Source organism: Salmo salar, chromosome ssa10, assembly GCF_905237065.1.
Source record: "Salmo salar chromosome ssa10, Ssal_v3.1, whole genome shotgun sequence".
NCBI classification, from domain to species: Eukaryota; Metazoa; Chordata; class Actinopteri; order Salmoniformes; family Salmonidae; genus Salmo; species Salmo salar.
Genome location: NC_059451.1, coordinates 30,642,034 through 30,786,212, shown reverse-complemented (window position 1 = coordinate 30,786,212; position 144,179 = coordinate 30,642,034). Strand labels below are relative to the sequence as shown.

Sequence of the window (144,179 nt, the reverse complement as noted above, 5' to 3'; positions counted from 1 at the left end):
TAAGATTTGCCGAAGGGAGAGCGGGGGAGAGCCTTGTAGGCATTTCAAAAAAGTTGAGTAGCAGTGGTCCAATGTTTTTCCAGCGCGAGCACTACAGTCAATGTGTTGGTAGAACTTCAGTAGCTTTTTCCTCAAATTTGCTTTCTTAAAATCCCCGAGTCAATAAATGCGGCCTCGGGATATGTGGTTTACAGTTTGCATAAAGTCCAGTGTAGTTCTTTGAGGGTGTAATAATATTCAAAAGATAAATACGCAACGCAGAGGACTAGAGGTCAAGAGGGAATTAGTGATCAATGGAAATAGTTGTTTCTTTGAAGATTAATGTGTCAGGGACACGGGAGGAATTTCAGTCCTGGACTTATAGCTACATGTGTCGCGCAGCGGTCTAAGACACTGCATTGCAGTGTTGTGGCATCACTACAGTTACTCTAAATCTTTGAATTTTTCTCCCTGATTTGCTTTGGGGTCTGTGTTATTGAAGAATAACATCAACTGCTAACAAGGGCCGTCATGGTATCGGCGTGAGGGGGAATATATACGGCTGTGACTATAAACAAAGACAATTCTATTGGGAAGTAATACGGTCTGCATTTGATTGTGAGGTATTCTAGATTGGTTGAAAAAAAAGACTTGAGTTTCTGTAGGTTATCACAATCACACCATGAGGAGTTAATCATGAGATTCCCCCCGCCTTTCTTCTTCCCGGAGAGTTCTTTATTCCTGTCTGGGTGATGTACTGAGAACCCAGCTGGCTGTATGGACGTGGACAGTGTGTCCCGAGAGAGCCACGTTTCCGTGAAACACAGTATATGTTACAATCCCTAATGTCTCTCTGGAAGGAGATCCTCGCCCTGAGCTTGTCTACTTTATTATCCAGACACTGAACATTAGTGAGAAATATACTCAGAAGCGGTGGATGGTGTGCATGCCTCCTGAGTCAGACTAGAAGTCCACTATGAATGCCTCTTCTCCGCCGGCTGTGTTTTGGAGCAGCCTCTGGAATAAGTTCAATTGCCCTGGGGGGTACAAAGGATTCAATTCGGGAAAGTAGTATTCCTGGTCGTAATGCTGGTGAGTTACCGCCACTCTGATATCCAAAAGTTCTTTCCAGCTGTATGTAATAACACAAAACATTTTCTGGGTTAATAATGTAAGAAATAACACACACACACAACAAAAAAAATACTGCAAAGTTGCTTAGAAGCAGAGCTGCCATATCTGTCGGCGCCATCTTACTCTGTATGTGCTTGATACCATTCCACTCACTCCACACCAGCCATCATACTCCAGTCCAGCCATTATGAGCCATCCTCCTCCCCTCAGCAGCCTCCACTGATGCACACACACAAACACCCTATTCTCTGGACCAATACATTTTTTTAAACCTTTATTTAACTAGGCAAGTCATTTAAGAACAAATTCTTAACGGCTTACCAAGAGGCAAAAGGCCTCCTGCGGGGATGGGGCTTTGATTAAAAATATAAATGTAGGACAAAACACACATGACGAGACACCACAACACTACATAAAGAGAGACTTAAGACAACAACACAGCAAGGTAGCAACACAACATGGTAGCAGCAAAACATGCTAACAGCATAAACATGGTACAAATATTGTTAGGCATAGACAACAGCACAAAGGGCAAGGTAGAGACAATACATCACGTGAAGCAGCCACAAGTGTCAGTAACAGTGTCGATGAGTCTTTGAATGTAGAGATGAATATAAAACTAATCGAGTTTGAGTGTTTTTTGTAGCTCGTTCCAGTCGCTAGCTGCAGCTAACTGAAGAGAGGAGCAGAATGTGACTGGCAGAATGGGTGTTGTGGAGGATGAGAATGTGGAGGATGAGGGTTGCAGTAGGTATCTCAGATGGGGGGAGTGAGGCCTAAAGTTGTTTTATAAATAAGCATCAACCACTGGGTGTTGCGTCAGGTATACAGAGATGACCAGTTTACAGAGGAGTATAGAATGCAGTGATGTGTCCTATAAGGAGCATTGGTGGCAAATCTGATGGCCAAATGGTAAAGAACATATAGCCGGTCGAGAGCACCCTTACCTGCCGATCTATAAAATTACATCTCCGTAATCTAGCATGGGTAGGATGGTCATCTGAATGAGGGTTAGTTTGGCAGCTGGGATGAAAGCGGAGCGAGGTCTCCCGAGTGGCGCAGTGGTCTAAGGCACTGTGCCACTAAAGATTCTGAGTTCGAGTCCAGTCTCAGTCGCAGCCAGCCACAACTGGGAAACCCAATTGGCTCAGCGTTGTCCGGGTTAGGGGAGAGTTTGGCCAGCAGGGAGGTCCTTGTCCCATCGCGGACTAGCGACTCCTGTTGCAGGCCGGGTGCAGTGCACGCTGACACGGTCGCCAGGTGCACGGTGTTTCCTCTGACACATTGGTGCGGCTGGCTTCCGGGTTAAGTGGGCATTGTGTCAAGAAGCAGTGTGGCTTGGTTGTGTTTCGGAGGACGCACGGCTCTCGACCTTTGCCTCTCCCGAGTCATTACGGGAGTTTCAGCAATGAGACAAGACTAACTACCAATTGGATACCACGAAATTGAGTAGAAAACAGGGTAAAACATTTTTAATTGTGATTTCGATAGAGGAAACGAAGTCTAGATTTAACCTTAGCCTGTAGCTTGGAGATGTGCTGAGAAGGACAGTGTACTGTCTAGCCATATTCCCAAGTACTTGTATGAGGTGACTTCCTCAAGCTCTAAACCCTCAGAGGTGTTAATCACACCGATGGGGGGTGGGGGGAGGGGGGATTTGTCAAGAAAGCTTTATTTTAGAGCGTTTAACACAATATCCGGGGAGGGGCCAGCTGAGTTTAAGACTATCATCTGCATATTAAATGGATGAGAGAGCTTCCTACTGCCTGAGCTATGTTGTTGATGTAAATTGATAGGAGCGTGGGGCCTAGTATCGAGCCTTGAGGTACTCCCTTGCTGACAGCCAGTGCCCGAGATAGCAGATGTTCTTACTTTACACACTGCACTCTTTAAGAGAGGTAGTTGGGTACCCAGGCCAAAGACCCCTCAGAGACACCAATTTTCCTTAGCTGATCCACAAGAATAGAATAGTGTACTGTATCAAAAGCTTTGGCCAAGTCAATAAAAATAGCAGCACAACATTGCTTAGAATCAAGAGCGGAGTTGACATCATTTAGGACCTTTAAGGTTGCAGTGACACATCTCTAACCTGAGCGGAAACCAGATTGCATACCAGAGAAAACACTAGACATCAAGCAAGCAAGACAGTTGATTATTGACACGTTTTTCCACTAAGATAAACAGGGCAAGATAGAAATTGGCCTATAACAGTTAGGATCAGCTTGATCTCCCCCTTTAAATATAGGATGCACCGTGGCTGCCTACCAAGCACTGGGAACCTCCCCAGAGACAGGTTATAAAGGTGAGAGATAGGCTCGGGGATGATAGAGGCTGCAACCTTATAGAAGAAAGGATGTAAACCATCTGACCCAGATGTTTTTTGGGGGTCAAGTTTAAGGAGTTCTTTTAGTACCTTAGACTCAGTGATTGCCTGCAGGGAGAAACCGTGTAGCGGGGCAGGGGAAAAAGAGGGAGGAGCATCAGGGATAGTTGCATTAGAAGGGCTGAGGGATTAGGAAGTGTTGGACAGGCAAGGAGGCATGGCTGAGTCAAATAGGAATCCTGACAATGTGTTGTGGTGATTAAAGAGCTCAGCCAGTAACAACCACATCAAACAATAAGGGACATGGGCAGCTGTGAGGAGAAGGGTTTATTCTCCAGGTCTTTCACCATTTTTCAGAACTTCTTGGGGTTAGACCCAGAGAGAGAGTACTGTTCCTTAAAGTAACTACCTTTGGCCTTCCGGATACCCTGAGTGCACTTATTTCTCATTTGCCTGAACGAGAGCCGGTCAGCCTGAGTTTGCGTGTGCTGAGCCGTTCCCCAAATGGTGTCCTTGAGGTGGAGCAACTCTGCCAGATCACGGTTGAAGCAGGGCCTGAACCGGTTTTCCTCTATTCTAATCAATACCACTCAGACAATGCTCTTCATAATAGTTATATATTTCTTAATTCCGTTATTTTACTTTTAGATGTGTGTATTGTTGTGCATTGCTAGATATTACTGCACTGTTAGAGCTAGGAACACAAGCATTTCGGTACATCTAATCAATAAAATTAGAGTAGATATCCGTCCTCCCTCCCACACGGTCCTGGACCACACTTGGACTGACCACTACCCTCACCTGTGCCCAGCTGATCCTGCCATGGCGTGCGTACACGTACAAACACACACACACACACACACACACACACACACACACACACACACACACACACACACACACACACACACACACACACACACACACACACACACACACACACACACACACACACACACACACACACACACGGACACGGAAAGAAGGAGTATGTGTTGCAGAAGAATGCAGTCACGTTTTCTTCTCTGCGAGAAAACAAGTCAAACAATGACTCTGAAAACATCTGTCCTTCTCTTTTGGAAACGTGAAGAAGTCAAACCGGGCTGATGATTATGTAAGATCCTCACATCACTGGAGTTCAGTGTGCTGCTGTGTCCCTATGGAGAATAAAACCATCAAAACACCACCAGAACACACACACACACACTACAATCTGACCTGGGGCAGGGGTGAGGGATGAGGGGTGCAGGGCAGGGGTTAGCTTCCCACCAAATAAACAAACATTTCCAGGAACCTGAGTTGAGATCTAATTAGGCCTAATTATTTATGTTTATAACAGCATCACAGTGTGACCAGAGAGGGGAACAGGATAGTCTGGTGCCAATCCGTCTTAACAATGACCTGCGCTGTTCTCTATTGCTCTGTTCTGCTGTCGCTAATATGGAAAAACACACTACACGTCTTCAAAGACTAGCTGCCTTACTACCCAATGATGTAAACAACACTAAAAAGGTAGTGTTACATAATAATCAGAACACACTGTGTGTTTCTGTTGGGATCAGATGTTTCTGGTAAACAATGTTAGACTCTGTTAATTAATACCAACACAGTCTGTGGGCTGGGCTCTCTGTCTGAACTCTGCCAGTGCTGGGGTGTGTGTGGGGAGCACACATACGCTCACACACACACACTCACTCCATTGTCATATTCCAAAATAATTTGATATACAATGTGTTATATGATTTCAGTGAGTACAGTAATACTTTACCCCTCAATGAAAGGTGCCATGTTTAAATATGAGGGCAAGCAGTTCAACACAGGTAAGTCATATTATTCACCATTTTCAGTATTGGTCCATTATGACATCACAACTACATAAGCACAGAATGTCATTGTAATTCTATGTGAGCCAGCCATGTCACAACTGATCAATACATTCCAAACTTTCCCTTTGAACATTATGGGGACTGAATACTGAACATAGAACACCAGTATCAAGAAGACAATCTCAGATTCCACCTGAGACATAGTTATTACAGCAGACCACCATAAAATATAGAACGTGTTACTAGACAAAAACTTGAGGTTGCAGGAAAAGGTGCGAAAGATGACACTGTCAATCTCATTGATGCTGAGGAGAATCCTGCAGCCGCTACAAGAAGACAATGCTTCAATAGGGAACCTTGGTGCTGCCAGTACCAACTCCCTTCATCCTGCCCCACCATCTCAACCCAGGGCCACCGAGAAGCTTCCTGAGCTCAACCAGAAGGTTCATCACACCTCGCATCCTTCCTGCAGAATTCCAGTACTGGAGTTGACTGAAGAAAGAGTGCTCTGCAACAAATTGCCAGTTTGAAGGCAGTGGAAAAGATTGTGACTGAGGAAAGTAAGCTACATCCTCCTTCCAGAATCACGGTACAGCAGAAGAGTGCCATCTGCAATGGGATTCGTTGAGGACTGCATGTAGCTCCAACATATCAGCAGACAGGGAAGGCTAGTTTTCCTCACATTCGGAAGCCACTGTGACCCATCGAGACCAAAAGGTATCAAACCTGTGTAGTGAAAGACATCCTCTTCCATAGTGCTAAGGCATTGAAGGCAGTCCATGGACCCAAAATGGCCACCAAGACGCCATTGCCTTCCATTAGATCCAGTCACTGTGCCTAACAATGGTCCCAAGAAGGAGATATTCCGGCCAGTCACACCAGAGAGCAACCCGCGTCCTGCTTTAAAGTTCAGAAGGCAGGTCGTGAAGAAACATATTCAAATCAAGTCTCAGACCCTAACTATACAGGATCTACTGACATGCCCTGATAAGATGATATTGAAAGTCTTCTATTACGAGGCTGACCAGTTGATGGCATATCTGAAGGCCAAGCTGATCAGTGTCACCCAGGAATTGAACCTGATGAAGAGTGGAGCCAAGATGGACACTCAGGCTTTGGAGGAGAAGAAAGCAAAGGAACAGTTCAAGGCAAAAGGTGGAGAAGTACATCCAGGAGATTTTCCTGGTAAAGGTGGATTCTGACCTACAGGCCTGCCATCATTAACTTTTAACTGGACTGTGTTTACAGGCAGTAGCAACAGCGCAACTTTAGATCATTAGAACATATTCGCCAAAAGCCACAAAATACACCTGAATGGACTTCTGTAAATACCTCGGGTGTCCTCCTACATTTAGAAACTTCACAGTCCTATTGATCAAACAACCCTGTAAAAGGCAGGTTCTATTGCCCTCAGTTGCTTATGCACATCAACAAGATCAACAACTAATGCTAGCCAGAGCGAGATTGGCAAAAAATCTAACGAGGGAACATTAGATAAACACTATAAAACCTTTTAGTTAGTTTGCCGTCAAAACTGCACTGATAAACGATGGGGAACAGTAGCCTGCTCGTCCTTCTGCAGCTTGCCTGCCAATGCATGCTTGTCCCAACCCACAACTGAATGGGAACTTGCCTGCTATGTTCCTTTATAATGTCCACGTATGTATATAAGGATGCTGTATATATCATTAACATATTAAAACAAAAACAGAGAAATCATATTTGTCCAGCCTTTGCTGCTATACTTGCAGATCTGCATAATATTCTGCGACTCAAATCAAAAAGTATTTAATAACTCTAAATAACAAAAACGTAGGTTATTGTAACATTTAAACATTTGCATTGCATGGCTCACCGGTGCAGTTGAATGCAGCATTGCTGTATGGTGTTTTGTTTCAGGTTTAGTTTTATGGTTATTCATTGTCAAGCTTTAAAAACCAAAGCCAGACTGCGACATTTTAGTAGCCAAGCTAGGACTGTGGCATGTGTCTGTACACTTTCCCTCCGCTGTACGCTGTAAATCTGACACATGAAAGCAGTGCAGCTGAAGTCATTGAGGCAGCAAACAATGTGTCAGACCAGCTGTGATTTACAACCTGATAGCAATATTTTTTGGACTACCAAGAAATTTATTGGTGAATTAAATGAATCATGCATTGAACTGCATCCATATAGTCTGCCAACAATGCCTTAGTGTGCGTCATGGAAGTTTGAGTAAAATATAACCTATTTTTAAAACCTCTTATAAAGTTGGTTTTGAAGCATAAACTAGGAATTTGATATTTTTTACTGATATGTCTGGTTGTTTCATATCTGCAAAGTAGTTAAAATGCTGTCAGTTCCACATTAAATATTATACCACTTTCTGACCTAGTTATACTATTCTTTACAGTGTTTAAGATAGAAACTTTAAAACTGGCAGACTAGTCTGGAATAGTGTGTATGTATACAGCTTTTTGATACTATTTATACTTTTAAAAACTTTTATTAAACTTCATCCACTTCTATGGGGTTTCTTCAACATTCTAAAGCTTCCATTGTGACATCATGACTTCCAACATTCCAGTCACTGTGAATGCAACTTGACACAAATCAGATACTTTATCCACAAATTACAGCATATGAAATATTCCTATATTTCTCTGCGATTCAAATCTGAAATCAGTTCAAAAATATATTCTATTAATCTAACGATACAGCTGTTTTAGTAACCGCATAAACAAAATTCTCTAACTTTTTACAAACAACTGACATTCTTGCCCATTTTCACAGCACTTTAGACAAAACATTAAGTGTGTGACATCTTGGTCTACTTCACTGCTATTCAAATCCGGAATCAGAACAGAATTATCTGATACTAGGGCTGTTGCGGTGACCGTATTGCCGGCAGTCATGACCGCAGTAAAATTCCACGTGACCATTCACCGTAATCTCCTCTTATGCACTCAGGACATGTGTTGGTAGTATCCAACTAACTAATGGCCTGGTACTCAGGGCTCTATTGTCCTTTTAAAACACTGACATCAATGCAATCAAAAACCACATCAAACACTATCGTGCTTTTAAAACTCACCTCACTGTAATTGATCAATTTGAAGAAAGAAGTTCAACAACAGATTGAAACAGTGGAAACCATGAACATTGTGGATGTTGTTTCAAAGCCTAACAACGAGATAGACAGCGCTTTCAAAAGGTAATGATTCATTCAAGACACCCATACACATATTAGAGCTTATACATACACATAGACCTATATATGAGCCCAAGACTGAAAAAATATTAAAATGATGATTGTGCAGTTCCTTATACAAAACATAGCCTATGCATATTATGCAGCACAGAAATATATATATATATTTTAAAAACTGATTTAAGATGTTTAATTGGTCTAGCCTATACTCCAAAATTATTCAAATTCTAGTAATCACCTTTGAGTGTGGACTGTATTATTATGAATACTAGATTAACTGGTTACCTTATGCGACACTTCAAAGTTTCTATTCATGAGTCAGAGAGAACGTATAGGCCTAGGTGATGCTGTTGGTTCATTGATTGTGCAGGGTGGCTTACAGAGTTAGCCTACAATAGTGAATTTGTATTTGATTTTGAATAGCCTAGTAATAGGACTTTTAAAAATAATTTCATAATTAATAGGGTGACACATTTGGCTACCTTTAGCTGCAGAATATATCATCACCGTGATTTTCCATCTCCTCCCCTTTCTCCTTCATTACTTTCTCAAGCAAGCAGAGAGAGTAGCTGTCAACAGTTTAATGAAGTATGTTTCGTTGTGAAAACATGTTACTTTCGACGTTCCCGACAGATTTCACTTGGTTTCCCAAATTAAGCAATTGGTAGCTGCAGGAACAAGGTTGGGGAGCCCATGGCATACAGTTTTGTCGGAATATCACCTGTCATGCAGTGAGAGGTTGCATGCTCCACAAACAGTGGTTGCTGCATGGAGTGAAATACCCGGAGTAGCCTACCCTAACGAACAGATGGGAAAGCAGCTTCCATTCGCTATTCGACTGCATAAGCATTTGACGTATTTTTTCCCCTGCCCATTTGATAATGGACCATTCTAAATCTAAACTAATTTAAAATATTAGTAAAGATAATATTAAGAACAGTCTGAAGGGTGATAGGGTCACTTGATGAGAGAACAGCTGTGCAGCCTGATGCAAGGAACAGAGCCTAAGCTTTTTTTGCGACTTTCTCAAATCATCAAAAGCCTATAGTTGCATCATGCAGCCCATAGAATGTCTTATCAAACCTTATGTTTTGTATCATTAACAACTAAAGTTGCCAAATAACTCTAAATGTAGCATAGCCTATAGGACCGGTTCCAAATGATCACTTTTACGCTCAATATAGCATTCATAGAACGGGAAATGTAGCCTTTCGATTTTATTCAGCTAAGTTCAATTATATTCTTCTTACTATCAAATCATATAAAATAATGACACGGGACTTCTAAGCATATCTTGTCTGCTAAATGAACAAGCCTACAGCCTGCCACATAGCCAGATAACATACAGTAGTCGGCCAACTCCTATTCTGTTCATCTGAAATACATTAACTTCATATCACGTTTCTTTACCTACCTAAAATAATGAATGAATTTATTGTTATGGTTTATATTAAAATTGATTTATTAGACTTGTTAAAATGCAGATGTTCCAAAGGCACGCAGCAGCAGCTTGTACGTGTGGAGGCCTGAAGATGCTAAATGTGTGAGACTGGCAGTATTTTGCTTGACAATAATCGTCTGACAGATTTCATGAATGACCGCCACAACCCTATCTGCTACCAATCAAAAGTTACAACTGTTTGTTGGTGTTGAGTGATGAAAAGTAACTAGCTAATATCAGCTATATCGCAGAGTACGACCCTGCCTCACACAGGAAGCGGCGCAGGTCCTAATCCAGGCACTTGTCATCTCCCGTCTAGATTACTGCAACTCGCTGTTGTCTGGGCTCCCTGCCTGTGCCATTAAACCCCTACAACTCATCCAGAACGCCGCAGCCCGTCGTGTTCAACCTTCCCAAGTTCTCTCACGTCACCCCGCTCCTCCACTGGCTTCCAGTTGAAGCTCGCATCCGCCACAAGACCATGGTGCTTGCCTACGGAGCTGTGAGGGGAACGGCACCTCCGTACCTTCAGGCTCTGATCAGGCCCTACACCCAAACGAGGGCACTGCGCTCATCCACCTCTGGCCTGCTGGCCCCCCTACCTCTGAGGAAGCACAGTTCCCGCTCAGCCCAGTCAAAACTGTTCGCTGCTCTGGCACCCCAATGGTGGAACAAGCTCCCTCACGACGCCAGGACAGCGGAGTCAATCACCACCTTCCGGAGACACCTGAAACCCCACCTCTTTAAGGAATACCTAGGATAGGATAAAGTAATCCTTCTAACCCCCTCCCCCCCTCTTAAAAGATTTAGATGCACTATTGTAGTGGTTGTTCCACTGGATATCATAAGGTGAATGCACCAATTTGTAAGTCGCTCTGGATAAGAGCGTCTGCTAAATGACTTAAATGTAATCAGCTAACAGCTCATTGTTATTGATTACAATGCATTTCAATGGCAAAAAAAAGGGCCATAGACTAGAATGGTAAAGAAATCTAAAATTCTAGACCCATCTCCTCTTTCACCATTTAAGCTATCAACTCCAAACCAACGCTGACATGTTCAGACTGACCCTACTTAGATTGCTTGTCAAAATAGTTTTTATAGTATTTAGACCTTTTTGAAGTACAACCATTTAAAATAAATAAACATGGGTTTGAATGAGAACCATAGGAATACAGAGGTAGCTATTCAAAATGGTCCTGCTCCTTAGCCAATTAAGAAACAAGACCAACTTTAAAACATTCAGGCTATCCTAACTTCAAATTCTTTAGAATCTTTATCATATATAAACATTTGCATAAATTAGCATAAAAAAAACATAACTCAGCAACAGTAACTCTTGACCTGTTCAAGCTAGAGACACCAAACCAACTTTAAAATGTTCGGGCTATCCGAACATCAAATTCTTTAAAATGTTTATCAACTATAACTTTACAAATGTACATAAAATAACTCACCAACAGTAAAATATTGAACTGTTTAAGTTAGAGAAACCAAACTAACTTCCACATGTTCAGGCTATCCCAACTTCAAATTCTTTAAAACGTTTATCAACTATAACGAAATAAACTTTCAGAAATTCGCATAAAATAACCTCCCACAGTAATAACTCTTGAACCGTTCAAGCAAGAGACACCAAACTAATGTTCACATGTTCAGGCTATCCTACCCACTGCCACAAAATACCTTCCAAGAGCTGAATGAAGCAAGTCACACTTTTCTTAATGGATTTCATTTTCTAATTTATTGTTGTGATCACATGTAGGCCTATTTGAAATACATACTGTATTTTGGATGCATTTATTCAATTTAATGGTGTGTAAAGTGCCTTTAGAGTGCCTGAGCTGTTCATCTGATAACGAGGAGGACCACGATGGAAATAATTCTGTTGACTTTGTGATTTTTATTCTTGACCATTTTAAATGTGTGTAGTGTTGTATTTATAATGACTGAGGAAACTCAATGTATTTGACATTTACCAAATTAATAAACAAATTAGGATAATTACTTCATTCAGGTGGAGACAAAACATCAATTTGGGATAAGTGCGGCCAGCTCCAAGCTGAAGACATGGGAGCACTGCGGCCGGTGCTTTCATCCCAGCCGCCTGGAGAAACACAGCGAGGTCTGTGCCAAGCTGTCCTCCAAGAGCTCCAGATATGGGGGTCTTTGACAGCCCCAAGCACCAACTCAAGGGCACCGACTATGTCAAGCAATACGTGGTGTGATGCACCAAGGGTCTGTCTGGAAATCACCACTCTTGTATTTGTTACTGAACAGACAAACCGGAAGAGCAGCAGGGTTGGGATTCTAGAACAGATGTGCTGTGGGCATTGGCGGTGACATCAGGTCAATCGCTAGAACACCTGTTGCCCATAAGATTACCTCAACCTTGGTATCAGCGAGGGTTCCAATAAGAGGCAGTACTACTAAGAGGCAGTATATCCAGAACCATCTAAATCAACTGTGTTCAGCAGTTCCACAGAAACATACAGTGAGGGAAAAAGGTATTTGATCCCCTGCTGATTTTGTACATTTGCCCACTGACAAAGAAATGATCAGTCTATAATTTTAATGGTATGTTTATTTGAACAGTGAGAGACAGAATAACAACAAAAAAATCCAGAAAAACGCATGTCAAAAATGTTATAAATTGATTTGCATTTTAATGAGGGAAATAAGTATTTGACCCCCTCTCAATCAGAAAGATTTCTGGCTCCCAGGTGTCTTTTATACAGGCAACGAGCTGAGATTAGGAGCACACTCTTAAAGGGAGTGCTCCTAATCTCAGCTTGTTACCTGTATAAAAGACACCTGTCCACAGAAGCAATCAATCAATCAGATTCCAAACTCTCCACCATGGCCAAGACCAAAGAGCTCTCCAAGGATGTCAGGGACAAGATTGTAGACCTACACAAGGCTGGAATGGGCTACAAGACCATCGCCAAGCAGCTTGGTGAGAAGGTGACAACATTTGGTGCGATTATTCGCAGATGGAAGAAACACAAAATAACTGTCAACCTCCCTCGGCCTGGGGCTCCATGCAAGATCTCACCTTGTGGAGTTGCAATGATCATGAGAACAGTGAGGAATCAGCCCAGAACTACACGGGAGGATCTTGTCAATGATCTCAAGGCAGCTGGGACCATAGTCACCAAGAAAACAATTGGTAACACACTACGCCGTGAAGGACTGAAATCCTGCAGCGCCCGCAAGGTCCCCCTGCTCAAGAAAGCACATATACATGCCTGTCTGAAGTTTGCCAAACAACATCTGAATGATTCAGAGGACAACTGGGTGAAAGTGTTGTGGTCAGATGAGACCAAAATGGAGCTCTTTGGCATCAACTCAACTCGCCGTGTTTGGAGGAGGAGGAGGAATGCTGCCTATAACCCCAAGAACACCATCACCACCGTCAAACATGGAGGTGGAAACATTATGCTTTGGGGGTGTTTTTCTGCTAAGGGGACAGGACAACTTCATTGCATCAAAGGGACGATGGACGGGGCCATGTACCATCAAATCTTGGGTGAGAACCTCCTTCCCTCAGCCAGGGCATTGAAAATGGGTCGTGGATGGGTATTCCAGCATGACAATGACCCAAAACACACGGCCAAGGCAACAAAGGAGTGGCTCAAGAAGAAGCACATTAAGGTCCTGGAGTGGCCTAGCCAGTCTCCAGACCTTAATCCCATAGAAAATCTGTGGAGGGAGCTGAAGGTTCGAGTTGCCAAACGTCAGCCTCGAAACCTTAATGACTTGGAGAAGATCTGCAAAGACAAGTGGGACAAAATCCCTCCTGAGATGTGTACAAACCTGGTGGCCAACTACAAGAAACGTCTGACCTCTGTGATTGCCAACAAGGGCTTTGCCACCAAGTACTAAGTCATGTTTTGCAGAGGGGCCAAATACTTATTTCCCTCATTAAAATGCAAATCAATTTATAACATTTCTGACATGCGTTTTTCTGGATTTTTTTGTTGTTATTCTCTCTCTCACTGTTCAAATAAACCTACCATTAAAATTATAGACTGATCATTTCTTTGTCAGTGGGCAAACGTACAAAATCAGCTGGGGATCAAATACTCATTAAAAAAAAAAGTCAGATTTGTTGATGGTTCAGAAAAGCAGAGGAAATTAACAAATATTAACAAAAAACTGAATTACGTCTTTCGTTCATAATTTCAAATATAAGAGTGTAGACTCATGCCCCCCATCCCAAAGACACACACACACACACACAATGTGCATACACACTTACTGTCTGATTTTGTCACTTCCAGCTCCAAATCTGGGTCCAGTTGGTCCCCTCCTGAAAGAAACATACAAAGAATCTGTAGCTCCACATACACAGCACTGGATAAGAAAGGTGGTCAATTCAGTCACACACACACACTCATGTTTACTCACAGGAAGAAGTCCTCCTCTTCATCAGAGTCTTCCTCCAGCAGGTTCCTCTGTGAGGGGGCAAAGGTTAGATGTCAGGGGTCAGACACACCACCACTGATATGGAATACAATGACATGGTAGCAAATCAAATCAATTACATGATCATTGAGAAACCATGCAACATCTAATCTATTTTCTGTTTTGTTTACATAAGCTAATAAAAAAATATATATATTTCTGCTCTGTTGTGCTGGTCTCCTATGTGTCTTGTTGCTATAAACATTACTTGAGAGAGAATGTTGTTTGTTTTGCCTTTCACAGTGTATTAGAGCATGGAGTCTATTAAGAGGAGCTGAGTAGTGTGAAGGCCTCCAGAGACTGGCTGATCTGAGGTCAGCTTACCAACCATCATATACCTACCTCCAACAAGACAGACTCTTCTATTGAGTTATATAAGTCCCTATATAAAATATGGGTTAAAACTGAGCTCAGTTAAAACCATATAATAGACTGTGTATAAAACTGATCACAGTGAAGGAATGGTACATCTTTCTCAGGTGGAGAGTTGGCTACAGAATAAACATAATGTCTCTGCTTATTATTCTTCTCCTGTCGTGTGGACTTTACTAGCCATTACCAGGTAACTAACTCTGGCAGACTGGGCTAAACCACACCCTTATCAGGGATATCAGATCCTTGTTCAATCTTATTCCACCAGGGACAGGTTGGATATGGCCTAAAGCGATGGCTCTGACCATAACAACCATAACAGACCTATCAGAGTCTGGCAACAACAGTGGAGAGGAATCCCCAAAAACATGCCAGAGAGAGCTCCATAAAGTCTATATCGAGCCTCAGTCATATTTTTATTTTGTTAACTAGTTAAGAACAAATTCTTATTTACAATGACGGCCTACCCCGGCCAAACCCGGACGATGCTGGGCCAATTGTGCGCCACCCTATGTGACTGGACTTCAATCACGGCCAGTTGCGATTCAGCCTGGAATCGAACCAAGATCTGTAGTGACGCCTCTAGCACTGAGATGCAGTGCCTTAGACCGCTGAGCTACTCGGGAGCCCACACATAAATACACCATATGACCAAAAGTATGTGGACATCTGCTCGTCGAACATCCCATTCCAAAAATAATGAGCATGAATACGGAGTTCATCCCTCCTTTGCTGCTATAACAGCCTCCACTCTTCTGGAAAGGCTTTCCACTAGATGTTGGAACATTTCTGAGAGGACTTGCTTCCATTCAGCCACAAGAACATTAGTGAAGTCGGGCACTGTTGTTGGGCGATTATGCCTGGCTCGCAGTCGGCATTCCAATTCATCCCGAAAGTGTTCGATGGGGTTGAGGTCAGGGCTCTGTACAGGCCAGTCAAGTTATTCCACACCAATCTTGACAAACCCTTGCTGTATGGACCTCGCTTTGCGCATGGGGGCAATGTCATGCTGAAACAGAAAACTGTTGCCACAAAATTGGAAGCATAAAATCGTCTAGAATGTCATTGTATGTTGTAGCGTTAAAGATTTAGGTGAAGTGTTTAGTTCCTCCTCTTTCCCCCTCCACCAAACTTTACAGTTGGCATTATGCATTGGGGCAGGCAGCGTTCTGATGGCATCCGCCAAACCCAGATTCGTCTGTCGGACTGCCAAATGGTGAAGCGTGATTCATCATGCCAGAGAAAGCGTGTCCACTGCTCCAGAGTCCAAAGGCGGCGAGCTTTACACCACTCCAACCGCATGGTGATCTTAGGCTTGTGTGCGGTTACTCGGCCATGGAAACCCATTTAATGAAGCTCCCGACGAACAGTTCTTGTACCGATGTTGCTTCCAGAGGTAGTTTGGAACTAGTTAGTGAGTGTCGTAACCGAGGACAGACCATTTTTACGTGCTATGCGATTCAGCACTTGGCGGTCCCATTCTGTGAGCTTGTGTGGCCTACCACTTCGCGGCTCAGCCGTTGTTGCTCCTAGACGTTTCCACTTCACAATAACAGCACTTAGAGTTTACAGGGGCAGCTCTAGCAGGGCAGATATTTGACGAACTGACTTGTTGGAATGAAGGTGCCACATTGAAAGTCACAGAGACGTTCAGTAAGGCCATTCTACTGCCAATGTTTTCTATGGAGATTGCATGACTATGTGCTCGATTTAATACACCTGTCAGCAACGGGTGTGGCTGAAATAACCGAATCCACTAATTTGAAGGGGTGTCAACATACTTTTGTATATTTGGTGTATATCTGACTGTATATAAATATATCTCAGATAACAAGAGGAATTTATTCTATTTCACCTTTATTTAACCAGGTAGGCTAGTTGAGAACAAGTTCTCATTTACAACTGCGACCTGGGCAAGAATAAAGCAAAGCAGTTCGACACATACAACAACACAGAGTTACACATGGAATAAACAAACATACAGTCAATAATACAGTAGAAAAAGTCTATATACAGTGTGTGCAAATGAAGTAAGAAAAGAGAGGTAAGGCAATAAATAAGCCATGGTGGCGAAGTAATTACAATATACCAATTAAACACTGGAGTGATTGATGTGCAGAAGATGAATGTGCAAGTAGAGATACTGGGGTGCAAAGGAGCAAGATAAATAAATAAATACAGTATGGGGATGAGGTAGTTGGATGGGCTATATTACAGAAGGGCTATGTACAGGTGCAGTGATCTGTGAGCTGCTCTGACAGCTGGTGCTTAAAGCTAGTGAAGGAGATATGAGTCTCCAGCTTCAGAGATTTTTGCAGTTTGTTCCAGTCATCGGCAGCAGAGAACTGGAAGGAAAGGCGGCCAAATGAAGAATTGGCTTTGGGGATGACCAGTGAAATATACCTGCTGGAGCGCGTGCTACGGGTGAGTGCTGCTATGGTGACCAGTGAGCTGAGATAAGACGGGGCTTTACCTAGCAGAGACTTGAAGATGACCTGGAGCCAGTGGGTTTGGCGCCGAAAATGAAGCGAGGGCCAGCCAACGAGAGCCAGCCAACGAGAGCGTACAGGTCGCAATGGTGGGTAGTATATGGGATTTTGGTGACAAAACGGATGGCACTGTGATAGACTGCATCCAATTTGTTGAGTAGAGTGTTGGAGAAATGTAAATGACATCGCCGAGGATTGGTAGGATGGTCAGTTTTACGAGGGTATGTTTGGCAGCATGAGTGAAGGATGCTTTGTTGCGAAATAGGAAGCAGACTCTAGACTTAATTTTGGATTGGAATTGCTTAATGTGAGTCTGGAAGGAGAGTTTACAGTCTAACCAGACACCTAGGTATTTGTCCACATATTCTAAGTCAGAACCGTCCAGAGTAGTGATGCTGGACGGGCGGGCAGCAATCGGATGAAGAGCATGCATTTAGTTTTACTTGTATTTAAGAGCAGTTGGAGGCAACGGAAGGAGAGTTGTATGGCATTGAAGCTCGTCTGGAGGTTAGTTAACACCGTGTCCAAAGAAGGGCCAGAAGTATACAGAATGGTGTCGTCTGCGTAGAGGTGGATCAGAGAATCACCAGCAGCAAGAGCGACGTCATTGATGTATACAGAGAAGAGTCGGCCTGAGAATTGAACCCTGTGGCACCCCCATAGAGACTGCCAGAGGTCCAGACAACAGGCCCTCCGATATGACACACTGAACTCTATCAGAGAAGTAGTTGGTGAACCAGGCGAGGCAGTCATTTGAGACACCAAGGCTGTTGAGACTGTCGATAAGAATGTGGTGATTGACAGAGTCGAAAGCCTTGGCCAGGTCGATGAATACAGCTGCACAGTAATGTCTCTTATCGATGGCGGTTATGATATTGTTTAGGACCTTGAGCGTGGCTGAGGTGCACCCATGACCAGCTCTGAAACCAGATTGCGTAGCGGAGAAGGTATGGGATTCGACATGGTCGGTAATCTGTTTGTTAACTTGGCTTTCAAAGACTTTAGAAAGGCAGGGTAGGATAGATATAGGTCTGTAGCAGTTTGGGTCTAGAGTGTCTCCCCCTTTGAAGAGGGGGATGATCGCGGCAGCTTTCCAATCTTTGGGAATCTCAGACGATACAAAAGAGGTTGAACAGGCTAGTAATAGGGGTTGCAACAACTGCGGTGGATCATTTTAGAAAGAGAGGGTCCAGATTGTCTAGCCCGTGTGATTTGTAGGGGTCCAGATTTTGCAGCTCTTTCAGAAGATCAGCTATCTGGATTTGGGTGAAGGAGAAATGGGGGAGGCATGGGCGAGTTGCTGAAGGGGGGTGCCGGGCAGTTGACCGGGGTAGGGGTCGCCAGGTGGAAAGCATGGCCAGCCGTAGAAAAATGCTTGTTGAAATTCTCAATTATAGTGGATTTATCGGTGGTGACAGTGTTTCCTAGCCTCAGTGCAGTGGGTCGCTGGGAGGAGGTGCTCTGATTCTCCATGGACTTTACAGCATCCCAGAACATTTTTTGAGTTTGTGCTACAGGATGCAAATTTCTGTTTGAAAAAGCTAGGCTTAGCTTTCCTAACTGCCTCTGTATATTGGTTCCTAACTTCCCTGAAAATTTGCATATCACGGGGGCTATTCGATGCTAATGCAGTACGCCACAGGATGTTTTGTGCTGATCAAGGACAGTCAAGTCTGGAGTGAACCAAGGGCTATATCTGTTCCTGGTTCTACATTTTTTTAATGGAGCATGCTTGTTTAAGATGGTGGGAAGGCACTTTTAAAGAATAACCAGGCATCCTCTACTAACGGGATGAGGTCAATATCATTCCAGGATACTCCGGCCAGGTCGATTAGAAAGGCCTGCTCGCTGAAGTGTTTTAGGGAGTGTTTGACAGTGATGAGGGGCGGTCGTTTGACCGCAGACCCATTACGGATGCAGGCAATGAGGCAGTGATCGCTGAGATCTTGGTTGACAACAGCAGAGGTGTATTTGGCGGGCAGGTTGGTTAGGCTGATATCTATGAGGGTGCCCGTGTTTACGGATTTGGGGTTGTTCCTGGTAGGTTCATTGATAATTTGTGTGAGATTGAGGGCATCAAGCTTAGATTGTAGGATGGCTGGGGTGTTAAGCATGTCCCAGTTTAGGTCACCTAGCAGCACAAGCTCTGAAGATACATGGGGGGCAATCAATTCACATATGGTGTCCAGGGCACAGCTGGGGGCAGAGGGTGGTCTATAGCAAGCAGCAACGGTGAGAGACTTGTTTCTGGAAAGGTGGATTTTTAAAAGTAGAAGCTCAAATTGTTTGGGTACAGAAATGGATAGTATGACAGAACTCTGAAGGCTATCTCTACAGTAGATTGCAACTACGCCCCCTTTGGCAGTTCTATCTTGGTGGAAAATGTTATTGTTAGGGATGGACATTTGTGGGTTTTTGGTGGTCTTTCTAAGCCAGGATTCAGACATGGCTAAGACATCCGGGTTGGCAGAGTGTGCTAAAGCAGTAAATAAAACAAACTTAGGGAGGAGGCTTCTAATGTTAACATGCATGAAACCAAGGCTTTTATGGTTACAGAAGTCAACAAATGAGAGCACCTGGGGAATAGGAGTGGAGCTAGGCACCGCAGGTCCTGGATTCACCTCTACATCGCCAGAGGAGGAGTAGGATAAGGGTACAGCTAAAGGCTATAAGAACTGGTCGTCTAGTACGTTCAGAACAGAGAGTAAAAGGAGCAGGTTTCTGTGCGTGATAGAACAGATTCAAGGCATAATGTACAGACAAAGGTATGGTAGGATGTGAGTACATTGGAGGTAAACCTAGGCATTGAGTGATGATGAGAGAGATATTGTCTCTAGAAACATTTAAACCAGGTGATGTCACCACATATGTGGGAGGTGGAACTAAATAGTTGGTTAAGGCATATTGAGCAGGGCTAGAGGCTCTACAGTGAAATAAAACAATAATCACTAACCAGAACAGTAATGGACAATGCATATTGACATTAGGGAGAGGCATGCGTAGCCGAGTGATCATAAGGGTCCAGTGAATGGTTGGGCTGGCTGGAGACACGGCGATTCAGAGAGCTAGCAGGCCGTGGCTAGCAAGCTAGCAGAAGGACCTTAGAGGGAAGTCACGACGGAGGAAAGCCTGTTTTAGCCTCCTCGTGCGGTTCCGTCGATTGACCAGTCGTGATGGATTAGTAGGGTTCCATGTAGCAGAGGGGTTCAGTCCAATTGGCAAATGGATCTCTTCAGCTAACAGTCCAATATGCTCTAGACAGCTAGCGGGCCGCGGCTAGCAGGCTAGCAGATGGGCATTCAGGGGATGTCGCGACGGAGGGGCCTGTTGGAAAAAAACCCTCGGGCAGATTACGTCGGTAGTCCAGTCGTGATGGATAAGCTCGGCTTTGTGTAGTAAGAGGGGCCCAGGCCGATTGGCAAAATAGGAATAGTGGCACGACAAATTGGCCGATGGACCTATTAGCTAACAGTCCGATATGCTCTAGACAGCTAGCAGGCCGCGGCTAACAGATGGGCATTCAGGGGACGTTGTGACATAGGAGCCAGTTGAGTAACCCCCTCGAGCAGATTACGTCGGTAGTCCAGTCGTGAAGAATTGGCGGAGTTCCGAACCCCGTACTGGCAGTAAAAGGGGTCCAGGCCAGTTGGCAAAACAGGTATTGTAGCCCAGGAGTGGCTGATGGACCTCTTCAGCTAGCCGGGAGATGGGCCTAGCATGCGCTAGCTCCAGGCTAATTGGTGCTTGCGTCGGGACAGAGACGTTAGCCAGGAGTAGTCACTCGGATTGCAGCTAGCTAGCTATGATGATCCGGGTGAGAAGGTTCAGAGCTTGCGGTCAGAATCTGGGGATATGGAGAGAAAATAGGTCCGGTATGCTCTGATTTGAATTGCGTTGTACAAACTAAATGTGATCCATATGATCATAAGGACAAGCCTTTATCTGATGAGTGGTCCTATGTTCCATCCCAGCCATCTGACTGCATGTCACTGCTCAGCTCTGTCCAACTCCTGGATGTCTGATCCCAGGAGCCAGGAGAGGACTGAGAGCTAATATCAGAGAAGGGGGATGGAGGGAGGAGAATGGAGAGGGGTGTGTGTGTGTGTGTGTGTGTGTGTTACAGATGTGGCATCTTAATGTGACCCAAATTATTCCTGTAGCACCAGGATCTGACTGGGCCATTCCGTTCCTGCAGGAAACAGATAGCCTCCATTTTAATGCAATTTCTATAACTTGAATCTGAACTAATGACTCAACTCATGTCCCTGCATGAAGAGAAAGGGTTTATTTGGGTTTCTGTTGCATTTATGTTAAACACAAAGCCCATTTGCTTTTTTCTGTGGAGGAAAACTTGCTGCAACAAAAGGGTGATCAAATTAAGATGCCAGATCTGTATGCAAGAAGCAAGTCTGTGTTTCTCTTTGAATTCAGCTCTACACAACAACACAATCCTGAGACAGAGGAGGGAGGGAGTCTTCTCTGAACCTCAGAGAACATACGTTTGGCTAAAGGGCTCTGGAGTGTCATCCCTCCATCTCTTGCTCTCTTTAATCCCTCTGTCCCTTATGTTTCCAATGTTCCCCTCCTTTCATGACCCATCTGCGTCTCTTATATCTAGGATAATTTCCACTTGCCGGACGTGGATGCCTTCCCCCTCTCTGTCTCCTTGCAACGTCCCGCTCTCAACCACTCTCTCCACCCATGGTTTTAATTCCTGTCTTAAATGAGTTTGCACTTGGGAAACAGATTTCATGTTTTTGTAAATGTAACTAATAAAAACCCTTGAACCTTGCTCCATCCCTCCCTCCACCCGTGTCTCACCCTCTCGCTGCATATGGATCCCGTGACCTCTTCATCATTGAGGTGTCGTTTGAATTTGGGAGGCATGATGGCGTCTTCAGGTTGCTCCTCCCGCTCTGGCTCCCTCTGTAGGACAGGAGGAGAAACACACCTGTTACAAACCTCACACACACATTTATGATACAGTTCAGCAGAAACCCTGGTCCTATTGGGGTGCAAGCTTTTGCTCCAGCCTAGCACTAACATCTGTTTAAACTAATCAAGAATAATTCTTTATTAGTAGAATCAGGCGTGTAAGTGATGGGCTGGAAATGAAAGCCTGCAGCAAGCCCTCAAGACTGCTGCTACAGTCATTATACCAATGGCAGACAAATACCAAACACGCACAGCACACACTCAGGTGGGCCTCAAAACCAGCTTGGTTATCACATTAAATATATAGTATGACAAAGCTGGTCTGCATGCATTACTCTTTTATACACTTTGACGTGAACATTTTTGTCCAAAGTTATGACTGGTCCTGGTTCCTCTCTAAGTTTCTCCAAGCCACTGCAGACTCAGGTATTGCTCTCTAAGGGTTTAGGTCCTGGGTTTGTGAAGTTTTCTGTGACTGGACTGACCAAACAGAAACAACTAGCCTACTTACAATATCAGTCTATATGTCACTTAGCAAACAGAGCAGTGAAGAGGGGACCCTCACGCTCATGTTGGGAGGTGTGTGTGAGTGCTGCAGGCTGATAACGATAACTGCAGCCTTGGCCTCACCATGAAGAGTGTGAGAGCAGAGAGGAACTAAACACTTCACTTAAATCTTCAAAACACGTAGAACTCATTTAGGAGAGAGTTTTTAAACAAGCATATTTAGTAACAGAAACATTTTGGTTTTTAAACCATTTCCCCTAACCCCTAGGACTGTAGGGATTATGTCAGGCTTGCCAGGATGTAATTGTGAGAGAGTTAGGCCTACTTATGCGTGGGTGGTGGTGTTGGACTAAATGTTCCACTTCAGCAGGGCGGCCTGGTTGTTATTCAGAGCTGCTCTTCTCTCCTGCCTGTTCCCTTTTGAGGGGTGGAACATGGGAGCAGTTTTAATGGGGAGCAGAGTTTGATTTAACTCTGCTGGCTGGCTATGCTGTGGAACCCAGCTCACTCAGGGGAGGGCTCCTGTGTCCGCTCACTGCTGCCTGCACCTCTTCATCTTGTCTCCATCTCTATTCCCTCAATCCTGTCTCGGAGGCCCGGAGTAGAAAACATGCTGTTCCTCCATCGAGCCTCAACCATCCCGCTTCCCAAACCAGTTGATTGGCTGTGCATCAAACTCAGCCCCAGTAACATACAACACAACCCCTGCTGTTCAGTGGTTTTAGGTGGGGCACAAAGGCCTCCTGTACAGCCTGTGAGTTATACAGCCAGACATCAAATGGTTCCACTGAAACCAAATGCTTTTCGGTGAGAAGAGAGCTAGGCAAGGCTCCGCCTCACAGAAGTCATGGAAAAGGAAATACTTCCCCACCACAAACCCATCGCTGTTTTTATTATTTTATGCTGCACATGAATTGCCCATTGGAGACAAAGATTTAATGAATTGAACTGAATAAATTCAAGGTAGAATTTTAGACAAATTTGTCTAAACACACCCCACCTCTCCTCATAGCTTCTACCCCGAGCCCCATCTCTACTGCCCCTTATGTACCATTGAATCCAGCTCAGACTGAAACTGTTGCTTTTCTCAGCGTCTCCTTCTGGCAGGGCAGTTGGTAAAGGGACGTTCCATGGCCAGGAGCGGAACATTCCGGTAAACAGAGGAGAGAGTGGAAGGGGTCAGAGCTCTATCTCAGGCAACTACAGAGAAGAGAGAGAGAGAGATGCACAGAAAAGGAAAGAAGAGGAAAGAAAAGCCAAGCAAGCAAATCTGGGTTGCAGATATGCAAGTAGGCAGCTTTGAAAGAAGCACTTTAAAAAGGCACAATCTGTAAAATCTACTTCTGGTAAGATGTTTCGTTCATCAAAAAATCAATGAAGAAGAGTGGGATGAGAGGAGCAAGATGTAGAGGGGGGTGTTTGTTAAGTTTCACACTCGATTGTATTGGGGCGATTCCACACCAGGGAAAATATTTGTGGTTTCTCAGATTGTTCCGGCAATTCTCTCATCGGAACTTAATTGGGAGGAAGGATGTTTAACATGCTTTAAACATTTGTATCACAACATTTTTATTTTAAATCATGAAATTTTTAGACCTATACATGCCTCCTGTAAGACCCTATGACCTGTACATGATACCCTGTGAACTGTACACGATACAGACAACATATTGGTGTCATTAAACTCTCTATAGCAGAAGTACTCAACTCTAACCCTACAGGGACCAGAGCCTGCTGGTTTTCTGTAATTAATTGCACACACCTGGTGTCCCAGGTCTAAAATCAGTCCCTGATTAGAGGGGAACAATGAAAAAAAATGCAGCGGAACTGGCTTCGAGGTCCAGAGTTGAGTTAGAGGGCTCTATAGTGTTCTCTCAAATATGGAGTTTGTATAGATTCTGAAATACAAACAAAAAAAATATGAATCTCAAAACCACCCTTTCTGATTTTGCCTATTTTTTGCCACATTTTTTGTAACAAGACTCTTCAACTGTCAAATTTCCAGAGCCCTCTGGTACTTTTAATGATACGACCCATTTTAAAACATAGAAATCGACATTATAGGTTATTAATCAATCACAGCCCTCCTTTAGGATTGCACATTCAGCAAGTCATCAGCAGAGAGAGTTCCCTTTGAATCCATTTTCCCATTCACTGTGTTGGTGGTGCCAATTACATTAACCATACCTTCAGAATTAGCAGAGAGCCCACTATGGACATTATTTACCTGAATAGTATATTGTTCCAAACAACGTGTCTTAAAATGAACTAAATCTAAAAGGGTAGTAGTTTTGAGATATATTTTTGATGTTGAATAAATTAATGTGAAATAGTATCCAGTATATCGACATACTACTTATAGTGTGCTCTTGAATATAGAGTATAATGACACCAAGATGTTGTCCGTATCATGTACGTGTCACAGATCATAGGGTCTTAGAGGAGGCATGTACAGGTCTAAAATGGGCCTAAAAATGGCCACTCATCATAATTTTATTAAAAATGGTTATAGAAATGTAAAAAGCAGTTGAAACATCGTTCCTCCCAATTAAGTTAACATGTGAGAATTGACAGAACAAGCTGAGATTTAAAAAAATTATAATAATCTGCTCACGCTGGCATGGAATTGCCCTATGGACAGAGAAACAGATTGTGCCTTTAAAAATCAAGCTTAGAAAAAACAGGAATCATCTGAAAAGGGTATAGCCTAGGCCTAGTATCTAGACTAAATGGCAGAAGCTCATCAGCTACAAGGGGAATGAGGAAATGACAGAGAGCCTAAAACAACTGGTTCAGGCAGCCATGATCAACGTTTTTTTGTTGTCGAGGGAAGTGGAACTCTGATATTCTATTTGGCTGAAAGCACAGTTCACAGCCTAGTCTATGGACAGGAGGAAGAGACTGGCACTAAGACATGAAGCCGGACCCGGCCCTGTAACACAGCTCAGCTGCAGTTTATCATTTGATGCTCACAGAATTGAATGTATTACATTATCTAGCAAGCACTAAATAAAATCTAGTTTCCACACTGACACAGCTCCTCTGATGACATAACCATGTATTCCTGAACCAGTATATTTGCGTTAGAGAACCACTTAAGCACAGATACTGGTTCAATGTAATCCTTATCATCAACAACACTGATTGTGTAACACCAGCCAACTAGCTAACGTTAGCTATCCTCAGCAATTCGTCATCAAGAACAGAGTGAGCCATGCCATCTTGCAGTAACGGTACCTAGCTTGCTAAATCCGAAATATCGAGAAAGCCAGACAGACATATTTGTCTTCTGTGAATGGTAAATGTAGTTAGTTAGCTAACGTCACCTAACTAGGATGACAACCAGCTGGGAACAGCGTAACGTTAGCAATATCAGTAATACTTGAATTCAACAAATACAACGTAATTGTATGAAGCTATCAATCGAATCAAATATGTTTGGTTATGATGCCTACCGTTAGCTAAGATTATTATCCAGACACTGACACAGGCCGCTGGTGACGACTTTCATACTCACACTGTAGAAAAAAAACATTAACTAGCAAACTAATGCTAACGTTACCTGCTAGATTCGCACCCTCGCATACAGACGACCAAACAAACTTTGTTTATCTTCGTTAATAAATACAGGATCACAATGTTCTATTTCGCTTTCTAAAATAAATGTAAAAAAAAAAAGGATGGTTGCTACAGAGATGCTCTTCCAATCCTTCCTGCTCTCTCTGATCAGCTGACCACAAACCAGGAAGCTGGAGCGGACCAATTGCGACTGTTTTTATTTATGATTTATTTAATTAACTACAATCTATACAGAAAGTATATGTGGGAACACAAGTACATATAAATAATATACAAAGGACAATTGGGCTAGGAAGTACAATATCACATTACACAAGGACCTTAAGGGACATACATACACTTATTATTCTAACAGCTTTTTTGTTAGTAGAGTATTTAATTGGCTTAAATCGAATTTCGACTGTTACTAGAGGGAATACAGCCACAGATAAAACAATGAGACATATATTTTACCGGATGTATAAATGTGAAGCATCCGCTTGTCATTTCCACTCACTACCAAAAGCCCATTGACCGGCAGTGAAACGATATGAATTTTGTCCGACATTCGGTTAATTTTCTCATCGACGAAACATTTAATCTCAATACAGTTTTCTGTTCCCAAAACTATAACATGTTACGAACAGAGTGGACAAAGTTTTGTAGACTTTACACTTTGCCAAAGTAAAAAAAAAAATGCGTTGTTTAGAAGGAGTGCAAAGGTTAATTGAGTTATTGCACATGCGCACTTCAGAGTAGGCGTTCCCTAACGGAAATATGCAAATGTTCTAATACTGTACTACCATGAAAATAAAATTCAAAATCAAATAGATCCCCAACTTCTAGGGAAGTTCCCCAACACCCTGACAGTAGGTCCAATACTACAGGTACATCTATGTCAGATCCATCAGTCTGACAGTAGGTCCAATACTACAGGTACATCCATGTAAGATCCATCAGTCTGACAGTAGGTCCAATACTACAGGTACATCCATGTCAGATCCATCAGTCTGACAGTAGGTCCAATACTACAGGTACATCCATGTCAGATCCATCAGTCTGACAGTAGATCCACTTCTAGTACATGTGACAGTAGGTCCAATACTACAGGTACATCTATGTAAGATCCATCAGTCTGACAGTAGGTCCAATACTACAGGTACATCCATGTAAGATCCATCAGTCTGACAGTAGATCCACTTACTACAGGTACATCCATGTCAGATCCATCAGTCTGACAGTAGGTCCAATACTACAGGTACATCTATGTAAGATCCATCAGTCTGACAGTAGGTCCAATACTACAGGTACATCCATGTAAGATCCATCAGTCTGACAGTAGGTCCAATACTACAGGTACATCTTTGTAAGATCCATCAGTCTGACAGTAGGTCCAATACTACAGGTACATCCATGTAAGATCCATCAGTCTGACAGTAGGTCCAATACTACAGGTACATCCATGTAAGATCTATCAGTCTGACAGTAGGTCCAATACTACAGGTACATCCATGTCAGATCCATCAGTCTGACAGTAGGTCCACTACTACAGGTACATCTATGTAAGATCCATCAGTCCGCACTATAGTTCTACCAATCTGTTTTACAGCCTCTGCATATCGGCTCCCAAGTGGCGCAGTGGTCAAAAGCACTGCATCTCTGTGCTTGAGGCGCCACTACAGACACCCTGGTTCGATTCCAGGCTGTATCACATCTGGCTGTGATTGGGAGTCCCATAGGGCGGCGCACAATTGGCCCAGCGTCATACGGGTTTGGCTGGGGTAGGCTGTCACTGTAAATACGAATTTATTCTTAACGGACTTGCCTAGTTAAATAAAATAAATGTATAAAATATGGTACATCATGACTGATCCTGAGCCTCTCTCTGTGCCTGGCATCCACCAAATGCTGCACTGTTTTCTCATGGCTATTAATATTTTCCATTTTTCAGGATCTTCTCTTGCTGAGCCTGGCTAGCACACAATATTAACAATCTATCATTTCGAATGAACCAAGCTAATTTCACTTCACCTACCTCTATCTTTGCAGCATTAGTTAGTCTGAGACACTGAAAAACAGCTTCTATCTCAAGGCCATCAGACTGTTAAACAGCCATCACTAACATTGAGTGGCTGCTGCCAACATACTGACTCAAATCTCTAGCCACTTTAATAATAAAAAATTGGATGTAATAAATGTATCACTAGTCACTTTAAACAATGCCACTTTATATAATATTTACATACCCTACAGTACTCATCTCATATGTATATACTGTACTCTATACCATCTACTGCATCTTGCCTATGCCGCACGGCCATCGCTCATCCATATATTTACATGTACATATTCTTATTCATTCCTTCACACTTGTGTGTATAAGGTAGTTGTTGTGAAATTGTTAGATTACTTGTTAGATATTACTGCATGGTCGGAACTAGAAGCACAAGCATTTCGCTACACTTGCATTAACATCTGTTAACAATGTGTATGTGACCAATAAAATTTGATTTGATAGGGTATAAGTGAGGCCCTGTGGTCTCATCAAACACTATCACCACTTTCCACTCCAACACATCATTGCTCTTGCTTCCAACCTTGGCCCTCTTTATGCTTTCTTTACTAGATGCTCCACTGCTTTCTGTATCATGACCTCTCTTCTTCCTGTGTCTTTCCACTACCAACCACTCCGGTCCTTGAACCTTATCCTCCCGCTCCATACACCAGAAAAGAAAGCCATGATGTTTGCACTCCAGCACTGTTGTTGCTTCACCAACTTTTCTCTCAATTTCGTCCACACACGTCACTGCCATTTCTAACCAACGCTCTCTCACACTCCTGGGATACATCTTATGTTAAATTACGTCTAAAGTAGATCTTTTTTTCATAGGTAACCCTAATCCTTTTCCTAACCTTCATCGAATTATTCTAACCTGCTTCATTAATTCTCATAACCTGCTGAGCAAGATCTCCTAACCTGCTACGAAAAGGAAATTCTGGTCAATTGTGGCAAACTGTATTCTATCTAGTCAAATCCGTGTTTGTCCACTTCCTACATTCTTCTTCTTCCAGGGAGCACAGCTATGACCAGAAGTTACTTTTTGTAGCAGGTTAGGAGAGCATTTTAGCTAACCCTAACCCTTTGCCTAACCTTAACCTAAGTTTCCTAACCTGCCACCTTAATTATCCTAACCTGCTGTGTAAATAATCCTAACTTGCTTCGAAAAGTAACTTCCGGTTGCAGCTGTAGTCCCTAGAATCACTGCCTGCCCAGTGCCCAGTTTCCCCCAGATGTGAAGCAGCATCAATTAGAAGATTCAAATTATTGATTTGAAGTCAATACAATTGCTGGATGACTGATAAATACTGAAAATAGACATTATCTCTCATTTTGAGTATTCTTTATTGAGAAAGAGAGAGAAATAGCTAAGCTTGGGAACCTTCATAGGTGTCACCAGGCCTTGTATTTATTTATAAGAGGGTGACCACGGCTCAGACATGGCTACTGGTATTACATTTTTATGCCATGCCTCAGATGAGGTCTTGCCACCCAGGTCCCAAGCCTTCAACTCAGCCAGCATTTTTAAGGGGCTCTGACTAGTGTCCAGATCTACTAGTAACAGCCATAGAATAGTCTGTTCTGGTGTGAGTAACACTGGCAGAGAATCAATGAAAGACCAAGAGAATTTGTAGACTGGAGCACCAGAGGCCCTAATGAGAGCAACAGACTAGCGCCTGAGAGGGGCTCTTGGGCTGGAGAGAGGAGGATGAGGGAGCTGAGATGGATCGAACGCTAGAAGTGGATGAGGAGAGGAGGAAGGAGGGGAGGGTGGATGGTGAGAGGAAGATGGAGGTCATTCAGTACGCACAAACACACGCATGCATGCATACACAACAGCAGCACCAGGGGAGTTTAGGTTATAAACTACCCTAGGACAGGAACTGAGCTCAAACTTGTGAGTGATGCCTCCCAGATGTGCCGACAGAACACACACACACACACACACACACACACACACACACACACACACAACCGTCCCCAGAGCTTAGCCCAGACTAACACCAGATAATTTATCTCACACACATACAGGTATGTCAAAACACACACACACACACACTCGTCAGCTGAAGCTGGATTTGTCCCCATTTAACAGTTACAGTTTACACTAATGGGCCATCACGTTTCCCTCATGATCAACTGTTTATCTTATTAAACCATTCAAAGTCAAACTAATCAAGTCTAATATAATCATTAAGTTTAGATTGGGCCTCAACAGTAAATGCTTTGTTGAGGAAAGTCTGAGTCAGCTCATAGTTAGTTTAGTTTATTGTATCTACTTTAGGAAACTTTCTCTTGCATCTTATAAAGTAGACAACTCTGTGTCTGTATCCCAGCACAAATGTGGCAAGTGATTTGTCCATTATGTGAAGCCTGGGCAGGGCATCATGCACCCATTATTAGAGGGGGCATGAACTAGAGGGGGAATGAACTACGTGAGGATGGAAGGGGGGGTGGTCCGGAGGGTCTTCACCCCCCTCCTGAAGTTGGAGAACTTAGCATGTTTCAAACACCTGAATCAGCTTGTTTCCTGCAATCTAGAGCCAAATCATTATGATAATTATACAGTGCATGCGGAAAGTATTCAGACACCTTGACTTTTTCCAAATGTTGTTACATTACAGCCTTATTTTAAAATGGACAAAAAAAATGTTTTATCATCAATCTACACACAATACCCCATAATGACAAAGCAAAAACAGGTTTATAGACATTTTTGCAACTGTATTAAAAATCAAAACAGAAATACCTTATTTACATAAGTACTCAGACCTTTTGCTATTGAAAAAAATATATATATATTTTACCTTTATTTAACTAGGCAAGTCAGTTAAGAACAAATTCTTATTTTCAATGACAGCCTAGGAACAGTGGTTTAACTGCCTTGTTCAGGGGCAGAATGACAGATTTGTACCTTGTCAGCTCGGGGATTAAAACTTGCAACCTTTCAGTTACTAGTCCAATGCTCTAACCACTAGGCTACGCTGCTGAAATTGAACTCAGGTGCATCCTGTTTCCATTGATCATCCTTGAGATGTTTCTACAACTTGTTTGGAGTCCACCTGTGGTAAATTCAATTGATTCGACATGATTTGGAAAGGAACACACCTGTCTATATAAGGTCCCACAGTTGACAGTGCATGTCAGAGCAAAAACCAAGCCATGAGGTCGAAGGAATTCTCCGTAGAGCTCAGAGACAGGATTGTGTCGAGGCACAGATCTGGGGAATGGTACCAAAAAATGTCTGCAGCATTGAAGGTTCCCAAGAACACAGCGACCTCCATCATTCTTAAATGGAAGAAGTTTTGAACCACCAAGACTCTTCCTAGAGCTGGCCACCCGGCCAAACTGAGCAAACGGGGGAGATGGACCTTGATCAGGGAGGTGACCAAGAACCTGATGGTCACTCTGACAGCGCTCCAGAGTTCCGCTGTGAAGATGGGAGAACCTTTCAGGGACTGGGAGACTAGTCAGAATTGAGGGAAAGATGAACGGAGCAAAGTACAGAGAGATCCTTGATGAAAACCTGGTTCAGAGCGCCTAGGACCTCAGACTGGGGTGAAGGTTCACCTTTCAACAGGACAACGAGCCTAAGCACACAGCCAAGGCAATTCAGGAGTGGCTTCGGGACAAGTCTCAATGTCCTTGAGTGGCCCAGCCAGAGCCCAGACTTGAACCCAATCAAACATCTCTGGAGACCTGAAAATAGCTGTGCAGTGACGCTCCCCATCCAACCTGACAAGAGCTTGAGAGGATCTGCAGAGAAGAATGGGAGAAACTCCCCAAATTGTGTGTATATTGATGATTGGGGGGGAAAACAATTTAATACATTTTATAATAAGGCTGTTACGTAACAAAATGTAGAAAAAGCACTTATTAATGAAGCCGATGACTGATGTGGTATTCTCCTCAATGCCATCGGATGAATCCCAGAACATATTCCAGTCTGTGCTTGTAGCTTCATCGAACCACTTCCGTATTGAGCTCGTCACTGGTACTTCCTGTTTTTTGCTTTAAGCATGAATCAGGTGGATAGAGTTATTGTCAGATTTGCCAAATGGAGGGCGAGGGAGAGCTTTACTCCACATATCATATAAATGTGATCTAAAAAAAAATCTCTAGTTGCACATGTGACATGCTGGTGGAAATGAGGTCAAACAGACTACAGTTTTCCTGCATTAAAGTCCCCAGCCACTAGGAGACCTGCCTCTGGATCAGCATTTTCTTTTTTGCTTATGGCCTTAAACAGCTCGTTGAGTCCCGTCATAGTGCCAGCTCGGTTTGTGATGATAGATAAGAATATAGATGAAAATCCTCTTATATTGTGGTCTACAGCTTATCATAAGGTACTGAGCAAAACCTCAAGACTTCCTAGCCCAGTGGTTATATCCCTATTTCCCCTATCTCACACCAGCCCTGTTGTAGTCCCAGTGTGTGAGGTTATGACCGATGCTAGAGCACACACTCTCAATCCCAGCCTAGCTGCTCCGAGTAAAATACTGGTAGCCAAGGGGAAATGATGTCCTCACTTAACACTGCTATGTACCAAAACACATGCCAGATTCTAAATCTGAAAAAAAGTCTTAATTATAATCACTAACAGTAAACAGAAGGTGTTGAGGGAAACAACACTTTTCATTTGACTGTTTTCATCACAGGTCTAGGTCTGTGTCTTCTAGTGAACAGCAGTTTAACATAGCGGTCATTTATTTATCCGTTGCTGTGTTTTTCCAGTCACAACATGGCTGTAAACAGATTGTCCCCCGATGGGAGAAGTAGTCATATATTCCACTCTATAGAGACGCTATGCAAAAACCCACACATAACTAAACAACCTGTAAACACACACTAAACAACCTTCAATGCCATGTATGTATGATGACAGACAGATGTGATATGCACGTGCGCACTCACGGAAACACACACACAGATGTTTACATAGGCTGGATGTGTCTGTGTCCCGACTAATAAAAGGCCAGTGATTACGATGTGTTCAACAGGACTACCTTTACTAGGGTCTTCACAGAGAACACATTAAAACACACATGATCACGCAGCCTTTCTACCCTGCAGGTGCTTAGGGTGATTAAACACCACCCTCTCAGGTGTGAAATCACTCAGTAGTGGTTTAAAGACTCTTTGGATCTGTGTTGTGTGGAAATAGGAGAGTTACAAGTGGGGCTGAGGCTCATAATGCTCAGAGTTCCATGAAAGCCATTGTTCTTCTATTCCTGGAATATTGTCTCCACGCAGCAGTTCTGTTGGGCAGGATAGATGTTGTGTAACTAACTAGACTGGAGCATTTTTGACTGAGAGCCGCATGCTTAGTGTTATACGTTTTATTATCATACCATCACGTTTCTGTAATAGATGTTTAAACAGCAATAGGATGTAGTGTGAAAGTCCCTTTGTCAGTCATTCCTGGTATGGTGTCTGAGATGGCTGGTTCCTCATCAGGAAGGAGAAGCAGGATGTTCTCATACCACAGTCTTCAGACGCAACACATCAATAACATGTTTACTGGTACCTCTCCACACATACACGTGATGTGGGTGGACGGGAGACAGGACAGCGGTATTTCCACTGGATTAGGAAAAGAGGAATGTTGTTTAATTGTAGGGAGGGAGGTAGAGGAAGGAGAGAGCAACCCCACCCCTGCTTTTATGAGCTTTCTCCATCGTTAACCCACCAAGGGGCAGAGAGGGTTTGATGTGGCATAGAGGGGAGTCTGTCCTAGCCTCCTAAATACTTCCCTCTGAGGTTGGCCAAACATACCTCACTTCACCAGAAGCTACCCCAGACTTTCAAATTACCTATTGCCCATGTAGTACACTACTTCTGGCCAGAGCCCTTTGTGTAACCCCAAGTTCCTCAACAGAATCTGTACACAAATCATGATGGAATGAACTCCGTAGTTTCTTGCCTGTGACTGACTCCATATTTCCAAATTGGTTTCAGTTGACAGCTTCAAAGTGGTTGTGAAGATTAAAAGCCCACTTTTCATAGTCTCATAAATACTGGGGAACCCCGAATGAAGTGGGTCCAAGGTTCAAACTGTCCCAGCCCAACCTGGTCTCTCCTCTGGTGCGCCCTCCGTCCCACAACCAGCATGCTAACTCATTTGGTGGGGGGGATGCAGCGTTCGCCTATAGGCCCACCCCCCATGTCTCCCTCTCTGGGAGGGGGTTTGAGGCTGTGGTAGGACTGAATGGTCAAAAGTTGGATCTTCCACATTCCTACAAAATCCTGGCCTCTGGATTTCTACCCTAACTGGATGTGTGTGCGAGCAGTGTTATTTCCACTGTGATCTTAAGTAAATGTTGAGTTTTCCCTCCTCCGGTATCTGTAACTACATGGTTCTTCAAACAGAATCATGAGTTAAAACAGACTCAAACTATCCCAGACACAGGGCCACTTTTTAAACAGCATATTATTTTATTAGTTTCTTAACTAAAACCAAGAATGTAAGACCGTACATATTTTAATACAGCGATGTACCCCCTGTACAAGTAAAAGAAAAAACAAACCAATTACCCCCCCACTATGTCCTCCTACACAAGGTTCCTCATCCCGTGTTCTGGTTAGGGGGGTAATTAGACCCCTCCCCACTAGTGGAGTATACTACTGTACATTTCTGAAGGACCCTTGTCACCATGGTAAACCAGTGATGAGAGAGTGGTGTAGGTTTGAGTGAGTGGAAGTGAGATGAGACAGGAATAATGTCTCCTCTCAACACTAAACACCTGTCCTTCTGCCCTGAAATGCAGCAGAACTAGTCTGCAGTTGAACGCAAAGCTATTTCTAATTTTGTTTTATTTCTCCCCATTCTGTCTCCCTTTCCCTCTTGGTGAGGGTTAACAGAAAGCCACACTGAACTGTTTTGTTTCTACAGTTTGAATTAGTACTGTCTCCCTTTCTGTTAGTAGCAGCAGGGTTGGGTGCCCTACAGGCAATTGAGTGAGTGTGTGAGACACCGTTACGATGGGCGTGTGAGCAGTGGTGAAGAGGTATTCTATCCTCCTCTCTCTCTCTCTCTCTCGAGGGAGGAAAGCTCCCAGACTGGATTCAGGGTCTGTCTGTCCGTTTACAGACAGCCCATAATAACTCCCCATCCACTCTGCTGCCATAACAACAGGGATTCTCAAGGCTCTGTGAAATCATCTTTGCACGCTCAACCTTTGGCTAAAGATACAGGAGAGAACCGGGCAGTGGCCTCCCGTGTGCCCCACGCAAACACACACAAACACCACCTTTATCATTCCGCTCAGGCAAAGAGATGCAAGCAAGAGAAAAGGCAGACTAATCAATTAAATAAATCAACTGCTGCATCTTACATTTCCTTTCGAGGAAAAACCCTGATTTCATAGTTTCTCTCTTTAGTGAATATTGGTGAAAGTGTTGAGCGCTAGAGGGAGTTTGTGTGTGTGGTGATCGTACAAGCTTGTATACACTCACACAGCTGTGTGTTAGCAATGATGGATGGAAGACCGGCAGAGGAATAGAACGTGTCTGTGCTTCACTAAAATACATCCTTAAATAAGATTGTTTGATCCAACTACAAAAACAAAAGATTGCTTGATTCTCCTGTTAACAAAAACAACAGCCCTGTCCTCCTAATAACGGGATTCTATTGTGAAAAAGGAACAGAAATCATAGGGCTATAAAAATGGCAAACTAGCAAATCTTTTTTTACCATCTTAGTAGACATTTGAAGTACAGCTTGCCGTCTTCCGCCCCGCCCAAATTACAAGAGGCGGGGTTAAAAATCACACACAGACCTCCAATAGTGGAGGACAAGAGAGGAGGAGAAGGGGAGAGAGATGAGGTTGGATCACACACACACACAGTAGCCCCCTCAGTAACCATTGACTTATACACCCCCACCTCTCCCATCTTTCTCCGCCTCTAACACCAGCGAGGGTGATGTGTGAGCGAGTGACTGCATGAATATGTGGAACAGCTGGATCATCTCTCTCCCCATCCCTCCATCTGTGGAGATGTGTGAGGCTCTACTTTCCCTCCTCTTGTTTGATGGCCTGGGGCTTGATGGGGCCGGTGCGGATGGGTTTGCCCGCTGACAGGGAGGGTTTGTCGGGCTCAGGGCGCTCCACGATTCCCACCGTCTGGTGGTTGGGGGGCAGGATGTCGAGGGGGGGTTTGCCGCTCCCCTGGTCGAGACGAGAGGGTTTGGAGACTGACGGAGCCTTGAGCTGCTCTGAGAAGAACTTATGAGTCGACTGGAGCACCTCAGCTCGCTGCTTCGCCTGGGGACAGCAATCAGTGAATAAAGCAATCAAATGAATCACTCAACCACATGCTGGGTTCATTTAGGAGACATCAGGATTTCAACACCAGGCACATTCTAGTTCAACCAGTCAACTAATCAGCAAGCAGTACTATACCTTAAGGTCCTGCTCTGCCTGGTTGCCTCGGGGACCCGTAGGGCCTCTAGGTGCGAGGGGGGGAAGAGGCCCTCTAGGGGGGTGGGAGGGGTGCATCTGGGGGAACTGCTGCTGCTGCGGCCGGGGGTGAGGCATCAAACCCCCTCCCAGAGAGGGAGACATGGGGGGTGGGCCCATAGGCGAACGCTGCATCCCTCCACCAAATGAGTTAGCATGCTGGGTGTGGGAGGGAGGGCGCACCAGAGGAGAGACCAGGTTGGGCTGGGACAGAATCTGAAAGGAGGGAGAGGAGTGTTAACGTCATCAACTCTTTGTATTAGAAATCCAAGGAAAAGGTGGTGTTAAGCTGGCCTCGATCACAAGTGTCAAATGTTAGTCGTATGATGTGTGTGGGTGCATGAGTGAGTGTGGTAAGGTGTGGAGAATCAGTGCAGGTGGTCAGTCCAGTACAAATGTTCAGCAGTATGATGGCTTGTAGATGGAAACAGTCTCTGAGCCGGTTGGTATAAGACCTCATGCTCCGATATCATGTGGCTGGGGTGTGTGTGGTCCTTGATGCTGCAGGCCTTCTTCAGCCACCGTTTAAAGTAGATGTCCTGGATGGGTGGGAGCACGGTCCCAGTGATGCCCTCCACCCGCTGGAGGGCCTTGCGGTCGTGGACAGAGCAATTCCTGTACCAGCCGGTGATGCAACCGGTCAGGACGCTCTCGATGGTGCAGCGGTAGTATTTGGAGGAGACACGGGGCAGCATGCAGTTTCTTCAGCCGCCTTAGGAAGTAGAGACCCTGTTGCGCCCCAGTGTGTGTGTGCGTGCGTTACCTGTGGGTTGAACTGTCTGGGGAAGTGCTGTGTGATTCTCATGGCAGCAGAGCTGGGCTGGAACTGTTTCTGGTACAGCATGCTGTTCATCTTACTGGACTGGCTGCTGGGAGATGTAGAGCTGGCCCTGACCAGACAAATACATCAGCTCTTGGTATACTCACAAAACCGGTAGAAGGTGGGACAGGCTCTGTGTGAGAATGTGTGTTACCTGTAAGGACTAGGTGTAGGTGTAGGGGTAGTGTGTGTGTGTGTGTAGGTGTAGGGGTAGTGTGTGTGTGTGTGTGTGTGTGTGTGTGTTTGTGTGTTAACTGTAAGGACTAGGTGTAGGGGTAGTGTGTGTGTGTGTGTGTGTGTGTGTACCTGTAAGGACTAGGTGTAGGGGTAGTGTGTGTGTGTGTGTGTGTGTGTGTGTGTGTTACCTGTAAGGACTAGGTGTAGGGGTAGTGTGTGTGTGTGTGTGTGTGTGTGTGTGTGTTTTACCTGTAAGGACTAGGTGTAGGGGTAGTGTGTGTGTGTGTGTGTGTGTGTGTGTGTGTGGGTACCTGTAAGGACTAGGTGTAGGGGTAGTGTGTGTGTGTGTGTGTGTGTTACCTGTAAGGACTAGGTGTAGGGGTAGTGTGTGTGTGTGTGTGTGTGTGTGTGTGTGTGTGTGTGTGTGTGTGTGTGTGTGTGTGTGTGTGTGTTACCTGTAAGGACTAGGTGTAGGTGTAGTGTGTGTGTGTGTGTGTGTGTGTGTGTTACCTGTAAGGACTAGGTGTAGGGGTAGTGTGTGTGTGTGTGTTACCTGTAAGGACTAGGTGTAGGGGTAGTGTGTGTGTGTGTGTGTGTGTGTGTGTGTTTACCTGTAGGACTAGGTGTAGGGGTAGTGTGTGTGTGTGTGTGTGTGTGTGTGTGTGTGTGTGTGTGTTACCTGTAAGGACTAGGTGTAGGGGTAGTGTGTGTGTGTGTGTGTGTGTGTGTGTGTGTGTGTGTGTGTGTGTTACCTGTAAGGACTAGGTGTAGGGGTAGTGTGTGTGTGTGTGTGTGTGTGTGTGTGTGTGTGTGTGTTACCTGTAAGGACTAGGTGTAGGGGTAGTGTGTGTGTGTGTGTTTACCTGTAAGGACTAGGTGTAGGGGTAGTGTGTGTGTGTGTGTGTGTGTGTGTGTGTGTGTGTGTGTGTGTGTTACCTGTAAGAACTAGGTGTAGGGGTAGTGTGTGTGTGTGTGTGTGTGTGTGTGTGTGTGTGTGTGTGTGTGTGTGTGTGTGTGTGTGTGTGTGTGTGTGTGTTACCTGTAAGGACTAGGTGTAGGGGTAGTGTGTGTGTGTGTGTGTTACCTGTAAGGACTAGGTGTAGGGGTAGTGTGTGTGTGTGTGTGTGTGTGTGTGTGTGTTACCTGTAAGGACTAGGTGTAGGGGTAGTGTGTGTGTTACCTTTAAGGACTATGTGTAGGGGTAGTGTGTGTGTGTGTGTGTGTGTGTGTGTGTTACCTGTAAGGACTAGGTGTAGGGGTAGTGTGTGTGTGTGTGTTACCTGTAAGGACTAGGTGTAGGGGTAGTGTGTGTGTGTGTGTGTGTTACCTGTAAGGACTAGGTGTAGGGGTAGTGTGTGTGTGTGTGTGTGTGTTACCTGTAAGGACTAGGTGTAGGGGTAGTGTGTGTGTGGGTGTACCTGTAAGGACTAGGTGTAGGGGTAGTGTGTGTGTGTTACCTGTAAGGACTAGGTGTAGGGGTAGTGTGTGTGTGTTACCTGTAAGGACTAGGTGTAGGGGTAGTGTGTGTGTGTGTGTGTTACCTGTAAGGACTAGGTGTAGGGGTAGTGTGTGTGTGTGTGTGTGTGTGTGTGTGTGTGTGTGTGTGTGTGTTACCTGTAAGGACTAGGTGTAGGGGTAGTGCGTGTGTGTTACCTGTAAGGACTAGGTGTAGGGGTAGTGTGTGTGTGTTACCTGTAAGGACTAGGTGTAGGGGTAGTGTGTGTGTGTGTGTGTTACCTGTATAGGTGTGGGGTAGTGTGTGTGTGTGTGTGTGTGTGTTACCTGTAAGGACTAGGTGTAGGGGTAGTGTGTGTGTGTGTGTGTGTGTACCTGTAAGGACTAGGTGTAGGGGTAGTGTGTGTGTGTGTGTGTGTGTTACCTGTAAGGACTAGGTGTAGGGGTAGTGTGTGTGTGTGTGTGTGTGTGTGTGTGTGTGTGTGTGTGTGTGTGTGTGTGTGTGTGTGTGTTACCTGTAAGGACTAGGTGTAGGGGTAGTGTGTGTGTGTGTGTGTGTTACCTGTAAGGACTAGGTGTAGGGGTAGTGTGTGTGTGTGTGTGTGTGCGTGTGTGTTACCTGTAAGGACTAGGTGTAGGTGTAGTGTGTGTGTGTGTGTGTGTGTGTGTACCTGTAAGGACTAGGTGTAGTGTGTGTTACCTGTAAGGACTAGGTGTAGGGGTAGTGTGTGTGTGTGTGTGTGTGTGTGTGTGTGTGTGTGTGTGTGTGTGTGTGTGTGTGTGTGTTACCTGTAAGGACTAGGTGTAGGGGTAGTGTGTGTGTGTGTGTGTTACCTGTAAGGACTAGGTGTAGGTGTAGTGTGTGTGTGTGTGTGTTACCTGTAAGGACTAGGTGTAGGGGTAGTGTGTGTGTGTGTGTGTGTGTGTGTGTTACCTGTAAGGACTAGGTGTAGGGGTGTGTGTGTGTGTGTGTGTTACCTGTAAGGACTAGGTGTAGGGGTAGTGTGTGTGTGTGTGTGTGTGTGTGTGTGTGTGTGTGTGTGTGTGTGTGTGTGTGTGTGTGTGTGTGTGTGTGTGTGTTACCTGTAAGGACTAGGTGTAGGGGTAGTGTGTGTGTGTGTTACCTGTAAGGACTAGGTGTAGGGGTAGTGTGTGTGTGTGTGTGTGTGTGTGTGTGTGTGTGTGTTACCTGTAAGGACTAGGTGTAGGGCTAGTGTGTGTGTGTGTGTGTGTGTTACCTGTAAGGACTAGGTGTAGGGGTAGTGTGTGTGTGTGTGTGTGTGTGTGTGTGTGTGTGTGTGTGTGTGTTACCTGTAAGGACTAGGTGTAGGGGTAGTGTGTGTGTGTGTGTGTGTGTGTGTGTTACCTGTAAGGACTAGGTGTAGGGGTAGTGTGTGTGTGTGTGTGTGTGTGTGTGTGTGTGACCTGTAAGGACTAGGTGTAGGGGTAGTGTGTGTGTTACCTGTAAGGACTAGGTGTAGGGGTAGTGTGTGTGTTACCTGTAAGGACTAGGTGTAGGGGTAGTGTGTGTGTGTATGTGTGTGTGTTACCTGTAAGGACTAGGTGTAGGGGTAGTGTGTGTGTGTGTTACCAGTAAGGACTAGGTGTAGGGGTAGTGTGTGTGTGTGTGTGTGTGTGTGTGTGTGTGTGTGTGTGTGTGTGTGTGTGTGTGTGTTACCTGTAAGGACTAGGTGTCGGGGTAGTGTGTGTGTGTGTGTGTGTGTGTGTGTGTGTTACCTGTAAGGACTTGGTGTAGGGGTAGTGTGTGTGTGTTACCTGTAAGGACTAGGTGTAGGGGTAGTGTGTGTGTGTGTGTGTGTGTTACCTGTAAGGACTTGGTGTAGGGGTAGTGTGTGTGTGTTACCTGTAAGGACTAGGTGTAGGGGTAGTGTGTGTGTGTTACCTGTAAGGACTAGGTGTAGGGGTAGTGTGTGTGTGTTACCTGTAAGGACTAGGTGTAGGGGTAGTGTGTGTGTGTTACCTGTAAGGACTAGGTGTAGGGGTAGTGTGTGTGTGTTACCTGTAAGGACTAGGTGTAGGGGTAGTGTGTGTGTGTTACCTGTAAGGACTAGGTGTAGGGGTAGTGTGTGTGTGTTACCTGTAAGGACTAGGTGTAGGGGTAGTGTGTGTGTGTGTGTGTGTGTGTGTGTGTTACCTGTAAGGACTAGGTGTAGGGGTAGTGTGTGTGTGTTACCTGTAAGGACTAGGTGTAGGGGTAGTGTGTGTGTGTGTGTGTGTGTGTGTGTGTGTGTACCTGTAAGGACTAGGTGTAGGGGTAGTGTGTGTGTGTGTGTGTGTGTTACCTGTAAGGACTAGGTGTAGGGGTAGTGTGTGTGTGTGTGTGTGTTACCTGTAAGGACTAGGTGTAGGGGTAGTGTGTGTGTGTGTGTGTGTGTGTGTGTGTGTGTGTGTGTGTGTGTGTGTGTGTGTTACCTGTAAGGACTAGGTGTAGGGGTAGTGTGTGTGTGTGTTACCTGTAAGGACTAGGTGTAGGGGTAGTGTGTGTGTGTGTGTGTGTGTGTTTACCTGTAAGGACTAGGTGTAGGGGTAGTGTGTGTGTGTGTGTGTGTGTGTGTGTGTGTGTGTGTGTGTGTGTGTGTGTGTGTGTGTGTGTGTGTGTTACCTGTAAGGACTAGGTGTAGGGGTAGTGTGTGTGTGTGTGTGTGTGTGTGTGTGTTACCTGTAAGGACTAGGTGTAGGGGTAGTGTGTGTGTTACCTGTAAGGACTAGGTGTAGGGGTAGTGTGTGTGTGTGTGTTACCTGTAAGGACTAGGTGTAGGGGTAGTGTGTGTGTGTGTGTGTGTGTTACCTGTAAGGACTAGGTGTAGGGGTAGTGTGTGTGTGTTACCTGTAAGGACTAGGTGTAGGGGTAGTGTGTGTGTGTGTGTGTGTGTGTGACCTGTAAGGACTAGGTGTAGGGGTAGTGTGTGTGTTACCTGTAAGGACTAGGTGTAGGGGTAGTGTGTGTGTTACCTGTAAGGACTAGGTGTAGGGGTAGTGTGTGTGTTACCTGTAAGGACTAGGTGTAGGGGTAGTGTGTGTGTTACATGTAAGGACTAGGTGTAGGGGTAGTGTGTGTGTGTGTGTTACCTGTAAGGACTAGGTGTAGGGGTAGTGTGTGTGTGTGTGTTACCAGTAAGGACTAGGTGTAGGGGTAGTGTGTGTGTGTGTGTGTGTGTGTGTGTGTGTGTGTGTGTGTGTGTGTGTGTGTGTGTGTGTGTGTGTTACCTGTAAGGACTAGGTGTCGGGGTAGTGTGTGTGTGTGTGTGTGTGTGTTACCTGTAAGGACTAGGTGTAGGGGTAGTGTGTGTGTGTGTGTGTGTTACCTGTAAGGACTAGGTGTAGGGGTAGTGTGTGTGTGTGTGTGTGTTACCTGTAAGGACTTGGTGTAGGGGTAGTGTGTGTGTGTGTGTGTGTGTTACCTGTAAGGACTAGGTGTAGGGGTAGTGTGTGTGTGTGTGTGTGTGTGTGTGTGTGTGTGTGTGTGTGTGTGTGTGTGTGTGTGTTACCTGTAAGGACTAGGTGTAGGGGTAGTGTGTGTGTGTTACCTGTAAGGACTAGGTGTAGGGGTAGTGTGTGTGTTACCTGTAAGGACTAGGTGTAGGGGTAGTGTGTGTGTTACCTGTAAGGACTAGGTGTAGGGGTAGTGTGTGTGTGTTACCTGTAAGGACTAGGTGTAGGGGTAGTGTGTGTGTTACCTGTAAGGACTAGGTGTAGGGGTAGTGTGTGTGTTACCTGTAAGGACTAGGTGTAGGGGTGTGTGTGTGTGTTACCTGTAAGGACTAGGTGTAGGGGTAGTGTGTGTGTTACCTGTAAGGACTAGGTGTAGGGGTAGTGTGTGTGTGTTACCTGTAAGGACTAGGTGTAGGGGTAGTGTGTGTGTGTTACCTGTAAGGACTAGGTGTAGGGGTAGTGTGTGTGTTACCTGTAAGGACTAGGTGTAGGGGTAGTGTGTGTGTGTTACCTGTAAGGACTAGGTGTAGGGGTAGTGTGTGTGTGTTACCTGTAAGGACTAGGTGTAGGGGTAGTGTGTGTGTTACCTGTAAGGACTAGGTGTAGGGGTAGTGTGTGTGTTACATGTAAGGACTAGGTGTAGGGGTAGTGTGTGTGTTACCTGTAAGGACTAGGTGTAGGGGTAGTGTGTGTGTTACCTGTAAGGACTAGGTGTAGGGGTAGTGTGTGTGTTACCTGTAAGGACTAGGTGTAGGGGTAGTGTGTGTGTTACCTGTAAGGACTAGGTGTAGGGGTAGTGTGTGTGTTACCTGTAAGGACTAGGTGTAGGGGTAGTGTGTGTGTTACCTGTAAGGACTAGGTGTAGGGGTAGTGTGTGTGTTACCTGTAAGGACTAGGTGTAGGGGTAGTGTGTGTGTGTGTGTGTGTGTGTGTGTGTGTGTGTGTGTGTGTGTGTGTGTGTGTGTGTGTGTGTGTGTGTGTGTGTGTTACCTGTAAGGACTAGGTGTAGGGGTAGTGTGTGTGTGTGTGTGTGTGTGTGTGTGTGTGTGTGTGTGTGTGTGTGTGTGTGTGTGTTACCTGTAAGGACTAGGTGTAGGGGTAGTGTGTGTGTGTGTGTGTGTTACCTGTAAGGACTAGGTGTAGGGGTAGTGTGTGTGTGTGTGTGTGTGTGTGTGTGTGTGTGTGTGTGTGTGTGTGTTACCTGTAAGGACTAGGTGTAGGGGTAGTGTGTGTGTGTGTTACCTGTAAGGACTAGGTGTAGGGGTAGTGTGTGTGTGTGTGTGTGTGTGTGTGTGTTACCTGTAAGGACTAGGTGTAGGGGTAGTGTGTGTGTGTGTGTGTGTGTGTGTGTGTGTGTGTGTTACCTGTAAGGACTAGGTGTAGGGGTAGTGTGTGTGTGTGTGTGTGTGTGTGTGTTACCTGTAAGGACTAGGTGTAGGGGTAGTGTGTGTGTGTGTGTTACCTGTAAGGACTAGGTGTAGGGGTAGTGTGTGTGTGTGTGTGTGTGTTACCTGTAAGGACTAGGTGTAGGGGTAGTGTGTGTGTGTGTGTGTGTGTTACCTGTAAGGACTAGGTGTAGGGGTAGTGTGTGTGTGTGTGTGTGTGTGTGTGTGTGTGTGTGTGTGTGTGTGTGTGTGTGTGTTACCTGTAAGGACTAGGTGTAGGGGTAGTGTGTGTGTTACCTGTAAGGACTAGGTGTAGGGGTAGTGTGTGTGTTACCTGTAAGGACTAGGTGTAGGGGTAGTGTGTGTGTTACCTGTAAGGACTAGGTGTAGGGGTAGTGTGTGTGTTACCTGTAAGGACTAGGTGTAGGGGTAGTGTGTGTGTGTTACCTGTAAGGACTAGGTGTAGGGGTAGTGTGTGTGTTACCTGTAAGGACTAGGTGTAGGGGTAGTGTGTGTGTTACCTGTAAGGACTAGGTGTAGGGGTAGTGTGTGTGTGTTACCTGTAAGGACTAGGTGTAGGGGTAGTGTGTGTGTGTTACCTGTAAGGACTAGGTGTAGGGGTAGTGTGTGTGTTACCTGTAAGGACTAGGTGTAGGGGTAGTGTGTGTGTTACCTGTAAGGACTAGGTGTAGGGGTAGTGTGTGTGTTACCTGTAAGGACTAGGTGTAGGGGTAGTGTGTGTGTTACCTGTAAGGACTAGGTGTAGGGGTAGTGTGTGTGTGTGTGTTACCTGTAAGGACTAGGTGTAGGGGTAGTGTGTGTGTGTTACCTGTAAGGACTAGGTGTAGGGGTAGTGTGTGTGTTACCTGTAAGGACTAGGTGTAGGGGTAGTGTGTGTGTTTACCTGTAAGGACTAGGTGTAGGGGTAGTGTGTGTGTGTTTACCTGTAAGGACTAGGTGTAGGGGTAGTGTGTGTGTGTTACCTGTAAGGACTAGGTGTAGGGGTAGTGTGTGTGTGTTACCTGTAAGGACTAGGTGTAGGGGTAGTGTGTGTGTTACCTGTAAGGACTAGGTGTAGGGGTAGTGTGTGTGTTACCTGTAAGGACTAGGTGTAGGGGTAGTGCTCCTAGCACTGTGAGGAGTTGTCCCAGGCTTCATGTCCATCCCACTGCCAAACAGCTTCAGGTCCATCTCACACATCTGGATAGAAACACACAGAGCAGACACACATTACGTCATGTACTGCTACCATCTCACCAACACAATGCTTACACACACACACACACACACAATACAGGTAGCTACTATACCATTATGCCATGAAAGGGCTTTGAGACATACACAAGTCTGTCTCTCACACATGCAGAACTTTGTATCATTCCCTGGTGAGTACCTTGCTGGAGGGGGGCTGCATCACGCTGTGTGTGTGTCCGAAGGGTCCCCTGTAGGGCTGGGAGACTGGGGTCTGGCGGTTGGGGGGCTGGGCCTGGGGAGGGGTGGGGGGCAGAGCCAGGAGGGGCTGGCTGCCCCCGGAACCATAGTTAGGAAGACCGAGCTGGGAGCCTGGCATAGGGACTTGCACCTAGAGAGAGAGGGAGGGCGAGAGAGCGAGAGGATGAGATTGGGAGGGGTGAGTTAGTTGCAATGTCACGACTGTCTGTTTTGACAATCTGTTCCTTTTGCAGAAGTTAGCCTCTGAAAGTGTGTAAATGATGTGTATACCTGTTGCATGGCAGAGCTAGGAGACTGTGTGTTACTATAGTAACTGCTCTGTCCGTGTTGTTGCACCTGTCCTGAGTACAGGTTAGAATGTGGACTCATCCCCTGACGCTGGAGCGAGAGAGAGAGAGAGAAGAGGGGGGGGGTTAGGACAATAATTAATTCCCACTTCCTACAAAGCTCTTGTATGACCACATATAAGCTTGCTTTAGCATTTACAAAGATTGCATGAGTTCTCAACAGCTATCAATAGATTGTAAGAGGGTTGGAACTACGTTGTGTGTACCTTATTCCATACCTGCAGTAGGTGTGTGTCTATCAGCTGGGATCCTCCCATGCCAGAGGGCTGGTTGAGCTGTGGTTCAAACAGGATGGGGATATGCTGTGTGTGTGTGTTGGAGGGCTGCTGGTAGGCCAGGCTGGACTGGGGCTTGCCCAGGTCATGGCCCCCAACACCAGGGTAGCTGTGGAGAGATGGCCCTGATAACATCATGGGACTGGGCTGGGACAGACTGCTCTGCATAAAGGCCTGCTGTGATCTGAAGGACAGAGGAAAGGGGGAGATGAGAGAATAGTAAAAATATTGTGTAATCAAACACACAAAATTTGACCCAAACAGCATTGTTTGATAAATACATATCATTGTGTGTGTGTTTGTTACCTATAAGGCTGCAGTGAAGAGCTGAAGAGGTCTTGTTGCTGGGAGACGGGAGGTCCGGTGCTGAGGCTTAGCTGGGCCTGGTGAGAGTGTGTGTGTGTGTGTTGGTGCTGCCCCTGTAGGGGAGCATAGATTGGGATAGGAATCTGCTGCACTGCCGCCTGCTGCTGGAGGGGAGAAAATAAGGCTTTATAACGCTTCACAAGGGGAGAATAAGGCTTCACAAGGGGAGAATAAGGCTACATTAAAGGCAGTTTAAGCTTGAAGTCGTGTTAAAGAGATCCTTGTAGTGTGTACCTGTGAGAGTCTAGGCTGGTAGCCCTGTTGCTGGTGCTGTGTCAGAGGGGGAGGTGCCAGGCGGGAGTGGGGGTTGCTGAACAGGTGACTGGTGTCCATGTAGAACGCTGGAATCTGGGCTGCAGAGCCTAAAAACACACACACACACACACACACACACACACACACGAGAGCGAGAAGAGGATGAAAACTACTCAATTCACAAACTCACCAGAATTATGACAAATGCATGACTATTGTGTGTCCTGAGGACATTTTAAATCACTAGCATCACCTTCACAGTAACATTACAGCTGTCTCCATCTCAGATCACATAAGGATTGTGAATACATTGACCTTCTCTAAATACGTGTGCTCTATGAGACATGAGGTAATTATGTCCTATATGAGCCGTGATGGCTGTTCCTGTGGGCTCAGCACTGATCGAGACTAATACCTGACCTCCCTATGGGGCCTACTGCACTGTAGTAAGCTCTATAGCTAGCATCCCAATGAGAGGCTCACTCAGCAGTCACTGATACAACACAAGAGGAGCACAACACTAAATGGTTGTCTCATCAAAAGCTTTACACCTCCATACCCATTAAACACAACTGTTTTCATTCAGGTTTAGTAGTAAGTCTAATTAGGGCCAAATCATTTCCTGGTGAGGTCATGTTGTTAAGGAAAAACTCCTGTCCCTAGTAATACCGCTAAGTGCATACAACTCACCTGCAGCAGACTGGGAGACGTAGACCTGTGGAGTCTGTTGCTGCTGGGGAAGCAGGGGGGCCACACAGCCCAGCTGGGAGAAGCTGGTCCCGCCCATGGATCCAGTCTGCAACTGCTGGGGTTTCACCTTGCAGATGTTGGGGGGGTCAGAGGCCGTGGTGGTCTTAGTGCTCAGAGCGGACGTGGTGTATGTCCCAGCACCTGGGGGGACGGTGACAGGAGATGGAGGGGGGAGTAAGCTACATGTCACTACACCCAGTTGCTGTTTATGTGGGTGATGTTGCCCAACCGTCAATCCATTTAGTATTAGTATAAAAACATTGTATAACAAGTATTATTGACTTACAAAGAAAGACTGTACCTGTCAGAGAAGTGCTTGGTGTGACGGAGGCTACTGGTATCTGAGGCATGGAGGCAGAGGAGAAGGAGGAGGAGTAGGAGGAGGTGATAGGAGAAGAGGAGGTGACAGGAGAACTCTTTTCTACCAGGCTGGGGGAGTTCTCCCACGCTTTACGGGCTGACTCCATCTTACCAAAGAAATAAGATAACGTATTAGAAGCAGATAGACACAGTATGCATAGAAGGGTGTGTTGGTGTGTGTGTGTGTGTGTGTACCTTCAGTGTGAGGTCAACAGAAGCAGGAGAGACAGTACTGAGGCTAGAGCTCTGCTGTAAGGCCTCTCTACGAGGGAGAGGGTGAGGCAGGGCCACGTTGGCCACCAGGCTCTCCTCCATCTTACTCCCTCCAGCAGGAACGCTGTCAGCCAGAGAGGAAGAGGGGGTGGTGTAGTCGGTCACTGACTCCTGGCAGGGGGAGGGTTAGGGGCAGACAAGTATAAGTCAATAGAACTGGAATGAATGGAGCATTCATGAATGTGGTGGATAGACTGGTGGCCATATTGGGTATACCATACCAACCATCCCCTCTCACCTTGGAGCTGCTGGCGTACTCTGCCGAGGGTATGGTGATCATCCCCTCGATATCGCCCCCTAGCTCAGGAACAGAGGCGTCTGTGTTGGGGGGGGCTGGAATCTACTGCTCTGTTGGTCCCACCTCCTGGTACTATCCCCCCATCAAGACATTCTTCCCCCCCCCACACGGACGTCCTTAGCCTTGCGGTTACGCAGGGAGCGTTCTTTACCAATAGGGCCAGGCTTGTACTCCTTAGGCTCTACTGGCTCCATGTCAGGGAGCTGGAAGTAGAGAGAAGAGAGATAGAGTTCAAGTTGAGAAAATATGAAGAATTATGTCAATGTAATTCTTTGCACAAACGTATCAGTCACTATGGATTTTCTGAGTATTTGTGTCAGTCAGTGTGTGTGTTTAGTACCCTACCTTCTGTGTTTTGATAGGTCCAGCACGGGGCTGTTTCTGTCTCTGTTCTTTGGGAGCAGGTAGTTTGTTGTCAGGTCCAGGCTCAAGCATGGCTGGTACACCATCGCTGTCTGTACTGCCAGCTGAGGACGGGGCTCCAAACTGGATACTGTCCATCCCTAGATCCACACTGCCTTCTGAGCCAGGCTTCACTCCCTACAACACACAAAGGCACTTTAACCAACCCCTTTATTTAAAGCCACAATAAAACAGAACGAATCCATAGCAAGTCAGTCTGTTGTACAATACAGGTTGTGAAACGAGAGCTATCGAGAGAAAGGGAGGAGGTCCGTACCTCAGGAGTGACAGTCCCAGTGAAGGAGGTGAGAGGTTTGTTCCAGGCACTGACTGAAGGAGGCTGAGGAGGGCTGATAGGTCCAACTGAAACACACACATCAGATGAGACCAAGCATATGAACAACCCTAGCTCATTTTTTTTTACCCCTTTTCTCCCCAATTTCATGATATCCAATTGGTAGTTACAGTCTTGTCCCATCACTGCAACTCCCCTATGGACTCAGGAGAGGCGAAGGTTGAGAGTCATGTGTCCTCCGAAACACAACCCTGACATGCCGCACTGCTTCTTGACACACTGCTCGCTTAACCCAGAAGCCAGCCGCACCAATGAGTCGGAGGAAACACCGTACAGCTGGCGACCGAAGTCAGCGTGCATGCGCCAGGCATGCCACAAGGAGTTGCTAGAGCGCGATGGGACAAGGAAATCCTGGCTGGCCAAACCCTCCCCTAACCCGGACGATCGACCGGCTGCGACACAGCCTAAGATTTAACCCGGGTCTGTAGTGACGCCTCAAGCACTGCGATGCAGTGCCCGAGACCGCTGCGCCACTCAGATGTACACGTTTTAACTTCTCTAGGGTAGGGGGCAGTATTTTGACGTCCGGATGAAAGGCGTGCCCAAATTAAACTGCCTGCTACTCAGGCTCAGAAGGTAGGATATGCATATTATTAGTAGGTTTGGATAGAAAACACTGACGTTTCTAAAACTGTTTGAATGTTGTCTGTGAGTATAACAGAACTCATATGGCAGGCAAAAACCTGAGAAAAATCCAACCAGGAAGTGTGGAAATCTGAGGTTTGTAGTTTTTCAAGTCATTCCCTATCCAGTATACAGTGACTTAGGGTTCATTTTGCTCTTCCTAAGGCTTCCACTAAATGTCAACAGTCTTTAGAATGTTGTTTCATGCTTCTACTGTGAATATGGAGCGAACAAGAGCTCCTGGAAGTTGATGAGTGAGAAAATTACATGAGCTCAGAGGCGCACGCTCACGTGAGAGTTAGCTGTGTTCCTTTTCTTTTCTGAAGACATTGGAATTGTCCGGTTGGAATATTACTGAAGATTTGTTAATAACGTCCTAAAGATTGATGCTATACATCGTTTGACATATTTCTACGAACGTAAATATAACTTTTTTTGACTTTTCGTAGTGACATTTGCGCGCGCTTCCTGCATTTGGAGTAGAGGACTGAACGCGCGAACAAAAGGAGGTATTTTGACAAATTATGGACTTTATCGAACAAAACAAACATTTATTGTGGACCTGGGATTCCTGGGAGTGCATTCTGATGAAGATCATCAAAGGTAAGTGAATATTTATAATATTATTTCTGAGTTTTGTTGACTCCACAAAATGGCGGGTTTGGTTTCGTGTCTGAACGCTGTACTCAGATTATTGCAAAATTTGCTTTCGCCGTAAAGCTTTTTTGAAATCTGACACAGCGGTTGTATTAAGGAGAAGTGTATCTATAATTCTTTAAATAACTGTTGAATATTTTATAAACTTTTATGACGAGTATTTCTGTAAATTGATGTGCTCATTCACCGGACGTTTTGGGAGGCAAAACATTTCTGAACATTACACGCCAATGTAAAATGGGGTTTTTGGATATTAATATGAACTTTATCGAGCAAAACATACATGTATTGTGTAACATGAAGTCCTATGAGTGCCATCTGATGAAGATCAAAGGTTAGTGATTCATTTTAGCTGTATTTCTGTTTTTTTTTGTGATGCCTCTCCTTGCTTGGAAAATGGCTGTGTGGTTTTTCTTGTTTAAGTGCTGTCATAACATAATCTAATGTTAAGCTTTCGCCGTAAAGCCTTTTTGAAATCGGACAATGTGGTTGGATTAACGAGAAGTGTATCTTTAAAATGGGATATAATAGATGTATGTTTGAGAAATTAGAATTATGAGATTTTTGTTGTTTTGAATTTGGCGCTCTGCTATTTCACTGGCTGTTGAATAGTGTGTCCCGCAGGTGCGCTAGCGTCCCACCTACCCCAGAGAGGTTAACAAACAAAACGTCATCTCGTTATCAAAAATTACTGTCCTGATGTTGTGTGACTCACATTTGACGTCAGGGAGTATGGTGGATCCGGCCACCTTGTTCTCCCAGAGTTCCGTACCGAGAGTGCTGTGGGGCTGTGTGAGTAGGGCCACAGGGGGAAGGGGAGTCTTGGAGGTGAAGTCCACAGTGGTGGGGGTAGGGGCAGTGGGTAAGGTGGCCACAGAGCCTTCCAGAGTCTGGGGAGAGGCAGCAGGCTGGGAGGGGGGAGGGAGCTGGGAGGCAGATAGGAGGGGCTGGGGTTGTTGGGGGGGAGGTGAGGGCTGTTGAGGCTGTGGCTGTGAGGCTTGCTGTGTTTGTTGTTGTGATGCTTGTTGTTGATGCTGCTGCTGTTTTTTGGCGAATCTTGGTGGCAGCTTGCTTCCTCCTCTCCCCTTTTCCCCTGATCCTTTCTTCCCATAGTGCTATAAACCAACAAGGCAACGACATACATGTTAGGGATGTCAGATGTTAGGGTCCTATGGTCCTCAGTGTGAATAGAAGTCTTGTGTTTACTCAATACAGGAATAACTGCCTCCCAGTGGTGAATTGCACACTCTGCCTCTCTCACCTGTGTAGTCTGCTCCTCTTTCTTCCTCCTCTCCTCGTCCTGTAGTCGTTTCTGTTGTTTGCGTGAGACCACCTCAGTGAAGCCGTCATCTGTAGTGTTAGACTGGGGGTCCTCTAAGGTTGTCACCTCTGGATGGTCATCTATGATCACCACACCTACAGGACAGCACATAAAGTGAAAATCAGTTCCATGGACTAGGTACAAGTTCTATAACAATAGAATCTGTCAAATTCAGTATTGAGTATGGCTGTGAATATACCAGTAAAGCAATATTTTTTTCCTGCTGTATGCAAAATAGTGTGTGCTATAGCTTGGAAAATAAATAAGACCACAGAATGTTTGTTTCCAACATTAGGGCTGTTTTCCTAAAGAAGTTAAATTTGCTTCGTGTTCCGTTTCCTTGCCACGACACTAACGAGCATTGCAATACCAGTATCGTCCCGGCGCTAGTACTGTGCCAATAAATCATTATAGTACCCATAGCATATTGAAAAATATATACAGTACAGGTCAAAAGTTGACACACCTACTCATTCAAAGGTTTTTCTTTATTTTGACTCTTTTCTACACTGTAGAATAATAGTGAAGACATTAAAACTATGAAATAACACATATGGAATCATGTAGTTACCAAAAAAGTGTTAAACAAATCAAAGTATATTTTATATTTGAGATTCTCAAAGTAGCCACCCTTTGCCTTCTTATTGGTGTCCTTTAGAAGTGGTTTCTTTGCAGCAAATCGACCACGAAGGCCTGATTCCCAAATAAAATAAAAGCTTCAGAGTTCAAGTAACAGACATATGTCAACATCAACTGTTCAGAGGAGACTGCGTGAATTAAGCCTTCATGGTCAAATTGCTGCAAAGAAACCACTACTAAAGGACACCAATAAGAAGAAGAGACTTGCTTGGGCCAAGAAACACGAGCAATGGACATTATATGGGTGGAAATCTGTCCTTTGGTTTGACGACTCCAAATTTGGGATTGTGGGTTCCAACCGCTGTGTCTTTGTGAGACACAGAGTAGGTGAACGGATGATCTCCGCCTGTGTGGTTCCCACCGTGAAGCATGGAGGAGGTGGTGTGATGGTGCTTTGCTGGTGACACAGTCAGTGATATATTTAGAATTCAAGGCACACTTAACCAACATGGCTACCACAGCATTCTGCAGTGACACGCCATCCCATCTGGTTTTGGCTTAGTGGGACTATCATTTGTTTTTCAACAGTACAATGACCCAACACAGCTCCAGGCTGTGTATGGGCTATTTGACAAAGAAGGAGAGTGATGGAGTGCTGCATCAGATGCCTGGCTTCCACAATCACCCGGCAACCCAATTGAGATGGTTAGGGATGAGTTGGACCGCAGAGTGTAGGAATAGCAACCAACAAGTGCTCAGCATATGTGGGAAATCCTTCAAGACTGTTGGAAAAGCATTCCTCATGAAGCTGGTTGAGAGAATGCCAAGAGTGTGCAAAGCTGGCATTAAGGCAAAGGGTGGCCATTTTGAAGACTATAAAATAGATTTAGATTTGTTTTACACTTTTATGGTTACTACACGATTCCATATGTTATTTCATAGTTTGTCTGCACTATTATTCTATAATGTAGAAAATAGTAAAATAAAGAAAAACCCTTGAATGAGTAGGTGTCCCCAAACTTTTGACTGGTACTGTATATAATTTCCAGATGGACAGTAGATAGTAGGGGTTTGATACGCATTGAGATTAGAGGTCGGCCGATTAATCGGCATGGCCGATTTCAAGTTTTCATAACAATCGGTAACCGGCCTTTTTGGATGCTGATTATGGCCGATTACATTGCAATCCACGAGGAGACTGCGTGGCAGGCTGAACACCTGTTTCGCAAGTGCAGCATCAAAAGGACCTTGTGGCTGCAAGGAGCCAAGGTAAGTTGCTAGCTAGCATTAAACTTACCTTATTAAAAAAAACTATCAATCTTCACATAATCACTAGTTAATTACACATGGTTGATGATATTACTAGGTTAACATTGCTTGTTCTGTGTTGCATATAATCAATGCGGTGCCTGTTAATTTTTCATCGAATCACAGCCTACTACAACTACGCTAAACGGCTGATGATTTAACAAAAGCGCATCTTTGCAATAATGTACCTGACCATAAACATCAATGCCTTAGAATCAATACACAAGTATATATTTTTTAAACCTGCATATGCATTTAAGAAATTCATGTTAGCAGGCAATATTAACTAGGGAAATTGTGTCACTTCTCTTGCGTTCAGTGCAAGCAGAGTCAGGGTATATGCAGCAGTTTGGGCCGCCTGGCTCGTTGTGAACTGTTGAAAGGCCATTTATTCCTAACAAACACCGTAATTAATTTGCCAGAATTCTACATAATTATGACATAACATTGAAGGTTGTGCAATGTAACAGTAATATTTAGACTTAGGGTTGCCACCCGTTTGATAAAATACGGAACGGTTCCGTATTTCACTGAAAGAATAAACGTTTTGTTTTCGAAATTATAGTTAATGGATTTGACCATATTAATGACCAAAGGCTCATATTTGTGTGTTTATTATAATTAAGTATATGATTTGATAGAGGAGTCTGACTTTTAAAAAATGTATTTCACCTTTATTTAACCAGGTAGGCCAGTTGAGAACAAGTTCTCATTTACAACTGCGACCTGGCCAAGATAAAGCAAAGCAGTGCAACAAAAAACAGTTACACATGGGATAAACAAAAGACACTAGAAAAATCTTTATACAGTGTTTGCAAATGGAGTAAGGAGGTAAGGCAATAAATAGGCAATAGTAGCGAAGTAATTACAATTTAGCAAATTAACACTGGAGTGATTGATGTGCAAGCAGAAATACTGGTGTGCAAAAAAGCCAACAAAGTAAATAAAAACAATATGGGGATGAGGTAGGTAGTTGGATGGGCTATTTACAGATGGGCTGTGTACAGCTGCAGCGATCGGTAAGCTGCTCAGATAGCTGATGCTTAAAGTTAGTGAGGGAGATAAGTCTCCAACTTCAGCGATTTTTGCAATTCGTTCCAGCAGCAGAGAACTGGAAGGAAATGCGGCCAAAGTAAGTGTTGGCTTTGGGGATGACCAGTGAGATATACCTGCTGGAGCGCATGCTACGGGTGGGTGTTATGGTGACAAGAGAGCTGAGATAAGGCAGAGCTTTACCTAGCAAAAACTTAGATGACCTGGAGCCAGTGGGTCTGGCGACGAATATGTAGCGAGGGCCAGCCGACGAGAGCATACAGGTCGCAGTGGTGGGTGGTATATGGGGCTTTGGTGACAAAACGGATGGCACTGTGATAGACTACATTCAATTTGCTGAGTAGTGTTGGAGGCTGTTTTGTAAATGACATCGCCGAAGTCGAGGATCGGTAGGATAGTCAGTTTTACGAGGGCATGTTTGGTAGCGTGAGTGAAGGAGGCTTTGTAGTGAAATAGGAAGCCGATTTAATTTTGGATTGGAGATGCTTAATATGAGTCTGGAAGGAGAGTTTACAGTCTAACCAGTCACCTAGATATTTGTAGTTGTCCACATATTCTAAGTCAGAACCGTCCAGAGTAGTGATGCTAGTCGGGCGGGCTGGTGGGTGCGGGCAGCGATCGGTTGAAGAGCATGCATTTAGTTTTACTAGCGTTTAAGAGCAGTTGGAGGCCACGGAAGGAGTGATGTATGGCATTGAAGCTCGTTTGGAGGTTTGTTAACATAGTGTCCAAAGAAGGGCCAGATGTATACAGAATGGCGTCGTCGGCGCCATTGAACCCTGTGGTACCCCCATAGAGACCGAACAACAAATCGGAGGGCCTGACACACAACTTTATCTGAAAAGTATTTGGTGAACCAGGCGAGGCAGTCATTTGAGAAACCAAGGCTGTTGAGTCTGCTGATAAGAATACGGTGATAGACAGAGTCGAAAGCCTTGGCCAGGTCGATGAAGACGGCTGCACAGTACTGTCTTTTATCGATGGCGGTTATGATATAATTTAGTACCTTGAGCACGGATGAGGTGCACCCCTGACCAGCTCGGAAACCGGATTGCACAGCGGGATTCGAAATGGTCAGTGATCTGTTTGTTAACTGAGCGGTGGTAGGCAGCAGCAGGCTCGTAAGCATTCATTCAAACAGCAGCTCTTAGCAATGCTTGAAGTACAGCGCTGTTTATGACTTCAAGCCTATCAACTCCCGAGATTAGGCTGGCAATACTAAAGTGCCTATAAGAACATCCAATAGTCAAAGGTATATGAAATACAAATGGTATAGAGAGAAATAGTCCTATATTAACAACAACCTAAAACTTCTTAACTGGGAATATTGAAGATTCATGTTAAAAGGAACCACCAGCTTTCATATGTTCTGAGCAAAGAACTTTAGCTTTTTTACATGGCACATATTGCACTTTCACTTCAACACTGTTTTTGCATTATTTAAACCAAATTGAACCCGTTTCATTATTTATTTGAGACTAAATTGATTTTATTTATGTATTATATTACCGTAATTTCCGGACTATAAGCCGCAACTTTTTTCCCAGGCTTTGAACGTCACGGCTTAAACAATGACGCGGCTAATATGGATTTTCCCCGCTTTCAAATGTTTTTTCCAAAAAAACACATTCTGAGACGTGCTCAGTTTTTTGGCGGCATGAAGCTTTCATTAGACCAATGAAATTGCCGAACGGGTTAAGGTCAAACAACTATTTTTGTTTACTGTTTAGATTAAATCGAGCGCTCTCAAAGTTCCCATCATTCTGATTACGGTAGTCATTTTGTCATCCTGATTCCTGGGGGCACAACAAAGTATTTGCAGCCACTCGACATCAGTGTAAATCGTGCATTTAAGGTGGCGCTCCGTGTTCAGCGGGAGGCTTGGATGACAAGTGGGGAGAAATCCTTCACTGAAACGGGACGCACACGAAGAGCAACTTATTGTCAAGTCTGCCAGTGGGTCCTGACAGCGTGGAGCATTGTCAAAAATCCAATATCATCAACGGGTTTTGAAAGGCTGGACTGCTGCGTGTTGAAGAGGGCTCAGCGGGGGATTTGCCTCCGGATGAAAGTGACGAGAGCGACAATGAAAACGATCCAATATCGGATGAAGCAATTCTGAGGCTATTCAACTCCGAGTGGTTTCAGTGGTTCAGTGGTTTCAGTGCACAGGAGGAGGAAGATAGTGACCAATGACTTTCTTGGTAGGCTACTGTTTACTGCTAATTTTGTATTTTTTGTTACAAGCCGTGTTTCGTTATAGCCTATTTATTTTTGTTACAAGCCGTGCTTCGTTAAAGCCTATTTATTTTTGTTACAAGCTGTGTTTCGTTAAAGCCTATTTATTTTTGTTACAAGCCGTGCTTCGTTAAAGCCTATTTATTTTTGTTACAAGCCGTGCTTCGTTAAAGCCTATTTATTTTTGTTACAAGCCGTGCTTCGTTAAAGCCTATTTATTTTTGTTACAAGCCGTGCTTCGTTAAAGCCTATTTATTTTTGTTACAAGCCGTGTTTCGTTAAAGCCTATTTATTTTTGTTACAAGCCGTGTTTCGTTAAAGCCTATTTATTTTTGTTACAAGCCGTGCTTCCGTTAAAGCCTATTTATTTTTGTTACGCGTGCTTCGTTAAAGCCTATTTATTTTTGTTACAAGCCGTGCTGCTAAAGCCTATTTATTTTTGTTACAGCGCTAAAAGCCCATTTATTTTTGTTACAAGCCGTGTTTCGTTAAAGCCTATTTATTTTTGTTACAAGCCGTGCTTCGTTAAAGCCTGTGTAAAGTTAATTTGTTTCAATGTCCCGGTAGGCACCTGCGGCTTATAGACATGTGCGGCTTATTTATGTTAAAAATAAAAAATAAATTTAAAAAAAATCAGTGGGTGTGGCTTATATTCAGGTGCGCTTAATAGTCCGGAAATTACGGTAAGTTATAACCTGTTGGGGCTAGGGGGCAGTATTGAGAATTTTGAAAAAAATATGTGCCCATTTTTAACTGCCTCCTACACCAACTCAGAAGCTAGAATATGCATATTATTGTTCAGGTTTGGATAGAAAACACTCTGAATTTTCTAAAACTGTTTGAATGGTGTCTGTAAGTATAACAGAACTCATATGGCAGTCAAAACCCTGAGACAAATTCTGACAGGAAGTGGTTACCTGATGTGTTGAATTACCTTTAAGCCTATGCCATTGAAACACACAGGGGCTTATTAATCTTTGAGCACTTCCTATGGCTTCCACTAGATGTCACCAGTCTTTAGAAAGTGGTTTGAGTCTTCTACTGTGAGAACTGAACGAACAAGAGCCTTGGAGCGGTGGTGGCCGATTAGACTCTGGCGCGCGAGTTCATGTTGGGTACTCTCGTTCCAATACGTTTTAAAAGAGAATGCAATCGTCCGCCTTGAATATTATTCATGTTCTAGTTGAAAAAGGCACTAATGATTTATGCTATACAACGTTTGACATGTTTGAACAAACGTAAATATTTTTTTCCCCCTCGTTCATTTAGACAAGTCCGGCGGGCATAGATCATGTGCTAACAACACAGAGCTTTTTGGACATAAATTATGAGCTTTTTCGAACAAAACTACATTTGTTATGGACCTAGGATTCCTGGAAGTGACATCTGATGAAGAGAATCAAAGGTAATGGATTATTTACATAGTATTTTCGATTTTAGATCTCTCCAACATGGCGGTTAGTCTGTATCGCAAAGCGTATTTTTCTGGGCGCAGTGCTCAGATTATTGCAAAGTGTGATTTCCCAGTAAGGTTATTTTTAAATCTGGCAATCCGGTTGCGTTCTAGAGATGTAAATCTATAATTCTTTGAATGACAATATAATATTTTACTAATGTTTTCGAATAGTAATTATTTAATTTGTTGTGCTGATTTGACTGGCGGTATTGGAGGGAAAAGATTTCCTCAACATCAACGCCATAGTAAAACGCTGTTTTTGGATATAAATATGAACTTGATAGAACAAAAAATGCATGTATTGTCTAACATAATGTCCTAGGAGTGTCATCTGATGGAGATTGTCAAAGGTTAGTGCATAATTTTAGCTGGTTTTCTGCTTTTGGTGACGCGTGTCTTTGCATTGACAAAACATTACACACAGCTATTTTCAATGTACTGTCCTAACATAATCTAACTTTATGCTTTTGCCGTAAAGCCTTTTTGAAATCAGACAACGTGGTTAGATTAAGGAGATGTTTATCTTTCAAAGGGTGTAAGATAGTTGTATGTTTGAGAAATTTGAATTATGACATTTAATTGTTTTCAAATTTGGCGCTCTTGATATTTCACCTGTTGTTGATAGGGTGTACCAGGGGTGGGACGCTTGCGTCCCACATAGCCCATAGAGGTAAAAATAAAAAAGTGTTCATTGTTCATTCAGTATTGTTATATATACTGCTCAAAAAAATAAAGGGAACACTTAAACAACACAATGTAACTCCAAGTCAATCACACTTCTGTGAAATCAAACTGTCCACTTAGGAAGCAACACTGTTTGACAATACATTTCACATGCTGTTGTGCAAATGGAATAGACAACAGGTGGAAATTATAGGCAATAAGCAAGACAACCCCAATAAAGGAGTGGTTCTGCAGGTGGAGAAAAGTTTTAAAGGCTGAAGGAGAGGACGCATCAATTCAGTCAACAGATCAGGTATTTTTGGAAAGAGGGAAAAAAAAACAATGGCGAACCCGGCGATTCATAACGTTTGGATCGGTTCTCTTACTGATGCATGCTTCGTTTGGATTAGTCAGGGCTCCCGCAGACTGATACACTCACATCTTAAAAACTTGAACCGGGGACCGATGAGTATGGGTGAGTCGTTACATCCCTACTAGATAGCAGGTGTGTACATCTGTGTGTGTGTGTGTGTGTGTGTGTGTGTGTGTGTGTGTGTGTGTGCGCGCATTTGTCTCACTGGCATAGTTGTTTAGGTCAAACTGTAACAGAGCATTCTCCTTCTCCTTGGGTTTCTGTTTGGTCTCATCCTTCCTGCGTCCAGCAGGGTCTTTACCCCCAGTACGCACCACTCCCCCACCTGGGGCCGAGTCTGGGTTAGGGGCCGCTCTGGAGGGGAAGAGAGAGAGAGACATGTTAGGGAAGGAAAGAGAGATGGAGACAAGAAGACAGGCCACTGTACAGAGAAGCAGCAGATTTATTTAAAAAAAAACAAGATGGGCATCCCAATAGTGCAAAAACTTTAGGCTCTATAGTAGTCCTTTCTGATAACACAAAATATAGTAGTGTAATAGAGGACATTGCTTTCACATCAGTGAAGGTGAGGAGACAAGGAAAGGAAACCGCTTTAGACTATTGAGATGCAGCCAGAAAGGGAGAGGAAGTGATGTGTACCCAGTGTATTCTCCTCCAGAGAGAGGGGAGACAAAACATTTATTTATATATAATATATATATATATATATATATATATATATATATATATATATATATATATATATATATATATATATATATAATAATAATAAATAATAATAATAATATATAATAATATAATAATATAATAATAATAAATATATATATAATAATAATAAATATATATATAATAATAATAAATATAATAATAATAATAAATATATAATAATAATAATAATAAATATATAATAATAAATATATATAATAAATATATATATAAATATATATAATAATAATAAATATATATATAATAATAATAAATATATATATAATAATAAATAAATATATATATAATAATAAATATAAATAAATAAATATATATATATATATAAATATATAAATATAAATATATATATATATATATATATATATATAATATATATATATATATATATATATATATATATATATATATATATATATATATATATATATATATATATATATATATATATATATATATATAATAATACACCAAAACACACAGCCAGCAACTAGAACAGGATACGAAAGGAGATGAGAAACATTTGTCCTTCAGGAAGAGAGTGCTTCTACAGCTCTTATTCACACACACAAACGAAAACAGAAGAGCATGGAGTTTCGTTGTTTAATAAGATATTGTTCATTATGTTAACCTGTTTGGGATAGGGGGCAGTATTTTCACGGCCGGATAAAAAACGTACCCGATTTAATCTGGTTACTACTCCTGCCCAGTAACTAGAATATGCATATAATTAGTAGATTTGGATAGAAAACATTCTAAAGTTTCAAAAACTGTTTGAATGGTGTCTGTGGGTATAACAGAACTCATATGGCAGGCCAAAACCGGAGAAGATTCTATACGGGAAGTGCTCTGACCATTTCTTGTCCTTCTTTAGCCTCTTTATCGAAAATACAGGATCTCTGCTGTAACGTGACATTTTCTAAGGCTTTCATTGGCTCTAGGAAGGCGCCAGAACGTTGAATGATAGCTCTGCAATCTCTGGGCGAAAAACAGCAGGGGCTTTGGAGAGTGGTCCTTCTGAGGACAATGACACTGGAGCGCGCGTGCATGTGACGACTCCATGTTTTTCTATCAGTCTTTGAACGAATACGTCGTCGCCCGGTTGGAATATTATCGCTATTTTACGAGCAAAATGGCATAAAAATTGATTTTAAACAGCGTTTGACATGCTTCGAAGTACGGTAATGGAATATTTTTGTCACGATACGCGTCACCGTTCGGATAGTGTCTTGAACGCAAGAACAAAACGCAGCTATTTGGATATAACTATGGATTATTTGGAACCAAAACAACATTGGTTGTTGAAGTAGAAGTCCTGGGAGTGCATTCTGACGAAGAACAGCAAAGGTAATCCAATTTTTCTTATAGTAAATCTGAGTTTGGTGAGTGCCAAACTTGGTGGGTGTCAAAATAGCTAGCCGTGATGGCTGGGCTATCTACTCAGAATATTGCAAAATGTGCTTTCACCGAAAAGCTATTTTAAAATCGGACACTGCGATTGCATAAAGGAGTATCTATAATTCTTAAAATAATTGTTATGTTTTTTGTGAACGTTTATCGTGAGTAATTTAGTAAATACACCGGAAGTTTTCGGTGGGTATGCTAGTTCTGAACGTCACATGCTAATGTAAAAAGCTGGTTTTTGATATAAATATGAACTTGATTGAACAAAACATGCATGTATTGTATAACATAATGTCCTAGGAGTGTCATCTGATGAAGATCATCAAAAGGTTAGTGCTGCATTTAGCTGTGGTTTTGGTTTTTGTGACATATATGCTAGCTTGAAAAATGGGTGTGTGATTATTTCTGGCTGGGTACTCTCCTGACATAATCTAATGTTTTGCTTTCGCTGTAAAGCCTTTTTGAAATCGGACAATGTGGTTAGATAAAGGAGAGTTATCTTTCAAATGGTGTAAAATAGTCATATGTTTGAGAAATTGAAATTATAGCATTTTTAAGGTTTTTCGTATTTCGCGCCAGGCGCTACCATTGGATATTGGCGAGGCGTTTTAACAGTGAAGATATAACATGCAAACAGTCAATGAATAAGACTAAAGGCCAAACCAAATCATGGTGTGAGATTGGTGGATGACTCACCCTCTGCGTACAGCCTTGCCCCCTCCTCGCCTCTCTCCCTTTCCCCCTGCGTAGCTGCGGCCTGGTTTGGGTCCGCTATTCCCCCAGCGGTTCTGCCTCTCCACCGGACGCTGACTGGAGAAACTCCTCCTGCCTCCGGCGGGCCCGGCTGCCTCGCGTTTGGGTGTCACCCCTCCCTCGGTGGGGGTCCTACTGGGGGGTGCTGAGCCTTGAGGGGGTAGGGGGGCTGGTGTCGAGGGCTGGGCAGTGCAGCTAGCAGCTTCCCGCGCTCCCCTCCTCTCTTCCCGTTCTCTACGCTCGTTAAAGTCGCTACTCTCCGACGCCGTCTCCCACTCCTCGTTGGCCTGGTCAGAAGAGTTCTGCGTGGACAGGTCAGGTGACTTGGTGCCCACGGCAGAGGTGGTGGGAGGGGTGGAGTCAGGCAGGGCTGGGTCAGAGGTTAGGTCAGCGGCTTTGGGTTCCTTATCTACAGGCAGGGTGAAGGGGGCCCCTGGAGCTCTGGAGAGAGTAGGGGACAGGGAGACAGGGCCAGGCACTAAGGCTGGGACGGGGGCAGTGGAGGTGGGTCCTGGTCCTGTGTCTCCTCCAGCTAAGACTGCAGCCTCTCTCTCCTTCAGCCTCCGGAAGCGGGGGGGTTTGTCCTGTCTGGGGGGTCGGGCTGGCCGAGGGCGACGGGGCCTCTCTCTGTCTCTGCTACTCTGGGGTCCCCCCTCCCCAAACTTCTTCCCCTCGAACTGTCGGTCTCTGTCCCCTCGAACGGGCCGTCGGTCCGAGTGGTGGTCCCAGTTGTCATAGCGTGATGACGAGGGTTCTGTGTCCTCGGGGGCGGAAGGTCTCCATGGGTTTAGAGGGCCATTGGGAGGACGACTCTCTAGTTCCTGGTCGTCTGAGAGGAGCTGACCTAGGACCTCCTCTCTCCCTGGCTCCCCCTCGCCTGCTGTACAGTCCCCCTCTCCCCCGCCGTGAAGGATCTCCTTTGGGCAGGAAGCCTGGCTTGGGCCTTCCCTCATCTCCTCCCCTGGGCCCTCCTTTCTCCCCCAGGTGATGGGGTCCGAAGCCAGGTTTGTGTGGTCCGGAGCGGGGCTCTCCTGGTATTTCACTGTGGAGCGGTCGGGGTGGTTTGGCACTGGGCTCACGGTCTGAAGCCCCAGTGTCGCTAGCGGACTCCCGTCCTCCTTCGCTCTCCGAGTCGGTATCGGAACCACGACGCCGTCTGCGTTTGGGCATCACTTCGAAGTCTGAGCTCTCGCTGCGCGTCTCGCTCTCTTCACGGCAGCGGAAGGCAGCAGCGCCACTGACGGCAGGAAAGTCTGAGCGCGGCTCCTGATAAGGGTACTCCCATCGACTACGACCCCGGCCACCTCTACTTCGACCAATGTAAGTCCCCCGGAAACTCCGTCCTCGAGAGTAGTACTCCCCTCTGCCTCGGCCTCTAAAACCATCAGCCGGCCAGTCTCTCTCTCTGTCCCTCTCCATTTCTCTCTCCCGGTCTCTTTCCCTCTCCTCACGGCGGTAGGTCCGTGGGGGCAGGTTGGGCTCCTTCCTAGAGGGTAATTTAGGTTCAGGGTTTTTGTCATTGGTCGGCAGTTGGTCTGTCTTGTCGTCCTGGGAGGCTGGTATCGGGGCATGTGAATCTCTGGATCTCTGGGGGCCCTTCCCAGACCCCTCTGTCTCAGGGGCCTCACTCTTCCCATCCCTCTCCCTCTCGCCGTGGGGTCTGTCCCTCTCCCTCTCGCCGTGGGGTCTGTCCCTCTCCCTCTCGCCGTGGGGTCTGTCCCTCTCCCTCTCGCCGTGGGGTCTGTCCCTCTCCCTCTCGCCGTGGGGTCTGTCCCCGTGGGGTCTGTCCCTCTCCCCGTGGGGTCTGTCCCTCTCCCCGTGGGGTCTGTCCCTCTCCTTCTCTCCGTGGGGTCTGTCCCTGGGACCCTCAGACACCGCAGCAACAGCGGAGGCAGCTTTCACTCCTCCTCGCTCCTCCTTCTTGGGTCTCTCCCCCTTTTCTCCTCTCTCACGGTGTCGCTCTCTCTCCTCCCGCTGCTCTCGCTCTTCCTTCATGTCTCTGAGTACAGGTTTCTTAATGGGTCCAGACCTGCGTACCGGCCTCTCTCCCCCTGGTCCGTCCCTCCGGCCGGCCCCAGACCTCCCTCCCCAGCGCAGCTCAGCCTTCTGCTTGCTGGGGGCCGGCTTCTCTAGCTTGAGGAGGCCGTCAGCTGGAGGTGTGTCCCCGTTGTTGGCCACAACAGCCTGGGAGAAAGGCTCTTTACTGGCCTTTATATCTTCCGCGCCTGGCCTCTCTTCTGGATCCTGGAGCTCAAGTGGCTTTGTGCCCTGGTGGAGGCTGTCGAACCTGGGCTCATCCAGTTTGAGGGAGTGGCTGGAGCCCTGGGAGATGGTTCTATGTAGCATGGCCTGTCCCAGAGCCTCCATCTCTCCAGTGGGCAGGCTAGGCTCCACTGGCTCAAAGGGAGACCCACCAGGCCCTATTTCTGTCTGCAGGGGTTCTGGAGCCTCCTCTGGGCCTGGGCTGAATCCTGACAGGGGCTTTGTGGGGTCTCTGAAAAGGTCTGATTTGCCACAGGGTTCCAGGGGATTGTGATCCTGGCTGGGGTACATGGCTGGGAGACCCCTTTCCATCTCCAACCCAGAGTCCAATCTGGGAAAAGGAGAGATGTTTTAATAAACTTTTTTTTTTTTTTTTAACTCTACGAACTTGGTGGACAATTGGAGCACACTTGATGACAGAAGGGCTTTTGATCTAAAGTGGCTTCCTCTTATTACCATCTACCGTGGAGGCAAGAAAAAAATAAGAAAAAATTGTTTTGTTTAACTAGGCAAGTCCATTAAGAACAAATTCCTACTTACAATGACAGCCTAGGAACTGTGGGTTAACTGCCTTGTTCAGGGGCAGAACGACACATTTTTACCTTGTCAGCTCGGGGATTCGATCTAGCAACCTTTCGGTTACTGGCCCAACGCTCTAACCACTAGGCTACCTGCCGCCAGGTTAGTGTAATAAGATGCAGCCTGAGTGTTGTCTACTCACCTGCTGTCCTCGTCCTCCCGTCCTTTAGGGGGTGTGACAGAGGGCAGGGGTTCAGTTTGGGGGTATGGGTCAGACCCCCATACTATGTGCGGTTCAGAAGGGAGACTATGGTCCCGTATGGGCCTGGTCAGGTGGTCGAAGGAATCAGAACTGGAGCTGTCCCCTGGCTCTCTACGAACTATCTGCTTAGGAGGAATCCGCCCTGTAGACGAGGAGAAGGGACAGTCAAAATGTTATTTTTATATCTCTAACAATTCATGGCTTTTGTGCCAAACACATACAGGGCAGCAAATCTCACAGAAAACAAGCAAACCTAAACAGTCAAAACAGACACAGCCGTACCAGGTCCAGGGTGCATGTTTGGCATGTCGAGCGGTTGTCTTCCAGACATAATGCGGGGGTCCATATATGACTGCATCATGAGCCAGCGGGGGTCAAAGCCCATGTTAGCCAAGTGCTGCTGATGCTGGTGGTGAGGGGGGCCGACGGGCTGGTACAGGGAGCGGTGCTGCTGCTGGGAGGCAGCTACACATCCTCCACCCGCACCTCCTCCTGATGGGGACACAGCCCCACCACCACCCCCCTGCTGCTGTTGCTGCTGCTGCCACTGCTGCTTCATCTGCTCCTGCAAGGAGAAAAAAGTAAGAGTTAGATACAGGGATTCTCTTCAAAATAACATGGACAACATTAAAAAAGATGGAAAGTAATGGAATTTGGTAACTGTTTTCTATATCCAATTTCACATCTGAAATTCCTCTTGGAAAAAATGAAGCAACACAAGTCCAATACCTGCTGCCTGAGGAAGCGCGGGGGCAGAGACTTCTGGAACTGTTTAGAGTATCCAGAGGTGAGAGAGGGGCGCATGGCAGCCCCCACCTCTCCCTCAAGGTCCAGGGGGGCCACAGGGGCGTCCTCACCACTGAGGGGGTCCATAAGGGGCAGAGTGAGTGGCACAGGTTCCTCCACTAAAAAGAAAGAGAGAGAGAGAGACAGACAGTCACACTGAAATTAAACAAAACCTTGACATTGAAATAAACAAATAGTGGCTCTGCTTGGAGTGAAAGTGTGGGAGGTAAAGCAGCTGGTTAATTTATGTTGGTGGAAACACAGGGCTCTGCCAGGGGGCTCACCTCTGCTCTCATCGGTGCTGAAGTAGTCTCTGATAGGCATGGGCGTCAGTCTCTCAGTCTGGCTTTCCTGCACCAGAGGGCTCACCTCACTCAGTGGGCCAACCAAGCGCAGGGGACCCTCTCCGAGCCGAGGCTCTGGGGGTATGGACAATGGTCTCTGGACTGGAGGGCTGGGCTGGCGAGGCACAAACTGGCTCTCTTCCTTCGCACTAGGCTCTACTCTCTCCACCCTCTCAATCCTTTCCCTCTCCACACTCTCTCGGTCTTGGAGAGGGGCTGATATGTTCGGGGGCTGAGAGGAAGGGGCAGGCTGCGATGGTGTAGGTTTGGAGACAGGGGGAAGAACAGACAAAGGAGGTGTGTCTTCACACACAGCTCCAGTCTCTTCATTGGTTGTCTCGGCGGCAGGGCCGTGCTTGGCATCTGTTGCCGGGCGGAGTTTCTCGTTGAGGCGTTTGAGTTTCTCTGCGCAAGCGGCGAGTCTCTGCTCTTCCATCCTCCTCTCCTCCTCTTCTCTCCTCCGCCTGGCTCTTTCTACTGCTTCCGACAGGTCTTGCTTCTTGTGTTTCTGGCGCCAGGCCTCGCACTCCTCCTCACCAGCAGGGGGAGGAATGGTGGGGGGTTTGGTCACGCGAAGGGCTCCGCTGCCCACCGAGTGCCCACCTGGCTGACCCTAGAGAGATAGAGAAAGAGGGAAGAAAGATGAATAATACTACTAGTTTACCTTAACACCTCCAAAACCTAAATGAACTTGTATAGTAAAGCTCTTGATGGCGCATTAGTCCTGGACCCCTCCATCCAGTTAAACACACCCCAAACCAAGTCAACCAGCCACCTTCAGCCTCACCTGGTGGTCCTGTGGTGGGCCAGTCTTGTAAACCCCCTTACTGCCTGGGGAGGGCACCCTGGGGTCCCTTCCATCTACCCATGAGCCTTTGCTGCCCTCCTGGCCGTCTGACGGGCGCTGCACCCTCATCCGCTCCACTTTACCCATCCACTCCCTGAGTGAGTAAGACAGAGAGAGTGCAATGGTTAGGAGTTTTAGTAATGCCTAGGCTAACAGTTTTGAGGTGTAGAGAAAACCAAGGTTCAAACACAGTCTATCACACCCAGGTAGTGAGGCAGAAAAGGAAGCACCTTCAGTGAGACTCACCAGTTTTCCCCTTTCTCTTTGGCGGCATGGTTCTCCTCGTCGTCACTGAAGTTGAGTTTCTCTGTGTAGTCAACCTCCATCTGAGCTCCTGGAGAACAGATAGGGAGAGATGAGGGTTACCGTTACATCGAGTTTACGTGAAAAGCTAATAAAACGTAATGAAGGCAAAGAATCATTATGTATAAATACAGATGAGTCTTACCAGCCCAGCCCTCGTCAGCCTCTGTGTCCAGGTTGTCAAGCTCTTTGAGCTCTGTGGCGCTGATGATGGAGGGTCTATCTGGGTCCTTGATCCAGGCCTGGGGGGGCCCGTGCTGGGGACGGACCCTCCTGGGGACCCAACACACAGGAGGGTCAGTACACTGAGGAATGGGTGATGTGATGTGAGGTCTAGGAAGTTGTGTTGTAATAATGATGAAGAGTGTTGGGATGTAGACGTGTGTGTGTGTGTGTACTCACCTGGCTCCATCCTGTGGAACAGGGTATCTGATGTTCCCTGGCACTGGAGCAAAGGGCATCCTGGGATACGCATTGAACATCTAGAACAGGACACAGAAACACACAACACCCAGCCATTACTAGGAGTATCCTACTCTGCAAGGTTAAAGAAATGTTTAGGAAAGTAGCAACTATTGTCAAGAAAACATCCCACATCAGGTAAGACATTCTACATCTTTTTATTCACCTTACGACGCCTGGCAACAAGAGCTTATCCAATTTGTTGCGATTGTTTTCCTAGTTCCAGCCCAGTCACAAGCAAAACATCATTACATACAAATTCGATGTCAAAACTATTACAGAATTACAAAGATATGTTGAGTAAAATTCTAGAAAACATTTAAACGTTTGTTATCTAAGCTACCGGACTCGAATATGTTCCGGGATTCATCCGATGCCATTGGAGGAGTTTACCACCTCAGTCACAGGCTTCATTAATAAGCGCATCGACAACGTCGTCTCCACAGTGACCGTACGTACATAACCCAAACAGAAGCCATGGATTACAGGCAATATCCACACTGAGTTAAAGCTGCCTCTTTCAAGGAGCAGGACACAAATCAGACGTTTATAAGAAATCCCGACTCCAACGAACCATCAAACAGGACTATGATCGAATCCTACTACACCGGCTCTGATACTCGTTGAATGTAGCAGGGATTGCAAACGATCACAGATTACAAATGGAAAACCAGCCGCGAGCTGCCCAGTGACGCGAGCCTACCAGACGAGTTAAACGCATTCTATGTTCGCTTCGAGGCAAGCAACACTGAAGCATGCATGAGAGCACCAGCTGTCTGGGTGACAGTGATCAAGCTCTCCTTAGCCGACGTGAGTAAGACCTTAACTTCTATGGGCTAGGTGGGACGGTAGCGTCCCACCTGCGGGACACAGCCAGTGAAATATCAGGGCGGAAAATTCAAAATGTCATAATTCAACTTTTTCAAACATACGACTATTTTACACCATTTTAAAGATACACTTCTAGTTAATCTAACCACATTGTCCGATTTCAAAAAGGCTTTACAGCGAAAGCAAAACATTAGATTATGTTAGGAGAGTACATAGACTAAAATAATCACACAGCCATTTTCCAAGCAAGGACATGTGTCAATAAAACCCAAAACACAGCGAAATGAACCACTAACCTTTGACGATCTTCATCAGATGACACTCCTAGGACATTATGTTACACAATACATGCATGTTTTGTTCGATAAAGTTCATATTTATAGCCAAAAACAGGATTTTACATTGGCGCGTGATATTCAGAAAATGTATTCCCACCAAAACGTCCGGTGAATGTGCACATTAATTTACAAAAATACTCATCATAAACATTGACAAAATACATAATTATTTTAAGAATTATAGATAGACTACTCCTTTATGCAACCACTGTGTCAGATTTTAAAATAGCTTTACGGAGAAAGCACATTTTTCAATATTCTGAGTACATAGCTCAGCCATCACGACGAGCTATTCAGACACCCGCCAAATTCGGGGCAACCTAAACTCAGAATTAGTATTAGAAATATTCTATTACCTTTGCTGATCTTCGTGAGAATGCACTCCCAGGACTGCCACTTCCACAATACATTTTGTTTTTGTTCCAAATAATCCATATTTATGTCCAAATTCCTCCGTTTTGTTCGTGCGTTCAGAGCACTAGGCAAAGGGTAACGCGCGAGCGCGGAACGAGAGACGAAAAGTCAAAATGTTCCATTACCGTACTTAGAAGCATGTCAAACGCTGTTTAAAATCAATCTTTATGGTATTTTTTATGTAAAATTGCGATAATATTCCAACCGGACAATAGCATATTCATTCAAGAAGAAAAAGGAGAGGCGCGCTCGTGGGACCGAGCATAATCTTCTTTGTCGCCAGGCAGACCACTCAGTAACTGAGCTCCTATTATCTGCCCAGTGACAAGAAAATGCTCAAACCACTTTCTGAAGGCTTTAGACAGCCAATGGAAGCCATAGGAAGTGCAACGTCACCCCACAGACACTGGAGCTTCGATAGAGAATCAAAAGAAGAACTACAATTCTCAGACTTTTCACTTCTTGCTTGGATTTTTCTCAGGTTTTTGCTTGCCATATGAGTTCTGTTATACTCACAGACACCATTCAAACAGTTTTAGAAACTTCAGAGTGTTTGCCATCCAAATCTACTAATAATATGCATATTCTAGTTTCTGGGCCAGAGTAGTAACCTGTTTAGGATAGGGGGCAGTATTTTCACGGCTGGATAAAAAAACGTACCCGATTTAATCTGGTTATTACTCCTGCCCAGAAACTAGAATATGCATATAATTATTTGATTTGGATAGAAAACACCCTAAAGTTTCTAAAACTGTTTGAATGGTGTCTGCCCTTTCCCACCTGGACAAAAGGAACACTTATGTGAGAATGCGGTTCATTGACTACAGCTCAGCGTTCAAGAAGCTCATCACTAAGCTGAACATCTCCATCTGGATCCTGAACTTCCTGACAGGCCGGCCCCATGTGGTGAGGATAGGCAACGCATCCACCACGCTGACCCTCAACACGGGGGCACCTCAGGGGTGTGTGCTTTGTCACCTCCTGTACTCCCTGTTCACCCACGACCACCATTAAGTTTGCTGACGACTAGACGGTGGTAGGCTTGATCACCGATGAGACAGCTTATAGGGAGGAGGTCAGAGACCTGGCAGTGTGGTGCCAGGACAACAACCTCTCCCTCAACATCAGCAAGACAAAAAGAGTTGATCGTGGACTACAGGAAACAGAAGGCCAAGCACGCCCTCAGTGCAGTTATCACAACACATTATTTTCTGCGTTATAGCCTAACTAGATAATATGGCTTTAAAGCCCTGTGGAAAGTTAGGTAATTTAAATAAAACCAGAGGAAGAGGCAAACTTTAGAATACTTGTGAATTTGCGAGGCATGCAAGACAATTAAGACATTGCGAGATGCAGACTACCAAGACATGTGCGTACGGTTCTGCCTGCCCCTCCTCTCTGACGCTGGCCTTTCTGCTCGGTCTCTTCACTAGTGATGGGAGTGTGTGTTCAGTCTTCTGTCTGTTGCATGTAGAATATCCTAGCTTAGGCTATTCATGGATTCGATGTCGCCAGGAGACAGTATCTTCGGGCCAGTCTTGTGCGCATGGCGTAGGCTACTCTTCATTGCTGAGGGCGTTTTTGTCTCATAATATGAAATTACAGTAGGCTACAAGTATAGCCTGTATCGATTACTCTTTTCAGATATATCGGTATGTGGCCCCTTGAAAACGCCTTGGCTACAGCATGTTTGTCCGTTAGGGTAGGTTATATATACTACGTTTATTTTTACTGGATATTTGTGTATGTACTTTTTACCCATTTTTCTCCCCAATATTATGATATCCAATTGGTAGTTACAGTCTTGTTCCATCATATGGACTCGGGAGAGGCGAAGGTCGTCCTCCGACACACGACCCAGCCAAGCAGCACTGCTTCTTGACACCCTGCTCGCTTAACCCAGAAGCCAGCTGTACCAACATGTCGGAGGAAACATTGTACAACTGGCGACCATGTCACCGTGCATGCGCCCTGCCCACCACAAGGAGTCGCCAGAGCGCAATGGGACAAGGACCACCACCGCATGGGTCTCCCGGTCGTGGCCAGCTACGACACAACCCAGAATCGAACCCGGGTCCGTAGAGACGATTGCGATGCATTGCCTTAGACCGCTGCGCCACTCAGAAGGCCGTACACTACGGCTTTTTAAATGCTGACACGAAACCTTCTCTGGAGATACGAACTACATTTTACTTGTCTGTAAAGTAATGTCGCTGCTGAAGCAGGCCTAACTTCCATCACTAGGCAACCAGAACTGTCAACCCTAAACTGCCTGCTTCCTAAAAAAGTACTTTAAAAGTTTAGTTAAATATTGCAACTTACCAAGACATTTAGTCAATAGAAAGCACATCTAAAAAAAACTGCATAAACACAGCAGCACATCAATCACCAACTTTTGTTGTGGTCGGGGAAACAATACAGACCTTTATATGCCGGAGCAGAATTCTACTGTCTGATGTCACTTTATTTTTATTGTCTGAAAATGTATCAATTACAGACATGTTACTGTACCGCGTTCTGTGTCTGTAAAGGGTCGCGGTAGATATAAATGAATTACCCGGCCCTGGAGGTCATACATACATACATACATACATACATACGTAATAGGACTATTATTCTGCATTGTGAATGGACGTGGAATTTTAGCGATAAAAAGGCAGTTTAAACGTCACATCATTAAGAACCTATCATGGTCCAAACAGTCGTAAAGAGGGCACAACATTGCCTCTTCCCCAGTAGGAGGCTGAAAAGATTTGGCATGGGCCTTCAGATCCTCAAAAGTTCCACTGCTGCACCATTGAGAGCATCTTGACTGGCTGCATCACTGCTTGGTATGGCAACTGCTTGGCATCCGACTAAGGCGCTACAGAGGGTAGTGCGTACGGCCCAGTACATCACTGGGGCCGAGTTCCTTGCCATCCAGGACATCTATACCAGGCGGTGTCAGACTGTTCTCTCTGCTATCGCACGGCAAGCGATACCGGTGCGACGAGGCGTCTGAACAGCTTCTACCCCAAAGCCATAAGACTGCTGAACAGTTAATCAAATGGCTACCCTGACTATTTGCATCGACCCCCTTTTAATATGTACCGACTCTTGCACCAGCTCTATTCACACTCACTGGACTCTACCCCCCCCCATACACACACCACATATGCTCACACACACTCAGAGACACACTTCACAATCGTTACATACGCTGCTGCTACTCTATTTTCTATCCTGATTGCCTAGTCACTTTTACCCTTACATACATGTACATTCTGCCTCAATTACCTCGTACCCCTGCACATTGACTAAGTACCGGTACTCACTCCTTGTATATAGTCTCGTTATTGTGTTACCATTTCCTTTTTGCAGCATGTTCTTACTTTTTAACTCTGCTTTGTTGGGAAAGGGCTCGTAAGTAAGCATTTCATGTAGTATAAACACTGAAGCCAATATTCGTTAGCATTGGCATTCTCATTGGCTTTGACTGGGCGGGTTAGCTAGCTAGGTTTTTGTCACAACAGATTGCAATTATCCGAATGATATCTACATAAAACATTTTTGCACTGTTTGTCATTGATATTCCTTCTCTAACATTGCCATTTCAAGTATTGATCTTCAACAGAAAAGGGATAGAGCCTGCATTGATAACGACCATTAGATAGCCTAATATGCTAACTTGCAAACCCGCCCAGTCCAAGCTAATGAGAATGCTAACGAACGTCAGCTTCTGACCGCTTATACGAGGTGAAAAACTAATTAAAAATGTTTCTATCATTTTCCGTCACATATAATTAACATATCTTCAAATTGTGTGCACATTATGTTATAGTTTTGACAAATGTCCTTAATATTTAACAATGTTTTGCTTGTTTGTGAATGGGCCGTAAGCAGGAAAACAATCATGTTCGATCAGGAACATAATCAAGTAGGCGGGCATTATAAATGAATACCAAGTAAAATCAATAATCAGTCCATCACTTACGTAGGGTGGCATCATGCCCCTGAACTGGGGGTGGAACTGGGGAGGCACACCGGCAGGGGCCTGCTGGCCCCCATTGAGTTTAGGCTGGGCTGGAACAGAGGGGGGTTGTAGCTTGGGCTGAGAGGAGAGGGGTACAGGCTTGGCAGACAGGGGCAGCCTCTCCCTGACCTCTTTCTTCTCACTAGGGGGCACCCTGCCCCTCTCCTCCACCTCCCCAGGGGGTGAGGGGGTGCTGAGAGCTGCCCCTACCTCCTCTGGCCCACAGCTGTCCATCTCAGAAGGGCTAGCTGAGGTGGTCAGATTCTTGCCCCCACCCTCGCGCCAACTACCAACATCTATAGGGGAGCAGAGACAAGACAACACAGTCATTTCTGTGGTAGAGTAACAACCTTTGGGTCGGGTAGTTTGGTCCATCAGTTGCGGGTAGAAGAGTGCAATGCTCATGTTCTGAGGACAGACTGGGGAATGTGGGTGTGTATGTGGTTATGTGAGTGAGTGTGTGTTCGTACTCTGAGGTCGGAGGCTGGGTCCAGGTCCATAAGGCTCTTCCTCCTGCCCCTCCCCTTTCTCCGACTCTCCGGCCGCCTGCAAACTGGGGAACTCCTGGTGGAACTGGCTGCTCACACGAGGGGCTGCTCCATCTAGCTGTGGTGGTGGTGGCTTGCTGTTGGCCCAGGATCTGCTGCACCCTATAGAGGATGAGACCTCCGGGGGTTGGGGGGGGCCCTGGGTTAGGCTGGGGTGGGGGGGTATCGGACTGCCTGATACACACAACACAAAGAGGGGGGGAGGAGAGAGATCGTGGAGAGTAGTTGCTTATTATTAAGGCTGAGAAACAATCTAAAGACAGAAATAACTATGACCTAGTAACAGTGTATGTAGAGATTCAGTAAGGGACAGCCCTAGTATCTCACCTCTCGTCTCCTCCCTCAGGTCTGGAGGCCCAGCCACTGCCGTCCTTGGGGACAATGTTAACGTTGGGGTCGTTGCCCTTGTTCTCTGCCTTCAGGCTGGGCAGGTTGGCAGGGGGGGGCATGCGCGACTGACAGCAACCTTACCCAAACTCTGGAGCCCATGTCTGGCAGCCACTGGATGAGGGCATGAAACATTGACATTTATCAAGGAGCAGTTTACATAATCACATTTATTATCAGGGATGCAAACTGGTTAGGACCCAAAAAGGCAGAAAATGAATTGTGCGGAAACGTGTGACAAATCGTTGTGATTTTTTTGGGGCCTATTTTTTGAGAATAAGTAATGTATATAATACACATTTGATTAATCTCAAAACGGTTAACTTTCCAAACCACCATAGACAGAAAATTGTGTCCTGGGGTGGAGAGTAAGGTTCTTTGGTCTGCGTTTAAGGTTTATCATGACATGATAATAATCTCCGTATCCCCAGACAGGAATACATAGGAAAGAATTTGTATTTATTTTTGGAGCTCAAATTTGTTATCTTGGTTTTGTTTCTCCAGGTTTTGGATTTCCCATGATTTTTTAAATTCTTCTTCAGATCTACACGATTCAGATCAAACTGCAAATATCTCTGAAAAGCAATGAGCTCACATCCCTGCATTATGGACAAACCCAAACTGGCCTCTAGCCACAAGGAGAGGCAAACATTTTACAATGAGACCTTGAAAGAAATAAAAATACATGTGTGCACGTGTGTGTGATGGGAAGGGTGAGCGTACCTGCAGTTTTCTGGGTCTCCAGAGACTTGCCCTTGTACGTGTTGAAGAGGCTAAGGGTTGCATACTTGGTCTTGCCATCCTTTGCCTTGGTGCTCTGCCCTGACTTCTCTGACATTTCGCTGGAAACTCATTGAGTCTGGTCCTCTGGTCTCACCCCCAGAACCAGCCTCCTGCAATACAAATCAAGCTTTATTTAAAAGGTGCTACACAGATTTTTTTTAAATTACATTTGCATTGTAATTTCAGAAAATGTATATAATATACAGTGCATTCGGAAAGTATTCAGACTAGTGATGCACTGATATGACATTTTTGGCCGATACCGATATCCAATATTTTCCTATAAAAAAAAAACGGATACCGTCAATCAATATTTACAATTTCAGCAGCCTTAAGCATTCTAGTACAGTTAAATAGTTAAACACACACATGGACGCAGCGGTCCAAGGCACTGCATCTCAGTGCAAGAGGCGTCACTACAGTCCCTGGTTAGAATCCAGGCTGCATCACATCCGGCCGTGATTGGGAGTCCCATAGGGCGACGCACAATTGGCCCAGTGTCGTCCGGGTTTGGCCGTCATTGTAAATAAGAATTTGTTGTTAATTAACTTAGTTAAATAAAGGTTACACACACAAAAAAGTTATTTTGTTGGCATTTACGTATGTCCCCATTACCAGTAAAACATAATCAAAACCTATTTCTTTCATTTACTTACTGTGCTGTTTATTTGTTCAGTCATTTCATTCTCAACCAGGATTTCTATGGAATGCCGTTTGGGTCTTTGCGTGTCAAAAAATATACTATTTAACACTATTTGATGTGTCAAATAAGTTTGTTGACCAATCAGGACCTGAATATGACTGCACGTCACAATTTAACACGTTCATAAATGTTTTACGTAGTTATTACACATTGATTACGCCATCACTCGTATTTCATATGTCTCAACGATTCATCGATACGCATGCTATGATGCTGGTAAAGTTGTCTCGCGCATCTACTGCTGATCATAAAAAAAGCTATCTAGCTCATGGATGCAAACAATGTTCTTCCCCAAAAACAAAACGACAATCTGTTTCAGTAGCTATAGTTAGCTAGCTAACTATATAGATAGGTGTCATTATCAGGTAGCTAAGGGGGAAACGAGCGGGAAGGGGGGAGAGAGAAAAGGGGGGAGGGGGAGAGAATGAAGGTAACTCCACAGCTCTTCAGAGTGACGGAATGACTGACTAGGAGAGACTTTACACCTCTCCATCACAATGGCTTCTCTCCACTCGATGGGGCATGTCGTGTTGCCATGCCAACAGGCCCTAAGAGAGCAGCCTTTGTTGAGCCATGCGGCTGTGCTGCCTAACGGCCGGGAGCCATTCATAATTAATGGAGGAGCGATGTTTGAGCATGGAGGGGGCCAGGGCAGCTAACAGCACTGAGGCTAACAGTGCTGTTTCCCAAATGCTCAATGACTTCTGGTGGGTGGCATCGCTCCCACATAATGCTGATGGAAGACACTCTGATATAAATGAATGCCCAAATGGTAGAGCAGGACCCACTAATTGTTGTTGCAGATCTCTTACATTCAAAATTCGAAAGCTTTCACGATTGCAGTAAAAGTTTAACCTGTTAGGGCTAGGGGGCAGTATTGACACGGCTGGATAAAAAAACATACCCGATTTAATCTGGTTACCACTCCTACCCAGTAACTAGAATATGCATATACTTATTACATATGGATAGAAAACACCCTAAAGTTTCTAAAACTGTTTGAATGGTGTCTGTGAGTATAACAGAACTCATGTGGCAGGCAAAACCCTGAGACATTTTCTGACAGGAAGTGGATACCTGATGTGTTGTATTACCTTTAAACCTATCCCATTGAAAAACACAGGGGCTGAGGAATATTTTGGCACTTCCTATTGCTTCCACTAGATGTCACCAGCCTTTACAAAGTGTTTTGAGTCTTCTGGAGGGAGATCTGACCGAACAAGAGCCATGGAACGATGATGGCCCATTAGACACCTGGCGCGCGAGTTCATGTTGGGTACCCTCATTCCAATACGTTATAAAAGAGTATGCATTCGTCCACCTTGAATATTATTCATGTTCTGGTTAAAAAAGGCCCTAATGATTTATGCTATACAACGTTTGACATGTTTGAACGAACGTAAATATATTTTTTCCCCTCGTTCATGACGAGAAGTCCGGCTGGCTTAGATCATGTGCTAACAAGACGGAGATTTTTGGACATAAATGATGAGCTTTTTTGAACAAAACTACATTCGTTATGGACCTGTGATACCTGGAAGTGACATCTGATGAAGAGAATCAAAGGTAATGGATTATTTACATAGTATTTTCGATTTTAGATCTCCCCAACATGACGTCTAGTCTGTATCGCAACGCGTATTTTTCTTGGCGCAGTGCTCAGATTATTGCAAAGTGTGATTTCCCAGTAAGGTTATTTTTAAATCTGGCAAGTTGATTGCGTTCAAGAGATGTAAATCTATAATTCTTTAAATGACAATATAATATTTTACCAATGTTTTCTAATTTTAATTAGTGGTGCTGACTTGACTGCCGGTTATTGGAGGGAAACGATTTCCTCAACATCAATGCCATAGTAAAACGCTGTTTTTGGATATAAATATGAACTTGATAGAACTAAAAATGCATGCATTGTCTAACATAATGTCCTAGGAGTGTCATCTGATAGAGATTGTAAAAGGTTAGTGCATCATTTTAGCTGGTTTTATGGTTTTGGTGACCCTGTCTTTGAATTGACAAAACATTACACACAACTCTTGTAAATGTACTGTCCTAACATACTCTAAATTTATGCTTTCGCCGTAAAACCTTTTTGAAATCGTAAAACGTGGTTAGATTAAGGAGATGTTTATTTTTCAAAGGGTGTAAAATAGTTGTATGTTTGAAAAATTTGAATTTTGACATTTATTTGGATTCAAATTTGCCGCTCTTGAAATGCACCTGCTGTTGATGGAGTGCACCACGGGTGGCACGCTAGCGTCCCACCTAGCCCATAGAGGTTAACAAACCGAAATGTAATAGATATTTCCTCAACTCCGGCAGTTCCATTGTGTTTTTTCATTGTTCCCCTCTAACCAGGGACTGATTTAGACCTGGGACACCAGGTGGGTGCAATTAAATATCAAGTACAACAGAAAACCAGCAGGCTCCGGACCTCGTAGGGTAAGAGTTGAATACCCCTGCTCTAGGCAGTGGGCAAACTGATTGTATGAGCAAAAGCAAAGTCACAAACAGGCACACTGCGCTCACACCCTCCTAGCCATCCTAAACTGGCACACGCCTGCTAGCAGAGAACGCAGAGCGCCTGGGAGAGGGGAGGCGCGAGAGAGAGATAAGCAGAGCCACTTCCTCCACAGGGAAGGCCAGGCCAGCACCTACATGTGTCACAGCCACAAGGGAGAGACCCCAGAAAGGGACAATCAAGGACACAGAGTGTGAGTCACAGGGACAAAGAAGCCTAAACAGACATTCTGCTCCTCTGAATGTCATAAACAACCCCCCCCCCATAGACCTGACCAGCCTCCAAGTCCTTCCTTGCTTAGCCTTCACCTCTATCTGCCGGGTCTCCAGCCATACATTGTTCCCCTGATCTGTCAAGTCCCACATAACTCAGCCATGCTCCCAAAGAGGTCATTGCCCAGCCCTGCCCACCTGCTCAACCCAGACCCAAACCCTCATCCCAGCTTCAGTTCAAATCATGCCCAGTCCTCTCTCTCTGCAAACCAGCTCTACCCAATTACTCTAACATATAATATTCTCATTGAGATGTTTTTTTTTTAATCAAAAGTGACGTAACACATATAGTCCTTAGAACTCCAACCATGGCCCTTTGCCTCCAGGGAGAGCGGAGATGAAAGAAGAGGCGCAGAAGGCTCAGGAATGGGATGTCACCTCTAAGCAGATATCCTGATTTGTTCCTTGCTTTGCTTGCCTTCACCAAGTACATTCAGATCTCTGTAAATGAGGGTAAAGAAAACAAGGAAAGGAAACCTTTAGACCAGGGGTGTCATAATCATTCCATTGAGGACCTAGGGTCTGCGGGCTTTTGGGTTTTCCTTTCAATTAAAACCTAGACAAGCAGGTGAGTTCTTTATTAATTAGAGACCTAAATTCAACTATCAAGTACAAGGGAAGCGCGAAAAGCCGCAGACACTCGGCCCTCCGAGGAATGAGTTTGACACCTGTGCTTTATGCTGGGGTTAGTTGGTATGAGGTAGACGGCAAACCGGATGTCATTGTTTTCAATGAGAGCACGAAGGTAAATGCCGTTGAGGCTGGCGGTGAATGCAGTCAGCCGCCATGGTAGACGGGACTTGCCACCAGTTAAGATATTTCCACTTTCGTCATAGCGTTTGCACTGATTGTTTACTGAAATCACAATAGCAACGCATAACGTCGTCCTGGCTCGCTTTTTCCGTCACCAATTTTGGTATGGTGGTATGGCGGTATGCCGGTTTTTGCATGTCTCGTCTAAACGCAGCATTAGACTATCGAGATGGCCCCCATGGCAGGAAGCTACAGACAGACCCAAGATTGTGTGCACTGTGCCAGCTGAGGTGGATAGCAGCCGAGTCACCTCTCAGAGATACAACAGAAGTCAACAGATAGGCATGCAACAGAGGACCACCACACACCTAGAATGATCTGAAAACCCTAATGGGATTAATCCGCCATTTTGCTTCTATTCATCCTGTTTTCAGATAAGTGGACACGAGGGACAGGAGACGCAGCGAGGAAACCACTTTAGACTATTGAAATTCAGCCCATAATAAGTTATATTGAGCTGCAGCCTCTTGGGAGGAGGGAACATCAATATCTTCCAGCCTGTAGGGAGATGGAATTAGATGGTTCTAAATATTTTCCCAGTGATTGGGGACTAAAGCCTGCTGTTATCTTCCCTAACGCATATGCAAAACAGATGGCATTGAATATGGAATCAGCTGGACTATGGACCACTTTTGAGGACTTAACATCAAAGTTTGACTTGCGGGTGAACTATACACTGCCGGCACACAACAGGGCGGTGTGGCTTTCGGTTGGAACTTGGGACTAGGATCAGTATGACACTATCCCTCCATCTCCTCCCATGGACATGTGCTGACTTTTTAAAATCAATATTAATTTAAGTGGATCAATTCACTTTCCTATGAAATGGCTTCATCTGGCCCACTCTGAGGATTCGGAAAGACAGGTAGGTTGAATCACTTTGGACTGTTTCCTAAACCAATCTCCTCTGACACGCTGCACATGCTCACTCATGTCCTCACCACACTCACGACCAGGTCATTTGCATACCAGTCACACCAGAGAACACAATAAATACCTGCGTTGTCAGTGATCGGAATCAATGGTAGCAGAGGTTATCAACATGGATTTTGGTTCATATAATTTACTAATGGCCTTGTCCAGAAGAGGATCACGTTCACCGGAAAATGTTAAAGACCTGTGGACTGTGGTTGCCAACTGTCTGGGTAAATGTATTCCGAGTTGTCTAGAGAGGATGTTTATAGGTTAATACTTTTTTTGTTCATTTCTATACTGGGGACACGGACACTGTCACGCCCAAAACACAAAGAAATGTCGATGTAACGTGTTCAAACCTCTAGCAGTGCTTTTTTATTTTAGCAATAGTTCAAGGCTTGGAGATGGTATTAGAATCTCGGTGCAGTTAGCTAACTAACTGGTCAAATTGTAGTTCAACTGGTTCACCGCACCGGGCAGGCCGATGGTTTGATGGATCAGTTTTAGGTTGAGACATGATGGGTCACATCGGCAGGCGCCTTTTCTAGCCCAAAACAATCGAACACAAATTAACGATATCAAACATGATTCTAAACTACTAGAATACTATTGGCTGCAATCGTTCAGATTTACACGAAACTGCAGCATGGTGGGTTAAGTAGTTGAGAAGTCAGAACGATCAGTTTCGGTTCTTAAGTCGCCATCATCATCATCACATTCGGCTTTTTCTCAGTGGACGTACAGTGCTAGCTAAGTGGCCAACGTAGCTAGCGTTACACCATCACATCTCCTAACCTGCTTTTCACCACGAACTAGCTAGAAAATTATTGACATGGCGACCAACCTGTCACCGCCGGTCTCTCTTCTTCTAGTATGTCGTCTGGGTTCGGCTTGTTTTGTAGTATCCAAGCCGAGTGTGTGGCCGGCGGATTACAAAAACTGGCTAGCTTGCTAACGATAGCTAGTTAGGTAACTAGCGTGGTACAGTAGCTAGCATCCAACCATTTCCTCTCGACTTGCACGGGCCTCAAATCTATTCTGTGCCAACACGGTGCCCTTTCTTCTTTCCCGAGGTTTCCACCGTTGTTTGGACGTTAAGGGGGTCACGACTTGGGTTTCTGTCTTTTTTTTGCCCACCCGTTATCTCGTGTGAGACAGTGCTGCTCTCGTTTAGTGCTGCTTGCGCCGTGGCCTGTCTCACAATCAAAGATGGCAGACCGCCAGTCCATGGGTGTCTGACGTCATGACGCACAGAAGACGGCGGCTGCAGAGCGACAGTTTTGGGAGTAGGATGAAGACAGAGGAAGACGCGAATCGAGAGAATTTACTTAGTCCAAAATCTGTTAAGAGGGATAAGCCCTTTTGTATGGTGGTCTGAGTATCGAATTACCCGACGCTTATTTGATCGAATAGAAGTTTCGCAATGTTGAGGCTGTTACAAATGTACTGATAACTGGATACACGTGGCATTCCGGCAACTCGGAGAAAAACGAATTATGCCAAGTTCAAAACAGCTGGGAACTCGTTGTAAATAAGAATTTGTTCTTAACTGACTTGCCTAGTTAAATAAATAAACATACATAAATAGGGCTCCGATTTTCTGACCTGAATATCACCGACGTCATGATTTGACCTCGTAATTTCAGAGTTCCCACGCATATCTGCCCTCTCGTTGGCTAGAATTGTCCTACCTGATCTCGTCTGCCTTCAATCATTGAGGACATGCACTTTTGCTAGAGCGGTCACTCGGCTATCTTGTCAATATAATAGATCATCTTTGATGACGCCACAGGTGAGCAGATAGATTCAGGCCTTTTAACCACTGATGTCAGTTCAGTTTTGCATTTCCCCTCACAAAGAATTAAGGGTAAGGATGGTGTTGTGAGAATAAACTGATCTTAGATCAGTGTCTAAGGGCAACTTCTAGCTGGATCAAATTGTTCGGAGTGCTTGGCTTGGAACCCTACTGTAGCTCAGCTATGCATCATTAGCCCCACAGCTGACAATAACACCCTATGTACAGTTAGGGTAGTTGTTTCTCTAAAACAGACAACCAAAGATTGTTTGCAGTCGGGATGAGGCTTGTGGTTTACATTGGGTCCCAGTGGTATAAAGTACTTCAGTAAAAATACTACTTAAGTAGTTTTTTGGGGGTATCTGTATTTGACTTTACTATTTATATTCTTGACTACTTTTATTTCACTACATTCCAAAAGAAAGTAATGTACTTTTCACTCCATACATTTTCCCTGATACCCAAAAGTACTCGTTACATTTTGAACGCTTAGCAGGACAGGAAAATTATCCAATTCACACACTTATCAAGAGAACATCCCTGGTCATCCCTACTGCGTCATTAAACACATGCTTCATTCGTAAATGATGTCTGAGTGTGGCTCTGGCTATCCGTAAATTAAAAAAACAAGAAAATTGTGCAGTCTGGTTTACTTAATAAGGAATTTGAAATTATTTATACTTTTACTTTTGATACCTAAGTATATTTTAGCAATTACATTTACTTTTGATACTTAAGTATATTTAAAACCAAATACTTTTACACAAGTAGTATTCTACTGGGTGACTCACTTTTACTTGAGTCATTTTCTATGAAGGTATCTTTACTTTTACTCAAGTATGACAATTGGTAACTTTTTCCACCACTGTTGGGTCCTTGCTATCTGGCATCCTTGGGATGTCCCAACTCTTGACGTGCATTGAAGTTGGCATTTTAAATGGTTAAGATAGGGTTACGGTAGGGGTTAAGGTTACTGTTTAAGGTAGGGCAGTCCCAAGGATCCCCGAAAGCAATAACTGTTTACATCGTGGGCTGAGAGGCTAAGGCAAATGTCATTCATTTTTTATTTTTGAATCTAATCTACAATAATGTTTCAAATTCATAACTTGTTTTCATCCCCTAGTATTACATTAAAATGTTATTAAGCCCAACAAAGTAAATGTTGCTGGGCTAAAAAACATACAACATTACAAAGAAATTAAACCTAGAATCCTTAATTGAAACGATAAAAGTCGGCACCCTGCTTCAGTTTTGGAAAGAACCTGAGGGATGGGCCCAGAGAAATGTAACCACTCTGAAATCATAGACCGAGGATGCAAACACTGAACATCCATGAAATCTAAATGAACGTTTTAATGTTGAGGCTACACAGTGTTTGTTTAAATATGCATTGTTTACAAACATTTGAGTAAAATTAGCTTGTATTTTGGGTTCGGATTGGGTACGACATTTGACGTAAGCAAGAGGCATTTCTAATAAATGGGTACATATAATTAGTCAAAAATAAGATGTAGCAACAAAAGATTCTAGCTTTAAAGTGCGACTGCCTTTAAAAAGCAACAAATCCCTTTGAAAATGGCCTATGTGACAACAAATTAGCAAGAAACAGTTATTCTAGTGTCAAAATTGACTACATAGTGTAAAATAATTTTGGTCATAAAGTCATCTCATCTAAAACAGAGTTTGGACCATCTGTGCGTCACAACGGGTAAATTAAGCTTGGGTTTTGATTTGATGATGTCCATTTGCCAACTAACATGGGGTGAACAGCTGTGTGGATTGCTCGCTCTCCAATAGCATTGACAGTGAGACCGACCTGCCCAGCAGCTCTAACTTTGCTTACATAAGACAACACATTGCACATTTTTTTACTTGAGAAATACTGCACCAAACACCTTGGATGTAAAATTGCGCAACATCCTCGTCAAAAACATCAAAATTAATTACAGATTTCTTGAGTTATGTTAGATTCATTCTGGGGATTTTGAGGAAGTGAAACAGGCTTCCGCATCTACAGTGTCTCATGGGGGACAAACATAATTAACCAAACGCCAAATCGATCCAGAAATCAACATTTTATAATGAGCATCAGAAAAACGTGCCAATCGAGTGTTCAGTGGCTCTTTAAACATCCAGACACCATGCCTAGCAACTACCTCCTGTCTCCTACCACCCTAGGCACCTGTATAGCTCTGAAAGGGATGACAGACAAGGAGGGGGGGGGGGTTGTCTCTAGGCCACACTTTAGTGGTTTATAGCAAAGATGCCACACTCTTCTAAAATACTTTTGCTATTTAGAAAATAAGGTTATAGAACAAAATAAATGACATTACAATATATCTGATCAGTCTAAGGCACTGTGGCATCAAGTAAAATTGAATCCAAGCAATTATGAGAACAGGCACCATACTGTGGATAATGCATAGTGCAATATTAGTGTATTGTTTCCAATTCTGTGCATCCATTCTGTGAATTATTGGTTATGAGAGATTCATATTAACATAATTTGTGTTCCCTGATTAGTTGGTAGAACTCTCATCTTTCACAAAGATGACCTGGCAGATTAATTAACAGACAGTCAGGTTAGTGATTGCTGCCTGCTATTGCATTTCTGTATTTCTGGTTAATAGCTCATCTTTATGAGTTTGTTTCAGGTCACTGTCCTGGTGTAACGGAGGTGACCTCCTTGGCTTTAGCTCAGTGGGCTAATGGGCATTAGTCAACCAAACCAGTGTTACAATACCCAGTACTCTGGGACCCTCAGTCCTTAAACATATTTGTTCTATACCACCACTAGTACAGCTGGTTTAGGTGTACTTGTACTGGAATTGAATAAATAGGTGCAATGGCTGAGGGCTAGGCTAACATGACTGGGCTAACACCCAGTCACAGCCTGGGTTTGATCGCTGGTGAGTTACCACAACACTGGCAGGTATGGTTTGATCTTTTCCTGCCAGGTGGTGGGGTCCAGGGCGTTGAGGAGGGATGGGTGGTTGTGTATGTTCCAGTAGTACCCCAGAGCCAGGGCAGCAGCCCCCATGGTTAGGGTCAGGGGTAGGGAACTCTGCTTGGGCTCAGGGATGTCCGAGGGCCTGGTCTTCAGGGCTCCTGCCATCCGATCCCACGTAGTCAGGATGGCCTGGAGGGAGAGGTAGATGTTTCAGTTTCTCTAATGTCCCAAATAATACTTAGGCCTGTATCGAAGACTATTCATTTAAATAGGGAGAATTAAAATACCTAAATAGTTAGTTCTGAATTTCAAGCACAGCTTTATTTTAGTGATTGTATCGATACCAGAAAACACAACATTATCAGCAGTATATTTTTGTATTAATACACTGTAGGCCCATCCCTACCTGTCGGGCCCCGTCCCACTGTCCCGGCCCTCTCAGACGGTACTGGTACGGGGTGCATGGCCCCAGCAGCACACGCAGCCACACACCAGGATCCCGCAGCAACAACCCTAGGAGGCTGGGACGCACCCCCACCTGGTAAGCTATCTGGTCCATGTAGTCAATGTATTCCACCTGGATGGTGTGTCTCTGGGAGGTCACATACCTGAGACAGGAGAGTTAGGCCCTGCCCAAAAACAACCCATAGGCCCCCTTCGGTGTTTTGCAGATCTGAAGGACCAGGATATCTATTCAAATCAAATTTTATTTGTCACATGTGGCTATGCATAGATAGACAGCGAGTTGCAGAAGTGTAAAAACAATGTAAATAGTCAGGGTGGCCATTTGATTAACTTTAACAGTCTTATGGTTTGGGGATATAAGCTGTTAAGTAGCTTTTTGGTCCTAGACTTGGTGCTCCGTTACTGCTTGCCGTGCAGTAGCAGACAGAACAAGTGGGTCTAGGGTTTCCGGCATGATGGTGTTGATGTGAGCCTCACAGCATTGTGAATGTTGTCTTGCTCACATCGGCTATGGAGAGCGGCTGGGGCGGCAGGTAGCCTAGTGGTTAGAGCGTTGGATTAGTAACCGGAAGGTTGCAAGATCGAATCCCCGAACTGACAAGGTAAAAATCTGTTGTTCTGCTCCTGAACAAGGCAGTTAACCCACTGTTCCTAGGCCATCATTGAAAATAAGAATTTGTTCTTAACTGACTTGCCTAATTAAATACATCCGATGAGCATCAGAGCCGGTGTAATAGGATTCAATCTTAGTCTTGTATTGACACTTTGCCTGTTTGATGGTTTGTTGGAGGGCATAGCCGGATGAATCCCTGAATATATTCCAGTCTGTGCTAGCAAAACAGTCCTGTGGCGTAGCATCCGCATCATCTGAACACTTCCGTATTGAGCTCGTCACTGGTACTTCCCGCTTTAGTTTTTGCTTGTAAGCAGGAATTAGGAGGATAGAATTATGGTCAGATTTGCCAAATGGAGGGCGAGGGTGAGCTTTGTATGCATCTCTGTGTGTGCAGTAAAGGTGGTCTACAGTTTTTCCCCCCTCTGGTTGCACATGTGACATGCCGGTAGAAATGAGGTAAAATGGATTTACGTTTGTCTGCATTAAAGTCCCCCGCCACTAGGAGCGCCGCTTGTGGATGAGAATTTTCTTGTTTTCTTATGGCCTTATACAGCTCGCTGTGTCCTGTCTTAGTGCCAGCATCGGTTTGTGGTGGTAAATAGACAGCTATGAATAATATAGATGAGAACTCTTGGTAGATAGTGTGGTCCACAGCTTATCGTGAGGTACTCTTCCTCAAGCGAGCAATACATCCAGACTTCTTTAATATTAGACATCGAGCACCAGCAGTTATTGACAAATAGACACACACCGCCGTCCCTCGTCTTACCAGACGTAGCTGCTCTGTCTTGCCGATGCACGGAGAATCCAGTCAGCTCTATATTGTGTTGTCGTTCAGCCACGTCTCAGTGAAATATAAGATATTACAGTTTTTAATGTCCCATTGGTAGAATAGTCTTAATCGTAGATCGTCCAGTTTGTTTTTCAATGATTGCACGTTGGTCAATAATACAGGGGATAGTGGTGTGTCATGATGTTGCCCTGATTTGGGTACAGCGAGCACAGTTAAACCCCCCTCCCTCTGCACCAGGCCTTTTCTATGCACCATCCCCCGACCTCTATACTTCTGACACAAGGCTGTGTGAAGGCAGCCATAAATTCCGAAGGAGAATGTCCTGCCTCATGGCCACAGTATGGAGAGAGAGGGGTTTCATAGAGAGACAAAGGAATTCTTCCACCTCACAGGACGGGGGAACCGAACGACATTTATGTTCTGGAAAAGGTATAAAAGATGGGTGAAGAATCCAGCTACGAACTGGTCCGTTTGGTACAATTTTCTGACTAACTCATGAGAGACAATATTGCCATATTACCATAATAATGTTTATATAATAGCCTCAGCTATGAGACTTACATCTAAATGGTTGTATACAATTAATGCATAAGGATAAACCTATTTGGAATATGTTGAGATGCTATGTACTGATGTTAATGTGAGAGAATTGTATTTCTGTTCAAAGCTTAACTAAGTCACCAGCACGCCCCCAGGGACACAGACAGGACAAGGCGTCATGTGACAGCCTTTTCCACGTTCAGTATATGAACCCCCACCCAGGGTTTCTTTCTTTAGACCAACTTACCTCAAGAAGAGAGAGCCAAGGTTTGACCATGCATTCCTCTACTGCACTTTAACCATACCACGTGGTTAAACTTTTAGACTATCGATACCGACAGAATAATAACAAGTCTTTGATATTAATTACTAGTCTGCAGCTAGAAATTCGGTGTCATTGAACGCGAAGACCGACGAAACATCCATTCTATAACGACATTAATGAATGTCGCTTTGAAAGATCCATTCTGAGAGAGAGAGAGAGAGAGAGAACGAAACTCTCCAACAAAGATCACGACGACACACTGAGCGTAAATATATATATTGATTGCAATTGTTTCCGAATGAGTGAGCATTCATGTGCAAAGGATTAGCATATCAATTGTTAATATTTATCAACTCTGTTGTGCCTCCTCAGCTGCCCTTTATCACCCTTTGTTTAACAAGCCGCCATGCCGGTTTAGCCCACTAGGGCACATTCCTCTACCATTGCTTTGTAACGATACCTACTGTTTTTTATGCTTTCTGTGAATTACTTAGTTTAGTAAATAAATGATTTTAAGACAATTGATGTATGGATGACTTAGTGAAGACTGGGTTCGTGCAGACAACAACAATTTACGACGTTTGGAATGAGACGACGCGAGGTAATAACACATCATTAAAACAAGAATATAATAGATCAGATCTTATAATATAATATATAATGTTATAATATCTGACAGTTATATTAGGAAAATTATAACTGTGTAATCTGAATATTTTCCTTGGTGCCCCGACCTCCTAGTTAATTACAGTTACACGATGAATCAGTTAATCGCGTAATAATAATTACAGAGAGTTATTTGATAAACATGTCTTCAAGTTAATGATGCCCAAAGACACGACAGGTTGTTTACCTACTCGTCAGCAAATTCTTACTATGCACCCCGCCATCCTCCCCCTTTTTTCTCTGTTTTTTCTTCACGCTGATGACGGGGATTTGGGCCTTGTCTTGACAAAGCAGTATATCCTTTGCGTCGGACTCGCTAAAGAAAAAATCTTCGTCCAGTTTGAGGTGAGTAATTGCTGTTCTGATGTCCAGAGGCTCTTTTCGGTCATAAGAGACGGTAGCAGCAACATTATGTACAAAATAAGTTAAACAATGTGAAGAAAAAAAAATAGCACAGTTGGGGCCTCCCGAGTGGTGCAGTGGTCTAAGGCACTGCATCGCAGTGCTAGCTGTGCCACTAAAGATTCTGGGTTCGAGTCCAGCGGCTCTGTCGCACAATTGGCCCAGCGTCGTCCGGGTTAGGGGAGGGTTTGGCCAGCAGGGATATCCTTGTCCCATCGCGCACTAGCGACTCCTGTGGCGGGCCAGGCGCAGTGCACGCTGACACGGTTGCCAGGTGTATGGTGTTTCCCCCGACACATTGGTGCGGCTGGCTTCCGGGTTGGATGGGCATTGTATCAAGAAGCAGTGTGGCTTGGTTGGGTTGTGTTTCGGAGGACGCATGGCTCTCGCCCTTCGCCTCTCCCGAGTCATTACGGGAGTTGCAGCGATGAGACAAGACTGTAACTACTACCAATTGGATACCACGAAATTGGGGTGAAAAAAAACGAACAAATTGAAATTACATTTTTTAAAAATAGCACAGTTGGTTAGGAGCCAGTAAAACGGCAGCCATCCCCTCCGGCGCAATTATTAAATAGGTGCAAGCAATATGGTGGAAACTTCCCTAAATCCAATTAAAAAGGTAGGTGGAGCCATCATTATATTGCTTAAACTTATCCTGTTCCCTCAAATCTACTAAATCAATTTCCGTACCTCTTGGCAATTGTCTCCTCCTTGTGTTTAATGTCCTTCAACATGCAGTCCATTGAGGGAAGAGTATTCAGCCCTGTGGGTGAAACAGATAATCCAACTGATATACAGTATGGCTCTGGACAAAATAAGTGCACCAAAGAGACTGTTGGGTCATTTTGATATATTTTTTTAAAGAACTGTAAGTGCCTTCTGAACAGAGAGGTATGCTTGTGGGAGCAAGACAAAGCGAGAGAAAGCGAGACCGGGTAGTTAAACAAGTGGGCCAATGTCTGGTAAAATAACAGTGATGTACCTTTGAAGACCCTGGTGGCCCATCGGGCCTGCATTTCAGAGATGGGCATGATGGCTCCAAGTGGCTGCACCAGCCCTATAACGGCCAGTGTGGGACGCTCTAACCCCGGAAGGAACATGTACTTATACAGATTGGCCTTGTTACCGGAAACCGGCAGCATACTGGACGGTAGGAAGGGGAAGGAGAAGTTGTAACCAGTGGCAAACACCTGGAAATGAGGTAATGGACAGGTGAAAGGTGGCAACTGTGCGTGAGTTTGGGTGTGTGTATATATGACTATGTCTGGTTACGCACCACCAAGTCTATGTTGTCCTCCATGGTTCCGTCGTCAAACTCAATGCTGGACCCCTGGATCCTGCGGATGTTGGGTTTGACCTGCACTGTGCCAGACAGGATCCGGTTGGGCAGCTCATCATTCACTGTAGGGTGCTGGCTGAACAGCCTGGGACATACACAACAGGTTTAAAATAATTCAGTTCTCTTTCTTTTTTTCTTTCTTTGTGTGTGTGCTCTTACCTGTGTTTGGGCTGTAGAGAGTAGAGGCTGTGGTTGAATCTCTGGTTGACTTTGTTCTCTCCCAGTCTGCAGACCAGGCCAAAGGGCAGTACAGACTGGACCATCTTTAACACCCTTCTAAATAGAACCAACACAATGTTAGTGTACACTGAGTATACAAAACGTGAAGAACACCTGCTCTTTCGATGACGTAGACTGACCAGGTGAATATAGGCAAACGCTATGATCCCTTATTGATGTCATGTTAAATCCACTTCAATCATTGTAGGCGAAAGGGAGGAGATAGGTTAAAGGATTTTTAAGCCTTGAAACAATTGAGATATGGATTGTGTATGTGTGCCATTCAGAGGGTGCATGGGCAAGACAAAACATGTAAGTGCCCTTGAACGGGGTATGGTAGTAGGTGCCAGGCGCACTGGTTTGTGTCAAGAACTGAAACGCTGCTGAGTTTTTCACGCTTAACAGTTTCCCGTGTGTATCAAGAATGGTCCACCACACAAAGGACATCCAGCCAACTTGACACAACTGTGGGAAGTGTTGGAGTCAACATGGGCCAGCATCCCTGTGGAACGCTTTCGACACATTGTAGAGTCCATGTCCCGACAAATTAAGGCTGTTCTGAGGGCAAGGGGGGTGCAACTAAAATATTAGGAAGGTGTTCCTAATGTTTGGTATACTCAGTGTATGTTACTGATGGAACGCAACCTCCTTCAAGTGGAATCCATTGATCAGGCATGTTTCTGAAACAGGTGACATCTACGACCAAGCACTTTCTTTCATCTGTCCAATAATTTCTTATCAGTAATGATGGAGGAAGACAGTTTGCATTTGTAATGTTTTTAAAGTGTAAGGCGCAAAAAGGTGATTTCCAGACAATCTACCTGTTCAATTGAAAGTCGATGGGCACCCCTTCTTGACCCACACGGTTGAGGATCCATGCCCCACGCCTGGTACTGAGGAATACCTGGAGAGAGAGAGATGGGAGAGTGGGGGGGAAGAGCATGGGAGAGATTAGGGAAGAGGAGGAGGCGAAGACAGGCAGAGAGGTCAGAGGATGATTTGACGTAATAAAATGGTACTGGATAGACAGACTTGCCTTGTTTTACTGTTTCAGTCTTCTGCTCAAGTTTGCAATCTTCTGCTCAAGTTTGCAATCTTATCTCAGTACCTCTGAGCATATGACAATATTGGCCCCACCTCACTACACACAGCAAATTGGGTTACATTTTGTGAGTGTGTTCAAATGGTTTTGATCATGTCTAGGAAGCCGTTTGTTATGAACTGATTGTTACAAAATGCCCTGTTTGACTGGGGCCTACTTGGTGGCGCGTAAAAACGGTTTTGCTTGGTCGTTGTACATGTTAAGATTCTAACTCCCAGCTGTTCTACTGTACCTGTTTGGTGACCCTGCTGAGTTCCACAGCGATGTCTCCTCCAGAGTTGCCGATGCCGATCACCACCACCCTCTTCCCCCGCCACTCCTCTGCCGTCTTATAGTCCCGACTGTGGAAGTACTGGCCCTTGAATGTGTCGATACCTGGAAGACAGGCCTGTGTCACTGACTGACTGACCACCCCGCACAGTACTACTAGGGGTAGTAAGTGCACAGTAAGCGAGATAAGACTGTGGCTGAAATGAGACAGAGAGCAAATTAATCAAGACATTTCACATATGGGTTCTGTCTGCTTTGTAAAGAGGGAAAGAGTGATCATGTACTTGATATTAACTGTGTTTCTAACCAACAGATAAATACCTTTTAAATCTGAATCATACTTCAACCTAACTATCATCTGCCATGCATTGGTCTCTATCACGACTAAGCTGCGACACAGTGCCCTCCAGCCACTATTATGAGACAAACCTTAAAATAGAGTTGAGATAAGACCAGACTCGGGGTTGGAGCTGACATACACTATATATACAGGAGTATGTGGACACCCCTTCAAATTAGTGGATTTGGCTATTTCAGCCACACCCATTGCTGACAGGTGTATAAAATCGAGCACACAGCCATGCAATCTCCATAGACAAACATTGACAGTAGAATAGCCTTACCGAAGAGCTCAGTGACTTTCAATGTGGCAACGTCGTAGGATACCACCTTTCCAACAAGTCAGTTCGTCAAATTTCTGCCCTGTCTGAGCTGCACTGTAAGTGCTGTTATTGTGAAGTGTAAACGTCTAGGAGCAACAACGGCTCAGCTGAAGTGGTAGGCCATACAAGCTCACAGAATGGAACAGCCAAGTGCTGAAGCGCGTAAAACATTTCTGATCTTAGTTGCAAAACTCACTAGCGAGTTCGAAACTGCCACTGGAAGCAGTGTCAGCATAAGAACTGTTCGTCGGGAGCTTCATGAAATTAGTTTCCATGGCCAAGCAGCCGCACACAAGTGTAAGATCACCATACGCAAGGTCAAGCGTCGGTTGGAGTGCTGTAAAGGTCGCCACCATCGGACTCTGGAGCAGTGGAAAGGCATTCCCTGAAGTGATGAATCACATTTCACCATCTGGCAGTCCAACGGACGAATATGGGTTTGGCAGATGCCAGGAGAACGCTGCCTGCCCCAATGCATAGTGTCAACTGTAAAGTTTGGTGGAGGAGGAATAATGGTCTGGGGCTGTTTTTCATGGTTCGGGTTAGGCCCCTTAGTTCTAGTGAAGGGAAATCTTAATGCTACAGTATACAATGCCATTCTAGACAATTCTGTGCTTCCAACTTTGTGGCAACAGTTTAGGGAAGGCCCTTTCCTGTTTCAGCATGACAATGCCCCTGTGCAAAAAGCGAAGCCCATACAGAAATGGTTTGTCAAGATCGGTGTGGAAAAACTTGACTGGCCTGCACTGAGCCCTGACCTCAACCCCATCGAACACCTTTGAGATGAATTGGAACCCCGACTGTGAGCCAGGCCTAATCGCCCAACATCAGTGCCCGACCTCACTAATGCTGTTGTGGCTGAACGGAAGCATATCCCTGCAGCAATGTTCCAACATCTAGTGGAAAGCCTTCCCTGAAGAGTGGAGGCTGGAATACCAGCAAAGGGGGGGCCAACTCCATATTAATGGCCATGATTTTGGAATGAGATGTTCGACAAGCAGGTGTCCACATACTTTTGGTCATGTATTGTATCTACAGGACACAGTTCAAGGTTCACTCTGTATTGTGCCAACGTCTAAAATAAAACCCTATTCCTTAGGGGTGCTGCGTCTAAAATAAAACCATATTCCTTAGGGGTGCTGCGTCTAAAATAAAACCCAATTCCTTAGGGGTGCTGCGTCTAAAATAAAACCCTATTCCTTCGGGGTGCTGCATCTAAAATAAAACCCTATTCCTTCGGGGTGCTGCGTCTAAAATAAAACCCTATTCCTTAGGGGTGCTGCGTCTAAAATAAAACCCTATTCCTTAGGGGTGCTGCGTCTGAAATAAAACCCTATTCCTTAGGGGTGCTGCGTCTAAAATGACATACCTTAGGGTGGGTGTCATTTGAGATTGGCCCAGTGTCTGAGGTCACTGTGTTGTAGGCTACCTGGGAAATCGTGTAGAGGCAGGTTGGGGTGACAGTGGTGTCCTATACAGATCATCACAGCATCAAAGATATGTTTCTCCTTCTCTCCCTTCTTGTTCTCCGTCTCCACATCCCACTGGCCCGAACGAGAAAAGTCTGGTCTTGGCTTCACCTGGAGGACTCTGATCTAACTTACACACACACACAAGCAATCGTATCAGTGTTATGTAACATATGCAATGTTCTAAACGCCTCACCTCACTGAGTGCAACCTTGAAACTGTATAAATGATTGCTGTGACCGGGAACTGAGCTCCTACCTGGAAGCGTATGTGCTTGGTGAGTTGGAAGTGTTCGGCGTACATGCGGAAGTAGTCCATGATGAGGGAGTTGTGCATGTAGTTGGGGAAGTGGGCTGGGATGGGAAAGTCAGAGAAACACATCATCTCCTTGGAGGTGTTGATGATAACAGAGTGGTAGATACTGGCCCTGTCAGCCTCTGGGTTCTCCTAAGGATGGAGAGAAGAATAGGTGTAAATGGTCAGAAAATGATTTCCCCACACACTTTTTATGAGTGACTCAGACAAGGAGATGAAGCCACTTTAGCCTATGGAGATGGAGAGACGATGAGGCCACTGTATCTAGAGCAGTGTTAATTTTGGCAGCTATTTTAGATTTTGTTTTAGTGTTAGCCTTTATGACTAAAATAGCTTTTAATAGTAGCAGGGAAGACTTATTTCACTACTGAGTCCAGCAACCAAAAACAAGAGTCATTGCTAAAATATAACTTAAGCCAAAAGCACATCAAGTTCAGGGACAAGTGCATCGGGGCAGGGGAGGGAGCAACATCACTAACTGAGTTAGAGATTGAATTTAACACTGCTTACTGCATTGCCGAAGAGGAGATGGCCTTTACCAAATTCGGACCCATGTTAGTCTCCCAGAAAATAATGGATTACAAATCTACCCGACATATGGAAACGAGGTGTCCTGCGCAAACATTATTGGCACGGGATCCTTGGCACGTATCTACCCTAAGCCTTAACCCTAAAAGCAAGTTGATTTAATAGTTAGATTCTAGATCAAAGAAATTGATTTGTTATTGTGAGAGGCGACTAAACATTTATTTAATTATCCAAGTATCAGCTCATAGTCAGCATGCTGCCTTGTTACAACATAAATATTATTAGCTACATAGTTTTGTATTATTATTATTCTGTTAGCTGAACGCAGTTATGGATAACAGTTCAGTTTGCAGTTGCACTTTTAAATACAATAAAGATTGTTTTAATCATCTATATACATTTCTTTGCTGTTGCACTTTTGAATACAATCAATGTTCTGTTTTGTATATTACTTTGTCCAAAACTAGTCACCTATGCAAATATGTTTGCAGTTGCACTTTTTAATAAAATGATTAAAAGTTGTTTTTATTGTAATGTCTTGCCCACTCTAGTGATGTGTTCTACAACATCAAGGTAACAACTGATAACAATAAAGAATGATAGGACAGTCATTTGCAGTAAATTTTGTCTGGTGCTCCTTTCTTTTTGAAGTAAGTAGCAGCAATGCTACCAATTAAAATGTTTAATTTAGAGCACTGACTATACTCCTAATATTCAGCAAATAGCATGAAAAAACAACTGCACTCGCATTTTCGGACCGTCATAGCGGCAACACAGAGGAATAACAGCGCATATTGGAAAATAGAGCTTCTGATGTGATTAAAGCTAAAATAGCCTACATGAAAGTAAGAGAGAGTAAACATTATTGTTTCTAGTTTAGGTTAGTTACAATTGAAGTGTCTTGTCCTCACTGCGCATCAGTTCAAAAGATTGACGAGTGACTGAAGTGACCGCCCGGGAGCTGTGTGTGAGTCAGGGCAGATCAACTTACAGACCACGCAACTGAAAGACATTCATTCTGCCAATGAGAGGATTACATTAAATATTCTACAAAGGTTGGACAAAACAGATGATGTCATATTGAATGTCCATTAGTCACACTTGGAATTCTCATCGTCACAATGTTTTTCCATCAACTAAAATGAAAACTCATTTGTTACAGCTATCGTTTTATTCATGGCACCCCGTCTCATTATCATTTGTTTTCGTCAGGGAAAATAGGATTACAAATACTTTTCGTCATAGTCATTGTTGACGAAATTAACACTGATTGAGATGCAGCAGTCCGTCTTACCTTGAACCTCCACAGTCCCCCGATGTCGTCACTGCTCTCAAAGCAGGTGGGCTCCAGACCCTCATCCAGACAGCTCTTGATGCTGGTCAGACCTGAACTTCCCCCTCCAATCACACACACGCGCCGTGACATAGCGTCTGTCTGTCTGTCTGCAGAGGCAGGGAAAGACACAGTATAACGCAAAACATTAGGCTTAGTAGCCTACAAAAAATACATGCTGTCTGTCTTCACAGGAAGGACAGAAGTAGAGGAGATTCAGTAACTCATGGAGGATAAATGGAAGTAGATACTTTATACAGACTAGATCTAAATCTATCCAAACTCTCCAATCAGAGGGGTGGGTGTGGCCGCTGGAGAGCTGCTTGTTTACCCGTCATGCAGCACAGGCTACTGTAGCCATTGCTGAGTATCTCAACTCTGTCCATATCAAAAGAGGCTGCTGGGAGGAGCTATAGGAGGACGGGCTCATTGTAATGGCTGGAATGGAATCAATGGAACGGTATCAAACACATGGAAACCACATTTGACATTCCAGCCATTACAATGAGCCCATCCTCCTATAGCTCATTCCACCAGCCTCCTCTGGTCCACATATACATCTATACTGAGTTGAGCTGCGATTTGTGTAGGCAGAGTCTACCACCAACTAGATGGAGTCGCTATCAGTCAACACAATTCCACGGAATCAGAATGATGCTGAGACTTTTCACTTCAACAAACAAAACCAATGATTTCAAAGTTAAACAAACCATACAACTCTATGCACAAGGACTACTTTTAACAATGTACACATTTACTTGAAGAACAGTGCAGATGCCAAGTTTGGTAACAAAACTACAGTTTGTGCTGTCATTCTGTTACCAAATTTTGTATCTGCACTGTTCTTAAAGTAAAATGTTCTGTGAAAATTGATCAAAGTAGTCCTCGTGCATAAAGTTGTATGGTTTCCAACTGAGCACACACTGGTTGAAACAACGTTGTTTCCACGTCATTTCATACATAAGTATTCAGACCTTTTACTCAGTACTTTATTGAAGCACGGTCAGGTTGGATGGGGAGCGTCGCTGCACAGCTAGTTTCAGCTCTCAGTCTCCCAGTCCCTGCCGCTGAAAAAAATTCCCAAAGCATGATGTTGCCACCAACATGCTTCACTGTAGGGATGGCATTGGACAGGTGATGAGCGGTGCCTGGTTTCCTCCAGATGTGACGCTTGGCATTCAGGCCAAAGAGTTCAATATTGGTTTCATCAGACCAGAGAATCTTGTTTCTCATGGTCTGAAAGTCCTTTAGGTGTCTTTTGGCAAACTCCAAGCGTGCTGTCATGTGTCTTTTACAGAGGACTGGCTTCCGTCTGGCCACACTACCATAAAGGCCTGATTGGTGGAGTGCTGCAGAGATGGTTATCCTTCTGGAAGGTTTTCCCATCTCCACAGAGGAACTCTGGAGCTCTGTCAGAGTGACCATCATGTTCTTGGTCACCTCCCTGACCAAGGCCCTTCTCCCCCAATTGCTCAGTTTGGCCGGGTGGCCAGGTCTAGGAAGAGTCTTGGTGGTTCTAAACTTTTTCCATTTAAGAATGATGGGGGCCACTGTGTTCTTGGGGACCTTCAATGCTGCAGACATTTTTTGATATCCTTCCCCAGATCTATGCCTTGACACAATCCTGCCTCTGAGCTCTACGGACAATTCCTTCGACATCATGGCTTGGTTTTTGCTCTGACATGCATTGTCAACCTTTATATAGACAGGTGTGTGCCTTTCCAAATCATGTCCAATCAATTGCATTTACTACAGGTGGCCTCTGATCAAGTTGTAGAAACATCTCAAGGATGATCAATGGAAACAGGATGCACCTGAGCTCAACTTTGAGTTTCATAGCAAAGGGTCTGAATACTTATATAAATAAGGTATTTCTGTTTTTTATTTTTAATACATTTGCAAAAAATTCTAAAAGCCTGCTTTCGCTTTGTCATTATGGGGTATTTTGTGCAGATTGAGGGAAAAAATATAATTTCATCCATTTTTAAAATAAGTCTAACGTAACAAAATGTGGAAAAGGGGAAGGGGTCTGAATTCTTTCTAAATGCACGGTACATTTCAAAGCGTTTTTTGATTAACATACATTCTCAAGCCTCGTTCCCATTACCTATAAGCACTTTGTTACGTTCCGCCTAAAGTCATGCATTTCAATGGCAACGTCCACAACGGAGTGAAAACGCAAATCCCCCTTGTGGTTCGAGGCTCCGTTGCGAGACGGACATCGCATACCTTGACATTTTTCTAACTTTGCATTGTCTTCAGTCCAGCCAGAGTCCGTCGAAGAACAGGAAGTTACCAAAACAAAGAAGATGAAAACGTGGTTTTTGGTGTTGGCTTTATGGGATAGCTAGCAATTTGTAAACTATTCCTATACAGTGGGGCAAAAAGTATTTAGTCAGCCACCAATTGTGCAAGTTCTCCCACTTAAAAAGATAGAGAGGCCTGTAATTTTCATCATAGGTACACGTCAACTATGACAGACAAAATGAGAAAAGAAAATCCAGAAAATCACATTGTAGGATTTTTAATGAATTTATTTGCAAATTCAACCTTTTCTGTCTCATGGTGTTGCGTGTGAATGTTTATCCTTATAAGCTTGGAAAAGAGACCCTTTTAGATAGATGTTTTAAATCCTTGAACCCAGACTTGGACCACACACCCTTTCCACTGAATAGCAGGCAGGGGAAGCAAAACAGGGATTGCTTTGCAACGCTTGCAGTTAGCCACTAATTAATTTAAAACCACTCATTGTTGAATTTGTGATTTCCGACTTGTTGTTTTTATTTATAATTTCTCTTTATATGAGAAGGATTGAAAAGGATTTGCCAGCAGATTGTCGACGTGATTCATGATGATGACTGCTGGTCTAGCTTTTTTAATATATATATATATATTTTTTTACCTTTATTTAACCAGGTAGGCTAGTTGAGAGCAAGACTGTGACCTGGTCAAGATAAAGCAAAGCAGTGCGACACAAACAACAACACAGAGTTACACATGGAATAAACAAACATAGTCAATAATACAATAGAAAAAAGTATATTGTCATTGTCCTGTCTTGCCACAGTACTGTGAACCGCTGCACAATGAAGCGTGTGATTGGTCTAGTTATGTAAGGGATCAAGGGGATTGGATGCATGTTTTAAAGACACGCCCCTCAAGATTAGAGCGGAGCTGAATGGAGCGAGAGAATGTTCTATGCTGAGTTTGGAAACAAAAAAGTGTAGCTCTGTTTTATTTATGCTTAGTGGCAACCCATCATTCAGGACAGGTGTTTTGAGCCCCACCTGTTTAGGCAACTCCAAAATGCAGCTGTTTCAGCCTAGCTCAGTGCTTTCTGTGGAGGAGGGGCAGCCAGCAGAAAATACAGAGCGTAGGCTTTGGTAATCTTCTCTATTTGAGCCGTGATTGGCTCAGTGTTCTGTCACTCATGGGGACACTATGTCACCACAGAATCTACAGGGAGATCTAGGCAGTTCAAGCCCCCTTGGTTGCTGCCATAGATTTACATTAGAAGTGCCTATCCAAGAAAACACAAGGTCATTGCCACAGATAAAATGATGTCATATCACGTTATATCTACCATAGTTTTGATTGGACTGATATATCATACTTTCAAAATCTTAGCTAGCTTGCCTAGTTAAATAAAGGTGAAATAAATAAAGAAATAAAATGGTAGTATTGCAGGCGCAGATGCTCAGAGAAGAGCGTAAAATGTATGTCCCATCCTCTCGCCTCGCTTCCAACTCATTGGATGAGAAAGTCAGAAATCCCACTTCAAAGACGAGCATACAAGGCATGTGTGACCTGTTTCAGAATGCATTGTTTTGAATTATAATGGCCCAACCAAAGCAAGTTGGCGGGTTGTCTAGTTTGACACCTCTCAATTATTACAGTAGTTGACTAAAGGCTGCGCCTACTCTTTACATGCTTCACTTCACTTGAAATTTGCATGAACCAAAAAAACCGCTCTGCTAGCAGTTCTCGCCGTTCCCTTCCCGCCGTTCCCTTCCCACAATCCCCTGCACATTCCTCTGCGTGCACATGTTGAAAAATAATGGGGGCGGATCCTTCTGCTGAATGGCAAATATGCATAAAGATGGTAGAATTCAGATATGACGTCATCGTTTGAGCACTATCCACAGACTTTTTAAACTATGGTTCAATGTGCCTATAAATCAGCACAATCTACTTTTTGGAGATATGGACTATCCCGCTAGCTCTGCCTGTCCGGTCCTTTCCATCCGCCTCGCTCTGCTTGCCCGTCCGCTTCTGGTGAGTGGAGTTCGTTTCGCATGGCCCGGTGTATCGGTTGGGTGGAATTTCACTTAAGGACCATTGGAATGGTCTAAAACCCCAAACTCCGCTCACCCGAGGCACCTGGCCATGCAAAACGATCTCCACCAGTTTTTCGCTTTCGTTTTTGTGCCTGTTCTTCACACGCGTATTCGCCCGCTCTCATTGGATAGAATATCCCACCTGATCTCGCCATCCCCTGCCTGCCTTCCATAGTTGAGGACATGTATTTCCATTGTTAGAGGGGTCACTCGACTATCTTGTCAATATAATAAATAATCTTTGTAATAGCTAGTTTTTGCTGTCTATTTTCCAAGAACCTCCTTGCAAAGTTGTCGGTAACGTTATAACGCATAATAAGACACTGTTATATTTACATTGTTCTACTATTAACGTACGACTTCGAACAAAACCTCGTATTATCCCGAAAAAAACCTGCAAATAGAAGTTCAGGCAACTTACTTGTTGCAACACAAATCGTCAAATGTCTAACGTTGAGGGCAGAGTCTAATGGCGTTTATATAATTCATTGGCGGAGTGTCTGCTTGTGTAAAGGTCCCTACCACATTGACGTTAAAATGTAACATGGTTAAAGGGACAATCAGCAGTTGCTACATCCATTTTTGGACTCATTATTTAATTATATGTACATTTTAGTCATTTAGCAGACGCTCTTATCCAGAGCGACTTACAAATTGGTGCATTCACCTATAATATCCAGTGGAACAACCACTTTACAATAGTCGAATACAATTGTATTTGTCACATGCGTTGAATACAACAGGTGTAGTAGACCTTACAGTGAAATGTGTACTTACATGCCCTTTTAACCAACAATGCAGATAAGAAAAATAAGTGTTAAGAAAGTGTTTACTAAAATGAACTGAAGTAAAAAATAAAGAAATAATAGAAAAATAACAAATAATTAAAGAGCAACAATAAAATAACAGTAGCGAGCCTATACAGGGGATACTATCGGCTCAGAGTCAATGTGCGGGGGCACAGGTTAGTCGAGGTAATATGTACAGGTAGGTATCAATGTAACCATTGATTCTTGAATTATATAATTTATAAATGCCTCATGAGCCAACTGTCCTACCACATCAGAACCCTAAATATAAGCCTGTTTTACTCCAATGTTTGTAAACAAAGAGCATGTAAACAAACACGAATATAGCCTCAAACCATGGTAAAACTATAGTTTTTATATCATGGATGGTCAACCCTTGCATTCATAGCGCTGGTCCCACCTGATCTCGCCATCCCCTGCCTGCCTTCCATAGTTGAGGACATGTATTTCCATTGTTAGAGCGGTCACTCGGCTATCTTGTTAATATAAGAAATCATCTTTGGAATAGCTAGCTTTTGCTGTCTATTTTCCAAGAACCTCCTTGCAAAGTTGTCGTTAACGTTATAACGCATAATAAGACACTGTTATATTTACATTGTTAAACTATTAAAGTACGACTTTGAATAAAACCGTGGTCTTACCTCGTATTACCCCGAAAACAATCAGCAAATAGAAGTTCAGGCAACTTGCTTGTTGCAACACAAATCGTCAAATGCCTAATGCTGAGGGCAGAGTCTAATGGTGTTTATATAAATCGTTGGCGGAGTGACTGCTTATGTAAAGGTCCTTGCTATCCGGGATTCTTGGGACGTCCCTACCACATTGAAGTTCAAATGTAACATGGTTAAAGGGACAATCAGCAGTTGCTACATCCATTTTTGGACTCATTATTTAATGATATGTATCAAATCGAATACAATTGTATTTGTCACATGCGTTGAATACAACAGGTGTAGTAGACCTTACAGTGAAATGTGTACTTACAAGCCCTTAACCAACAATGCAGATAAGAAAAATAAGTGTTAAGAAAGTGTTTACTAAAATAAACTGAAGTAAAAAATAAAGAATTAATAGAAAAATAAAATAATTAAAGAGCAACAATAAAATAACAGTAGCGAGCCTATATACAGGGGATACTATCGGCTAAGAGTCAATGTGCGGGGGCACAGGTTAGTCGAGGTAATATGTACAGGTAGGTATCAATGTAACCATTGATTCTTGAATTATATAATTTATAAATGCCTCATGAGCCAACTGTCCTACCACATCAGAACCCTAAATATAAGCCTGTTTTACTCCAATGTTTGTAAACAAAGAGCATGTAAACAAACACGAATATAGCCTCAAACCATGGTAAAACTATAGTTTTTATATCATGGATGGTCAACCCTTGCATTCATAGCGCTGGTCCCACCTGATCTCGCCATCCCCTGCCTGCCTTCAATAGTTGAGGACATGTATTTCCATTGTTAGAGCGGTCACTCGACTATCTTGTTAATATAAGAAATCATCAGCTAGTTTTTGCTGTCTATTTTCCAAGAACCTCCTTGCAAAGTTGTCGTTAACGTTATAACGGATAATAAGACATTCTGTTATATTTACATTGTTCTACTATTAAAGTACGACTTCGAATGTTTTATTCGAAGTCGTACTTTAATAGTAGAACAATGTAAATATAACCTCGTATTATCCCGAAAAAAATCAGCAAATAGAAGTTCAGACAACTTGCATGTTGCAACACAAATCGTCAGTGTAGCTAGGGTTGCACATTTTGGGGAATATTCAGAGGTGGAAGCTTTCTGTGGGAATTAACGGGAATTTATGGGAATTAACGGAAATATATGCAAATTAATATTAATACCATTTGAATGTAGATGTTTTTTGCATTGGATATATTTACCACATCATATGGAGACTGAAACATAAACCTTTTACATAAGTAGACAATTGTAAATGATTAAATCCTTCCAATAGAAGAAAAAAAATGGTTTGTTATGAAATGAACTTTAATTAAATGAGTTGACTCTTCACATGAGATGATTTCACTGAACAACAAAAGAAAGGGAATATTGAATGATCCATCGCATCTCCCAAAAACATTTTCAACATACATCTGTAAAATGATAGTCTAGAAACTAAAGCTTTGGTTGTCTTCCTGTCAGGGTTCCATGTCTTCTCCCTGGACCTCCTCAATGTCCACCTCTTGAACATCAGACGCTGAGGCCTCATCTTCACTGTCACTTTCCAACTTTGTTGAGGATGGCTCCTTGTCAAGCTCAAAAAGCCTCAAATTTGCCTGGATGGCAACCAGTTTTTCAACCCTCGTATTGGTCAGCCTGTTGTGTGCTTTGGTGTGTGTGTTCCCAAACAAGGACCAGTTGCGCTCTGAGGTGTCTGATGTTGGTGGGATTTGGAGGATGATGGAGGCAACAGGGGAAAGAGCCTCAGATCCACAAAGTCCCTTCCACCAGGTGGCTGATGAGATATGTTGGCACGACTGCCATATTGCATCTCCATCCCAAAGCCCTTACTTGGAAGTGTACTTCGCCAGACTGCCAAGAACCTTGCTCTTATCCAGGCCAAGGTGGTGAGACACGGTAGTGATGACACCATAGGCCTTGTTAATCTATGCACCAGACAGGATGCTCTTGCCAGCATACTTGGGGTCCAACATACTTGGGGTCCAACATGTACGCTGTGGCGTGTATGGGCTTCAGGCAGACGTTTTCATGCTTTTTGAAGTATTTCAGAACTGCAGTTTCCTCTGCTTGGAGCCACAGTGAAGTGGGCAGGGCAGTACAGATGTATTCTCTTACATCTGCAAGCAGTCAGAACATCAGACAGGATGGCATTGTCTCCCTCAATCCGTGCAATGGCTACTGCTATAGGTTTCAGGAGTTTAAGGCTGCTTACCACTCTCTCCCAAAATACATAATCCAGGAGAATCCTCTTGATGGGGCTGTCCATATCGGCAGACTGGGATATGGCCATTTCTTGGAGGACCATGAGTTGTTGCTATCAATAAGGTGTCTGATTAATCATTATCATCTCGAATAGAAGTAGAGGGACTTTTGTCAGAGGTTGCTTGTTGTGAGCGCTGAGGGAACTTTATGCACTTAGCCAGATGATTCTGCATCTTTGTTGCATTCTTCACATATGATTTGGCACAGTATTTCCACATGTACACAGCTTCTCCTTCTACATTAGCTGCAGTGAAATGTCTCCACACATCAGATAGTGCCCGTGGCATTTTCCTGTAAAGACTTTTTTTTTAAGTGAGAAGAAAAAAAAAAATACATAGATAAATAGTTAAGCAGTTAGATTAAACAAGTCCTTTGTAAGATAAATGTTTTAAAATGAAACATGTATGGAAACAGGTCAATTAACACTCCTCAGTTAGCAGGCTCGAGCAAGCTAAAACCCACATTGTATCAAAAACTGACTAGCAGAAATTGTTAACAAGTTAGAAATGATTTAAACACATTTTTCTGTAGGTTACGATTTACTAGTTAACAAAAAAATTATGTATGTCATATAAAATATATTCACCCCACCAGTATGGTAATCAAAACTTACCAGAAAGCATGTAGTCCTTGGACAGTCCTCAGACAGTGTAGTAGTGTGGGCTCAATAGCATCTCATTAGTCAAATCAAATCAAAATCAAATTGTATTGGTCACATACACATGGTTAGCAGATGTTAATGCGAGTGTAGCGAAATGCTTGTGCTTCTAGTTCCGACCGTGCAGTAATATCTAACAAGCAATCTAACAATTTCACAACAACTACCTTATACACACAAGTGTAAAGGAATGAATAAGAATATTACATATAAATATATGGATGAGCGATGGCCGAACGGCATAGGCAAGATGCAGTAGATGGTATAGAGTACAGTATATACATATGAAATGAGTAATGTAGGGTATGTAAACATTATATAAAGTGGCATTGTTTAAAGTGACTAGTGATACATTTATTACATCCAATTTTTTATTATTAAAGTGGCTAGAGATTTGAGTCAGTATGTTGGCAGCAGCCACTCAATGTTAGTGATGGCTGTTTAACTGTCTGATGGCCTTGAGATAGAAACTGTTTTTCAGTCTCTTGGTCCCAGCTTTGATGCACCTGTACTGACCTCGCCTTCTGGATGATAGCGGTGTGAACAGGCAGTGGCTCGGGTGGTTGTTGTCCTTGATGATCTTTTTGGCCTTCCTGTGACATCGGGTGGTGTAGGTGTCCTGGAGGGCAGGTAGTTTGCCCCCGGTGATGCATTGTGCAGACCTCACTACCCTCTGGATAGCCTTGCAGTTGTGGGCGGAGCAGTTGCCGTACCAGGCGGTGATACAGCCCGACATGATGCTCTCGATTGTGCATCTGTAAAAGTTTGAGTGTTTTTGGTGACAAGCCAAATTTCTTCAGCCTCCTGAGGTTGAAGAGGCGCTGATGCGCCTTCTTCATCACGCTGTCTGTGTGGGTGGACCATTTCAGTTTGTTGGTGATGTGTACGCCGAGGAACTTAAAACTTTCCACCTTCTCCACTACTGTCCCGTCGATGTGGATAGGGGGTTGCTCCCTCTGCTGTTTCCTGAAGTCCACGATCATCTCCTTTGTTTTGTTGACGTTGAGTGTGAAGTTGTTTTCCTGCCACCACACTCCAAGGGCCCTCACCTCCTCCCTGTAGGCCGTCTCGTCGTTGTTGGTAATCAAGCCTACCACTGTAGTGTCGTCTGCAAACTTGATGATTGAGTTGGAGGTGTGCATGGCCACACAGTCATGGGTGAAAAGGGAGTACAGAAGAGGGCTGGGAACGCACCCTTGTGGGGACCCAGTGTTGAGGATCAGCGGGGTGGAGATGTTGTTTCCTACCATCACTACCCGGGGGCGGTCCGTCAGAAAGTCCAGGACCCAGTTGCACAGGGCGGGGTCGAGACCCAGGGTCTCGAGCTTAATGACAAGTTTGAAGGGTACTATGGTGTTAAATGCTGAGCTGTAGTCGATGAACAGCATTCTTACATAGATATTCCCCTTGTCCAGATGGGTTAGGGCAGTGTGCAGTGTGATTGCGTCATCTGTGGACCTATTGGGGCGGTAAGCAAATTGGAGTGGGTCTAGGGTGTCAGGTAGGGTGGAGGGGATATGATCCTTGACTATTCTCTCAAAGCACTTCCTGATGACGGAAGTGAGTGCTACGGGGCGATAGTCGTTTAACTCAGTTACCTTCGCTTTCTTGGGTACAAGAACAATGGTGACCCTCTTGAAGCATGTGGGAACAGCAGACTGGGATAGGGATTGATTGAATATGTCTGTAAACACACACTGCGCATGCTCTGAGGACGCGGCTAGGGATGCCATCGGGGCCGGCAGCCTTGCGAGGGTTAATACGTTTAAATGTTTTACTCACGTTGGCTGCAGTGAAGGAGAGCCCGCAGGTTTTGGTAGCGGGCCGTGTCAGTGGCACTGTATTGTCCTCAAAGCGAGCGAAGAAGTTTAGTTTGTCTGGGAACAAGACATCGGGGTCCGCGACGGGGCTGGTTTTCTTTTTGTAGTCCGTGATTGACTGTAGACCCTGCCACATTCCTCTCATGTCTGAGCCGTTGAATTGCGACTCTACTTTGTCTCTATACTGAGGCTTAGCTTGTTTGATTGCCTTGAAGATGGAATAGCTACACTGTTTGTATACAGTCATGTTTCCGGTTGCCTTGCCCTGATTAAAAGCAGTGGTTCGCGCTTTCAGTTTTGCGCAGATGCTGCCAGCAATCCACGGTTTCTGGTTGGGGAAGGTTTTAATAGTTGCTGTTGGTACAACATCACCGATGCACTTGCTAATAAACTCGCTCACCGAATCAGCGTATACATCAATGTTGCTGTTCAACGCTCTCCGGAACATGTTCCAGTCTACGTGATTGAAGCAATCTTGAAGTGTGTAATCAGATTGGTCAGACCAGTGTTGAACAGACCGGAGCACGGGCGTTTCCTGTTTTAGTTTCTGTCTATAGGCTGGGAGCAACAAAATGGAGTCGTGGTCAGATTTGAGGGCGAGGGATGGCTTTGTATGCGTCGCAGAAGTTAGAGTAACAATGATCCAGAATTTTCCCAGCCCGGGTCGCGCATTCGATATGCTGATAAAATTTAGGGAGCCTTGTTTTCAGATTAGCCTCAGATTAGCCTTCCCTGTAGCTCAGTTGGTAGAGCATGGTGTTTGCAACGCCAGGGTTGTGGGTTCGATTCCCACGGGGGGCCAGCACAGAAAAAAAATTGTATGAAATGTATGCATTCACTACTGTAAGTCGCTCTGGATAAGAGCGTCTGCTAAATGACTAAAATGTAAAATGTAAAAATGTAAAATGTGCAAGATCTTGAGAATCAGCTGCACATGTGATGGAAGAATGCACTCTGCATGCAGAGGGTTGTAATTCCATTGAATTGGGGATAGTTTAACCAAAATATGCTACAAGACCTAGGTTTGCCTTATGTGTATCCCACAAAAAAGGTTTACTATTATAAGCTAACTGTTTTAGATGAATTTAAGCAAAATTCCCAGGCTCAACTTCCCATGGAAAATTTCTGGAAAAATGCCCGGAAATTTACCGGAAAGTTTCCGACCCTTTGCAACCCTATGTGTAGCTAATGTTGAGGGCAGAGTGTAATGGTGTTTATATAAATCATTGGCGAAGTGACTGCTTCTGTAAAGGTCCTTGCTGTCCTGGATTCTTGGGACGTCCCTACCACATTGAAGTTGAAATGTAACATGGTTAAAGGGACAATCAGCAGTTTCTACATCCATTTTTGGACTCATTATTTAATTATATGTATCAAATTGAATACAACTGTATTGGTCACATGCGCCAAATTCAACAGTGAAACGTGTACTTACAAGCCCTTAACCAACAATGGAGTTAAGAAAAATAAGTGTTAAAGTATTTACTAAAATAAACTGAAGTAAAAAATAAACAAATAAAAGAAAATAGAAAATGAACAAATAATTAAAGAGCAACAATAAAATAACAGTCGCGAGGCTATATACAGGGGATACCGGTACAGAGTCGGGGGTACAGAGTGTGGGGGCACAGGTTAGTCAAGGTAATTTAAGTAATATGTACATGTAGGTATCAATGTAACCATTGATACTTGAAGAATATAACTTATAAATGCTTCATGAACCAACTGTCCTACCACATCAGAACCCTAAATATAAGTTTGTTTTGCTCCAATGTTTGTAAACAAAGAACATGTAAACAAATACTATATAGCCTCAAACATTTAACTATAATTTTGATATCATGGATTGTCAATCCTTGCATCCATAGGTCTATGAATTTGAAAGTGATTACTTTTCTCCAGCCCCCTTTTCTTTTTACCAAACCAGGGGTAGGGAGGCCGCTTTGTTATCGTTTCTACTGCTGATTTCCGCTTTAAGGTAATTGTTAGGGTAAGTGTAGGGGTTAGAGTTTAGGCAGTGGTGTAGTGGTGCCAAAAATATGAACTAAAATGTCCTGGTTTCAAACAATTTAAGGAACAGGAAAAATATAGTGATGCTATTGATAGGTCTAACCGTCTTCTGGTAGATGGAAAGGATTTCCCAAACATGTTCTAATTAAATGTTAACTAGCTACAAAGTAGTGTATGACTACCTAGCAGAATTATATAATGATTATTTGCATCATTCCAGTGGCCATTTGTTTTGCAAACTCAATCTCATGTGGCTACAAGATCACACAAGATGGTGCTGACAGAGGGCTGCCTCGCTTCTAGTCCTTAGGAAACTTTGCAGTATTTCATTTTTGTATGTATTATTTCTTACAAAATGTACAAGCATTTCGCTACACTCGCAATAACATCTGCTAACCATGTGTATGTGACCAATAAAATTTGATTTACAGAAACAGAGGTAACCAAAGATCAGTGCTAGCTGCCTGTGCACTTGAATGAAAAGGTAGCTACCTAAAAAACGTTTAAAAAAAAAATTATTTATATATATTTATCCCAGACCTCAAAAGTGGTCTCCTGATGTGGTTTAAGCATAGTTCTGGACTTAGAACATCCCATTTTGTTGTTTTTCTATTAAAGTGTGACTTTGAGAGCAAAATCTTAAGAAAAAAAGAAACCTGTGGATTTATGACTCAGCTGACAGCCTCTTTTATCTAGTTCAATAATAGGCCTATTATTAGCCTACATACACAGTACAGTTTGGGTTGGCCTGACTGTGAAAAACCAATATGATATTTATCATTTTAGGTCATTCAGAGTACGTTACTGTTTCTCATATAATCTTTCCACATGGGGCACCTTTCCTTTGCTGGGCAGGCCGTTTGGGAAGTGTTAAGCAAAATTACAGTATACCCACTTCTCCAGACACCACTTGCATGGCGCGTATAGGCTGGACTGACTGAGGCAGCCTGTCTGACTTAACTTGAACTTGCCTTCTCTTTATTAAAGGGATTGGGAATTAAAGAGCCACTGAACACGCAGATTGGCACGCGTTTTTCTGTTGCTCATTAGAAAAACAGGATTTCAGTCTTGGAGTTGTTTCCTGACCGATTCCGCATTGGTTATTAATGATTGTCCCCCATGAGACACTATAGACATGGAAGCCAATTTCACATCCTCAAAATCCCCATAATGAATCTAAGATGACTCAAGAAATCTGTAATTAATTTATGTTTTTGTGGAGGATGTTTTAGTTGCATACTTTTACATAAGGTGTTTGGTGCAGTATTTCTCAAGTAAAAAATGTGTGACGTGTTGTCTGTCGGAGCTGCTGGGTAGGTCTTTCTCACTGTCTATGCTATTGGAGAGAGCTATCACCGCAGCTGTTCACCCCATGTTAGTGGGCAAATGGACATTGTCAAATCAAAACCCAACCTTCATTTACCCATTGTGACACACAGATGTTCCAAACTCCATTTTAGATGATTGACTTGATATGAAAAGTGATCCTATTTACACTTTATAGTACATTTTGATACTAGAATAAATGTTTGACTCATATCGATGCCACATAGGAAGTTTTGAAGGGATTTGTTGCTTTTTAAAAAGGTAGTGACACTTTAAGCTGTTTTTCTACCTACTCAAGAGTCAGATGAACTTATAAATACCATGTTTACATCTCTGCATGTAGTGTGAAGGAAGTTCGAGGTAGTTTCGCAAGCAAATGCCAACCAGCATTAGAGCAAAGACTGGAAGTCTATAGATACAGTAACATACGCTTGTAACAAACATTTTAATGTAGGCCAATTGATAAAAGCTGGTGGGTAATGTGTCTCGGTAATTAATTCAACAAACTGCCCCAATTAAGGTGTTTCAATAATTGTATTAATCAAACAATTTAATAGATTATAAAATAATCATATAAAATCATTTCCATTCATTGACAAATACTTATTTTCAACTTCTGCCAGGCCTACTTTACTTGCAGGGGCCAAGGCAAGCTTTATTGCAGGGCATATCCCTGTTCATGGAGAGCTACCGTCCTGTAGGTTCACTCCAACCTTTAATGCCTTGTAGTCAGATTTAATTAGCTGATTGATAAACTGAACCATGCTGCTTTCATAACCAAGTGGGAAGGCGGTAATTACCCGTTGTGAAGTCGTAAATATGAGTTTGGTACGTTCACATTTTGAACTGGGAAATACAAACATGGACATCATTGGAAGGCTTGTGATTGTTTTGCTCAGTTTCTGCCCAGAAAATTATATCCAGAGCTGCTTTCACTTTCTAAATCAAAAGAAATAACAGAATGAATTTTGTATCAACAATTTGTATTTAGTTCTTACCATGAACAACAAACTGCTGAAGATGCCGCCAGGCTTGTAGTCTTTTTGTTGACAGTGATGTCAGAGGTGCAAGTGGGAAATTCAGAGCACGGTGATGAGACAAGTTTCCCACTACTAATTACCAGTTGGAGGGCCATTCAACTGGATTCGTCCCAGTTGTATGTGGTAAATATTACCACCTTCCCACTTGGTCGTGAACGCAGCATCAGCTTAGTTACAACTGGGGTTGGAGCGAAAACATACAAGGGCAGCTCTCCAGAAACAGGGTTTGATAGCCTTGCTTTATTGCAGTCTCTTGTACATTTTCTCTAATAAGACAGCACAATGGTATTAGTCTACAGTAGTTGTCTTTCACACACTTAGCCTACCCCCTGGTCTTATGGGCCCATTGCAACCAACAGGCAGAATTTAACACGCAGTTGTATGTTAGCACTTGATGCTACTAACGGGAAATGACATGCACCTAAGTGTTAAGACAAACATGCTTTCAACCAAAAACCCACAAGAATAAACCCACAGATCAGTTGATCTCATGTTGTTACTGTGTCAAACAAGTGTGATAGCCAAGATGCAAAATGTTTGGTATCTACACCCACCCCCAATGAAATATCGAACTATAAGGAACATTCCAAATCGGAAGGCTGGTAAATAATTTTAAATGCATATTGTAAGAATATTAGGGCTGACAAACTATAAAAACATGTAATTGAGTTAATCGCAGGATTTCCTGTGATTAATCACGATTAATGGAAAATTCAGAATTTGCTCAAATTAAGCTGTCATTTAAGATGTTTTATACAAAAAAGCATTACAAGAATATTGATGTCTTGATTTTGTCCAAAGTAACGGTTAGCAAAATTGGGTAGATTGATAAAGCACACTTTCTTTAACCTCAATTTCAACTTGTTTTGACATCGCATTGTTGTTTTTAGCTGTATAGATTGTTTTCAGTGTATTTTGTACGCTTTTTGACAATTCGATTAACCACGATAAAAATAAATGTGAGCACTAAAATTACAAAAACTTAATTTGAGTTAACTCAATAACTCTTACAGCCCTAAAGAATACAGTATTATATATATTCATATAAAACATATCAATATAACTAGAATATAATTTGTGTCATCTGAAAAACCTTGATTAGACTATAATTTAATACAGATTATATTAACTCAATCATGATTGGCTTGATTTACTTACACATTTCAGATGTGGGACAGTTCAGGGATATTTTAGCCATACTTAATTACACAAGTTATAATTAATGAATTACATAATTTGTAAATTAATAAGTAATGAGTGCACCAACGTGAGTTTTCCCTTCATATAACCTACATTGCCACAGTATAATTGCTATCTTAAACAAGAAAATACTATTGTAGTTGTACTGAATGATTATCAAATAGTTAAATCACCCCTTAGTCTGCTCAATTACCAGGTTTTATTTCTACCAAAGATAATACCCTGTAGAGTGTGAACATGTTGGGAAAAAACAGGACTAACTTAACACCAACCTCACAATTTTGGAAGCAATTGAGATCAGCTGTACGGGTGACGTTAACGTGTTGATGGTTTAACAAGAGATCACCTGGAGATAAAATGGTGGCCAACAGTGGTTGCAATAGGCCCATAGTGTTCATTTCCACCCCCACATGGTCTCAGATGGACTGTACATCTTATAGAGGAGGCCTGTGGGATGTGAGAGGAGTGATGAGAGACTGTGTCTAGTATAGAGGGTTAGTAGGAGAACAGCGCCAGACAGGGTCAATGTCAGTCTCAGACTACAGGAGGCTCTGGTTCTGCTCTCTGGTTGTGCAGCCATCCTGGTCCTGAATGGCTGGGCTACTCGCTCCCACTGGGTGAGGATAGCCTGTCGGGCCCCGTCCCACTGCCCTGGCCCTCTCAGACGGTACTGGTACGGAGTGCAGGGCCCCAGCAGCACACGAAGCCCCACACCAGGCTCCCTCAGCAGCAGCCCTAGGAGGTTGGGTCGAACCCCTAACTCCTCTGCCATGGAGTCCAGGTAGGGGATATGGTCCACCTGGAGAGGGTGACGCTCCAAACAGGCAAACCTGGAGGGAGAGGGAGACGCACACAGGTGAATAGTTTGTTACCTATTAGCAAAATAATGATGTGAGTGTAATAACGCATGGTTGTTGTCCCACCTGTTTTGCAAGGTGCTGGTGTCTCTCTTTATGTCCTGCAGCATGGCTTCTTCGGAGGGCAGAGTTAGTAACCCTGGAGCAAGAAATTATGTAATCACACATTAATAATGACAACAACCTCAAAGCTTCAATCACTCGCATTCAAATACACTAGTCTACCCAACAACTTCAGACACAGAGCTGGACAATTCAGGAAAAGGGGAGTTAATGAGTTAGTGAGGGAGTTAGTTTGTTTTTACCTTTAAAGACCCGGGTGGCCCAGCGGGCCTGCATCTCAGCCAGCGGGTTGATGGCTCCCAGGTTACAGATGAAGCCCACAACAGCCAGACTGGGCCGGGCCAGCCCAGGGGGGAACACATTACGGTACAGAGACAGGCGGTGACTGCTACTAGCCAGCAGACCCGAAGGCAGGAAGGGAAAGTCATAGTTGTAGCCGGTGGCAAACACCACAACATCCACCTAGGAAGGAGAGGTAGGGTAGGGGGGAGGTAAGAAGGGAGGAGAGTGTGTGTGTGTGTGTGTGTGTGTACCTTGTCCACAACGCTGCCGTCCTCAAACGCCACACTGGAGCCTCTGATCTCCCTGATGTTAGGTTTGATCAGAACACGACCAGAGATGATTCGACCAGGCAGGTCATCATTCACCACCGGGATCTGGGCAAAGAACCTGAAATAGATGGATCGGTCAGCCAGCCAGCCAGCAAGTCAGCAAGTCAGATAGATATGTATAGAGCGTACCCGTGTTTTGGCTGTAGGCCGTACAGTCTGTGGTCGAAGCTCTGGTTCAGATTATTCTCCATCATCCTGGTAATCCAGGAGGGGAAGAGCTTCTGCAGCAGCTTGTCCAATCGTGAAGTGCCCACCAGGTCACCTGGCAGGCCCCCTGCCCCCACCCTGCTGACCACCCATGCCCCCTTCCGTGTGCTGAGGTACACCTGTAGACCAGGAGAGGAAGGGTTAATGATCTTTGTCTGAGATGGCCTAGTTTCATTATACACCGACGATATCTTACTTTATCTAAACAATGTATCTCAATACCTCCCAAACGCTTTGAAGATCATAGACAAATTCAGCACCATCTCAAGTTATAAAATAAATCTAACCAAATCTGCCCTACTGCCTCTCAAGACCCTGATGGAGGACTCCATCTCAACTTATGGTATCCCAATAGTTTTCCATTTTAATATTTGGGAATAAATATATTTCCTTCCATAGATAAAACCATTTCTAGAAACTTTAACAGAACACTCAAGTCAATACGACCTCAGTAGATAGACTAACATCCCAGTTGCGTTAATTGCCACTGATGAATTTCTGTACAGTGCCTTCATAAAGTATTCACACCCCTTGACTTTTTCCACATTTTGTTGTGTTACAGCCTGAATTTAAAATGTATTAAATTGAGGGGTTGTCACTGGCCTACACACAATACCCCATAATGTCAAAGTGGATATTCTAATTAAATAAAAATGAAAAGGTGAAATGTCTTGAGTCAATAAGTATTCAATTAGTAAATTAGTAAAAAGTTGCTTAACAAGTCACATAAGTTGCATGGACTCACTGTGTGTGCAATAAGTGTTTAACATGATTTTTGAATGACTAACTCATCTTTGTACCCCACACATACAAATATTTGTAAGGTCCCTCCGTCGAGCAGTGAATTTCAACCACAAAGACCAGAGGTTTTCCAATGCCTCGCAATGTTCTTGACCCTAACCAGTCAGGCTTCAAGACGGTTCACTCAACCAAGACTGTTCTTCTCTGTGTCACAGAGGCTCTACGCACTGCCAAAGCTGACGCTCTTCTGTTCTCATCCTCCTAGATCTATCCGCTGCCTTTGACACCATGAACTATCAGATCCTCCTCTCCACCCTCAGGGCTGGGCGTCTCAGGCTGTGCACACTCTTGGATTGCATCCTACCTGGCAGGCTGCTCCTACCAGGTGACGTGGAGAGGATCTATGTCTGCACCACATACTCACTACTTGTGTCCTCCAGGGCTCGGTTCTAGGCCCTATCCTCTTCTCTCTACACACCAAGTCAATCGGCTCCGTCATGGTATCTCTCCTATCATTGCTATGCGGATGACACTCAACTACTTTTTCCTTCCCCCCTTCTGGCACCCAGGTGTTAACACGCATCTCTCCGTGCCTGGCAGATATCTCAACTTGGATGTCAGCCCACCACCTCAAGCTCAACAAGACTGAGCTGCTCTTCATCCCAGCAAAGGCTTTCCCACTCAAAGATCTCTCCATCATGGTTGAAAACTCCACAGTGTCGCCCTCCCATAGTGCAAAGAATCTTGGCGTGACCCTGTCGTTCTCTGCAAACATCAAAAGCAATGACTCGCTCCTGCAGGTTAATTCTCTACAACATCCGTAGAGTACAACCTTTCCTCACACAGGAAGCGGCACAGATCCTAATCCAGACACTTGTACTCTTCCGTCTGAAATACTGCAACTCGCTGTTGGCTGGGCTCTCCGCTTGTGCCATCAAACCCCTGTAACTTCTCCAGAACGCAGCAGCTCGTCTGGTTTTCAACCTTCCCAAGTTCTATCATGTCACCCCGCTCCTCTGCACATTCCACTGGCTTACAGTTGAAGCTCGCATCCACTACAAGACCATGGAGCTCACCTATGGAACAGCAAGAGGAACTAACTTGAGGCTATGCTCTAACCCTACACCCCAACCCGAGCACTCCGTTCTGCCACCTCAGGTCTCTTGGCCCTCCCATCCCTACGGGAGGGCAGTTCCCGCTCAGCCCAGTCCAAGCTCTGCTCTGTCCTGGCACCCCAATGGTGGAACCAGCCTCCCCCTGAAGCTAGAACAGCAGAGTCCCTGACCATCTTCTGAAAACATCTGAAACCTTACCTCTTCAAAAAGTATCTTAAATAATCCTCCTCCTCACCTCGACCCCTTCTAGCACTGACTCTACTGACAGCCACATTATTGAGGAAAAATGTACTTTCTATGCCTGTGATGTGGTTGTCCCACCTAGCTATCTTAAGATGAATGCACTAACTGTAAGTCGCTCTGGACAAGTGTCTGCTAAATGACTAAATTGTAAATGTAAAATGCAAAGAAACCGCACAGGGATTTCACCAGGAGGCCAATGGTGAATTTAAAACAGTTTGATTTTAAATGGCTGTGATAGGAGAAAACAACATTGTTACTCCACAATACTAACCTAATTGACAGAATTTAAAGGATGCCTGTACAAAATAAAAATTATTCCAAAACATGCATCCTTTTTGCAACAAGGCACTAAAGTAAAAGTAATAGTGCAAGAAATGTGGCAAAGCAATTCACTTTTGTCCTGAATACAAAGTGTTATGTTTGAGGCAAGTCTAATGCAACACATTACTAAGTACCATTCTCCATATTTTCAAGCATAGTGGTGGCTGCATCACGTTATGGGTATGCTTGTAATAGTTAAGGACTGGGGAGTTTTTCAGGATAAAGTAGAAATGGAATGGAGCTAAGCAGAGTCAAAATTCTAGAGGAAAACCTAGTTCGGTCTGCTTTCCACACAACCCTGGGAGATGAATTCACCTTTCAGCACAACAATAACCTAAACCACAAGGCCAAATATACACTGGAGTTGCTTACCAAGAAGACAGTGAAGGTTCCTAAATTGCCGAGTTACAGCTTTGACTTAAATCTACTTGAAAATCTATGTCAAGACCTGAAAATGGTTGTCTAGTAATGATGAACAATCAATTCGAAAGAGCTTGAATAATGTTTTAAATAGTAAATGGTGAAATGTCACACAATCCAGGTGTGGAAAGCTCTAAGAGACTTACCCAGAAAGACTCATAGCTGTATTCGCCTCCAAAGGTGCTTCTACAAAGTATTGACTCAGGGATGTGAATACTTATGTAAATTAGATTTTCCTGTATTTCATTTTCAATAAATGTGCAGAGAGAAATTGTAAACATGATTCCCTTTGTCATTATGGGGTATTGTGTGTAGATTGATGAGAAAAAAAACATTATTTAATCCATTTTGAATTTAAGCTGTAACACCCAAAAAATGTGGGATAAGTCAAGGAGCATGAAAACTTTCTGAAGGTACTGTTGTTCAAATGCTTCCCTTGTCTCCCCCTTCTGGCTATTGGGGAAAAAATCCATAGTGGGTTTCGAAATGTACATGGCAAGGTAAACGATCCCGGGTTAAAATTAACAAATTTACAAAGAGGGAAAGACGTAGGAGGACTATCCGTACTAAACTTTAAATTGTATTTCCAGGCGGGCTGGGTCCATCTACTCGTGCTGTTTACGCCAAATCCTGACTCTGCCGTCAGCGTGATGCAACAAGAACCGGGATTCGACGGACCAGGTGATGTTTTTCAACTCTTCAATTGTCCAGTGTTGGTGATCGTGTGCACACTGGAACTGCTGCTTCTTGTTTTTAGCTGATAGGAGTGGAACCCGGTGTTGTCGTCGGCTGCAATAATCCATCCATGACATGGATTGACGAGTTGTGCATCCTCGAGATGCCATTCTGCACACCACTGTTGTACTGTACCATGATATATGTCTGTTAGCTTAGGAAAGCTAATTCATTTCCAAATCGTGAAAAGACAGTAAAGACAGATTCAAGTTGGATATTCGATGGATATTCGCGCTTTCAAACCTTAATAGCTTTCAAACCACTTGAGCCACAGACTCCAAATAAGTGTCATTATGTTGCAAATAATTGCGCACAACATTGCACAGGTCTTATTTTCACGATTTGGACATTCATTCGCTTTCCTAAGCTAATAAACATGTGGAAATGTGAGCAGCATTTTCTATTCCTAGTTGAATTCGTTAGGTAGCGTAAACAACGTAAAACTTTTTTTAACATTCGAATTTCAATAGCTCATTGGTCATGTGACCTACTTGACTCAAACAAGGTCCAGAATGTCCACTGACTACCCTTCTATATTGCACACCCTTTAGTTTGTCCATTTTCATCTCAGATTTTACATACATTTTTCCAAATGTAAAATTTCAATAGCTCCTTGGTCATGTGACCTACTGACCTTTTTCCAAAATTAATTTAGGTACATTTTTGTGAAGAGGTATGAGGGTTGAGATATGGGTCATTTAATAGTAAAATCATTTAAGGGATCAATACATTTCTATATTGCTTCCCCAGTATCTGCATGAACCATCAGGCCAAGTATTTTTGGTTGACAGAAAGAGATGGAGGAATCGGAACACGCTGCATTCAAATGCAGGTCTTAGTTATTCCATTGTACTGGATCTAATACATATTAGCATTATACATACATTCATAAGTGTAATAATTTTTTTTGACATACTGTGAAATACTATTTTGGCTGCTGGCTCTGTCACTTTCAGACATGCGCAGAGCAGACTGAAAGGGGAAGGGTAGCTCTTGACTTGAACCACAGGGGTTCTCTGTAAAGAGAGAGTAATCCAAAAGGCACAGCTAAAAACATTGACCTGTATGTATTCTCTCCTGATTGGCTCTGTGGTGCACAGTCTGGCAGTCTGACTAAAGTGCCAGAGGTATGAGGAGAGACATCCTCCTTTGTATTTACGGGAACAAATATTTCCTAACACTTTGGATCCTATTCTTGGACAGTTAGAAGAGACAATGCATCAATGCAAAAAGAAACAACTTACTAATTACTGTCCATGAGTAACCTCAACCTTGTGGGTCTGTGGGTGTTTTGGCCAATAAAGTGCCAACTCAATTCTATCACTGACAAGTCTCTCATGCCCCTATGAACGGGGACACAGGGCAATAGTTTTTAATCTAAACCAGCCCTTTTTTACTGGAGTACATTAACCCCTAATTGGGGCTCTTTTCTTGACACATAGTAGCAGTTTACCAGATAAGAAGTCAAGAAGATCAAAAAGTAGATTGTTGTAAGGGTGTATTACATCCTGTGCTGGCCACATTATCATATCCATTCTGGATTCTGAGTGGTAAAATCATAGCTGAAAAATGCCTCTATGTATGTGTATACATTTTCCCCCAAGACAGAACTGCCAAAGGGGGTGTAGTTGCAATATACTGCAGAGCTAGCCTGCGGAGGTCTGTCATGCTACCCAGGTCTGTGCCCAAACAGTTCAAGCTTCTACTTTAAAAATCCACCTTTCCAGAAATAAGTCTCTCACTGTTGCCACTTGTTACAGACCCCCCTCAGCCCCCAGCTGTGCCCTGGACACCATATGTGAATTAATTGCCCCCCATTTATCTTCAGAGTTTGTACTGTTAGGTGACCTAAACTTGGATATGCTTAACACCCCGGCCGTCCTACAATCTAAGCTAGATGCCCTCAATCTCACCCAAAATATCACGGAACCTACCAGGTACAACCCCAAATCCGTAAACTCGGGCACCCTCATAGATATCATCCTGACCAACCTGCCCTCTAAATACACCTCTGCTGTCTTCAACCAGGATCTCAGCGATCACTGCCTCATTGCCTGCGTCCGTAATGGGTCCGCAGTCAAACGACCACCCCTCATCATAGTCAAACGCTCCCTAAAACACTTCAGTGAGCAGGCCTTTCTAATCGTTCTGGCCCGGGTATCCTGGAAAGATATTGACCTCATTCCGTCAGTAGAGGATGCCTGGTTATTCTTTAAAAGTGCCTTCCTCACCATCTTAAATAAGCATGCCCCGTTCAATTTTTTTAGATATAGCCCTTGGTTCACTCCAGACCTGACTGCCCTTGACCAGCACAAAAACATCCTGTGGCGTACTGCATTAGCATCGAATAGCCCCCGCGATATGCAACCTTTTAGGGAAGTTAGGAACTTATCGGCAGACTCAACAGCCTTGGTTTCTCAAATGACTGCCTCGCCTGGTTCACCAACTACTTCTCAGATAGTTCAGTGTGTCATATCGGAGGGGCTGTTGTCCGGACCTCTGGCAGTCTCTATGGGGGTGCCACAGGGTTCAATTCTCGGGTTGACTCTTCTCTGTATACATCAATGATGTCGCTCTTGCGGCTGGTGATTCTCTGATCCACTTCTACGCAGACAACACCATTCTGTATACTTCTGGCCCTTCTTTGGACACTGTGTTAACTAACCATACAACTCTCCTTCCGTGGCCTCCAACTGCTCTTAAATGCAAGTAAAACTAAATGCATGCTCTTCAACTGATCGCTGCCCGCACCCGCCCGCTCGACTAGCATCACTACTCTGGACGGTTTGGACTTAGAATATGTGGACAATTACAAATACCTAGGTGTCTGGTTAGACTGTAAACTCTCCTTCCAGACTCACATTAAGCATCTCCAATCCAAAATTAAATCTAGAATCGGCATCCTGTTTCACAACAAAGCATCCTTCACTCATGCTGCCAAACATACCCTCGTAAAACTGACTATCCTACCGATCCTTGACTTCGGCGATGTCATTTACAAAATAGCCTCCAACACTCTACTCAACAAATTGGATGCAGTCTATCACAGTGCCATCCGTTTCGTCACCAAAGCCCCATATACTACCCACCACTGCGACCTGTATGCTCTCGTTGGCTGGCCCTCGCTTTATATTCGTCGCCAAACCCACTGGCTCAACAATGTTACTTACAGATGATTACTGCTGGGAGACAACACAGCTGCAATAAAGATGTTGACTCTCAGATGGCAATCACCTCACTCTTTCCCAGTTTGCCAGTGGATACAGTTACCATTAGAATTATCGACAGCGAGAATGAATGGTGCTAGAGATTGCTTAGTTTCTTCCTGTTCATGATAGCTAGGAGTTTTGCATACTTCCCTACATAATATCTGAGAGAAATAATTCCAGAAGAATCAGATGATTTCCCACTCACCTGCTCCGCTACTCTGCTGGCATCCACAGCGATGTCACCTCCAGAATTCCCGATCCCGACCACCACCACCCTCTTCCCCTGCAGCCCCTCAGCACTGCGATATTCCCAACTATGCAAGTACCTGCCCTCAAACTCCTCTATACCTGGGTGGATAAGATAAACAAATTATACTCTATCATGGTAATTGATTAATGATGACAATCGAGCATGTTATTCAAATTATACGTTGTGAGGGCTATGACTGGGATATACACATGATAATGTATGTATGTAGGAAGGATGTGATTAGGATTTGAGTCTATATATCTCCAGTGATAGTATATAAAGCATATAAATGGACAATACACAAAATCACCAGGGACTATGATAGCGACAGAGAGTTGACAGTTACCTGGGAAGTCATTGAGAGGCAGGTGTGGTTGTGTAAAGTGACCGGTGCAGACCATCACAGCATCAAAGACCTGAGTCTCCCTCTGACCTTCTGTCCTCTCTGTCTCCACCTCCCACTGGCCTGACACTAGGAAGTCTGGCCTCTGTCTCACACTCACCACAGTGGTCTGACACACACAGGTAGACACGCATGCACACACCGCAAAATGAATCATTATTTACCATTGAAAGGGATCATAACATAAGATGTGACTGAATAAACATCAACTTCCTTCCTTCATGCCCTCTGACCTGGAAGACGATGTGCTTGAAGAGGTCAAAGGTCTCAGCGTAAAGTCGTAGGTAGAGCAGCAGCTGGGAGTGGTGCATGTTGTTGGGCAGGTGAGCTGGAGGAGGGAAGTCGCTGTATGACATCATTTCCTTGGAGCTGTTGATGATGACAGACTGGTAGATGTTGGCCCTGCCTGGGTCTGGATGCTCCTAAAGGACAAGGACACCGACTAAGGATATGCTCCAATAGACACACTACTATTGAACTTATAACACCTGGCAAGTTTATTTGGTAAATATTTTCTTAACTCTTTTTGAACTGCACTGTTGGTTAAGGGCTTGTAAGTTAGCATTTCACGGTAAGGTCAACACTTGTTGTATTCTGCGCATGTGACAAAGTTTGATTTGAAGGGCGAATCCAAATTGTTATGACTGTTATCCTCCTTACGGCCCATTAACAAACAAAGAAAACTTTGTTAACTTCATCGGGTAGGGGGCAGTATTTTGACATCCGGATGAAAAGCGTGCCCGTAGTAAACTGCCTGCTCCTCAGGCCCAGAAGGTAGGATATGCATATTATTAGTAGATTTGGATAGGAAACACTGAAGTTTCTAAAACTGTTTGAATGATGTCTGTGAGTATAACAGAACTCATATGGCAGGCAAAAACCTGAGAAAAGAATCCAACCAGGAAGTGGGAAATCTGAGGTTTGTAGTTCAAGTGATTGCCTATCCAGTATACATTTACATTTTATTCATTTAGCAGACACTCTTATCCAGAGCGACTTACAGTAGTGAATGCATACATTTCATACATTTTTTCCCCCCGTACTGGTCCCCCATGGGAATCGAACCCACAACCCTGGCGTTGCAAACTCTACCAACTGAGCCACACGGGACTATACGAAATCGAAAATACTGCCCCCTATACCTTGACAGGTTAATATGTTAATTCTATGTGTAACAGTATAGCTTCCGTTCCTCTCCTCGCCCCAACCTGGGCTCAAACCAGGGACCCTCTGCGCACATCAACAACTGACACCCCACGAAGCATCGTTACCTATCGTGCCACAAAAGCCGCGGCCCTTGCAGCGCAAGGGGAACAACTACTTAAGGTCGCAGAGCGAGTGACGTAACCCGATTGAAACGCTACTAGCGCGCACCACCGCTAACTAGCTAGCCATTTCACATCGGTTACATATGTCGAGGAAAATTATTTTTAAAATATAAACGTTTTCACATAGTATAAGCACTCGGAAGCTGACATTATTCATCCTTCTCATAGAGAAGGTCTGGCGGTGTTAGCTAGCTAGCTTCGTGACAACATTACAAAATGTGCAATATTTTATCTATACAGAAAACATTTTGAACACGGTTTCAGTCTTCTTCATTGATATTCTGTGTCTAACAACATTGCCATTTCAAGCATTGATCTTTGATTAGGATACAGCCTCTAAGTATAACGACCATTTGATACAGTCTAATATGCTAACTAGCCATCACCGTCAATCATTCTCTATGAGAATGCTAATGCTAACGTCAGCTTCCGTGTGCTTATACTACGTTAAAACAAACTTGCACATTTTTTCCAATCATTATCCTTCAAAGAATAAACACATCTTTCAAATTCTGTGCAAGTTTTGACCAATTTAATTCATATTTAATGAAGCTTTGCTTGTTTGTGAATGAGCCGGAAGTAGAAAAACAATCACGTTCGATCAGGAACGTGTCATCACTAGTTACCACAACGACAAAGTCATAAACCCTGCCTATTTCTACAATTTCTCTTCTTAAAATTGTATTTTAAACCTAACCGCCGTAACACTAACCACACTGCTAACCTTTAGCCTAACCGTAACCTTAAATTATGACCAGAAAGCACATTTTTGTTTTCATTGTTTTCTTTGTGGCTGTAATAACTAGTGGAAACCCAGGAACTGGGTCAAGTGAGCGGGGCATCATAAGGTGAATATACCACTTATAATGTGTCCAATGCAGTAGATATTGGAACAAAGCCAGAGTCATCTATGAAGCATAAACTTTAGATATTGAAACAGAGCCAGTGTCATTTATATTGGAATCTCCAGCAGTAGTGGGTAATCCCAAAACTCCATATAGGTACACACTCAACACACACGTACGTATGCACACACGCAGAGTAGATTAGTGTTGATCAGGCATCAGGTTCCTCACCCAGTCCACTCACCTTAAACCTCCACAGCCCTCCGATGTCTTCACTGCTCTCAAAGCAGGTGGGCTCCAGACCCTCTTCCAGACAGCTCTTGATGCTGGTCAGACCTGAGGGACCTGCCCCGATCACTGCTACTGTACGCACCATGATGGAACTACACACACAGAAAGAGAGAGCTATTTGTACCATTGGAATAACTACAACCAATTTACAATATCACACTCACTTGGAGAGAGACTGACAGTGGTGTAAATCACGTCATAATTTCCTCAAAGTTTGTACCGACATATGTAGCTTATTGAATAGCCTATATAGAATATGGATAAAATGCATCCTCCAATTGCAACGTCTATGCCCACACAGTCTCAATACATTTGTATATGGTTAATACCCTCAAACACCAAGTTAAGCATACTTCATTATCATGAATGATAACTCTTCATGTTTTACTGGTGAAACGTCCAAACTACATCTGCATGCCATTCATTTGATCTCAATCAGTTTCATGGATGGGAATATGCATTTAGCTATTCTTGAATTACTCTTTCGTGAGCGATTTAGAGCAGATGGCATTAAACTATTATGCTTTCATTGAAACAAAAACAAGAAAGACTATGTGACCGACCGGCTCCAAACCAGTCTTATGTAGAAACATTTGGACTTGTTTTTTTACATTGGATAAAAGTAGAGACTCAGTGCTACAAAATGCTATATCATACAATTGAGGAACAATGGGAAAGTAATTTTGGTTTGAAAGTAGATTTTTTTTTTTTAATGGCCAATGAATGTTTTGGTACTACTACTGGAGAGCCTTCTACACCCATTCAGCATCGTTCACACCCTCTTAAGCTTTATCACCGCACATCTCTCTAAGGGTTGAGCCGAGCATTCTGTACGAACAGAAGTCAAGCACCCAAGCTAACTTGCTAGCTACTTCCAGACACACATGACAGAACATTACTCGCCCTAGCAAAGCTGGTTAGGCTGTTATGTTATCTAGAGCGTTGGTGACCGCAACTGTGCTGTCAGATTGTCAGTTCGTAAATTCAAAACATGTCGCTTTCGGAAAGTTCAACGCACACTCCGGACACTCCGGCCGATGAGTAGGGTTGATCTAAACGTTCTGGCCTCACAACGGCAGTCAGTCAAACACCCAAGCTTACTGGCCAACATTGGCTAGCTTGCTAACTACTTCGACACATAATGAGAGAACACCCCACTCTGACCATTACTTGCCCTAGCAGAGTTGGCTAGGTTGTTTTGATGTTATCCAGAGCGTCGGTGACTAACTTTCCTGCAAATATCCCAAGCAGGGCTACAGCAACTTCCAGAGAGGGTCAGGGTCCTTGGGCTTTTCAGTGGCCACTCTGGTTTTGGGGTCTTAGGCAGAATGGTGTCGCTTTAACCAAGTGGTCACATATCGTTCTGGGTTCCACTGCACGAGAGGGGGACCGTGGAGTTTTATGAACATCAATGGAGACGCAGTGAATTAGGATCATAGATACCGTTGGTGTGAGAAAGTTCATCTGTTTAAACCCCGTCACACTCCGCCGAGCTGCAGATTTTTCCCCCACGTTCTTATTGGCCAAAATGGTCAAGCCTGACGGGCCTCCGCAGTGCACACACGTAGCCTACAGTTCTTCATAAGTCTCGCCACTGTCAGAGAAAAGACTGCCACTTACCTACCTTTAGGCTGCTATACATATTTATTTGGTTTGCCATTGGTCATGGGCTTTTATTGGCAATGAAATATAAATTATTTAGAATTGATCAAAATTCATTTTCCAAAAATAGTTTTACCAGTTCCGAAAAAAAGTGAGGGAGCACCACTAACCCACGCTCCGGCAGCACTACACCCCTGGACACTAGGAACCCTTCCCTGCACATGCAGGAGAGGGTCATTGCCAGACCAGATCAGTGCCTCTGATTGGTTAGTGGGAATGGCACTGTTTCTGGAGGATGGTCACGAAAAATGTCCAGCTAAGAGACAAAGTTTATGACCCCTTGACTATAGGCCCTGGTGGGGTGGAATGTGGACTGAGGTGTGAGATGGACAGCACCACAGGAAGGGGAATTCAAGGCTTTCTTTCTAATTTGTTTCATTTGAACCGTGTTGGTGTTATTTTAACCATGTTTTGCATTTCTCTGAAGGCACTATTTCTTTAGAACTCACTGATTGGATTTTCAATCCATGCACCCTTGTCCATCAATGATTGGCTTAGCAACTCACAGCTATTTACAGCGCATTCGGAAAGTATTCAGACCCCTTCTCTTTTTTCTACATTTTGTTACATTAGCCTTATTCTAAAATGGATTGAATTGTTTTTTCCTCATCAATCTGCACATAATACCCCATAATGACAAAGCAAAAACATGTTTTTATACATTTTTGCACATTTGCTGAAATATCACATTTATATAAGTATTCAGACCCTTTGCTATGAGACTCGAAATTGAGCTCAGGTGCATCCTGTTTCCACAGTGGCCTTCATCATTCTTAATTGGAAGAATTTGGAACCACCAAGACTCTTCCTAGAGCTGTACGCCCGGCCAAACGGGGGAGAAGGGCCTCGATCAGGGAGGTGACTAAGAACACGATGGTCAATCTGAAAGAGCTCCAGAGTTCTGCTGTGGAGATGGGAGAAGCTTTCAGAAGGACAACCATCTATGCAGCACTCCACCAATCAGGCCTTTATGATAGTGGCCAGACGGAAGTCACTCCTCAGTAAAAGGCACATGACAGCCTGCTTGGAGTTTTCCAAAGGCCCCTAAAGGAATCTCACACCATGAGAAACAATATTCTCTGGTCTGATGAAACCATGATTGAACTCTTTAGCCTGAATGCCAAGCGTCACATCTGGAGGATGGCACCATCCCTACGGTGAAGCATGGTGGTGGCAGCATCATGCTGTCGGGATGTTTTTCAGCAGCAGGGATGGGAGACTAGTCAGGATCGAGGCAAAGATGAACGGAACAAAGTACAGAGAGATCCTTGATGAAAACCTGCTCCAGAGCGCTCAGGACCTCAGACCGGGGAAGGTTCTTCTTCCAACAGGACAACGACATTAAGCACACAGCCAAGACAACGCAGGAGTGGCTTTGGGACAAGTCTCTGAGTGGCCCAGCCAGAGCCCGGACTTGAACCCGATCCAATGCTCCCCATCCAACCTGACTGAGCTTGAGAGGATCTGCAGAGAAGAAACGTGAGAAACTCCCCAAATACAGGGGTGCCAAGCTTGTAGCGTCATACCCAAGAAGACTCGGCTGTAATCGCTGTCAAAGGTGCTTCAACAAAGTACTGAGTAAAAGGTCTGAATACTTATGTAAATGTAATATATAAATTTGCAAACATTTTTAAAAACCTGTTTTTGCGTTGTCATTATTGGGTATTGTGTGTAGATTGATGAGGGGAAAAAAACCCCAATTCAATCCATTTTTGAATAAGGCTGTAAAATAACAAAAATGTGGAAAAAGTCAAGGCGTCTGAATACTTTCCTGAATGCACTGTAAGTGGGTTTGAGTCAGTCTATACTGTAACTTCACATTAATCTATACATTTCCCCCCTTTAACAATGAATGTACACCTCAAACTAAATGTTATCTACAGAGAGAAGCAGCAGTTATGTGGATGTGAACTTTGGTCTAGTTAAACGTTTTTACAGCCTGAGTGAGGATACCCAACAATTGGAACGTTTAACCCCCACACAACCTGCATTTGAAATGACTGCCAAGGTAGGGAAGATTTATAAATGAGACTACTTAAACCATCTAAACTGGAACAACCATCTCAGTAACAGGGTGCAATAAATCCAACTACTAACAGATAGGATTATTTTAGAAACATGCATGTTATTGTTTGTTTGAGAAGCATAAGACGAATCCATCAATGTAGCTGTCAAGCACAGATATTGAAACAAACGATTCGAAATCAACCTGCAATAGATCATGCTCAGAAATATGATAATGATGGGTGTGTTTGACTGTTTCTAAGTGTGTTACTCTACACAGAGTAAAAATGACCCAATCACACTAAACTCTGGGTAATAACCCCCAGTGTTGGTGTTAATTTACACCACTTAGTTAATTTAACTCCTGAAATCAACTCTAGAAATGTTACACTGAAAAATCATCACTAGGTAACACTTGCCAATTTGCTGTGTACAAATACTGTATTATTCTCATAGGTACAGTTTAAAACATTTTCACATCTCTTTAAAAACATAAACTCAGCAAAAAAAGAAACGTCCTTTTGCAGGACCCTGTCTTCCAAAGATAATTCGTAAAAAATCAAAATAACTTCACAGATCTTCATTGCAAAGGATTTAAACACCGTTTCCCATGCTTGTTCAATGAACCATAATTAATGAACATGCACCTGTGGAACGCTCGTTAAGACACTAACAGCTTACAGACAGTAGGCAATTAAGGTCACAGTTATGAAAACTTGGGGCACTAAAGAGGCCTTTCTACTGACTCTGAAAAACACCAAAAGAAAGATGCCCAGGGTCCCTGCTCATCTGCGTGAACGTGCCTTACACGGAACCCCCTGCGCACGTGCGCCATCATGCATAAATGTATTTCGTCACCCCCACACCAAACGCGATCACGACACGCAGGTTAAAATATCAAAACAAACTCTGAACCAATTATATTAATTTGGGGACAGGTCGAAAAGCATTAAACATTTATGGCAATTTAGCTAGCTAGCTTGCACTTGCTAGCTAATTTGTCCTATTTAGCTAGCTTGCTGTTGCTAGCTAATTTGTCCTGGGATATAAACATTGAGTTGTTATTTTACCTGAAATACACAAGGTCCTCTACTCCACCAATTAACCTGTTGGGGATAGGGGGCAGTATTTGTACGGCCAGATAAAAAACGTACCCGATTTAATCTGGTTACTACTCCTGCCCAGTAACTAGAATATGCATTGTTTGATTTGGATAGAAAACACCCTAAAGTTTCTAAAACTGTTTGAATGGTGTCTGTGAGTATAACGGAACTCATTTGGCAGGCCAAAACCTGAGAAGATTCCAAACAGGAAGCGCTCTCTCTGACTATTTCTTGGCCTTCTTGATCATCTCTATCCAAAACAGGGGATCTCTGACATAACGTGACATTTTCTAAACGCTCCCATAGGCTCTCAGAAGGCGCCAGAACGTTGAATGATTACTTTGCAGGCCATGGCTGAAAAACAGTAGCGCATTTGGATAGTGGTCGATCTGAGAACAATGAGACTGGGGCGCTCGTGCACGAGCCTCCACCATGTTGACATTTTCAGTCTTTGAACAAAAACAGGGTTTCCCGGTCGGAATATTATCGCTTTTTTACGAGAAAAATCGCATAAAAATTGATTTTAAACAGCGTTTGACATGCTTCGAAGTACAGTAATGGAATATTCTGAATTTTTTTGTCACGAAATGCGCCGGGCGCGTCACCCTTCGGATAGTGTCTTGAACGCACGAACAAAACGCCGCTATTTGGATACAACTATGGATTATTTGGAACCAAACCAACATTTGTTATTGAAGTAGAAGTCCTGGGAGTGCATTCTGACGAAGAACAGCAAAGGTAATCCAATTTTTCTTATAGTAAATCTGAGTTTGGTGAGGGCCAAACTTGGTGGGTGTCAAAATAGCTAGCCTGTGATGGCCAGGCTATCTACTCAGAATATTGCAAAATGTGCTTTCACCGAAAAGCTATTTTAAAATCGGACATAGCGATTGCATAAAGGAGTTCTGTATCTATAATTCTTAAAATAATTATGTTTTTTGTGAACGTTTATCGTGAGTAATTTAGTAAATTCACCGGAAGTGTTCGGTGGGAATGCTAGTCACATGCTAGTCACATGATAATGTAAAAAGCTGTTTTTTGATATAAATATGAACTTTATTGAACAAAACACGCATGTATTGTATAACATAATGTCCTAGGAGTGTCATCTGATGAAGATCAAAGGTTAGTGCTGCATTTAGCTGTGGTTTTGGTTTTTGTGACATTATATGCTAGCTTGAAAAATGGGTGTCTGATTATTTCTGGCTGGGTACTCTGCTGACAATCTAATGTTTTGCTTTCGTTGTAAAGCCTTTTTGAAATCGGACAGTGTGGTTAGATTAACGAGAGTCTTGTCTTTAAAATGGTGTCAAATAGTCATATGTTTGAGAAATTGAAGTAATAGCATTTCTAAGGTATTTGAATATCGCGCCACGGGATTCCACTGGCTGTTGAGTAGGTGGGACGCAAGCGTCCCACCTAGCCCATAGAGGGTAATCCACACATAACGGTCAATCGAATCATTTCTAGTCATCTCTCATCCTTCACGGCTTTTTCTTCTCTTGACTTTATATTGCGATTGGCAACTTTCATAAATTAGGTGCATTACCACCACTGACCTCGTTCGTCTTCAGTCACCCACGTGGGTATAACCAATGATGAGATGGCACGTGAGTACCTGCTTCTATAAACCAATGAGGAGATGGGAGAGGCAGGACTTGCAGTGCGAACTGCGTCAGAAATAGAACTGACTTCTATTTTGGCGCACACGAGCAGTGTGGGTGCAATAACTGAATAATATAGATTTTTTAAATTTATTTTTCAACGCTCACGCACGCGACGTGAGCGGTGTAGTCAGCCTGTTAGGTATGCTGCAAGGAGGCATGAGGACTGCAGATGTGGCCAGGGCAACAAATTGCAATGTCCGTACTGTGAGACGCCTAAGACAGCGCTACAGGGAGACAGAACGGACAGCTGATCGCTCTCGTAGTGGCAGACCACGTGTAACAACACCTGCACAGGATTGGTACAGCCGAACATCACACCTGCGGGACAGGTTCAGGATGGCAACAACAACCAGGAATGCACAATCCCTCCATCAGTGCGCAGACTGTCCACAATAGGCTGAGAGGCTGGACTGAGGGCTTGTAGGCCTGTTGTAAGGCAGGTCCTCACCAGACATCACTGGCAACAAACCCACCGTCACTGGACCAGACAGGACTGGCAAAAAGTGCACTTCACTGACGAGTTGCGGTTTTGTATCACCATGGGTGATGGTCGGATTCGCGTTTATCGTCGAAGGAATGAGCGTTACACTGAGGCCTGTACTCTGGAGCGGGATCGATTTGGAGGTGGAGGTCCGTCGTGGTCTGGGGCGGTGTGTCACAGCATCATCGGACTGAGCTTGTTGTCATTGCAGGCAAACTCAACGCTGTGTGTTACAGGGAAGACATCCTCCTCCCTCATGTGGTTACCTTCCTGCAGGCTCATCCTGACATGACCCTCCAGCATGACAATGCCACCAGCCATACTGCTCGTTCTGTACGTGATTTCCTGCAAGACAGGAATGTCAGTGTTCCGCCATGGCCAGCGAAGACCCCGGGATCTCAATCCCATTGAGCACGTCTGGGACCTGTTGGATCGGAGGGTGAGGGCTAGGGCCATTCCCCCCCAGAAATTTCCGGGAACTTGCAGGTGCCTAGGTGGAAGTGTGGGGTAACATCTCACAGCAAGAACTGGCAAGTCTGGTGCAGTCCATGAGGAGGAGATGCACTGCAGTACTTAATGCAGCTGGCGGCCACACCAGATACTGACTGTTACTTTTGATTTTCACCCCCTTTTGTTCAGGGACACATTATTCCATTTCTGTTAGTCACATGTCTGTGGAACTTGTTCAGTTTATATCTCAGTTGTTGAATCTTATGTTCATACAAATATTTACACATTTTAAGTTTGCTGAAAATAAACGCAGTTGACAGTGAGGGCGTTTCTTTTTTTGCCCAGTTTACAATTACTCAAACTCTTGATGTTAAAGTTTAAATGCTGAGGTAAACACTAATGCTCAGGCACTATTTAAAAGAAAGATTCAGAAGGGCCCTATAACCCTTAACCTACATACATACATGGATAGAAGTATACTGCCAAGATAGAGAGGGGAAATAAAGAGAGTGGGAGAGAGAAAGAAACCCACTGGGCACACGCTGGTTGAATCAATGTTTCCACGTCATTTCAATTAAATTACATTGAACCAAAGGAGTTGGTTTGGAGTAGACATTGAATTGACTTCTGTGCCCAGTGGGAAGAGAGGGACAGGGAGGGTCTAGGGTAACAAAAATGTCGGTGTGAGCCAAAGAGAACGGAACATGGCAGAGAGCCAAAACACATATTTTCTGGAAATCCTATAGAGCATGGGAATGATCACTGTAAAGCTGCTCAACTCTCAGTAACACAGCATGATAAGAGTTGTTCCACGAATAGAGTGCCTTTAATTTACACTCAATTTAACAGCCGGATCACGTACATCTACGCTTTAACTAAACCATGTTAAAAATTAGAATATTAGTGTTACCCATACATAGAAAGGCATTGTTTTTACAAGTTAAATGTTTTTGTTGCCCCTCCCTTTTGCACACATCAAGCATCCATTCCCCTTGTCACAAGGGAAGGTATGGCTAATTTAAGATGTTACTTTAATTGTCACCCATTATAGTCATTTTTAATTTAACCTCTAGAGATGGAAAAACATATTTGTTATGAAGTTGAACATGTGCTCTTTATGACAGAATGTAAAAAGTTTAAAATACTTTCAAATAAATAAATAATTATACTACCCATATATGAGTGAGTCAATCAGGCCACAGAAGGGTATAAACATAAAATAATACAGTATATTACAAATACCTGTGACTAATGCCACGTTCACGTGCTAGTCGGAACTAGGAAACTGACATTTCTGACTTGCTAACTTGCTGTAGAAAGATGATCCGAGTTTCCCACTTGGGAGGTATCAGAATCCTGAGTGGCTCAGTGGTCTAAGGCACTTCATCGCAGTGCTAGAGGCGTCACTACCGACCCTGATTCGGTCCCGGGCGGTATCATAACCGGCTGTGAATGGAAGTTCCATAGACAGCACATAATTGGCCCAGTGTCGTCCGTGTTAGGCCTTTATTGTAAATAAGAATTTGTTCTTAATAACTGACTTGCCTAGTTAAATAAAGGTTAAATGAAATAAAATGAGAGAAAAAAAAAAATCTACCAAAAGGAAGAGCTACGCAAATAACTTATGTTAATTTTAAGGGTCATAGCCAGACCAGATCAGTGCCTCTGATTGGTTAGCGCCACTGTTTCTGGGGGATGGTCACAAAAATAGTCCAACTAGGAGCAAAAGTTTATGCCCCCTTGACTATAGGCCCGGAATAGGGGGATGGGCAGTAGTGATATGGTGATGAGAGAATGTAAACCCTATTTTAACCCTGCATGAGTGGCTATGTTTAATGAAAAATAGTAATTTGCATATCTGAAGGCACTGTTTCTTTAGAACAAATAGGCTTTTCAATCCATACACCATTGTCAATCAATGATTCACTTTGAGACCTACATCTATTTAAGAGTGCTTGAGTCAATCAGAAGAACACAGAAAGATATAAATAGAAAAATATACAGGTAATCAAAAATACCTGACTTCAAACTGAACAATAAGAACCTCTATAAACAAAGTATCTGCCTCTTCAGTGAATAAGGAACACAGAGATCCATAAACATGTTTTTATCAGTCTTTGATGTAATCAGTGTCTCAGGAAGATTTGCAATATAAATACTGTGCTTTTGTTTTCCCAGAAAATGTAAAAGGGAGTTGCTCACCCACTGCTCTGGTTAGACTTTTTTTCATAAAAAGCATGAAACATGCAGCCTGTTCCCGTTTAATGGACGCTCGTGGGATCTGGTGGTTTCGCGAGGCTATGAGACGTCATTGATCAACACACACAGAAAAAACGTTTTCAAACAGTAAACATTGATGACGAGGAAGTTGTGCTTACCTCCCTATTCCAGTGGACACGGGTTGAAATGAGCCCAAGATACAAACCCCAGAGATCTTTCTCTCTTCCACCCCTCCCCCAAATCTTCCAGCCCCTTGTCACTGAAACCAACGCTGATTGGTTCATTTCACTAGCCGTGTGTCTGTGGAACAATTATGATTGGTCAACTGTGGCTGATTAGTCAAGAGTGACTCAAATCAAGAGATGAGACACAAACCCCAAACCTGATCAAACTGTTTTACATTTTCTTCATTGCTTTTTAAATGTCTAACAACTCTTTCTACACTACAGCAATGCCTTCTTCACTAAGACGTTGCTTTGGTTGGATGTTGAACAGGTACAGAACGAGGCTGGATATAGCCTACAAGAGTACAAACTAGAGGATAGAGGCTACATAAAAAAATAACTAATATTGCATTTTTGGACATTTGTAGTATTTACTAGTGTTTTTTGTATGGATAATACTGTAGTATTTACTATAGTATTCTACAGTATATTACAGTTTACAACATAATTCTATAGTAAGTACTTGTAATATTCTATAGTAAACTTTAGTATTTTTTCATGTGGGCAGTTATGAAGGATGGTTTAATTCAATTTAAGCAGGGAGTCCAATTGAGATCAAGGTCTCTTGTTCAAGATAAGATCAGCAGCAATTACACTAAAATGTTAGACACAGATACTACAATCAAGGGAGGAGAATAAGAATTTTTTTTATAAATACAAAACACAATTATAAACTAGAAAATGACATTTCCTGAAGTGTGTGTGCTTTTGCGTTGTAGTCTTGAAGTAGGCTGAAACAGATCAAGAGCAGCGGTGAATCCAAATGTTGCCTTTGAAGTCTATGGAGCTTTTATGCAAATGTGATGGTCATAGTTCAAAATGTATAGATAGTGAAGGGTTGGCTGAGGACACACTTGATTGATCTTTATAAGGCCTTATCAGGACATGTTCAGTATAACCTGTAATTTTCCATTCTGAATAAGCTGTATTTTTCCACTCAGATAATAAAATGACTTGTTAGCGAGCCTTTCTCTGCTGGACGCTAGCCAGGCAATGCACACTTGTTTTTAAAATGATAATTTTGTGTGGTTGCTTATGGAGCCTCTTCCAGGCACCAGCTCATTATATCCAATGTCATTCTGTGAATATTCCCTTTGAAACTTATCAGTCTTATATTACTCAAAAGTCTGTAATATTGCATGTATAAGTCATTCAAAATTACTATATAAACCCTGAGACTCAGAACAATCATTTGTCTTAGAGCCTTTAGGGACTTTGAGACATTTGGCTTAGCCATCTTAGCAAATTGCATCGGGCCTCTGTTGGGACATTAAATACATTTTCAGAAACGTGATGACTCATCTGAATTGTTGCCTTTTTCACAGGATTCTCCCCCCTAAGCCTTCAATAGTATCAAAAGCATTTTGACAAGCAATGTACAATGCATTTGAAAAGTATTCAGTCCCCTTGACTTTTTCCACATTTTGTTACGTTACAGCCTTATTCTAAAATGGATTTGGGAGAAGTCTCTGAATGTCCATGAGTGGTCCAGCCAGAGCCCGGACTTGAACATCTCTGGAGAGACCTGAAAATAGCTGTGCAGCGATGCTCCCCATCCAACCTGACAGAGTTTGAGAGGATCTACTGAGAAGAATGGGAGAAACTCCCAAGTACAGGTGTGCCAAGCTTGTAGCATCATACCTAAGACTCGAGGCTGTAATCGCTGCCTAAGGTGCTTCAACAAAGTACTGAGTAAAGGGTCTGAATACTTATGTAAATTGTGATATCAGTTTATTTTTTTAAATATATTTGCAAATATGTCTAAAAACCTGTCATTGCTTTGCCATTATGGGGTATTGTGTGTAAAGCAATTAAATCCATTTTAGAATAAGGCTGTAACGCAACAAAATGTGGAAAAAGTGAAGGGTTCTGAATACTTTCAGAATGCACTGTACGTTGAGTCAGTCTGCACATTTAAAGTTGGTTTGGCGTTTAAAACTAGTTATGGTACAAATGTTTACCATGTTAAGCCCCCATGCAGTCTTTCTAATTGTATTTTTAAATCGCTGCATGTCCAATACATCACTGTGGTCTATTTCATTCAAACAAATGTATTTCCCTGAGCCTCTTTTTGACCTTGAAATGCTCAGTCTGTGGGCATGTTGATACAAATTGTAATATATTTACACGCAAAGCCCTGAGTGGCGGAGAGGATCGTCTAGATCAGGGGTAAGTAACTAGATTCAGCCGCGGGCTGATTTTTGTGGGAGCGGATAGTCTGTTCCACAGCCCCCTGATGTCACAACTGCACTGAAACAGGTGGGCTCCAGACCCTCAGTCAGACAGCTCTTGATGCTGGTCAGACCTGAGGAACCTGCCCCAATCACACACACACAGACATACCGTCCGTCTGCAGAGGGTGGGAGACATAGGACAACACTATAGAAGGCAGATGACAGACACTCTAGTTCAGTTTCCACTGAGCCTACAGAGACACAATTGCATCACCACACAGATCCGTTATCGTTCCTCTGTATGAACTGCCAGCTTAAACCAACAACTGTCCAACTCACTCTACCAACAGAATCACACCTCAGAAAATGTAGATAATTTCATAACCCTGAAATAACAATGCAAACTAATCTAAAATCAGTTGGCTGTCACCCATAGATTGTACTCAGCTGGTCCAGTGAGTGGATCAAGAAACCTGTGTCTTGCCTGTATATACTACCTGTTTATTACCTGTGCTAGCTGGTGTGGAAAACTTCTAAACTCCCAGAACCCAGGTTTTTGTGTAACCTCAGTCTGTAATGTTGTCTGCGTGAGTGAGAAGGACTTTGCTCCCTGTTAACTGGAACTCTGTCAGATGCAGGTCATAGTTTGGTACCCCACAGATAGCCCTTATCATGACTCCAATTCTATTGCATTACATTGGGTCATTAGACATCCCCTGCAGCCTTGTGAGTGAAATGTCCCGACACAAATGTGCCTCGCACACGACACAGTTTTGGAAACATTTGCAACTTAACTTTTCATATGAACGAGAAAGATTCTTGCTGGTATGAAAGTTAAGATACGAAGGTTTCCAAAACCGTATCGCAAGCGTATTATTGATGTTTTCTAAACGTTAAAACACAGCTACGGGAATGAAGTTCACATGGAGCCAGCTGGTCCATACCTTCAGCTGAGAACCGAAAGGGAGGCTGGCTGAGCCAGTGTGCTTGTGGTGCTCCCCCCAATTTTCCCCATGTTAGATTTCAGGATGCATTCTTGGAATAACTGGATCTGTAATCTGTAGTGAGTCAAACTTTCTAATTCCTTGAGGATTTTAACTTTTCCCTAAGAGGCCTGTCCTGCACACAGACTCTGACCAGCATATTAGCAGAGTAAAGAAACTTCACAAATCAGGAAGTGAACAAAAAGCAGAGTAGGGGAGTGTCCTATAGGTCAGTGGTTCTCAAACCTCTCCTCAGGGACCCTCAGACATTTCACAATTTTGTTGTAACTCTGAACTTGCTCACCTAATTCAACGGCTTGATGATTAGTTGACAAGTTGAATCACGTGTGCTAGCTTTGGAATAGATCAAATACACAGAACAGCTGGCGATCCCCGAGGAGAGGTTTGAGAACCACTGCTATAGGCTAACCCTTTTCTGACATACTTAAATAACCCTGAGGGTTGTTACTAGCCTACAGAACTCAATTTCATCTACCTATGGGAAGAACCTGAAACTCAAACATGATGAACTCATCTCACCATCCACCATGTTACCTTCAACTTGTTTTGACAGAATCCTCTTGAAGGGGTGGACATGTAAGATAAAGTGCAGACCAGAATACTGACAGCAGGGAATAACGTATTTATAAATGTTTCTTTTCACACAGAAACCATCAACAAAACACCAAATGATGGAATTTCTTAGAGTTCCAGACACTTGTAGAATCTATGCCAAGGTGCATTGAAGCTGTTCTGGCTCGTGGTGGCCCAACTCCCTATTAATACACTTTATGTTGGTGTTTCCTTTATTTTGTCAGTTACCTGCATGTTTAGTGTGAATATTTCTGAAGTACATGTCACCTGTCTGGTCTTGAAGGGCTAGAACATGCATTCAAACTGGGTGAAGATGGCGCGGCGTGCCCTGGGCTGGTGATACTGTACTGGTAGGCGGTGACAGGACCCCACAGAACCCTCTTGAACAGTGAAGAACAGCCAGGCCAGGCAAGGATGTTTGGCCGGCAGGGATGTTCTTGTCCCATCGCGCTCTAGCAACTCCTGTGGCAGGCCGGGTGCAATGCACGCTGACACGGTCACCAGGTGTACGGTGTTTCCTCCGTCACATTGGTGCAGCTGGCTTACGGGTTAAGAAGCATTGTGTCAAGATACAGTGCGGCTCAGCTGGGTTGTGTTTTGGAGGACGCACGGCTCTCAACCTTTGCCTCTCCCGAGTCCGTACGGGAGTTGCAGCGATGGGACAAGACTAACTACCAATGGGATACCAAAACAATAATGATATGTCTTTGTACTATTTGTGCCAACATGGCAACCATCATGATGGCCTGAACAAATCTGCAAATGTACTGTATATCTCGGTCTCTGGTCCCAGGCCTTAAAAAGCCCCCCAATGTCATCAATGCTCTCAAAGCAGGTGGGCTCCAGACCCTCTTCCAGACAGCTCTTGATGCTGGTCAGACCTGAGCGACCCGCCCGATCACTGCTACTGTACACACACACACACACACACACGATGGAACGACAGACAGACAGACACAGATAGAGAGAGAGATGGTTATTATAGTTGGAAGTGCCATTGGAATAACTACACCCAATAGACTCAAGTTACAATATCACACTTACTTCTGTCCATGCATGCCATCACACCTGTCAACTTGGAGAGAGACTGAGCAACCCTGACCTGCACAGGCAGGAGAGGGTCTTGGCCAGACCAGATCCTCTGATTAGTTAGTGGGGAGTGCAATGTCTCTGGGGGATGGTCACAAAGAATGTCTAGCTAGGAGCCAAAGTTTCGGACTTATTGACTATAGGCCGTGGTGGGGGGATGGGCAGTGGAGTGAGGTGTGAGATTGTAAACCCTATTTTAACCCTGCAGGAGTGGCTCTGTTTACTGAGTAATTTACATTTCTCTGAAGGCACTGTTTCTTTAGAACTTCACTGGTTGGCTTTTCAATCCATACACCATTATCAATCTATGATTATCTTAGAGACCTAAAGATATGGTAGCATTATTGGACCACTTTAGTTGCTATGAACTATAGCGACCGTTTGCAGAACTACAATGCTGTCATGGGGCTCCCGAGTGGCGCAGCGGTCTAAGGCACTGCATCTCAGTGCTTGAAGCGTCACTACAGACACCCTGGTTCGATTCCAGGCTGTATCACAACCGGCCGTGATTGGGAGTCCCATAGGGCAACGAACAATTGACCCAGCGTCATCCGGGTTTGGCCAGTGTAGGCAGTCATTGTAAATAAAGGTTACATTTAAAATAAAATATAAAAATGGGACTGAGCTACAACACATCATCAACCATCTGGAAAACAAAAAGTCACGTTACTCACCAGGGAGAGGAGTGCAGGCATAGTCATAGTCAGCTGCAATCAGTGAAGTTACCATCACCACTTGTGTCCATAGCTGACATCCACCTCCTGTTCTTAGTCGAGCACATGCGCGATCAAAAGGAGATATCGAGACTACAGGCTCTTCGACCAGTCGTTCCCTGTCTTAATGCTAGCAAGGCCTTTTGGTGTTAAGTAGAATGTTGGTAGAGCTAAAATGCGGGCTACAGACGAAGGTGCTCCCACGTAAAGTAGTTTAGTCAGGGCCCTCATCTCTTCTAATTTCTCTCACCCAGCTGTCACTCAAAGTCGCATCCTTTGGGAAGTTGTGAACGCTGAGGAATGGGTGTTTTTGTTTGTTGTTGGAGCAAAAAGGGGCACTACAGTAACATCGGCGAGAGGATTTTGTCGCCATTATGCTAGCTTGCTAACTCTGCGCTGTTGCTAGCGACGGAACATAAATAAAGTGGCTTTGTTAAACTTCCGGTGTACAAACCCGGACGCGTGAAAGAAGCCTATTTTAACATGATCTACCGGTCAATTACCTAACTATACACTTTTTTTCTGAATATAGCTGTCATTGTTACTGTAGTCTGCACATTTTTTTTTACACCTTTCACAACCCCTGTTCCGATTTCGTTTTAAAATTAAATTTGCTTCCATTTAATAATAAAAAAGTTATGACAATAATTTATCTTATTTCTTATATTTTGGGGACGTGGTCCAATTCGTACAACTCAGCAGTGTGTTGTCTTGTCTAAATAAGTAAATAAATCCATCTGTGCTCCAATTTGCCCATGTTTCTGTAATATTCATATGTGAATACATACTGAATTATAATTGGATGCATTTTACCGCCGTATCCCACTTCTGACACCATGTCTTGTTTTGTACGCTTTGTACAAAATAATAAAACGCAGAACTACAGGATGTTTCTTAACATAACTCTTTATTAACTAGATACAACTACATGTTCGCCTATCTCCAACCACGATCAACTGACGATGCCCTAACCGTCTGGGTGGTCTTAACCAATCACTGCACAGTAGGATACGGCGGTAAAATGCATCCAATTATAATCCAGTATGTATTCACATATGAATATTATATGAATAATATTATTATTAGTTTCTTGGAGATCCTGAATGGCTTTGTGATAATATAGTCTCAACTCTGTGGTATTAAGCACATTCATTACTGTTTTAAAACACATCAAATTAATGTCACTTTACTTAAAGTGTCTATGCACACTCGTAATGGCATATGATATGGTTATGACACCCATCATTCCATTCAATGTAATAATGTGACAATAGTTTGGTAAATTATTTAACGCCCTGTATGTAGACACTTATGTAGCATGTAATAACATTTAATATAAGTTGTCTTGCAGGCTGTGTAATAGCAGTTGTTATCAACTGTCGCTATTAGAGCATATGACAACAGGATGAACAGTAATCTAAAAAGTCCCATAATAACTCGTTTTATGACATCTTATGCTTTTACTCATAACTATTAAAAACTATTTATGACAAATGTTGTAATGTGTTATATTGCTGTTATAAAGGCTTTATGAATGCATGAATAATGACACTTATAGTAAAGTGTTATTTAAACATGTATCAACCCCTACAAAGTAACTAATATGAAGTATCTGCTCGTCAATGAATAAGGAACACAGAGCTCCATGAACATAATTTTTTTTCTTCTTCAGTCTTTGATGTAATCAGTGTCTCAGGAAGATTCACAGTATAAATAACTTGCTTTTATGTTTTTCCATTGCTCTGGTTTGATCATTTTTCTTCAAAAGGACTAACACAAACATCTCTGTCAAGCATTCCAGTGGAAACAGGTTGAAATGAGCCCAAGGTAAAAACCCCAGAGCTTCTTGCCTCTCCTCCAACCCAACCCAGGTCTGGAATTTTGTGATTTTAAGGGCAAGGCCCTTGATTCTGTCAACATACTCAAGGCACTGTTCGTTCAGATAGGAGAGAAAGGCCAATGCCTGTTGCGCACCACGGCAGGTAGCCTAGCGGTTGAGCCAGTAACTGAAAGGTTGCTAGTTTGAATCCCAGAGCCGACTAGGTGACAAATCTGTTGATCTGCCCTTGAGAAAGGAACTTAACCCTGAGTGCTCCAGGGTTGCTGCGGCCACACTCTACGAGGGTGTCTCAAGGGGAGTGGGATATGCAAAAAACAAACATATGGGACACACTTTAAATGTGTATGGGACACTTTTAAATGGGTCTTTAGAGGCCATGCAATTCAATACTCTTTTAGACAAAAGCAATTTAGGTCATAAGAGTTCATATTAACAAAGGAAATAGAGGAACTAACAGTAACAATAGATAGCAATGAAAACTGTACCATAGAGGCACAGGATAAGTTAGAGGAAAAACTGGAGGAACTTATTTAAGAAAGAGCAAGTGTAATATATTATAAAAAAATAAAGCGAACTGGATGGAATATTGGGAAATATGCACCAAATCATTTTTTGATCTTCAACATTGAAATGCTACCAAAAATAATTTACTGAAACTTGTTAGAAATGACAGTCATCCATGATTCACCAAACAATATTTTGAAAGAGGAAGAAAAGTACTTTAAACATCCGTTTTCATTTCAGTTAACTGAAAGTAAAAGGTTGTCCACTATCTGCATATCTATTTATTACGGCCATCGAAATATGGCCATCCAGGGCTTAAAAACAAGAGTGTCATTGTACGTTGATGATTCATGTTGTTTTCTTTTAAATCCACAATTTGGATCCCGCCACAGCCTCAAATGATCTAGATCAGGTTTCTAACCTCTCTGGATTACAACCAAATTATGATAAGTGTACTATATTAAATATTGGATAACTAAAAAATATAGCCTTTACATTACCGTGTTGTTTACCAATAAAATGATCTGACGATGAAGTGGACATAATCGGTATTCATATCCCAAAATAAATAAATGATCTAACTTCAATACATTTTAATAGAAAGTTAGTAAAAATAGATAAGATCGTGCTACGATGGAAAGGAAAATACTTGTCTATTTATGGAAAAATCACCCTGATTTAACTCCTTAGTTATATCCCAGTTTACCTATTTGCTCATGGCCCTCTAACAACTTGTTTTTTAATTATATGACCAAAAAATATTCAAATTTCATTTGGAACGGCAAGGCATAAAAAATTAAACGGGCCTATTTAAAGTGCATTCAGAAAGTATTCAGACCCATTGACTTTTTCTACATTTTGTTACGTTACAGCCTTATTCTAAAATGTATTAAATCTTTTTTTTACCTCAATCTACACACAAAACACACAAAAATACAACAGTTCTACATTTTTGCAAATGTATTAAAAATAAAAACACTCATTTACATAAGTATTCAGACCCTTTGCCATGAGACTCGAAATTGAGCTCAGGTGCATCCGGTTTCCATTGATCATCCTTGAGATGGTTCTCCAACTTGATTGGACTCCACCTGTGGTAAATTCAATTGATTGGACATGATTTGGAAAAGGTACACACCTGTCTATATAAGGTCCCACAGTTGACAGTGCATGTCAGAGCAAAAACCAAGCAATGAGGTCGAAGGAATTGTCCGTATTGCTCCAAGACAGGATTGTGTCAGATCTGGGGAAGGTTACCAAAAAATGTATATAGCATTGAATGTCCCCAAGAACACAGTGGCCTCCATCATTCTTAAATGGAAGAAGTTTGGAACTACCGCCCGGCCAAACTGAGCAATTGGGGGAGAAGGCCCTTGGTCAGGGAGGTGACCAGGGACCTGATGGTCACTCTGACAGAGCTCCAGAGTTCCTCTGTGGAGATGGGAGAACCTTCCAGAAGGACAACCATCTCTGCAGCACTCCACCAATCAGGCCTATATGGTAGAATGGCCAGACGGAAGCCACTCTTCAGTAAAAGGCACATGACAGCCCGCTTGAGTTTGCCAAAAGGCACCTAAAGGACTCTCAGACCATGAGAAACATGATTCTCTGGTCTGATGAAACCAAGATTGAACTATTTGGCCTGAATGCCAAGCGTCACGTCTGGAGGAAACCTGGCACCTAGAAACCTGGGAGACTAGTCAGGATCGTGGGAAAGATGAACGGGGCAGAGTACAGAAAGATCCTTGATGAAAACCTGCTCCAGAGCACTCATGACCTCAGACTGGGGAGAAGAGTCCCGTTCCAACAGGACAACGGACCTAAGCACACAGTCAAAAGTTTGGACACAGCTACACCCTATTCCAGGGTTTTTCCGTATTTTTACTATTTTCTACATTGTAGAATAATAGTGAAGACATCAAAACTATGAAATAACACATATGGAATCATGTAGTAACCACAAAAGTGTAAAACATCCATATATATTTCATATTTTAGATTCTTCAAAGTATCCACCCTTTGCCTTGATGACAGCTTTGCACACTCTTAGCATTCTCTCAGTGCTTGAGGCGGTACTACAGACACATTGGTGCAGCTGGCTTCAGGGTTAAGCGAGCAGTGCGGCTTAGCAGGGTCGTGTTTCGGAGGACGCATAGCTCTCAACCTTTGTCTCTCCTGAGTCCGTAGGGGAGTTTCAGCGATGGGACAATTGGAAAAAGGGGTTTTGCTGTTTTTTACTCCTCTTGTTGTCTGAGGAAAAGTAAATGTGGACAGTTCTTCTACATCTTCAATGTGCGCTTC

The 144,179-nt window shown here is 43.8% G+C and overlaps 4 protein-coding genes and 2 long non-coding RNA genes across 16 annotated transcripts in view; 1 reads left to right on the top strand and 5 right to left on the bottom strand.

Moving 5' to 3' along the window:
• The window catches only part of LOC106613970 (vesicle-associated membrane protein 4), a 42,198-nt gene extending 15,806 nt beyond the window's left edge, over positions 1-26,392 (bottom strand). For 2 of the 9 annotated variants that reach the window (XM_014216846.2, XM_045687622.1), the window contains exons 1-5: positions 26,226-26,392; positions 23,715-23,763; positions 22,043-22,147; positions 14,304-14,350; positions 14,155-14,205 (exon numbers count right to left, since the gene is read on the bottom strand). In XM_014216846.2, coding sequence (XP_014072321.1) covers positions 14,155-14,205; positions 14,304-14,350; positions 22,043-22,147; positions 23,715-23,717 — 206 coding nt within the window. In that variant the 5' untranslated portion in view covers positions 23,718-23,763; positions 26,226-26,392. Of the gene's footprint in view, positions 1-14,154; positions 14,206-14,303; positions 14,351-22,042; positions 22,148-23,714; positions 23,864-26,118 lie in introns of all 9 variants that reach the window. The other 7 variants (XM_045687623.1, XM_045687624.1, XM_045687625.1 and 4 more) reach the window with 7 other exon arrangements.
• A 7,212-nt stretch (positions 26,393-33,604) lies between these two features.
• Positions 33,605-81,889, bottom strand: LOC106613969 (protein PRRC2C-like). Its single transcript, XM_045688696.1, is given in 36 exon segments — positions 33,605-36,544; positions 36,683-36,955; positions 37,503-37,629; positions 45,126-45,229; positions 45,423-45,611; positions 45,752-45,859; positions 46,047-46,287; positions 46,410-46,570; positions 46,704-46,831; positions 47,415-47,615; positions 47,776-47,941; positions 48,030-48,218; positions 48,346-48,447; positions 48,492-48,608; positions 48,751-48,945; positions 49,085-49,170; positions 51,159-51,558; positions 51,705-51,859; positions 59,640-59,788; positions 62,258-63,087; positions 63,089-64,907; positions 65,298-65,499; positions 65,640-65,922; positions 66,087-66,262; positions 66,428-67,100; positions 67,275-67,428; positions 67,581-67,668; positions 67,783-67,910; positions 68,040-68,119; positions 73,656-73,990; positions 74,165-74,381; positions 74,383-74,416; positions 74,570-74,696; positions 74,699-74,743; positions 75,353-75,522; positions 81,481-81,889. Coding segments are annotated over 35 exon segments (8,652 nt in total). The 5' UTR covers positions 75,468-75,522; positions 81,481-81,889; the 3' UTR covers positions 33,605-36,289.
• Positions 81,890-83,764: 1,875 nt separating this feature from the next.
• On the bottom strand, positions 83,765-102,342 carry LOC106613967 (flavin-containing monooxygenase 5). Of its 2 annotated transcripts, none has more exons than XM_014216834.2 (12): positions 102,156-102,342; positions 96,330-96,478; positions 94,451-94,639; positions 94,153-94,318; positions 92,024-92,166; positions 91,511-91,593; positions 90,630-90,746; positions 90,408-90,555; positions 90,114-90,321; positions 89,822-89,894; positions 85,788-85,989; positions 83,765-85,570 (listed from the first exon to the last, which is right to left on the bottom strand). In XM_014216834.2, exons 2-12 carry the CDS (start codon positions 96,459-96,461, stop codon positions 85,346-85,348), a joined length of 1,686 nt encoding a protein of 561 aa, XP_014072309.1. In that variant the 5' UTR covers positions 96,462-96,478; positions 102,156-102,342; the 3' UTR covers positions 83,765-85,345. The 2 variants fall into 2 exon arrangements, with proteins under 2 accessions (XP_014072309.1, XP_045543576.1); XM_045687620.1 differs by lacking the exon at positions 102,156-102,342 and adding an exon at positions 99,271-99,289.
• An 8,464-nt stretch (positions 102,343-110,806) lies between these two features.
• LOC106613965 (flavin-containing monooxygenase 5) lies at positions 110,807-134,026 on the bottom strand. Of its 2 annotated transcripts, none has more exons than XM_014216833.2 (10): positions 133,916-134,026; positions 124,124-124,262; positions 121,940-122,128; positions 121,650-121,815; positions 121,259-121,401; positions 114,192-114,388; positions 113,985-114,120; positions 113,694-113,913; positions 113,455-113,527; positions 110,807-113,361 (listed from the first exon to the last, which is right to left on the bottom strand). In XM_014216833.2, the coding sequence occupies exons 2-10, from the start codon at positions 124,253-124,255 to the stop codon at positions 112,926-112,928; spliced, it is 1,692 nt and encodes a 563-aa protein (XP_014072308.1). In that variant the 5' UTR covers positions 124,256-124,262; positions 133,916-134,026; the 3' UTR covers positions 110,807-112,925. The 2 variants fall into 2 exon arrangements, with proteins under 2 accessions (XP_014072308.1, XP_014072307.1); XM_014216832.2 differs by having other exon boundaries at positions 133,740-133,951.
• LOC123724397 (uncharacterized) lies at positions 117,567-135,473 on the top strand. The gene is made up of 3 exons (XR_006756930.1): positions 117,567-117,609; positions 117,700-117,790; positions 135,420-135,473. It is a non-coding gene; the product is annotated as an uncharacterized lncRNA (long non-coding RNA).
• Positions 135,474-137,765: 2,292 nt separating this feature from the next.
• LOC106613966 (uncharacterized) lies at positions 137,766-140,465 on the bottom strand. The gene is made up of 2 exons (XR_001330581.2): positions 139,496-140,465; positions 137,766-138,639 (listed from the first exon to the last, which is right to left on the bottom strand). It is a non-coding gene; the product is annotated as an uncharacterized lncRNA (long non-coding RNA).
• Between the last annotated feature and the right edge of the window lie 3,714 nt (positions 140,466-144,179).

Bases quoted from the DNA above. Each gene is read 5' to 3' on its own strand.
- LOC106613967 (XM_014216834.2), bottom strand. From the start codon at position 96,461: ATGTCACGGCGCGTGTGTGTGATTGGAGGGGGAAGTTCAGGTCTGACC. The intron at 94,640-96,329 runs GTAAGACGGACT...CTCCATCCTTAG, and splicing joins GGGGACTGTGGAGGTTCAAG to GAGAACCCAGAGGCTGACAG. The intron at 90,322-90,407 runs GTGCGTAACCAG...CCTCATTTCCAG, and splicing joins AGGACAACATAGACTTGGTG to GTGTTTGCCACTGGTTACAA.
- LOC106613965 (XM_014216832.2), bottom strand. From the start codon at position 133,783: ATGTTTCATGCTTTTTATGAAAAAAAGTCTAACCAGAGCAGTGG. The intron at 114,121-114,191 runs GTACGCTCTATA...CATCTATTTCAG, and splicing joins GGCCTACAGCCAAAACACGG to GTTCTTTGCCCAGATCCCGG. The intron at 113,528-113,693 runs GTAAAAACAAAC...TTCTTGCTCCAG, and splicing joins GGCCACCCGGGTCTTTAAAG to GGTTACTAACTCTGCCCTCC.